Source organism: Taudactylus pleione, unplaced genomic scaffold (genome assembly GCF_031769625.1).
Source record: "Taudactylus pleione unplaced genomic scaffold, aTauple2 ptg000015l, whole genome shotgun sequence".
In the NCBI taxonomy this organism is placed as follows: Eukaryota; Metazoa; Chordata; class Amphibia; order Anura; family Myobatrachidae; genus Taudactylus; species Taudactylus pleione.
In genome coordinates this window covers 18,799,797-18,943,975 of record NW_028284417.1, presented here as the reverse complement: position 1 = coordinate 18,943,975, position 144,179 = coordinate 18,799,797, and the positions used below count along the sequence as shown (strand labels likewise).

The following is a 144,179-nucleotide window of genomic DNA, read 5'->3' as shown; positions in this document are numbered from 1 at the left end:
GGGATGGGATGTGCTGTTTGAAGGACAGGCTGTGCTATGTGAAGGACAGAATGTGCTGTGTGAGGGATGGGATGTGCTGTGTGAAGGACAGGATGTGCTGTGTGAAGGACAGGATGTGCTGCTTGAGGGACTGGATGTGCTGCGTGAGGGACTGGATGTGCTGTGTGAAGGACGGGATGTGCGGTGTCAGGGACTGGATGTGCTGTGTGAGGGACTGGATGTGCTGTGTGAGGGACTGGATGTGAGAAGTGAAGTTTCAGTCCGAGTCTAGTGTGACACAATTGTAGCCGGCATGGGGTACAGTAGAACGTGAGATGTTATCTTCTTTGAAGGAGATGTAGGGAGGGATTTTGTCATTAATGAGGAGAAAAACAATGAGCTTAGACACTTTAAGTTTGAGGAAGCATCAGGACATCCAGCTGGAGACAGCAGTAAGGCAATTGGGCACAAAAGATAGGAAATAAGGAGACAGATATGGAGAGGAAATGTACATTTGAGCATCTCTGTATGTATGCATTGCTAACAGAGAATGACATGGAGGTATGGTCGGGGAGGAGAGGATGAGCAGTGCAGAATATGTTGGGTTAGAGGGAGACGAGGGGGAGGAGATTGGAGGTAAAAAAAGCCAACACAAAACTCATACCATATAACACTTAATTGTAAGGATAGTATAAATCAAATCTATTTATAGAGAGGCTGGCATGAAAAAAAATATTCTTACACTTTAAATAGTGGTGATAATATATAACATCCATGCATATCCAGTTTTATACCTTCTTCATACATCAATTTGTGCTAGTGGGAGTAGCGTACCACTGGCTCACCTCCTATACTTTTGATGACATACACCAGTGGCAAACGCAGGATTTTGAAAGGGGGGTTTACAATACTTGGTTACAAAACCAATGGCAAAAAATCTAACTACATACAGGCAGCACTCTTCAGGTACTCAATAATCAATACTCAATAATCCAACATTTCAGATTAATTTATTACATATTTCATCAATGCCTTGACGAAATATGTAATAATTGCATCTGAAATGTTGCACAGTAATGGATTAACAAGCTTGGATTATTGAGTACCTGAGGAGCGCTGCCTGTATGTCATTGTATGTTCAAGACTGAGCGGTCTGCTTAGTTCTTAGGATCTGCACTCCTGGTGTTGAACTTTTTTATTTGGAGTCTACTTGACTATATTTATATGGAACTGTTCAGCTCCTTGAAGAAATAAAAAGGCGGCACCACAAACATACACTGTGACATATCCACGCACACACTGACACAGACACACTAACACACACTGCACTGACAAAGCCTATACACACACTGCACTGACAAAGCATATACACACACACACTGACACACACATACACTGACAAAGCCTAGACACACACACACACTGACAGACACTGCACTGACAAAGCCTACTCACACACACACTGACAAAGCTTATACACAGAGAGAGACTGGCACACACACACACTGACAGACACTGCACTGACAAAGCCTATACACACACTACAAAGAAACAAGCAACAATGATCTGCAGAAATAAGTAATGTTTTTGCCTTAAATTGAATTGACAAAGCCTATACACACACACTGACAAAGCCTATACACACACACACTGACAAAGCATATATATACACACACTGACAAAGCCTATACACACACACAGAGACACACACACTGACAAAGCCTATATACACACACAGAGACACACACACACACACTGACAAAGCCTATACACACACAGAGACTGACACACACTGAAAAAGCCTATATACACACACACACACACACACACACAGACTGGCACACACACACTGACAAAGCCTATACACACACACATACACACACACACACAAAGCCTATACACACACAGAGACTGACACACACTGACAAAGCCTATACACACACACACACAGACTGGCACACACACACTGACAAAGCCTATACACACACAAATACACACACACACACACACACACACACACACACACACACAGACTGACACACACACACTGACAAAGCCTATACACACAGAGAGACTGACACACACACACTGACAAAGCCTACTCACACACACACTGACAAAGCCTATACACACACAGACTGGCACCCTGACAAAGATCACCCTCCCCCCACATGTAAAACATTACACCTACCTGTGCACCACTGGGAGAGAGCGCCAGTCACTGTCACTCAGCAGGCTCCGATGTTTGAGCCTCCCACAATGCTGATGAGCGGTGCCCTATGGGAACTGCCCAAGAGGAGCTGTGTGCAAGCACTGCAGCTCCCCCTACAGGCAGCTCAGCCAGGGACAGTTGCCGGCTCACATGTTTTACACACAAAAAAATAATTATTGTTAAGCTGGACTGTGGTGGAGTGGCGGGCAGGGGGGGTTTCTAGGTACTCGGAAACCCCCCCTGCATGCGCGGGTGTACACTGTACATAAATAGGTAATAAAAAACAAACTGATTGGTGTCCTCTTCTCCATATACTCAATCATCTTCAGCACCAGACAGACTTAATTTGTTTACATTATAAAAGGGAAAATTTAAGCGTGGGGACCAATTCTTATTTTACAATCTGCAGGAAGTTCCTAACATTATCTTGTTGTGTCTGCATATATAACCGAATCGTATAATTTCTCACGCTAAATCAATAGAATTAATTATCAGTATTTGTCCTATGCACACATGTATAACTGACCTTATCTTTTCTTATTCTAAGTGTATTGAAGTATCACTTCTCTTGTTATGGCAGTTACAATTATTTATATAGTATTACACTGTATGTGATATACTATATTAATATAAGATTTATTTAGAGTGTTCAAAACACAAAATAACTGGAAGCCTGAGCTTGGAGGGGTAACATGTTCAATCTAGAGAGATACATTTCCAACATGAGGTAATTAGAAGGCGCTTTAACCTGCAGGTTGTGTAACTGCAGGGCAATGTATCCAATGATTTGTTATATTAAATAGACAAACAATTATGACATTTGTGGTGGATCATATTTGAAAATGCCAGTTTTGCCACAATGAACTGTAAAATCACCGAAAATTGCTCAAAAAGTGTTCACTTTTAAACATCAACACTTTGTAAGTTTCCCCCACATACACAGTATTATTACAGAATACCGGTAGTACCAATGTACAGTAGTGCGAGGCAGGGGCGTATCTATAGTGAGTACAGGGTGTGTGGTGCACACGTGACTCTAGGTCCAATACCAGATTAAGGTCAACATGGGCCTGGAGCTGACAATTTTTAAAGGCCCTATTGTGTGCCACTGCAAGGGAATATGACAAGCGCTGTGATGGTGTGATTAGTGATGTGGGGGCATGCCTAGTGTGTGAGTGTGGTCTACACAGGGGTGCGTGGCTATCTCCATAAAGGGCATAGGTGGCGCCTACCTTCAACCACTTTACAGTGGAGCTATAACAAATAAAAGTTTGGGTCTTTTTGTGAAAGGGTGAGAACTGCATGGTCTGCCTTTCCTTGATGGCTAGAATAGTATAGATTAATAAGAAAAGAAAAAGAGAAAAGAAAAAAAATCCAGAATTGTTTTGGCATATTTCTAGGTGTGCATCCCAAATCCATAGCCACTGCAACGCTGAAGGCGATGATTGATCATCATCACCCTTCAGTGATGCAGCAGCTCCCTATACACAAGCTCACACATATTTTATATAATATATATATATACCTTTCTCAAGACGAAACATCAGACAAAGGAACTGTATGTATTACTACAGTGACTAAAACATCATCTAAGTCCCACCCCCCGATAGCCGCTACCAAGGTCCCATATCACTCACCTGTCAGTAGGAGACTGCCGCATAGTCACTGGACCATGACCGGAAGTACACGGTAAGGTACTTGCAGTTTGCGCTCCATCATGGTGCATAGGCTCAGGAAGTAAACAACTAATGGGATAAAAATCCATATAGAAGTCAGCTAATACTCACTATTATGGCTATTATGGATCACTAAATGTTCAAAAGGTTGAAAAAATGTGCCCTATACCAATAAATCTAGGGCCACCTAAATAATGTCGAAATTATAATGGAGCCATGTTGTGTGATGTGAGCAGGGACCAATGGATAATGTTGACAGAATGGGTATGCAAAAATGAGGAATGATAAATGCATAAGCCACAGGTTAAATAACCAGTTGGTGAACTAGGTATATATATATATATATATATATTATATATATATATATATATATATGACAATCAAAGGTGGCACTCTAGAGGCGTGCTATATAAAGTGAAACAACAATGTCTTTATTCCATCCAACGTTTTGGGCCTCTGCTTGTCATCAGAGGTCTGAAACATTGGATGGAATAAATACGTTGTTTCACTTTATACAGTATAACAATTCTCAGAGTACCAGTTTTGATTGTCCTCTACATATTGTTATTTAGAAGAACAAGGATGTAGTTATGAGACCGGCGCCATGATGCCGCCAGCCTAAATCTCGATGGGGAAGCCCGACAAGGGACTTAAGATAGGCATTGAAATACTGACAAAAAAAAATGGCAGCTGGAAGTACTTTTCAGGCACATGAAAGGGAGCTTGCTCTCAATTTGGATGCATTTATGTACGTGCCTTTATCATGAGGTCTTACATTTGACAAAATATATATGTGCCTTTATCATGAGGCCTTATAATTGGCATATATTACATTTGGGATGAGCGTTTGGGTGTAGGGCCCCCGAGGCTACTCTGGCTGGACCTCCTCAGGGCATCACCACTTAATACACATATTTACTTTTCACATCACCTTTTATGTTTGTTTTTTATTCATGTAATGTTTTCACATATATTTTAACCCCTTTTTCAACACTTATTAACAACTCGCACACATCTATACATTACACTTCACTGTCACCCTTTTTCCATTTTTCGTGTGATGCCCTGGGGGGGTCCTGGGCTGGATGTTTTTTTGGGGTGCCCGGCACCCCGGACGTCAACCTCTTAGTGTTAGGGACTGCTAGTGACAGAGAAGCCGTGACGTGGCCAAGCAGCTTCCCATGTATTTGCAAAATCTCTATTACCATATACAGTCAGGTGCATTAATATTGGGACATTGACAGAATTTTCATATTTTGGCCTCTATTCACCACCACAATGGCTTTGAAATGAAACAAACAAGATGTGCTTTAACTGCAGACTTTCAGATTTAATTTGAGGGTAATTAAATCCAAATCAGGTGAACGGTGTAGGAATTACAACGGTTTCTATATGTGACTCCCACTTTTTAAGGGGACAAAAGTAATGGGGCAAACTAAACAATCCTAAATCTAACTTTCACTTTTTAATACTTTGTTGCAAATCCTTTGCAGGCAATTACAGCCTGAAGTCTGGAACGCATAGACATCACCATACGCTGGGTTTCATCCCTGGTGATGCTCTGCCAGGCCTCTACTGCAAATGTCTTTAGTTCCTGCTTGTTCTTGGGGCATTTTCCCTTCAGTTTTGCCTTCATCACGTGAAATGCATGCTCAATCAGATTCAGGTCAGGGGATTGACTTGGCCATTACATAACATTCCACTTTTTAGCCTTAAAAAACTCTTTGGTTACTTTTGCAGTATGCTTCGGGTCATTGTCCATCTGCACTGTGAAGCACCGTCCAATGAGTTCTGAAGCATTTGACTGAATATGAGCGTACAATATTGCCTAAAACACTTCAGAATTCATTTTGCTGCTTTTGTCAGCAGTCACATCATCAATAAATACAAGGGGACAAGTTCCATTGGCAACCATACATGCCCACGCCATGACACTACCACCACCATGCTTCACTGATGAGGTAGTATGTATTAGATCATGAGCAGTTCCTTTCCTTCTCCATACTCTTCTCTTCCCATCACTCTGGTACAAGTTGATCTTTGTCTCATCTGTCCATAGGATGTTGTTCCAGAACTGTAATGGCTTTTTTAGATGTTATTTGGCAAACTCTAATCTGGTCTTCCTGTTTTTGTGGCTAACCAATGGTTTACATCTTGTGGTGAACCCTCTATATTCACTCTTGTGAAGTCTTCTCTTGATTGTTGACTTTGACACATATACACCTACCTCCTGGAGAGTGTTCTTGATTTGGCCAACTGTTGTGAAGGGGTTTTTCTTCACCAGGGAAATAATTCTTCTGTCATCTACCACAGTTGTTTTCCATGGTCTTTCGGGTGTTTTGGTGTTGCTGAGCTCTCTGGTGCGTTCTTTGTTTTTATGAATGTTCCAAACAGTTGATTTGGCCACACCTAATGTTTTTCTATCCCTCTGATGGGTTTGTTTTGATTTTTCAGCCTAATGATTGCTTGCTTCACTGATAGTGACACTCTTTGGATCTCATATTGAGAGTCGACAGCAACTGATTCCAAATGCAAATGTCACACCTAGAATCATCTCCAGACCTTTTAACTGCTTAATTGATAATGAAATAATGAGGAAATAGCCCACACCTGTCCATGAAATAGCTTTTGATTTGATAGTCCCATTACTTTTGGCCCCTTAAAAAGTGGGAGGCACATATAGAAACCGTTGTAATTCCTACACCGTTCACCTGATTTGGATGTAATTACCCTCAAATTAAATCTGAAAGTCTGCAGTTAAAGCACATCTTGTTTGTTTCATTTCAAAGCCATTGTGGTGGTGAATAGAGGCCAAAATATTAAAATTCTGTCAATGTCCCAATATTTATGCACCTGACTGTAGTCTTCATATATTGTTGCAGGTATAATTCAGTGTGCTGAGGAACAATAGGGGCTTAAAACCCCCCCTTTTTCTACTTAGTCAAAATACTGACGTCTATCTTAATCCCGACGCGGGAATACAGAAGGACACCAGCCCGAACGAGGTAAGTTCGGGGCGCCCCTACTGTTAGCCAACGGAAGAAGGGTTAGGTATAGGCAACATAGCGGGGTAAGAGTTAGGTTTTTGGGGGGAGATTAGGTTAGGCACCCCTAGTGGGGTGGGTGAGGGTTAGACACCACTGGGGGGGTTAGGGTTAGACATGAAGGGGGGAGACTTAGGTTTAGGCACTAACAGGGAGGGTTATGGTGCAGGGTGGGGAGGGTTAGGGTTAGGCTACAAAAAGGGAGGGTTAGGGGGAGAAGGGAGGAGGGTAAAAATACTGTACTTACCCGACCCCTGTCGGGATACCAACCATCAAGATGCCGCTGTCTGTATTGTGACAGAGGGTATCCAGAGAGCCAGCATTACATACTTATTCCAGAAGAACCTACATACATACATCCTGCCAGATATCTATCAAGACCACACTCACCGAGGAGATATCATGGTTGCCGGAAGTTCCCAAACATTGGTATAACTCTGGTTGGATGGTTCAGATCCTGGCTGGGTGAATTGTACTTGATCGATATGCAATTTGTCAAGTTAATTTTATGTATGAGTTCTTTACTTTTATTCTTGATACAAATTTTGATATACTACCCTATGAGTTTTCTTTGATCTTGTTTTTGGTGCTTGGCTTTATTCTGAAGTTGATGAATCTAATGAAGGGCTTGTCCTGATCCATTACATCTTCAAGCAAAATCACATTGAGATAAGCATGACCATTTTCTATTAAATGTACGCACATTACTTACTTTTATCCCAACTGGGTCTTAAATACTACACAATTAGTGCCTTCTTGTCTTGTTGTTTGTATCTCAATTTCAGATCCATTTGCTGGCAAGGATCGCACAAGAGGAGCAGCTTTTAAATTATATTTTGAATTGTATATATCTACTGTGAAATATAATTAGCGCATTGAGGGTTTGTTATATTTATACATACATATACACATATACACATGCAAACTCGAACATATATACATACAAATATGCAGTGATATATATATTGTGATAGGAGCACTGGAGAAGTTAGCAATGGCATGTATATGTGTCCAAGATTCCAGAAATTTGTGTTTTAACCCCCAGGAAAAGTCTGTTTTACAAACAGATCTGAGTGTCGGCTTTTGGTAAAAGTCCGAGAATGGGTCCTGGGGGTGTGGATGTGAGAGAGAAGGGATGGCTCCATCCACAGGGCCGTTTCAGGTGTTAGGCCTTTCAGCCTGGGAACATGCTAATTAGGGATAACACCTAAAAGTTGCTCAATATAGCTGTGTAAGAGTTTAGATGCAGTGTCTCACATAACCTGGGGAAAACAGACACAGAGGTTTGTTCAGAGACACTGTGACCTTTTGAAAGTGCTGTGTTTGTGGTGAGGTAGTAGGCCTTGCTACTTGTAGAGAGGAAATTACCTGTCTAGTCAGTGCCCAGCCGGGCTAGGAGTTATTTTATGTTTTGTTTAGTTTGACTATTATAGTTGCACAATAAAAATCTGGTGCCATCCAGCTTGCACGACATCCCATGACTGGAGTGCTGTTTCCTGGCTGCTGTGTGTAAGGAGGTGTCCACCTACCCAAGGAGATGGACCCCTACCTCGATCATGTCAAAATTGGTGGAGAATGCAGGCATTGCACAGAGGAAAAGTTCTACATTTAAAATTTAAAGTGACAGACACCAATTTGTTGTGTTGGATATCAACTCATGTTCTATGAAGTCCATGAAGGTGGCATCGCCAGATGCTTAGAGAAGCCAGGTTTTGCTACAAACCTACACCTAAAGACAATATGAAGGACATTGTTAAGGCCTTGCTCCAAGCTAACAAAACTCAGCAGGAAACTAACAAAGCCTTGCAAGAAGCTACCAGAGCTCAGCAGGAAACTAACAGAGCTCAGCAGGAAGCTACCAGAGCTCAGCAGGAAACTAACAGAGCTCAGCAGGAAAATACGAGAGCTCAGCAGGAATCCACCAAAGTGCAATTATTGGCCTTGGAGACCACCCAGAGGCAACAACAAGTCGCCATAGAAGAAACCCGCCAGACCTTAAAAGACGTGGTACAACAGCTAGTAGTCCGGTCTGGAGATGCTTCCACTGGACTTCCAAACAACATTCGCTCCATATGGGCCAGTCACTTTCTGCAAAAGATGACCGAGAGTGATGATGTGGAAGCATATCTTACGGCCTTTGAGAGAACCACAAAAAGGTAGAGTTGGCCCAAGGACCAGTGGGCAAGTCTTGTGGCACCCTTCCTGTCTGGAGAACCACAAAAGCCTACTATGATTTGTGCCTGGCTGATGCCAAGGACTATGCAAAGCTAAAACAGGAGATCCTAACTTGCTTAGGAGTCACCTCATTTGTTCGGGCCCAATGAGTCCACCGCTGGGAGTTCCAAATGGAAAAGCCTCCATGCTCACAGATGCATGACCTCGTCCATCTAACCACAAAATGGCTACAGCCTGAGACACTGACAGGACCACAGATCATGGAAAGAGTCATTATGGACCGGTATCTGAGATCACTACCTGCATCTCTGCACAAGTGGGTGAGCCATGCAGACCCTGTCTGCAGACCAGTTAGTTGAACTGGTGGAGAGGTATGTGGCAGCTGAGGAACTGTTGAGTGTGTCCCACCAGGCCCCGATTCCACAATGGCGATCTTCCATGACTACTGGTAAGACTGTTCAAGGGGAGCAGGGTGCTGGGCGGTGGAATGAACTTAAGACTGTGGGTTTGGAACATGTGGATAAGCCAGCCAGGCCAGGAAGGTTCTTACTCCATAAGAGACGTGATAATAATATGATACAATGTTTTCTATGTAGTGAATTGGGCCATATTGCTGCTAATTGTCCACTCACCTCTGAACCTATGCAATGTGATACTGCTTATGTCCGTCGCAGAATGTCTTTCTTTGCACAGCCTGCCTGTGCTGCTGACCGACAGGCTGAGACAGATATGCAAATGTGTAAGGTTACTGTAGAAGGCAAACAAGTAGCGGCTCTGTTAGATTCAGGAAGCCTAGTTACACTTATGAAAGCTGAACTGGTGAACCCCTTAAAGCACAAAGGAAGAGCTGTTGGTGTGACCTGCATACATGGGGATACTCGGTATTATGTTACTGCGAAGTGAACATAGAAATACAGTGTGGTTCCGCTATAGTCTCTGTGGGTTTGGTGCATGGCTTGAGGTATGATATAATGTTGGGGAGAGACTTTGCTCACTTCTGGAAGTTGTGGGAAAGCTGATTTGTTACCGAAATAAATAATCCCGACCCATTTGAGAAGGTTGCTGATGCAGTAGCAGGGGAAGTTTCTTCCGAGTCTGTGAAGTTCCCTTTTTCTAGCATGGTTGGTGAACCAGAGAATACTGAGATAGGAAATATTGTTAAGCCAGTTAGTCATCTGTCTGATCTTGAGGTCAGAAAAGAGATCTTGGCAGTGGAGCAGTTAAATGACCATACTCTGGTGAAAGCCGGGGAAAATGTAAAAGTGATTGATGGTAAATCCATAGACCCTGATAGTCCATTGTCATATCCTCACATGGCAGTTCACCAGGATTTTTTGTACAGGAGACATCCAAGGGCATTACCTGACATTGCCAAAGAGACATGGGTGGGGCAGTCCAGTCCCTAAAAAACTGTCATTGAGCCTAGGAAAAGAAAGCCAGAAAAGTTATACCATGTAAATCTTATCAAACTTTGGAAGGATACAGCAGCTCTGTCAGCTGTTCCGGCCCCTCCAGTAAACTGAGGGCCTTTGGTTCCTGAAGTGACAATAGCTAAAACCCTGTCGACCACTCAATAGCAGGAAGTTAAGGAATTTCTTATCAGAAATAGGGTTTTGTTCTCAGGTGTACGGGCAAAACTACAGTCATTAAACATGACATAATCACTGACCCAGGGGTTAAGATTAACCTAAAGCCCTATAGGTTGCCAGAAGCCCAAAGAGAATCAGTGTCTAAAGATATTAAAAAAATATTGGAACTGGGTGTAATTGAAAAATCACATAGTGAGTGGTCAAGTCCCATTGTGCTTATTCCGAAACCTGACAGGAATGTAAGTTTCGGCAACGATTTCCGAAAATTTAACAGTGTGTCAAAGTTCGATGCCTACCCAATGCCCAGAGTGGATGTACTAATTGAAAGGCTAGGAACAGCCAGGTATTTAACCACTCTAGACTTAACCAAAGAGTATTGCCAAGTGCCGTTAACTGAGAATGCCAAAGAAAAGACAGCTTTTTTGACGCGAGAAGGGTTGTTCCAATACAAGATGTTGCCCTTTGGGTTACGTGGGCAACGGCTACCTTCCAAAGGATGATGGACAGAATTCTAAGACCCCATAGTCGGTATGCTGCTGCTTGTCTAGGTGATGTAGTCATTCATAGTCCTGATTGGCAGTCTCATTTGCCCAGAGTACAGGCAGTGTTGGACTCCATCTATAGGGTGGGATTAACAGCCAACCCAAAGAAATGTTGCCTAGGGATGGAAGAAGTAAAGTATCTTGGTTACACCATTGGCAGAGGTTTAATAAAGCCACAGCTTAAGAACAAGGTGGTTCTTGGCATTACAAAATTTCAAGCTCACAGTAGAACACAGACCAGGAAGCCAGCTGGCCAATACAGATGCTTTGTCATGTGTCCATTGTTTGGGAGCTGCAGTTGTTCCGCCCACAGGTTGAAACAAAGGGGGGGATATGTGATAGGAGGACTGGAGAAGTTAGGGATGGCGTGTATATGTGTCCCAGATTCCTGTAATATGTGTATTAACCCCCAGAAAAAGTCTGTTTTACAAACAGATCTGAGTGTTGGCCTTTGGGAAAAGCCAGAGAATAGGTCCTGGGGGTGTGGATGTGAGAGAGAAGGGAGGGCTCCATCCACAGGGCCATTTCAGGTGTTAGGCCTTTCAGCCTGGGAACAGGCTAATAATGGATTACACCTGGAAGTGGCTCAATATAGCTGTGTAAGAGTTTAGATGCAGTGTCTCACACACCCTGGGGAGAACAGACACAGAGGTTTGTTCAGAGACACTGTGACCTTTTGAAAGTGCTGTGTTTGTGGTGAGATAGTAGGCCTTGCCACTTGTAGAGAGGAAATTACCTGTCTAGTCAGTGCTCAGCCGGGCTAGGAGTTATTTTATGTTTGGTTTAGTTTGACTATTGGAGTTGCACAATAAAAACTGGTGCCGTCCAGCTTGCATGAAAACCCATGACTGGAGTGCTGTTTCCTGGCTGCTGTGTGTAAGGAGGTGTCCACCTACCCCAGGAGAGGGACCCCTACCCTGATCATATCACAATATATATATATATATATATATGTGCCAGGCTAACCTGTTTAGTAGTATATGCTGTTTTCTACTTATGGCTGGTTATGGCTGCCTTCCTTCCCATGAAATATAGCTCAACTTCTGTGCTCAACCCACGGGGTTGACTTCTCATAATTTCTGTGCCCAACCCCAGAGCAGGGAAAACTGTCAATTCAGTTGCCAAAAGGGCCATGAGTAGGGGAAATGTCCGGAGCTTCTGGTGACCCAGGGGAGGCAACTGTGGGTGGCCAAAGGGAGCTTTAGCATGACCTGGGGGTGGTGTTTCGGGCGGCATGGGGGCGGAACTTTGGGCAGCTGAGGAGGGCAGAGCTTCTGACTGCTGAGGGGCGGATCTTTGGGTGGGCATAGGGGACAGAGCTTCAGGTGGCTGGGGGGGCAGAGCTTTGGGTGACTGAGGGGGGGAGAGGCAATGGTATGGTTCCGGATCCTCCATTGTCAGGTAAGTTCACAGTATTTTTTTTTCTCCTGTCTGCACAGCAGTGACTGAATGCTCAGAGCCTATTTTCATGGTGGGCTTGGAGCTGCAGCTCCACCAGCCCCATTATTAATCCAGCCCTACTTGGGTCCACGGGGGCCCACACTGCACAATCTACACCTATAGTCTTATACTTACCTCTCCATAGTGCTGCTCTGCAGCAAAAATCACTGGGAAAATGGTGGTGGCCGTTTTCCTGGTGACTCGTTCATGCCCAGGACTGCTGTCTCCACAGGCCCGCACTGAGTCTACACATGGGCCCCCTCCTCTCTTAAAACGCTCCTGGTGTGAGGTTGTAATTAATTATTAGAGAAAAGATAGTGAAATTGACTTTGTAAGTATCTTCATGAAAGAGCCATAGCTTCTGTTAAGGCTCATCATCATGTTTTGATTTTGGTTTTGCCAAAACCACCCTCACATGTTTTGGTTTTGTATTTTTTTCAAAAAATGATAAAAACAGCTAAAATCACTTGTGCCAGTTTTAGCTTCTACAGTATTATTAATCTCAATAACATTAATTTCCAGTTATTTCCAGTCAATTTTGACCACAATACAGCTCACAATATTGATTTCACTTCTCACCAATATAGGCCAAAGGCTGCTGCGAGGTGGCTGGCTAAACTAAGTGACTGAGCAGCAGCACAAACGCACGGCAGTTTAAAAGAATATAGGACATCTATGAAACATTGCCACACAGCAATGGCAGACAGAATGGCAGTTTAATAGACTATAAAAATGTTTGTTATCTATGCAAAAGGAGTCGGTGTAATATGCCGCCGGATGTAATGCTGGCAGACTAAATACCAAAGCTAGAAGCATTAACCGTCAGGTTCCCGATGGGGCTGGTAAATACCCTATCCCTTCCCTCTCCCACAAAACCCTCCCTTAGTGGTGCCTAAGCCTAACCTCCCCCCACTGGTGCCTAACCCTAACCTCCCCCTGGTGATGCCTAACCCTCAAACCCCCTTCCCGCACCCGAAACCTAACCCTCCCAGGGGGGTGCCTAACCCTACCCCCATTCTCCTAGCCTAACCCTAACCCTCCCCGGGGGTGCCTAACCCTAAGTCCCCCCGGGGGTGCCTAAAAGGAACCCTCCCATGGCTAACAGCTAACAGTCTCCTCAATCCTTTGTTCAGGATGCCGGGTGTTGGGATTTCAGCATCTGGCTAAGGATAGGCGGTGATATTTAGACACCTATCTTTAGTACAGTCAGGCTTCCAGTGTCGGGATTCCGATGTCTGGCATTTCGGATGCCAGTAAATAAATTGCATCCCATGCAAAAAGATGGTCACTAATACCCCAAATAGTGCATATTGCAAAGAAAAGAAATGCTAGATTGTCCTTGGGCCTTCTCACCCACCCTTATGTTGCATATTAAAAAGGACGTGCACAGTTTAACAAACCAATTACTTCAGCAACAGGGACGGCCACTTTTGTGGTGGAAGTGATTGGTTTGTTTGAGCTCCCACAAAACACAGCTAACAGTGTTGTCAATTATGAGATTAACAGTGTGGTTAATGATTAAGGCAGCTAAAAGTGGTGTTGTTAATGATGGGTTTAAGGCAGCTAAACTAACAGTGCTGTCAATAATCTCATCAGTATTTACATAATCTTCACACAATATGAATTCATCCCCATTGGAATCCACCATTACAGAAGTCTCTGTACTTTGACGTAATTGCTGGTAAAGATCTTCCTTGTTGAATTTAAAGTTAATTTTGATGAACATCATCTTTTTCACATTTTAAGGAAGTAGCCATCTATGCTGGTTGCTGACAAGGTTCCCGACTGTGCTAAAAATTGGAGGGTAGGCAGTTTAAGTAAAGCAAAGCGACTTTGTACAGGGGCCTACAAATTGCCATTTTTTTCTTCCAGTCAACAAAGGGACTGTCTGACATGTCTATTTGTACGCTGTCATTAAAATAATCCAACACCAATCCTACACTATTCTATGGATGGTGACCGTATCAGATTACATTACGGTAGAAGTGTCACTAATTTTGGGAAACTCTTTTAGAACTGATCAGATGTCAAAATGTTCTGTTGACTCACCCGCATCATGAGCGGGTTTCTTGGGAAGCTCAATTATTTCCTGGCACTCATAGTTGCTAGAGAAACTGAAGGAGGAGAAATTGTCATGTCTTGTTTACCAGGAGCTCTTTGCATCTCTTAAGATCTGTGTCAGTTGGAAAGAAAGACATCAAGGATCAAGCACAGTCCCAATGTGTAGTGATTCAATTTCAAGATGCTGCCAACCCTTGGATTCTGTCAAAGTGAATAATTAACTTGATCTACAAGTCCAACATACTTAGCGAAATTGCTTTGTTTCATCTGCTCCTTCAGTTTCTCAAACTGCTCCAAAAGTCTAATTAGGGCAATCACCTGACTCAAGCTGGCTGAGTCTGAACTCATTTCACAGATTACTACTTTGAATGGTTTCAGCACTTTGCACAACATGGAATGTATTCTCCACTGTGTTGGACTAAGGTACATTTCCCCTCCTCTCCCTATGTCATGGCTTTCTGTGTAGATTTGGATGGCTTGCTGCTGTTCCTCCATTCGCTGAAGTATATAAGGGGTGGAATTCCACCATGTTACTACCTCTTGCTTCAGTTGGTGGCATGGCAAACTTTTCTTGCAGTCCCTGCAGTCTTCTATATGCAGTTGCTGAATGGCGAAAATAGCCTGACATTTTTCGGGTCGCAGATAGCATTTCCTGCATGCCCCTGTCATTTTAAAAAAAAAATTGCCACCCCCAAGTTGACTGTGTGAGCAAAAAATGGGATGTGTTCAAATTCACCCAGCTGTAATGCTCTCACAATATTTGTGGCATTATCAGAAATGACAAATCCTGAGGATAGCCCAAGTGGGTTAAGCCATTTTGCTATGACATCCCTCAATTTTTCTATCAGGTTGACACCAGCATGCCTCTTAGTGAAGCTGGTGATACAGAGAGTAGCATGCCTGGGATTGAGCTGTCATTTTGTGCTACCTACTGCTGCTGAAGGCGATACACCCACCCTGTGGGCTGTCAAAGTCATGTAATCTTTCTTTTGCCCAGTACTGCTTGTCCACATTTGTGTGGTTAAGTGGACAGTGGATACAATGGCTTTTTGTAGGACAAGAATTTTTTTTAATGTCCTGGTGCAATTAATTTACTGTCTAAAAAAAGATGCTTTAATGGCAGATATTGGATGCAGATCTAATACTCGCATAGCTGTCATGGCTTCAGTGATTCATACTTGCTCCCTGTTGCAAAGTATTGCTTTTTTAAACTACTAGCAGTATTCTTGGTTCTTTTCTATGATGAAGATCCATCCCCAAGTCTTGTGCTGAAGGATTCTTCTTAGGAATCCTGAATAGGGGAGGACTCATTTAGCTTTAGCAAAGTGGATGCAGGGCTAGCTCTGATCATTAATGAGGAGATTGATATTGAAGGTGTTGGCTGTGGAGATTGTAGGTACTAGGATCAAGCTGAGAGATGGGAGCTAACTGATGCTGAACTGCTTGTTTTTTATTACTTTAGCAGAACTTTCAGATTTTGCCAAAAACTTTTCATGAACATTTTGCCAAAAAGTTTTAATGAATGTACTGCAAATGCAACAGGGAGGGGGTTCCTAGATGGTTAATGTTCCTACCTTTACTTTCTAAGGCATTACAAACACTACAGATGGCTTGACAAATGTTGGGAAAAAATATTCCACACATAAGAGGTGGATTTTTTGGTCCCATGCCCAGCCATGACAATGGCCTTTTTCTTATCATAGGCAAGCACAGTTTCGACTGGTGCCTGACTTACCCAAACATCCTCATCATCAACATCCTCATTAACGGTGCCTGCTACACAAATATCCCCTTCATCCTGTTGCACCTCCTCAGTAGCATCCTCAATTTCTAGGTGGGCATATCGATTTGTGCCCCTCATCTCCAGATTGGCAGAGGGTGCAGAAATGGTGAAAAGAGACTTCTTTATGTGTGTATCAGAATGGTCACACATAGCACTTGCAGACACATTTAGACTCTCCCAGGGACTTGTTACATCTCTGAACACAGTTGGTTCTCCTGCCTTTTTTTAAGCACTAATTCTTCTGTTTTCATTTTTTGGACACTTCTTCTAGACTCAAAGTGAGACAGTCTTGCATCATCCTATGAGGCAGATGAAGATTCTTGACTGACAGCAGTTGCAGAAGCACCAGTTAGAAATTAAGACAAATGCGTGAGCCTTTCCTTGCCACTGCATGTTGGCAATTTTATGTTTTTCTGCAGGAAAGTGCTGATGTTTTTTCAGCAAAATGTAAAATATTGTTTTGAAATCAGATGCCATGACTTAACCTCTGTGCCCTTGAGCACCAACTTTAGTAGATGATGTTGGAGGACTAATATTGTCATGACTTGTGACAGCAGCTGCAACACTAGTACTTGGTTGCTGCTCCTGCTGTTCAATCGATTAATAGCCATGATCCATATCGACGCCTAAAGTTTTTTAAACACACACACCAAAAATACTTAGATTTTTTTTAGAAAAGCAACAACTGCCCACCAACTGTGAGCAAAGGAAAAGGTAAAATAGCACTAAAGATCTTATTTTCATACTTATACACATATTAAGAAGGGTGAAGTATTTAAACCTTATTTAAATTAAGTGAATAATGTATTTAATATTCTAAAAATGTCTGACACCAAAATGTTGCTTCTCAGTATATAAAGTTTCAGATGTGCTTCTCATTTCTTGCTGAGTTACAAACTCCAGACATCAGATGCCTCCTCTTTTGGCAGGTCGCACCTTTAAGAATGACTGTGCAAAATCACGCTGCCCACCTTGCTGTAAACGATTGCACGCTTGAGATATTAGCAGGCCATCTGTGACCAACAATCTCAATTCCTTATATTGTAGAGAGAAGCCAAACCAAGTTGGCACAGACACTGTTCTCATGCTGAAAAAACTATTCCTGGAACCCAAAAGGACTCTTGACCTATGAACATGTCACTTTAAAACATGAAATAAGAGGATTATGGAGATACATTAAAAGTTGACATGAATATTGTAATGAGCAATGATATATAAAGCTATTGCTGTAATGAGATAATAAGCTTTCAGCACAACAACCTGCCACCGCCTGCGATGCACTACATAGATAATATTAAGGTGGTGGCCCTTAACCTACTGACCATTAGTGTTTGACTTTTTAAAAACAGTATCACAGCCTGATGTTTTTTCAACACACACTCATTTTTTTTAAATACCACACGCATGTAATAATATAGATGTTCGGCACTATAAAAAGATATAAAACAATGTTTTGCTGACTGCCTATCAGAAAAATCTAGCTCGGCAAGTAATTACTCTAAAAGAGTCAGGGTCATGTGGGTGCCACTGCCCATCAAACAGTGTTGCTTTGAAGTTTGGAGTATAACTTGATTTCTGCTCCGCTGTATCCTACACCTCTGGTGATCCTGTGACAAATGGTGCCTGAATCAACGTGGGAGGAACTATTATCGGATCCAAACTATGCGAGATCCAACCCTGGGAGTTTTGCCTCATTTTGGAATCCGAGCTCGGAATCCGCTCATCTCTACTTGTGATATTAGACTATTTAGGCAGTTACTGTAATATCCTGTACTGGTCAGTTTTGTTATATTTTCCAATATAGCTATAGACGAGTGAGCCAAAGATAATGGTAAAAGGGAGTCTGCCTGCATAGGCCAGGATCACCACCCAGTATTCCATTTACACAGTAATTGTTGTAGATATGTGCTTTAAAAGGTGGGTGGTGAGTAGTGGTATGGTTAACACTACTGTATATATAGGGGTAGATTCAGAGTTGGGAGCAAAGTAAAAAAGCACGTAACTTTGCACCTTGGTAAAACCATGTTTCACTGCAGGAGAGAATGGGATTGTAAAGCCATTGGCTATTTAGCCGCCGGTTCAAATCCCGAAAACATGAGGCCGAAAGGAGGTAATTCCGTCAGCGGAGGTAAGTAACGCTAACTCTCCCTTCTTTCCCCCTAACCCTCCTTTCGGGGTGCCTAACCCTAACCTCCACTGCTACTGCCTAACCCTAACCTACCCCCAAGGGTACCTACAGCTAACTCCCCCTCCCCGCTACCTAAACCTAACCCTCCCAGGAGGGTACCTAACCCTAACCTCCCCCGGGGGTGACTAACCCTAACCCCATTCCCATAGCCTAACCATCCCGGGGGTGTGCCTAACCCTAAGTTCCCCCGGGAGTCCCCTAACCTAACCCTCCCCCCCGCGGCTAAGAGGACGGGTGGCCAAACTTACCTCGTTCAGTCCCATGGCGTCCTGGATTCCGGCGTCGGGATTGTGATAGGCGTCAGTATCTCAACGCCTGTCATAAATCCCTAGCCGGCATTCTGGCATCAGGATTGTGACCAGCGGCCGCAACATAACTGCATCCCCTGCAGGAGGTGCAGATGTGCAGAGAGAGTTAGATGTGAGAGGAGAGTGTCCTAACTCAAATCTAAATTGCTGTGTAAAAATTAATGTGTCCAGTATTTGTGGGCTACATGCAATAGCAGACAGTAGCTACCCTGCATGCAAAAAAAATAAATACATGTAATTGCACCGCTTATATTGCAACATGATTTTTCCAGGTACAAAGTTACTTGCTTTTTTTAAATTTTCTCCCAACTCAGCCCCATAGTGCTTATATTTACTCATGTAGCAGTCACAGAACTCAACTATATAACATTCATAACCCTGCATTTCTAAGCCCCATTAACTTATACAGTATATTGTAACACAATCATTTTAACTGGATTGTCATGGGACAAAACATTAAAATGAAGAGGTTCTTGGTACTTTAAATAAATAAATAAATAAATAAATGCCTTTGTCCATTTTTATCTTGTATTGATTATGTCATTGTGAATAGATAACTACTCCCTATGATCTATTCCCAGGATCACTCTACAGTTATGGAGTCACTAAACTGGGATCTCCAGACACATCAAATATACTGCAAATTTAAACTGTATTGGCTAAATATCCTCCTAAAGCATTCCTAGTATGAGAATGTGTCCTCATTACTATTGGTCATAATATTGCAGCCATCATTTTTTCTTCAGTGCGGTTCCCCTAATAAAAACGTACCTGGAACCTTCTTTTCTCAATGCCATATAATACATATAAATAAATAAATAAAAAATATTCACAATGCATCGCTCACAAGGAGCACCCTACATCAAATGAGTTACTGTCCAGTAAGCCCACCTACTTATTTTAATGTTTTCAACTATAGAAAATATGTTTTCTTATAATAGCTGTGACGCAGGGGCGTAACTCCCAGAGACAATGGAGGCGCCTCCCTCCGGGCGCCAAGCCCTGAAGGGGCTGCTCCATCTATAGCATGTACATCAACACTTGTGTGGTTCACAGGGGAAAATGAGTGTGACCACTGATCTTCCACTGCAGCTCTGGAGAGGTGCACCTGTTGCTGCTGTAGCATTGACCAGCTCTGTTCCGGGAGCCCTGCTAACACCTGCAATAGGGAATTGGAAGGCTCCCACCTGATAACCCTCAGCCTGCCCTGCAGCAAATGACATTGCCCCCACTACTGCTGCTGGACAGTGATCTGGGACCAGAGACACCTGTCTGATCTCCTATCCCAAGGACCACCGGTACACAGAGCCACCTGCCAGATGCCAGAACCGCTGATTCTGCATCACAACAAATGGTGGCTCAGCAGCATATGCTGCAGCAGAGTTGGCTGAAACTCGGTAAGTCTGTCTATCACTGACCCACCGGCCATTGTCACACAGCATACAATTATGCTTGTTTTTTACATATCAGGCATAATTGTATAAGAGCATCTCTGCCTGATTCGGCGCTGCCAAGGCTAACCTTGTAACAGCCACAGTGAAATGCGCGTTGGTGCCCTGCTGTGTCAGATGTCACATGTACAAAGTGTGAACATGGGCGTAGAGAGCCCTGCCGGGCCCAAATGAAGAGAGAGCGTGGCCTAATCGCAGTGGCGTGGCCACGCCCCCTTGAGCAAAAAAAATTAAATAAATACGTTTGCAGTGCCACCAAGTGGTGCTGCGTGCTGGGGAGGGGGGCGCTGTGAGCCCCTCAGCCTGGCGCAAAGCCAGGGGTGTGTGATCAGTGTGATTGCTCCCCCCCACAGGCATAGGAGACCACTGCAACCCAGCACACTGAGCTGCTGTAAGGGAGGGTAGGCCCGGGCAAATAGTACCCGCCCCCCCTCTCCGTGCCCCTGATTGTAAATGCTACATATATATGTTTGTACCTATGCACTTACTTTAGAATATCTATCCCTCCATCTTGATATGCAGGGCCACAGGGGTATCTATCTTTCTATCCACACACACCATATTTGTTTTTTGAGGGGGTTTTTTGGGGGGAGCGGCAAACACTAACTTGCCTCCGGGCAATTGGTATGAACTTACGCCCCTGCTGTGACGTCTAAATCCACATGTATGCCATGGGCCCAATCTAGTGTAAAAGTGATCTAGTGGATATACCTTTCCCAAAATATATATTATACATATAATTAGGTAAATCTGGCAGTCAAAAAAATATTTGCAATCTTTTCATTGCTGAAAACGTCAGCATACTAACATGCATCAATATAGGTAATTGAGAGTCTATAGCAGACGGGTGTGGCATGTAATGTCGACATTCAGAAAATCAACATGGTTATATAGTCGACATGCACAATGTCGACATGACACTGTATCGACATGTGACATTTCAACATGGTCACAATGTCAACGTAGTCATAATGTCAGCATTGTGCATGTTGACAGTCAGCTTGTCCAGTACTAGAGCCCTAACCGCAGCCTAACCCTAATCCTAACAGTGACATGTACTGTCAACTTTCACAATGTTGACATTAAGACCAAGTCGACATTATGTCCATGTCAACATTGTGTATGTTGACTCTCCGACCATTTCGATATTCAGGTGTCAACATTCTGAATGCCAACATAATGACTACATACCATAACAGATGACAGAAAAGGAAGTAAAGTGAATAAAACATTTACTCAGGTCAAACAAGTTTTCAAGAAAGAATGGCACCATGCTAGAATCTTACATGAGTTTAGTTCAATGTTTTAACCATATTTTTCAGCTAATGTGGTTCCACTAATATTAGATCAAGAGCTCATGGTATAAGGGGCTTCATATTTTGTAGTAACAGTCTTTTGATAACAGGTGGAAGACATCAGTTTGGAAGGTTTAGAGCAAGTTATAGAGAAGTGATATCTCAGATGTACATCATGCTATTAGTGGAATCAAATATCTACTTTGCTACATAGAGAAAGGAAAGGAAAGGGAAGGTAAAAAGGCAAGGGGAAACCTCAACCCGTGAGCCTCACTCCCATAAGTCTAACAATCAAACCTTGATAAACAGTTCCTATGAATGTTCCCTCTGGTCTCTGTTTTGAAACCAGGGTACATAAATCTATAGTTTTCTGTCCTATTGTCTGATTTTCTTGTCTAGTGGGGTATTCTTATTGACTCATCAAAAAAACATAATAATTGCTGCAGCAATAAAGGCTAGAAGGTCCCTTTTTCCCACAGTGTGAGGCCCAAGCCACAGCATTCCCATTTAGTAATAAAATAATGTCTTCATGATTGCATATTAAACTGGTTGGTTCAAAAATTCTTGTCATGTCTGTGGATCGACCACTGTGTCTGTTTGCCAGGCCTGTCATACCCTTTCCAAACAAATTTACATAAACTCTTATTTTTTGCAAGTTTGTTAAATTAAAGAAAATAACAGCAACTTAAAATATTTTTTTCTGCATGTTTTTTGTGACCAAGTCCCTAATTTTTACTATGTTATTGGTATGGTATTATTAGACGAGACCTGTTTCTATTTTTTTTTAACAATCCCTCTGGAGAAAGATACCACATGGAACCACTAAACACATCAAGAGAGAGGGCTTCACAAGCAATTTGATTTCTAAAGGGGCTGTGGCATGGTGAAAAGAAACATTTGCTTTGATTATTCTTTTATGAACTACAAAGTATAGTGTGAAATCATAAAGCATTTCATCTTACATCAAACACATAAAATAAACTTACTTTATAATATCTGCTACGTATAATACTTGTGATACTGTTCAAATTTTCATTCCAGTCTCAGATAAAATGTGTCAGATGGAGTAACTTGTTATTTCTTAAATGTTATTTAGGTTAAATGATCACAAATGTTTTTTATACGTTTTCCAAAAGTACATCATTTTCCTTAACACTTTTTTTCTCCTTATTCTCTTTTTATTTCTCTTACCCTATAAATCTTTTATCATGTTCTACCAAAACTTGGACGGATTTTAAAAAGATCTTGTGGTTGGTTTTATAGCCATCCATTTTAAGATGACACATTCTTTCTGTGCATATAAATAATGATTTGCAAGATGTGAACATTCTGGAATGTTATGAATGGAGGAGTCAGCTATCATGTGTTGTATTTATGGTAAACATGCAATAATGTTTTGTCGGTGAGATTGCAACTGTTGAAACATATGTAAGTCTTACAGAAGCAAGCATGCTAATGAATTAGTTTGGTTTTCAACATTTTCATCAAATTCTGCATGTACGTCAGAAATATAGACAGCTTCATTGAGTGGCAGTTAATTTCAGCAGGTGGTCTTTATATTTGTGTTCTGCTTTTACTTAATATTCTATAATGCACTTTCAAATCCAACCTCCCATCCAGAAATGGTACTTACACATCACAATACTTCTTACCTTCCTACTTAGCAGACCTATAGAAGAAGGGGCAACATATTCTGCTATCTTATGTCTCAGGGATTGGAGCTGGGCAGAGATAACATTGCATAGACAAATATTACCCCAATAAACCCCAATATTGGTGATTATTACCTATCTGTTGAACCCTCCCATTGTTGAATATACTGCAATATATTACCTTATATATTGCATCTTATTTCAATCTTTTGCACTCTCTCATCAGCCGACCGGCTCTGCCTGTCCTGCAATGTCTAGGATATCAGGATAGCCAGGGTTTGCGCACACTGACAGCAGAAGTGTTCATATTCCTTCCTTCCCACCAGCTGTCAACCCCACTCTCTCATCCCATGTCCTCTGTTTGTTACATGACTCGGTGACAGCAGAAGTGGGGCAGTCAGGATCTGGGCACCTTTCCTCTACTATTGTGAGATCTAAGGTAATTTTCTTATATTCATTGCTATATCTATTCCATTTATGCTCCATAGGTGACAACTGTGCTGCTATTACATTATCCTAATTAATAGGACTGATAAGATCAAAACCCTAATTATGTGTTTGTTTAACCTGAATATCAATGAATGTGGTTATCCACACATACCCCAGTACTAGAGGGTGTGGATATTTCCAATATTTAAGCCTGACATCGCCGTGATAAAATCTATATTCATGTCCTTTTGGTAAGGAGTTTATTGCTACTATTTCACCCGGATAAACGGGTCTGATCTATCTCTAACACCCTTATTTGGAGGTTGTTCAAATTGTGTATATATGCATGTTATTGTATTACACAATTATTATTTTTTTCCAACAGGCATGGAGATATGATGTGGTCATTTATATATATTACACTGTAAGGGGGTGCATCTAGGGATCCTCCGTGCAGGAGGGCATTCTACATCAGTACTTGTTATACTCATCAACCGCTGCTTTGAAATATTTGTTTGATCTAAATCAATATTTGATTATATTTATCTATGCTTATTTAAACCACCTTTCCATGAACAGGTTGATTTCTACTTAATATTCGCCATCATCCGGAACTTTCAATCTCAAATTTATGAGTACAAATATCTAATAAGTTTCTCCTTATATTATACATCTGTTAATAATCACAGATTACATATATATGTTGTGTGTTCAATGTTATATGTTGTATGTCAAACCAATATTTTAGAAATACAAATATTAAAAGTTAAATTTTATGTTTAGCATTTTTCTATTTTTTCATTTATACGTTGAGTGCCTCCAACAAAGAGTCTTCTTTTTTCTCTTTCTCCACTATTCCTGTTACTCTGACTCTGGGGAGCACCACCAACTATGAACGTCAGTATCCAGATTACGGCTTTATAATCTAATTAGTTGGTTCTTTAATTATATTTCTTATTATGTAATTTTATTAATAATTTGAACCTGTCAGGGCAGTGTAAATTTATAACTTACACAATAATTGCCCTCCCATCGTTTAGCTGTGTCCTGTGCAGAACTCAACTCCGACCATATATACTTTAAAAAATCTTACAGATAATCTGACAGAAAATCGTTCATAAATTCGTTCAGAAAATCGTTGGTAACAAAATCATTGTGTGTGTATGCAGCTTTATGCTGCATAGACACCTAAAGATTTTCTGTCCAACCATCCAACTAGTTGATTGGTTGGAATGAAAATCTGGTAACGTATGGGAGTAACTGATGATCAGCAATTTGCTCCTAAATGCCATAAAACAGATGAAAATGGTCGTCAGACAAGTTTGTTAAATGTTTGATCTAAACAATTTGTTCAAACAACAGTTTTTGTCCATTTTCCAGCGTTTGGCAGCAAATTGCTGATTGTCATTTGCTTTCATACCGCACCAGATTTTCAGTCCAACCAATCAACTAGTTGGATGGTTGGACAAATAATCTTTACGTGTGTACCTAGCCTTAGAAATAGGATACGTGAGGGCACTGCTCTCAAGTGGAAGATTTTAAACACATTTTCTATCTATACACACTACTGTTATTTTAATATTTCTCTGCAACTAGAAGTTTATTTTAAGTGACCATTTAAATAAAGGTTATGTTTTAATAGGAAAAATCAATACATTGAACAGACAGCAATTGTATGTTACTAGGGGATACGTGCACTGAAGAATACCCCTTTCTTTTTTCTTTTTTGTTTTGAAATTAGAGACTGTCATAAAAATATTTCATGGTTAAGGAGAGTTAGTATTGTAAAAATGAACAGCCTCCTGAGGATTCTTTATTTATTACAAACACGTCCCTTTCATGTCCCAAAACAGGTTGGTGAGAATCTTTTGGTTGGGGGATTGAATGCCCCATTTGAAGCACGACATACTGTTTAGGTGCAAACATTTAGGGGGATTCCAACTCCCACACTTCCCCACATACTACAATCCTATTATGCTGGGTCGGGTCCTGGATTGAATTAAGTTGGGACATGACAAGCAATGTGTCAGTCTGGAAAATCCCTACCTTCCAGCACCTATATTGACATTCCCTTGGCACTCCAAGCTATATATCATCCCACATCCCACTGTTGGCCCTATATTGGCCTCCTGGAACAAATTGCGGAGACAGACTCCTAGGGCGGGATGTAATAGACACAGACACCACAGTATAAAGCACATCTATGACACATTGCCACACAGCAGTGGCAGAAATGAAAAGTAGTGCACCCACCCAGTGGGGTACGGCCAGCAGAATCACAGTACTTGTTTACAAAGTGGGCTACAGCCCTAGGAGTCACAGTGCACAATCTTATTCACATTACACCGCACATAGTGCCCCTGATTCACACTACACCATACAGTAGTGTCTCTTATTTATGTTACAACACACAGTACTGCCCCTTTTACACAATGCCCACAGTAGTGACCCCTTTTACACAATGCCCACATTAGTGCCCCTTTTACACAATGCCCACAGTAGTGACCCTTTTACACAATGCCCACAGTAGAGACCCTTATACACAAAGCCCACAGTAGTAATGCCCCTTATACAATGCCCACAGTAGCAGTGCCACTTATACAATACCCACAGCAATAGTGTCCCTTACACAATGCCCCCAGCAGTGGTGTCCCTTACACAATGCCCCCAGTAGTGGTGCCCCCTATGCAGTCTCCTTAGTAGTAGGGCCCCCTATGCAGTGCCCCCAGTAGTAGTATGCCCCCCAGTAGTATGCCCCCCATTTGCAAGCCCCCCAGTAGCAGGCCCCCTGTAGTATGCCCCCCCAGTAGTAGGCCCCCCAGTAGCAGGCCCCCTGTAGTATGCTCCCCCCGTAGTAGGCCCCCCAGTAGCAGGCCCCCTGTAGTATGCCCCCCCAGTATTAGGCCCCCCAGTAGCAGGCCCCCTGTAGTATGCCCTCTCTGTAGTATGCCCCCCCTGTAGTATGCCCCCCCAGTAGTAGACCCTCCCAGTAGTAGGCCCCCTGTAGTATGCTCCCCCAGTAGTAGGCCCCCCAGTAGCAGGCCCCCTGTAGTATGCCCCCCCAGTAGTAGGCCCCCCAGTAGCAGGCCCCCTGTAGTATGCCCCCCCTGTAGTATGCCCCCAGTAGTAGGCCCCCCAGTAGCAGGCCCCCTGTAGTATGCTCCCCCAGTAGTAGGCCCCCCAGTAGCAGGCCCCCTGTAGTATGCCCCCCCAGTAGTAGGCCTCCCAGTAGCAGGCCCCCTGTAGTATGCCCCCCCTGTAGTATGCCCCCCAGTAGTAGGCCCCCCAGTAGCAGGCCCCCTGTAGTATGCCCCCCCAGTAGTAGGCCCCCCAGTAGCAGACCCCCTGTAGTATGCCCCCCCCAGTAGGAGGCCCCTCCATTAGCAGGCCCCCATACACACATTAAAAAAAACCAAACAACTTACCTGTATCCCCGCTCCAGCCGCCGTCCGCTCTGCTGCCACCCGACAAGGAAGGAGCCGGAAGATGGAGCTCATGAGTGAGCTCCAGCCGGCTCCCTCCGTGCAGCAGCCAAGGAGAGTCTGTGTGACTGTCATTGGCTGCTGTAACAAACACACAGCTGCCACTGGCAGCTGTGTGATTGTGTCTGTGTAGGGCAGACCGCTATCACAGTGGTCTGCCCTACCTTCGAGGAGCCCTGATGTCGGATTCTCTAGTAAGAATCCGACATCAGGCAGCCGCCGTTCGGCCCCAAAGGGGGATCCGAGTCAGGCGGGGAACACCCGAACAGGGTTCGGGTGGACTCGGATCCCCTATGTTCTGTGGAATCCGAACCGCTCATCTCTAATTTTATGTACCTTTGCAATTAAATAGATTTATTGTCCACTGACATAGCTCATTCTATTAGTTTCATTTTCTATTAAATTTATTCATTCATTATTGATCATTTTAAGTAGCTTTCAGGTATATCTCAGTGCTGTTCTCATTCTTTCTTAAGTAGTCTTTCCCAGATTGAAGTTTGGCAATACTTGCAGTTTAAGCATTTAGGGATGTACAGTTGGCCTGTGGCAGACCTTTGATCGTTTTTTAGGACGTTTCTGGCTCCCTCTCACCCAACACATTTATTCTCCAGGACTACAAACAACTGATTGAACATACATTTCAGATGCTTCCTAAATTCACCAGGGATTGGGAACGAGACCTTCAAATACAATTAGACCAGAACATTTGGCAATAAAATAGTTTTCACTAGTTACTCCATTAGTTACTCTAGAATAGAAACCAAACTTAAGGTCCTCTCCTGTTTCTACCATTGTCCCCTTGCTCTTGCAAAAAGACACCCTGGCATTTCTAGCAGTTGTTGGAGATGTAATAAGACAACATGTTTTCCACTCCATATCTGGTGGGATTGTCCAGTTCTGCAATGCTTTTGGGAGAAAGTTTTATCCCTAATTACTACAATTATGGGCAAAGACACTCCTGTTGAACCCTGTCTGTGGGTTTTAAAACTGTCCTCGAGATCCATGGCTGGTTATAGAAGTCCCTACTAAAACACTCAAGCAATGATTCCAGTGCATTGGAGGTCAATTTCCCCACTTACTCTTAAAGAAATGTTGATAGATTAGACTTCAATATGGCCATGGATGACCTCCTTCAGGGGTTGAAAAGCATGAGGAATTGTGTGCTGTTTGGGGTCTGTGGTGGAAATATAAGTCCTCTATGACTTATATTACTGTGATCGTATAAGCTCTGGGCTCCTACTACCTTAGTGCTTTGCTTCTCATCAATAGTTCTACTGCTAACCTATGGCATCTTGTTTACAGGGTAACTTGCTACTTTAAGGTGTTGTAGGTACCAGACTTCCCCTGCCCCTTCTTCCCTACCTCTTACCTCCCCTTGTGTCTAACCTATGTTTATTGTTTTAATATCTACATATAGATTTGTAATTTTTTTTTGCTACAATGCCTGTTTTTTATTATTTTTTTTTATATCCTGTTGTACGTATTTATTCTGTGATTGTATACCTTTATTATTGGACATTCAATCAACATATATTCCAAAAGAAGAAGTAGAAGATATGGGGCCTGAGTTTGACCCTGCAGTGTCTGGGTGTGCATCTTTTGCTGGTATGCAAGTACCACTACATGCCCTTCCCCGGTGTACAGCCGTGTGTCTGCATGTGCAAGGACTGAGACACCCACTGTCAGCCTCTTCAAAAACTGAAATACTGCTTGGTGCATCTTTAGATGCTTCATTGGTCATACCATCCAGTTTGGCACCCAGGCCCGGCGACAGGGAGGTAAAAAGTGTACACCCATCCCAGGCCCCGAGAGTCAGAGGGGCCCTGAGGTTTAAAGGCACAAAATGGGGCCCTGTTACCTAATAGTTATTTATAAACTAAATGGTGCAACTACCCATCCATCACAAGTAGGCAAAAATTTAAAATAAAGCTGCCCCAACACCCCCGGTTATCCCCAATAGTTGGCCCAGTCCATTCTGGTACTGGGCACTATAAGAATAATGTCGCAACGCGCAACATCATTACTCATGACGCTGAGCCGGGCGCCAGCCCTTACCTGCCGCTGCGGCCCAGCAAACCAAAGAGGAGGTGGAGCACTGCAGTCGAGCAGGGAACAGGAAGAAACTGCTTGCTGCCATGGAACCTCAGACATGACAGTGACCCTGCATGCCTGCAGCCCAGTGTTAATGAATGTGTGAATGTACAGTGTTGGACGTGGCTTCCTGTATGGTTCTGGCAGTTACTGGTGTGGTCTCTTCTATCTATACATGGTGGGGTAAGAGGGTTGCTTTTTTTCTGGAGGATCTTTTTGTCTATTCTGTGTACTGTTTTATTGTCTTGAAAATGGTGCAGGATACCACGAAACGTGATTGCTTAAATTCCCAATACAAAGTGATTTTTCTAAGAAAGACCTAGAGTGCAATCTGTTTTTCTTTTGGTTTGTATTTGGAGTATCCTGCATATTCCTGGACTGGGACACCTGGGCAAATTGAACTTTTAATAGGCACTGTCATTAGGACATCATATCTATATTTCTGTTGCCGGCTCTGCTTGCACCAGCCATACAGTAGATGCAGGTCATTTGTCTCAATATGGTCCCTATGTGTATGATTCTGTATATCTGCATTTAACCACTATCAGTAACACTCCTCTAACACACCCATAACTTGCCCATAAAATGGACCATTTTCGTGCTTTCGTTTAGCCACCTCCCTGTCACCACCCAGTTATGCCCAATACATTTCAAAACAATTCTGTGACCATGTGTCTTTTGTGCACCTCAATCGTAACTGCTCAGTGGGACTTAGATGCATGTGCAGAAGAAAAACATTTCTCCACTGCGTCCGACTGAGAATCAAGCCCATTGGATTTGAGATGCATCCAATTGCATCCAACTATGTATACTTCCTAATTTTCCTGGGGTGCGTTGTCTTTGGAGCTATTCTGATCCAAAACTATGAGCAGTGTTGCCAGATATGCAGAGATGAGATGAGCGGGTCCAGTTCTCTGAGAATCGTATCCACCCGAACTTCCAGATCTGAGACGAGAACCGAGCTAGGCTCAGGTTTTCCCGCGTGACTCAGATATCAAAATGAGGCAAAACGTCATCCTCCCACTGTTGGATTCTCGCAGGTTTTGGATTATATGAAGGTCCCCGCGATCGGCGCCATTTTCACTCCGGCTGTAGATAGAGAAGCTAGCAGACGTAGTCAGTCACTGTCAGTCACTCAGTGTGTGTCCAGTTGGGGTCTTGACCTGAAAACTGCTGCTATGTTGTTCATAAAGGGGCTTAGGCTACAGTATATAAAAGGGGGCTTCCTTCAGTGGGTGCTGTCCACTCTTGGCAGGGGTGCATTGTTGTCCGTAAAAAAGGGGTGCTGTCTCTTTTGTTCATCAAGGGGCTGCTGCCACATTCAGAGGTGCTCTTCCCCAGTGTAAAGAAAATATTGTTCAGTGACACCGCCAGTCAGACTGCAGGGTAAGTTTGTTGATATGGAGGACAATCAAATGAGAGGAGAGCAGGAACCACATTCCAGTTTTGCAACTGCTGCCAGCAGTCACAATGATGATGCAAGGCCTTCAACATCATATACAAAGGCCGATGCCCAAGGGCTTAAGTCAGGTCATTTAAAATCAAACAAGCAATGTTTTACAGTGTTACATAAAAAAATGAAAAGCTAAGTTAGCTGCAGGTAAATAAAAAATTGGCAATATGCCATTTACTACACGAAGTGGCAAGGAAAGGATTTATGACTGGTGGTTCTGCATCTTATGATGATGTAAGCTCTTCTCCCTGTAGAAGTGTCAAAAAAATTAAAATCGCTAAGGCACATGAACCAACTGTGTGCTCAGAAAAGTCACAGATCCCCGAGGAGAGTCCAAGTGTGTCCGCGGTTGCCATGTGTAAACCAGACCTTTCTAATACTGTACTTTAAGAGGATCTTCCTTCCACCATTTGTGTGCCCTCTACAAATGTGGGGATGAGCAGCACAAATAAACATGCTGGTATAGAAATCGAGTATGCTTCTGTGGAATTGCACCAAGAGGATGAGGAGAATAATTCTGTATTTGGCGCTAACAAGGATGATGAGGCTGTTGATGATGAGGATGTTGATGCTGAGGATGTTGATGCCGAGGATGTTGTTTGTGTAAATCAGGTAACAGTTGTTGCCCATTGTATGAAAAAGCCCTTTGTCATGCCGGGGCAATAGATAAAAATATCCACTTCTCATGTGTGGAATTATTTCCACCCAAGTCCGGACAACAGTTATCAAGCCATCTGTAAAGTTTACCAAGCAAGAGTGAGTAGAGGTAAGGACCTTAACCATCTAGGAATCTCGACCATGTTATGTCACTTGCAGCACATTCATCAAATTCCAAAGTGTTTGCAAAATTCAGAAACTTTGGCTAAAAAATTAACAATCAGTCCAGCATTACCTAGATGCTCCCTTCTCTCTGTTAGATCCAAGCACCTGCAATCTCCACCACCACCACCACCTGCATCATCAACATCCTCAATCATGATCGGAAGTCCATCCAATTTCATAAGCATGACTGACTCCTCTCCTATCCGTGATTCCTCAGAAGGATCCTTGAGTGCTACACCTGTTGCTGCTGCTGCTGCTGGGGGTGGTTCTTCATCCCAGAGAGGGACAAAGAAGACTACTACTAGTAGTAATTTAAAAAACAATTGACTATTAAACAATCCTTTGATAGAGAAAGTAAGTATAGCAGCTGTCACCCAGCTGCACAGCGGATCACTGATGCCATGATGGCTGTGCTAGTATTAGATGGTGAAATAATAGAAAATGAGATGATAGTGTGGGGGAAGTGCAAAAGGAGGATGAGGGGAAAATTTGTGTCCTATCTGACTCTAATGAGGATGTTGATGATGAGGATGTTGTTTGCGTAAATCAGCCACCAGTCGCAGCAGTTCTTGCTTTTGATAAAAATAAAGCCAGAAAAGCCACGTCTTGGGTGTGGAATTATTTTAATCTAAATTCTGACAACAGTTGTGAAGGCATCTGTTCCATTTGTAAATCCTAAGTTAGCAGGGGAAGGGACGTTAACCATCTAGGCACCTCCTACCTGTTACGTCATTTGCAGCGAGTTCATGCAATTTGTTTAACAAAATTAGAATAATTTGTAAATTAATAACAAGCAGTCCAGTATCAGCTACCAGCAGTTTGGACCAGCACATACAATCTCCACCACCGACACCCTCATTATCAACCTCCACCTTAATAATTGAGGTAGCCTTTTCCAAAAATGATCTGTGGGGACCCAAACAAACCAAGGTCTTTAGCCTCAAAAGTGTCAGTCCTTGTTGCTAAATGCTTGGTTTGTTAAACTGTGCATGTCCTATATTGGTGAAAAATACTGAAATCAATAATGTGAGCTGTGAGGTGGTTAAAAATGCCTGGAAATGCCTGAAAATTATTGTTATTAAGGTTGATAATTAAGGAACAAACACAGGCCAAAATTATGTGGTCTTAGCTGTTCATATTTTTTCTTGGGAAAAAAAATACAGATCCAAAAAAAAAAAAAAACACGCAAGGGTGGTTTTGTAAAACCAAGATCCAAAACCTTGAAAGAGATACAGATCCAAAACCAAAACCAAAACACGGGGGTCAGCGCACATCCCTAGTTTTAACCCATTTTCTAGTAAGCAGATTACTTAACCCTTATTACATATTAGTTATAAAAAATATATTTTAAATTATGTTTGGTGCCTCCAAGTTCTTTTGTAACCACTACAGATTCCATACACTAAAAACTAGGGATAAGGGGGTTCGGATTTACTCGGATGTACTCGGTTCTCAAAAAGGCATTTTATTGGCTATTGACTAACGTGTTTTGGATAGCCAATAAAATAAATCCGAACTAATCCGAACTTGCGATAAAGTGGCGATAAGAACCGAGAAAATCCGAACCCGCTCATCCCTACTAAAAACTAAAGATGAGCAGTTTGGTTTTGGCTCTGATCTTCCCAACAACTTCAGATGTCAGAATGAGGCAAAACGTCAACTTTCATGGACATCTGTGCCAGGATGTCTGTGAAAGATGATGTTTTGCCTCATTCATCTCTACTAACAACAGGTGTATATGTATGCAGTTAGACACATCTTTACAGTATGTATTTATTATTGTTATTATTTCCTTGTGTTTACCTTTTTCAACCACTGTTAATTCACTAAGGGGGCTATTTTTCAATTAAAATTAGTGGGTTCCAGAAAATATTAAGTATCCCCTAAATGTATCTATGAGGGATAGCAGCAAATATTTGAGATACATGCTGCGATACCCCATATTCGTTCGCAAAAGCAGCCCCCACAGGTTTCTATGTGGGGTGTTTTATTGCAGAATTTACCAAACACTTGGCCCCGGTAGTTAATGCCATCTGAAGATGGTATTAGCCATTGTAGCTAATATGCTACATTCTGCAAAAACTACAGGCAGACGGTAAACCACATATGCACAGTAGCATGGACGCCCCCGGCAAAAGAAAAAATAATTATCGTTAATGCAATCACTTTTCTTTTCCACCTAATAATAATTAATAAATGGGCACCTAAGTGCTTTAGGCGTATTTTTCTGTATCTGTTTGAGTCTAGGTACCTTTTTTTGTTTTTCATTTGAGGTTGGTGAAGAGACACAATTTATTGTCTCATGTCAGATCTTTAGAATGTTCACAGCGGCAGGGAATATTTGCTGATCTTGTACGATGCAATGACATTTTCAATTGTGTTATTGTGTAAAACAGAAAAAAGACTGCTTGTGAAATTAGAAGGTTCATCGTCAAGAGGGAGACCACAGATTGAGTTAGATAGTGGAAGCACAGTGATGTGAGGTTACTAATCAAATGATACAGGAAGATACCATTGTCAACCGTATCTACTGTATATAAGAACCAAGTTTACACCTTCAACTTTTGTTCAGTGACTATAATATAGCTGTTGGGGATATTTCTTTCCACTAATCAAAAGAAGTGGCCTTGTACAATCACACTTTGGTTGTATACTATATAGTATAGTAAATATCAGTTTTATCCCTGCATAGAGAGGCTGAATTGCATATTTAGCATATATGTATCCTTTATTTTGTTTGTTTCCTATAACTATTTTCCTCTGTATCATATTAGCCATTCAAATGGTTAAAATGCATATTTTATAGGTTCATTGTGAGTTTTTTCATGCACACTGCAGTCTTCACAATTTTAATTGCTATTTCCTCAATAAAACTATTGGAAATCATCCATCTTGCCATTAGCACATGCACAAAAACTGTTAACAATATGTTATCCAGACGCAGAGACTTTGTAATTAATGTTGGAAAAGTCTTCAAAGCTTAATGACTACAATTTTTACCTATAAAATTACTGGATTTCATTCAATCCTGCTCTGTTTTTTAGCTATAAAATAAACTCGATGAGAGGGAGTTGAATTTATTTGGTTTACTAGAAGAAAGTGTGAGATGTGCCTTTAAAAGAACCAGTTGATTTTGTTCACAAACCTTTTATAAGTGCCAGGAGTTTATTTCTACTCCAATTTTCACCTAGTTATCCTGAGGCTTTGGTCAACTATTATTAAAATAAATTATATATATTGGGATACACTTTTAAAGGTGTATCTCTGAGGTTCTCCAAACTTCCATCTCCATAATGGATTTTATGGATGTCAAGCTTATTTGATGGAGTTGGTTTTCATGGGTTGGGTATGAAATACTGATGGCTTAAAACCCACCGGTTCAAATCCTAACCCTGGAAGCCCGACAGCATAAAATCCTGATGCCAGCTGGTAAGTATAGTTAACCCTCCTCTCCCCCCCCTAACACTAACAATCCCTTGAGGGTGCCTATCCCTAAGACTCTGGGGGTGGTGCCTAACACTAAGTCCCCCCTGTGGTCCCTAACCCCCCCATCCCCGCATCCTAAACCTAACCCTACTGGGGGATGCCTAATCCCAACATCCCCCCGTTGGTGTCTAACCCTAACCCCCCCTTTCCCTAGCCTAACCCTAACCCTGGGGGTGCCTAAACATATAACTCCCCCCTACGCAGCTAACAGCTTCCAGCACCCGGCTCACTTACATTTGGTATGGCGTTCGATATGCCGGGCATCGGGATTTCGGCGTGTGGCTAATGATAGGTGTCAGTATTTTGATGCCTATCTTTAGTCCCATGCTGGGCATCCAGTGTCAGGATTCTGGCGGTCAGCATTCCGTCCGCCGGCATCCTGACTACATCCCGGATTTCAAAGTAGTTACATCTCTGCTCTCTGGCCTGCTGCTGGCTCGTGGGCAATGCCACACTGGGGTGTTGTTAGCTGATGGATGCAGGGGATCGGGAATGATAGAGTTAAGCTCTGAATATTGCCTTGTTCAAATGTATAAATAGGAGTTCTCACCAAAGACTTCTATGTGCTTATTGTTTGCAGTAGCAAAGAGATATATACAATGTTGCAATGGAATGTCACTATCTGCGCCTTCTCATAAACAATGAACAAAGGTTCTGTAATATTTGCCAAATATAGTAGAAAAGTCCAGAAAGTAGTAGTTTTTTGCTTATTTATAATACAATGCTGCCCCCTGCCGTTAATACAACTAGAACTTACAGTGTGTACGTGACCATGGTACATTTTTTTGGCAAACATTGACGCAGGCTCTGAATAAGAAAAAGCTATATAAATCCCTGTTATGCCTAATAAAGATAGAGTTCTGTTTAACCACTATGTGTGTTTACTTACTCTCCGGCCGTGATAACCTTTCCATTTGCAGATATCCCAGTTATCAGGAATCAGAATGAGTATTAACATGACAATACTTTCAATCATATTTGCCCACTCCTGAATTTTGGGGAGTTCTCCCATATCCCAGAAGAGTATGCAACCCTCCTGCAGATCATCACTTTTCTGGTGAAGTGGGTGACGGGGCATGATGATGCAATTTGCTATGAATTGCATCATTGTGGCCCCACCCACAGCATCATAATGCCATGGGTGGGGCCATGATGACACAATTCACAGTTCCATGACTCCACCCTGCCCACCTTGTCCCTCCTCTCCATTGACCTCACAAAAGTTATCATGCCAAAGTCTGTAAGTATGCTTTAATTTACTGTTTATTTTATTATTAGAATATTACAAGCAATCAGTTTCATGTACACATAAGTATATTAACAGTTGATTAGTGTGTGTCTTTGTATCCTCATTGTAGCTACAGTTCTCCCATCAGTCCTATATTTGTCAGCAGAGCCATAACTAGACTTTTTGGTGCCCTGTACCAGAGAGAGCATTGCCCCCCCCCCCATTTTTTAAATAGGGACATAAGATAGTGCACCTGAAACACGGCCATGGCCTCATGGGGAAGGGCCAGGGAAGAGATAGTTTAGGCCAGGAGATGCTGGGGATAAAAGAAGAGGAGGCTACAAGTGAGAGTGGTAAACAGAAACACTGACAGGCCGAACAGCGCCCCCTGCCCTGCGGTGCCCTGTGCCATGGCACAGGTCGCACCACCCTAGTTACGGCTCTGTTTGTCAGGACAGTCCTGATACAAAGTGCTAAAATAAATCAGACATGCCTATATGGGGTATATACCTGTGCCATGGCACTACATTCTAAGGGTATAACAGTGTGGGGTATAGTTACTAAAGTGAGTTTTTAGAATTGGAGATGTTGCCCATAGCAACCTATCTTTTAGAAGGTGCTGGATAAATGTTAAGTAGAATCTGATTGGTTGCTATATGCAACATCTCCACTTCTAAAACTCTAACTTTAGTAAATATACCCCTGTCTGTACAGGGATACAGAAGAGGGCACATATTTCACTGTTCCCTGCACTAAGAAATTAAAAGAGTTTCCAGAAACATTTTTCAAAACAAAATCCCTTAAATCAATTAATATCTGCCAATAGTCTGAACAATAAAACACTTTTAACACTGATACTATTGGCTTAATCCAAAAATGATTGCATATATTATATCAAGTAAGGAGCAGGGAATTATAATAGGGCAAATCAAATGTAAAAAAAACATCTCTATGGGATAATACCTGCAGGAAAGAATGTTACTGGCAGACGTAAGGCCTACAAATTAGTAAGGCAGATGTAAGGCCTACAAATAGAAAAAGATCTTTATCATTATAGGACAATAATAGCTCAGTCTGCATGCTATAGGAATGTGGTATTACTAAATCCTTTCAGTACAAGACTGTGAAACCAACAACTGACTTCAGTACAACATTTGTCACCCAATCTGATGCCAACTCTTTGGAGAAGATGTTTAAAAACACATTAACAGGTGTTGAAAAATAATATACAAAAATCCAGATGTTTGTAAAAAATTTTAACTAGCATTTTCACACACTATGAGGAGCCCCAGAACAAGACTACTTTTTATTTTATTTTTTTTAAAAAGGATTACCATTTTTGTGTTGCATAGGATGTAGAAATTACCCGGGCAATAAGACTAAACCCATTTCCGAAACCATATTATATCAAAATCAAAAAAACTTTCAGAAACCTTACAAACTATATTTAGCATTTTATATTCCGGAATGCACATGTGGACAGAAATATCAAAACCAGGATTGCAGAAAATGTATATAATAATAAAAAAATGGCCTGGTCTCATATAGCCTTTCCAACCATTTTCTCATTACACAATAAGACCGCAAATGACTAAAATTCTGTGGTTTCAATCAACCAGTCAATCAGTTTATTGTATCTGCACTTGAAATTGAATTACATTGTGATCCCTACGGAAAATCCAGGTATAAAATAAAAAACAAAGCTGAAAACCATACAGTTACAGTCAGCCTTTTTTTTATGAATAATTTATACACATTTTATGGACAACTCTGTATGAGCCCCCCAACCCCACCTCCCATTATTTTGGAAAAATCATAATTCACATCCACAATTAATTTGTATAAAGAAACAAAATCTTTATTGGGGCAATTAAATTACAAGGGTTGTGTTATGTTTTGGGTTGTTTGTGGACCCGGGGTGGTAGCAGGAGCGATCACAGAAGCGGATTTGAATAAAAAACTAGGTTTTTTAATAAGTGCTTGAGTAGACATAAAATATGGCAGTAAATAAAAGTCCAGTAATATATAAATGTGCACAAGAGTTCTGTGGTGGGAGTAATGGGTTAGTGTCCAAGTAGAAACAATTAGAACTGTCCAGGTGTGCAGGTAGTGAGACTGAAAATAATCAACCAGGTATGCAGGTAGTGATGCAGGAAAATAATAGCCAGGTATGCAGGTAGTGAACGAAGGCAATGAGCAGGATGTCAGCAGGCTCAGGCACTCAGGTATGGGCAAGGGTGATGGAGGAAGAGGTGTAGTCCAGCGGAAGCTAGGAGCTGACAGGCAGACTGTCAGACAGCGAATTCACAGGAACAGGATAAGCACAGAGAACTCCCTCTCAGCTAGGCTGAGATACACGTTGCACTGGCAAAGAAGGAAGGCACTGACCATTCCTAAATACCCCATGCCGTGCTGTTACTGGCCGGAGGGAACATGTGACTCACCAGGATTGGCCAGCCGTATCACATGGCCAGAAGGCAAGATTGCGGTGCCCATGCCAAACGGAATGGAGACGCCGCCAGGCCTTACCAGCGCAGAGTGACAACAGCCCCGCACAACAACGCGTGCAGCCAAAGCCCCCCGCCAGACACCAGCTCCGCCACCAGACAGCCCGCACCACAATGACCTCACAGGTAACACCCGCCTAGCGCCATGCTGAAATACCCTGGCCGTGACAGTACCCCCCCCTTTTGGGGTGGCCTCAGGACACTCACCAGGCTTCTCCGGATGGGCAGAATGGAATCTCCTGATGAGCATGGGAGCGTGGACATCACGAGCATTGGTCCAGCAACGTTACTCTGGACCGTAACCTTTCCAGGCCAGCAAATACTGTAGATGACCTCTGCGCAGACGAGAGTCCAAGACCTGGGCGACCTCAAACTCAACTCCTCTCTCCGTCTGGACTCGAGGAGAAGCAGGTAGAGCATTATGGAACTTATTCAGGACCAGGGGCTTTAATAAGGAAACATGGAAGGAATTAGGAATTTTTAGGTATGGGGTAACTGTAAACGGTAGGCCACTGGATTAATGACTTCTGTTATGGTGAAGGGACCAATGAAGCGGGGTGCAAATTTCATAGAAGGAACTCATAGACGAAGGTTCCGAGTAGACAACCAGACCTGGTTTCCTACTTGCATGCGTGGAACTATTCTACGCTTCTTATCGGCCTGGGTCTTATAGCGAGAGGATGCCTTCAACAAATCAGACCGTACTTGAGTCCAGATGGCAGCAAAATTCTGCACCGTGTCCTCCACGGCCGGAACATCAAAAACAGGCAGGCTTCGGAATTCGGGAACACGAGGATGAAGGCCATAAACAACCTGAAATGGCGTTTGGTTAGTTGATGAGTGGTGGGAAGCATTGTGTGCAAACTCGGCCCATGGCAGCAAGACAGCCCAATTGCCCTGGGAAGATGACATAAAAATTCTTAAGAAAGTCTCTAGATCTTGATTAACTCTCTCGGTGGAGCCGTTGCTTTGCGGATGGTAGGCCGTGGAAAAGTTTAACTTCACTTGAAGAACAGAACACAAAGCCCTCCAGAAATTTTCAGTAAACTGCACACCACGGTCAGAGACAATTTCAGCAGGAAGGCCATGTAGACGAAATATGTGTTGGACAAACAACTGTGCCAGGTCAGGGGCAGAAGGTAACTTCTTCAACGGTATATAGTGGACCATCTTAGAGAATCGGTCTATTACAACCCAGATAGTGTTGAAGCCTTGAGAGACTGGCAGGTCTGTGACGAAATCCATGGAGAGATGCATCCATGGATGTGATGGAGTAGGTAGTGGAAGCAATTCCCCAGCTGGAGCTTGTCGTGATAATTTATGCTGGGCACAGGAGGAGCAGGAAGAGATGAACTCCATTATATCTGCCTTCATAGAAGGCCACCAATAGTGTCTTTTCAGGAACTCCAAGGTCTTCCGAGTGCCTGAGTGCCCTGCAAAGTGAGAGGAATGTGCCCAAGTGAGAAGCCGCTTCCTTAATTCCGGGGCCACAAATGATTTTCCCGTAGGAGGCTGAAGCTGTAATGCGGCGAAGACTCTTGATTCCAAGACAGGGGTATTGCTTTGACTTTCAGATTGATCATCACAGAGGAGAGATCTCGATAGGGCATCAGCCTTCTGATTAAGTGCTCCAGACTGGAAGGTCAGGGTGAACTGAAACCTGGCAAAGAATATTGCCCAGCGGGCTAAATGAGGACTCACACATTGAAGGTTTTTGAGAAATAGGAGATTTCTATGGTCCGTAAATACAGTAAATGGGAACTTAGCACCTTCTAGTAAATATCTCCATTCCTTCATCGCCAACTTAACAGCTAGTAGCTCTTGCTCACCTATGGTGTAATTCCTTTTGGCAGGTGAAAATTTTTTAGAAAAGAACCCACAAGGATGGACTCGGTTGTCCTCATAACGTTGAAACAAGACTGCTCCCACAGCTTCAGATGATGCGTCTACTTCCAACAAAAAAGGACTGTCCAGATCTGGTTGTCGAAGAACTGGTGCTGTGATAAAGGCCTGTTTTAGAAGATGAAAGGCAGACTCTGCCTCAGGTGACCATTGGGAAGGATTAGCACCTTTGCGGGTCAAGGCTGTAATGGGAGCCAGCAATGTAGAAAATCCCTTGATGAAGCGTCTATAATAATTGGCGAAGCCCAACAATCTCTGGATAGCTTTCAGTGTCTGAGGTCGGGTCCAATCCAGAATTGCTTATACCTTCTTGGGGTCCATTTCCAAACTGGAGCCAGAAATAATGTAGCCGAGAAAAGGTACACTGGGCACACCAAAGACGCACTTCTTCAGTTTGCAGTAAAGGTGGTTTTCTCTCAAACGGGTCAAAACTTCTTTAACATGTTCTTGATGTTTAGCCACAGAGGGTGAAAAAATCAGTATGTCATTAAGATAAACAACAACCGAAACATATAACAGATCCCGGAAAATCTCATTAATGAAACTCTGAAAGACAGCAGGGGCGTTGCACAATCCAAAAGGCATTACTAAATATTCAAAATGTCCATCTCTGGTATTAAAAGCGGTCTTCCATTCATCACCAGCTCGGATACGAATGAGGTTGTAAGCCCCTCTCAGATCTAATTTAGAAAAAATGACAGAGCCCTTGACCCTATCAAACAACTCAGTAATCAGGGGAAGAGGGTATCGATTCTTTACAGTAATGTCATTAAGGCCTCGATAATCGATACATGGTCTTAGACCACCATCCTTCTTGCCAACGAAGAAAAACCCAGCTCCGGCGGGTGAAGTAGAGGAGCAAATGAACCCCTTTGCCAGGTGGTCCCGGATGTACTCGGTCATGGCTTGAGTCTCAGGCAAGGACAGTGGATATTTATGACCACGAGGTGGTGTCTTATCAGGTATCAATTCAATTGGACAGTCCCATTCCCTATGAGGAGGTAAGGTATTTGCTTGCTGCTCAGAGAACACGTCGGTGAACATCTGATATTCCTTGGGAATGGCAGAAGAAACTAATGGAACTGTCTTTTTACAGGTCAAATTTTTGGAAGACAGGATTTCTGACAGTCCATACCCCATGACAGAATCTGCATAGAACTCCAATCAATCCTGGGATTATGTTGATGTAACCAGGGTAGACCAAGAACAATTTCTTGAGAGGCCTCTGATATCACCAGAAATTTTAAGGACTCAGAATGAAGTGCCCCAATTCGGACCAATACTGGTTGAGTCTCCTTGGTGACTATCCCGTTAGTTAGAGGGTGCCCGTTTATAGAGGTCAGAGAGATGGCATGGTTGAGAGATGAACAGGGAATCTGAAATTTATCTATGAAACTAGACGTTATGAAATTTCTGGCTGCTCCCGAGTCAAGTAGAGCAGTAGCAAAGACAGGTTTGGGTTTAAGATCCAACGCTAGGGTAATCATGAAATCTTTAATTTTTGGAGACGGGCTCATAACTCCTAACATGATGTCTCCAGGGTCATTTAGGATTTGGCATTTCCCGGTTTACGGGAGCAGGAGATCAGCAGGTGACCAGACTCTCTGCAGTACAGACAGAGGTTTTTTTGCATTCTTCTCTGACATTCTTCTTTGGAGAGGTGTGTATGTTTCACCTGCATAGACTCCTATTCAATAGGAGAAGGAATGGGATGGGTAGAAATGGAGGGGGCAAATGACCTTTGCCGGTCAGTTCTGTGTTTTTCAGCCTGATGTTCCCTGAAGCGTAGGTCAACTTTGATACACAACGAAATCATGTCGTTCAGATTAGTAGGAAGCTCTCGAGTGACTAGATCATCCTTTAGTCGGTTTGACAACCCATGCCAGAAGGCCGAGGTGAGGGCTTCCTCATTCCATTTGAGCTCTGATGCTAAAATTTGAAATTGCACGGCATATTGACTGACAGGATGGACCCCTTGTCTCAGTGTCATGATGTTTGATGATGCTGATACAGTACGCCCAGGTTCATCGAAAATCCTCCTGAAAGATGACACAAAGCCTGCGTAATTATCCAGCAGCGGATCTGAGCACTCCCAGAGTGGGGAAGCCAATTCTAAGGCCTGGCCGGATAACAGAGAGACTATATAAGCCACTTTAGTTCTTGCAGTTAGAAAGTTGTCAGGCTGCAGGGTAAAATGTATGTCACACTGATTTAGGAATCCTCGGCAGAGTTTAGGGTTCCCATCAAATGTACTTGGTAAAGGAAGATGTAAGCAGGGAGATGATCTGCCTCCTGCATTCCCAGATGCTGATGTGGATGTAGATGCTGGTACTACAGGGGTAGAAAAGGAAGTTTGCAAACTATCCTGTCGCTTGGACATCTCTTGCAGAAATTGAGCCATCTGATGCTGCATCTTTTCCAGATTTTCTAAACGACCAGAAATGCACCGGAACAAATCCACTACTGACTCCTGATCCGTGGCCGGCTCCATGGGGCCAGTGCAAACTGTTATGTACTGGATTGTTTGTGGACCCGGAGTGGTAGCAGGAGCGATCACAGAAGCGGATTTGAATAAAAAACTAGGTTTTTTTAATAAGTGCTTGAGTAGACATAAAATATGGCAGTAAATAAAAGTCCAGGAATATATAAATGTGCACAAGAGTTCTGTGGTGGGTTAATGTCCAAGTAGAAACAATTAGAGCTGTCCAGGTGTGCAGGTAGTGAGACTGAAAATAGTCAACCAGGTATGCAGGTAGTGATGCAGGAAAATAATAGCCAGGTATGCAGGTAGTGAACTAAGGCAATGAGCAGGATATCAGCAGGCTCAGGCACTCAGGTATGGGCAAGGGTGATGGAGGAAGTGGGGTAGTCCAGCGGAAGCTAGGAGCTGACAGGCAGACTCGCAGACAGCGAATTCACAGGAACAGGATAAGCACAGAGAACTCCCTCTCAGCTAGGCTGAGATACACGTTGCACTGGCAAAGAAGGAAGGCACTGACCCTTCCTAAATACCCCATGCCGTGCTGTTACTGGCCGAAGGGATCATGTGACTCACCAGGATTGGCGAGCCGCATCACATGGCCAGAAGGCAAGATGGTGGCGCCCATGCCAAACGGAATGGAGACGCCGCCAGGCCTTACCAGCGCAGAGTGACAACAGGCCCGCACAACAATGCGCTCAGCCAAAGCCCCCCACCAGACACCAGCTCCGCCACCAGACAGCCTGCGCCACAACAACCTCACAGGTAACACCCACCTAGCGCCATGCTGAAATACCCTGGCCATGACAGGTTGTACAGTTATGCACAACTGAGCATTATGGTAGAGTAACATCGCTTCTTTTTTGCACACCCCTATATAGTTATGAGCTAAAATGAGAAATGTTGCATCACAATGTGCCATCGTTACCAGCACTATAACAATGGCATGTCACTAGCATCACTTCAGGGCCAGCTCCAGGGGTCAGAGCACCCTGTGCCAGCTCTCTATAGTGCGTCCCAACATTGTGGCTGAAAATGGGCACATGGTCTAATTACCATAGGCCATGCCCCCAATGTGACATTATTTGGGGGTGTGTCCGCATGGCACACCTCCAAATAACATCAGGCGAGGGGAACCTCACTAGCTGGGCTTCCTCCAGCCCTCTCACATCACTGAATAGATGCCGCACGCATGCGCGCAGCATCCATTCATACTCCGGGGTCCAGCACTGCCGCACAGTTGTGGCGTTGGGGGTTCCCAACCTCCCAATTTGACCACCCGCGGGTCACTTTGGCCCACGGGTGGAATAGTGGGACTACTGTCCCGCTGAAGTCGGGATGTTGGGGAGGGGTGTGCCCTCTATGGGTGGCGCCCCTGTGCGACTGCTCAGGTCGAACACCCCTAGAGCCGGCCCTGCATCACTTGAAAATGAAATCGCCTTAATCAGCTTTGGCAATATTGTGAATCTGCATGTAGATCTACAATTGTGGAAAATCTGTTATATTTATCTGCTGCATAACATTTAATGGGTGATTGGAACACTTTCGGGTCACTTTCGGGGAAGTTATAGGCATACAGTTTCACAAGGAATTCTAAAAAATGCCTTCAAGCTGTTCCACATCTTACAGCTATCTCTGTATACTGTATAGTGAAGGTTAGATTTAAGTCTGTAGTAGTGGACTGAAAATCCTTTTACAAAGTAACAGCTACATTACAGTTACTGACAGTTGGTCTGAACTCTGACCCCTCCCTCCAGTGTGAGTGATGTCATTACCTGCAAGTTCTGACATAACACACATCTACAATCGTTTATAGATTCAAAGTAGGCTGTTAGGTGTCAAGCACATTAAGGGGTCAATCGAATTAGGTGCAAAGAGGGCAAATTTGCCAATGCAACGGCATAGAAACATCAGCAACAGCACAGCAATTTGCCACCCTTGTGGTCCGATCTCACCCCAGGCTCATACATTTTTTGCTTGCAGCCATATGCAAGTCCGAAGATATTGTAAGTGTGGTATACAGTCGCACTTACTCGCGAGTGGATCGAGACCTGAGTTTGCACTTTTTACAATAAAGCTTTAAAGTTTAAACTAATATGTTGGCCCATCACCCTAATGATAGTGAAGTTAGCTGATGACTTCTTAGTTGTTGGATATTGGAGAGGGCAGAGTACCCCAGGAGAAATGTCACTCATGGTATACTTTTGCACTTGTGCTAATACTATACAGAAATTACACTTGCAGTTGTGCCGAGGTATTTACATAACTATCAGGATCATTCTTCTGTATATTATTCCACGAAGGTTATGTTATAACTCAAATTAATTTAAACATACTAAATTCATACTTGAAGCACAAACAACTTATAAGTCAATAGATAACATAATCTGAAGTCACATGAAGCTGTTATTTATCCAACAGAATTTCTAAATTTTTTGGAACTGACTCACGGATCTGTGCATTTTCTATGTTACTCGGACCTGCTCAGGCTAGACTCACTATCCTGAAGCAGATCTGTTTTTTTCACAAGTTTGCAGAAGTAATAGTGTGTGAGTGAGACACTCACACTCTATTACATTGCCCGAGTTGTATGCCCACAAAGGCCATACATCTGGATGTGTGTTTTGCTATTGTGAGTTGCGGGAGTGTGAGAAACATGCGAGTTTGCATGTTCTCACACCTAATTACATAGGGTAAGTTCTGGAAATGTGCAGATATAGCTCTAGACTCATTCATTTTCAAAACTCACACCTTATTACATCTCAACCTTTGCGTCCAACTCAAAATTAGTCCCATATTACTTAATATTTGAAGTGGATATTTGCATATTTTATCTAGTTTTTCGTAATACCTACTTTTAGACTTTGTTCTTCATATAGGTCCTCAGTTCACTCATATTTAAGTAATCATTTTTTACAGGCCTATATTTAAAAAAAAAATTGCTAATTTCATAAACAACTTCTTCATAATAGCCAAATATCAATATATGTGTTGGAAAACACCATGCACATCTACTAGTAGACTATAAATAACTTAATTTCTCAAGTCAATGATCTGTTAGCAATGAGTAGTATGTGCACAGACCCTCGTGTTTTGATTTTGGTTTTGGATCTGGTTTCATCTTCATGTTTTGGTTTTGCAAAATCACCCTCACGTTTTTTTGGTTTTGGATTCAGATAAAAATTTATAAAAATCGATTAAAAATCTATAAAAATCGATAAAAACAGCTAAAATGTCCGAATCCAAAATGCGAGTTCGGTTTTTAAATCCAAGTTCCGAACTGGCAACAGATCCTAACCGGGACTTGATCCAAATCAGGCCTTGGTTCGAACTGGGTCACAAAAGTGAATCCAAACCTTGCCTCTAAATTCAGCTGTGCTCAGATTTCAGAAATCTGGACCCGCACTCTCTAATTAAAATGCATGCAATTATTTTAGCATGCTGTGATATCCTGGCTAGGAGACAGTAATATTCCTAAAAAGAACATGCATTGAGATATTCTAACCTAGAGTAACATTGTAGTGAATGGGTAATGAAAAGTTCTGCATGTAGTGTGTCTTTAGACTGCTGTGAATTCAGGTCACTAAATAATGGTCTTCTAATACAGCCCTCATTTAAATAACTGGTATACAAACAACCTTTTGTGTAAATTAATTCAACTAAATATTCAATGATAAACTGGGGAGCAAATAATTTTTGTCAATTGATCTTTCAAATTTGTAGCTCTTCTATAAATAAATTTTGGATTTTTTTTGGAAGAAATTTTTTCAATGTGGTGTCCTTTTGTAGAAGATGCCAATGTTTACTTAGTATATGTTTTATTTGTTTATGTTGTCTCGTGATGAAGGAAAATTGATGTTCCTTATTTCCAATTTTTCTTTCTTTTTGTTCCTTCAATTAGGTCTTCTTTTTCTAATTTCATAACTTCTTCCCTTAATTTTTTTTATTTCTATCCATTGCATCCTATGGTCACAAATCTTTATTCTATTGATAACATTTGTTTTACACATTCGGTAACTTTACAACTTTGCCGCAATCTCAAATACTGTCTTTTTGGGACACTCTTTAACCAGTTTCTATGATGCTCACTGGTTGTATCTTAGAGCTGGGCAACAAGTGCCCCCCAGCTTTTGTTGAACTACACATCTCAGGATTGCTTTGCTACAGTTTTGCTATTTGGCCATGTTAAAACTGTTACAAGGCATGCTGGGATTTGTAGTTCAACAATAGCTGGAGGACCACTTATTGCCCACCCCTGTTGAAGTTATATAGTTGTTGGCATCTGTGGGCTTACTGTAATTTCTTGTTTCAATCCTGTTATCTTCAACATAAATCTCTAAATCCATAAAGTGTACCTTCCATTGGCTTTTTTCAATGGATAGTTTTATATTCATTTCATTTCTGTTTATTTGATTGCAGAACTTTTCCAAGTCCACCTCTGTTCTGTCCCAGCTGAATAAAATATCATCAATAAAACAATACCAGGACACCAAATTTCTACTCCAAGACACACTCTGACAAATCTTTCTTTCCCCCCAATATGCCATAAAGAGATTTGCGTAGCTTGTGGCAAACTTGGTGCCCATGGCTGTACCCATCTTCTGGACATAGTAATTCCCATCAGAAAATAATTATTATTCAATATAAAATCTATACTTTTGATGATAAAATTGTTTTTTTTCTTTGTTGTTGGTTTGACTTAAAAACAATTTTACTGCCTTGATCCCTTTGCAATGTGGGATGTTGGAATACAATTATACAACATCTTCTGTGGCCAATATCATTCCCTTTTTTCATTTTATGTTTTTAATCTTTTTTATAGTTTCCATTGTCCCTTAAATATGATTTATTCTTGGTTACCAATGGTTGTAATTCCACACCCACATACTCTGATAAATTAGTTTTTAGGCTTCCTACTCCTGCCACTATGAGCCTCCTGGGTGGCTCTTGCGGGTCTTTGTGTATCTTTGGTAATACATAGATTGTTGGTGTTATTGGTTCTTTAATATTGAGAAAGTCAAATTTATTTTTGTTATTACTCCCTTTTCAAGATATTTATTTAAAAACTTTAGAAAGTTAGTTTTGAGTTTTGTTGTTGGGTCTACCTTCAATGTTGTGTAGGTGATTCCATTATTTAACTGGCAGTGAATTTCCTTTTTGTAATCATCCATATTCATAAGTACTACTCACTCACCTTTATCACATAGTTTTATCATTATTGATGTATCTTCTTCAGGACTTCTCTTTATTTCTTAGTTAAATAAAAAAAATTTATCTTGCTTTTTTCAAGTTTTTCAATGTCATGAATCACTGACTTTTGAAAGCTGTCCAATAAACTACCCTTAAGATGTTTGGGGTAAAAAGTGAATTTTTTCTGAAGGTCCTACGATCCTCAGTATTACTTAAATATTGTTCTTCTTCCTTTTTATTTATTTTTAAAAAATGTGATTGTTAAAAACTTTTCCATGTCTATGAAGGTTTTAAATTGATTCACTGTTTTGTTGGGGTGAACTGTAAACCTTTTAGTAGTTGCTCTGCATCTTTTGTTATGCTCTATTGCTAAAATTGAAGATATTTCCTTATTTGTTGTCTGTTTCATTTACTTTTAATAGGAAATAAAAACTCTTACAACAAAATATGAAAACTTTTAAGTGAACAATAAGTAGTATAAGTTAAAACAATTCACCACATGTAACATGTGGCCTACATGATTGAGTGAACAGTAGCTGTAACCTGATTTACATGGGTAGAACAAGTAGAGCATTGAAAAACATCTTCACAATATCAAAAAGTGACTGAGTATACATTCACTCTCAAGCCATTTTAAGGAAAAACACAATTGTTCAACAAAAAAGATTAAAAAAATTCATGGCAATCCAAAACATAAGTAATAATTGGCTTAACAGAAATAAAGAAACAAATCTCGCCAAAACTGAAATGTAATAAATACATAGACTAAAATCCCTCCATTCGGGAGGGTTAAACATGAATTTTGAACTGTAGTTGTTTCTATAGAGTCTTTTTATCAATCCATGGATTTAATTTGACTTTTTTGATACATTTTTAGAAAAATAAATTGTATCCTATAGCCTCAACAATACACTTTCTGGTGATGTCTGATCTTGCCTGATTTTCAAAATAATGAATTTTGTTGGAGTATATATATTTTTATTGTGTATTATACATTGATTATACAGTAGTGATATGTGTTTATTTTATATATATATATATATATATATATATACACAGTGAGTATATATATATATATATGTATATATATATATATACAGTATATGCATTTTAACATTTTTATATATAAATTTTTTTATGTATGCATTGATTTTAATATATATATATATATATATATATATATATTATGGTCTTTATTATATTTTATGTCTATTACTATTATAAATGCTGAAATGATATTATTTAAGGATGTGATCTATCATATCTGTAGATAAATAAACATCTGAAGGAAGGATAAAGCATTATCAAGGGAAACATATACATGAACTCTGAAAGGAAGATCCAAAATGAAGTTGAAACTCATGTGGAACGCATTACTATAACTTCACAAACCCTTGGAACTGAAAGACATCAGAGCGCGACATCACTTCTGGTTTGCGTTCCACCGACCGGAAGTGATGACCCGCGTGTATTCCATCAGCCAGAAGTGCTGTGCTGAACACTATTTCCAAATAAAGGAGCTGTTCTACGGACTTTATATGCTTCAGCAACAGTGTGTTTTGTGTAGATGAGCACGGGCCACCATAGGAGATATGTGACTAACTTTTGGGAAGTGAATTATGCACAATATAGATAATTGTGAATATTACTTCACGGTTATATATTTTAATTATCACTATCTATACATAACTGGAGATTGTTATAGAAGCAATTATTAGGTCTATTTATATGGGAGTATCTGTATACAGTATATGCCAAAATGTTTTTAATTTGGGGAAATTTTAACAGTTGTTACCCAGACAACCACCATGGTATAAAAAGGGTCCAATGTGAACTCCACTACACACAGCCATGAGGAAGAGCAATATGCTCAAAATGCATTGGAGGTGGAGTGGAGTCAACTGATATATACAGGGGCCTGTTCACAGGAGGCAGTGACATTAGATGCTGGGTCGACGAGGTTCCGGAGCCTTGATCCACTTTATACCTACATGCATTGAACACTCCGCTTTCTGGTAAAGCCTCCATTTTGCACTATTTGGGGTTTGCAATTGTGTGTTGCTCTATTTCTAAAATACATTTTGTATAAACAATATCACAAAATGTTGGGGATAATTTCTCCTTTATATTTTTTTATATATTGAAAAATGTATGTCCAGAAGGATGCTTGACATGATCAGCAATCAATATAACGAGCAAAAAAAGTATAATTTCATATATATATTTGGTTTTGATATTGTGATTAAATATATCTGAACCACATTATATATTTTTATTATTGTTGTTGTCCTTTGGGTGAAACATAGGTTTCAGATGTAGCAGCTAATCATCTACTCCGTGAGCGCCATATTGTGTTCTCATATACCATATATGGTTTATTGTAACTTTTTATTTTTTAAAACTTGTATTAACTAATGGAAAATCAAACTAGTAGCCCAGCACAAGCAGGGAGTGTAATCAGATGCTTGAACTAAGTTTATTACTTTACAATTCTATCACGGTAAAATGTTTAATCTATGTTGTTTAAACTGATCATTACTTGCACCTGCAGCCCTCCTGTGGTCAGTCATGGGCATTGGATGCTTATTTAAGACATCATTTACTCTCAGTCTTTGTCTGTGGAATATGTTCCTGTTGTAGTTCCTCAGAGCTTGCTGCTCAGTAAGATATTATGTTCTTTAACCCAGCAATGCCAGTGAAAGTCCTTGCTTCACTCTACGCAAATCTCAACTTTGTTTTGGATTTTGCTTCTAATCCATCTTCTCTAACCTCTGCCCTGATTTTGGTTTGACTTCCTTTTATTGTTTATTTTTGATAATTCCTCAGTTTGAAATATTTTGGTCCAGAGGGACTCTAAAGCCTGAGCTCACTAGGTAACCCAGAGTATTCTTATGGTTCATAATTGAACAAAATTGAACAGGCAAGGGCAAGAGGGAAGAAAAAGTGTATTTTTATTATATGCTAAGAAAAGAGTATAATACAGTAAAGTAAAATATTATAAAAATGTACCTTAACAACTTGCAGGTTAATTACCAGTCCCTTGTTTCAGCATTTACTTACACAGATCAACTGGGAGGAGATAACAATCCACTGTCGATGCCTATCAATTTTAGTAGTCTAAAAGCCCCTTACTACAGTCTTATAGAAGCCGTCACTAATGCACCTATAAATCCGAAGGAAAATGACGAAGATAAGATGGATAGTGACCAAAAACCCTGTAATTTTCTATTGGTTTGATTGATTGATTGATTGATTGATTGGTTTGCGCTACTTTTACATCACAAACCCCTTCTAAAATGCCTTGATTGGTAGTGTAAGTTGGGCTTTTACTGTTGTCTTATCCAAGTTTAAAGTTTGTCATATTTATTGTAGAGATGTGTGGTTCGGTTTTACTCAGATATGTTCGTATCTCAAAAATAGCATCATATTGGCTATCCAGCAGTCATGTGTTTTGGATAGCCAATAAGAGAAATCTGAACTTGGTGATAAAAACTGAATAAAACCGAACCTGCACTTTATAGTGAGAAATCTGATATTAAGCAATCCACATAAAAGATATTTACAACTTTAAATACAGAATGAGTTTTGCTAGACTTTGAGCTTCAGAAAACCTTGAAATATGCTGATATTGTCAAACTAGATAGCGTTATGAATAAACTATGTATTCTAACTACCCTTGTATCCTAACCTCCCTTAACTCCCTTTCTGAGATAGATAAGAAATAATGTAATGAATACTAACAATGACTGCTGTATTAAGATGTAGTGTGAAAACACTAATATGTTGCAATGTGAGAACACTGCTTTATATTATTCTATGACACGTAATTATAGTCAGAGGAATCTTTGAACACAATACTGGTGGATGTGTGTTGATTTACCTCTCTGGAGTACTCTGAATTACAAGGGTCTGACACACAATAAATGAGCTTTGGCTGGTGATTAACTATAGAAGAATTAATTACAATCTATCACTAGTATGTTATTTTTTCTTGTCTGTGTTTCTTTGTGTGTGTCTGTTTGATTTCTTTTTTTTTTTCTAAACAATATGTGGTCTTATTGTCAGGTTTTCTTATAATGACAATGTGGTCCTGCTCTCTGCTCTAGTCCCAAAGTATGAGGTCCTTTTTCATGAGTCTGGCTGCTAAAACCTCTGTCAAAAGAAAGCAACATATCTGTTCATCCATTGTGCAGGGTGTTAGTGTTGTGGGACATTTAAAATGTACTTTCCCCCCAGTGTAGGATTCGCTTCTCGGACACAAAGAGGAAAGTGAAGGAGAAGATGGGTGAGGAGTGCAAGGCAACACTCAGGACAGGTGTTCTTTTCCTCCAGGAGAACCTGGAGTATGAAGAGCCAGTGCAAGGGATCCTCCCACCTGAGTTGAATAAATGTCCATGACTCAATTACCACCCCCAGCCACCACATCCTGGTGAGTGTATATAATTTCATATTATACTTTGTTTTCCTGTCTTAATAGAAGTGTTACACATACATGTAATCATATAATCAGGTGCTCATTTCATTTGGCTAGGTAACTTCCAGTGTTTAAGTTAGTAAAACAGACACATTTCCTAAAGGTTATTATTTTAAAATTGTGTATAGTAGGCCCATCAAGGACAGTTTTATTGTCATCATCTAGGGCTCATCAAGGTCAGGAAGCTCCATCTTCATTGATCAGCCAGTTGACCCAAACATCCACTGCAGTTCCTGTCAATCCAACTGGTGAGTAATACCTATCTTAAAAGAAATGATAACATTTCCTGTTAGTCATTGCGAGGTAGAATATGCACACATTGCTTGTAATTATACATTTATGATGTTTTTGTCACTATAACTTTTTAAAGGGAAAAACACAGCTATTTAAACTGTATTTGATTGTCAAGCATCTATATTTTATAAAACATTCTTAAATATAATATTTTTTGTTTTAACAGAGAAAAGGGCTAAAGGTATTTTTGATTTTGTACCAAAACATTTTGACATAACATTTAAAAAACACATATAAATACCTAGATTGCTCTCCAACAGTTTGTCCAGATATCTTGACAGAAGATCATGCTGAACTGCATGAAGAACAGCCTGCAGACAAAGGAGGAATACATGATTTGTCTCCACATATTTTCTTTGTCTCCACCGGCACAAACTACCCAAGAACAAGCTAGCCCACTCATGCTCCAACACACGGGTGGCTTAAGAGAGGACGGAGCCTGTGTGCAGTCTCTGTGATGGCCTGCTCCTCTCATGTGCGAAGTGCAGGTGAGGAGACTTTTGCACTGTGTCACAGTCTACTGCGCATTTGCAGGTCTCTTGGAACATGGCATGTGTCAGTTAATCAAACAAGCCAATCATCAATGGAAACTATATATGGAAACTATACTTACATGTTAAGAAGTTAGTGATAACCTAACCTACATGGCTGTATCTGTGCTCAGAGAGTTGCTTGATGGTACCAAACCTACTCATTTTCTATTGCATAATCAGGGGGAAAAGGCTGATGTATTGTCAGATTATGCAGTAGCTAGCAGCTGAGCACAATATCTGAGACATTAGATGGTCAATATAATAATGTACCACCAGACTTATCAAGAAACCTGAAACTACATTTTAAAAGGCCAAAAGTGTGTTCTATCACTGATCTAGTGGTTTTATAAGCCTCATTAAACATATGCTCAGTAGGAGTCTGTGGAAGTGACAATGGAATTGGAAGCTAAAATAACCTGTGTGTGTAAACAAACCAAAAAGAACATTAGTGGTATACTTATTTTTGTGACAGTTTTTAGGCTTAAAAATTAATATTTAAAAACTACCCAGCAGTCATCCCTTTGGCATTTAGTCTGCTTCAAATGTATCATGAAGGGATAATTGTCTCAGGATAAAGGCATTGTGACATGTGCCAGGATAACCAACTACAACAGCAATTTTGAGTGTTTTGCATCACAAACCATCTGAACATTTAGAGAATAGGCATGGTGCCTAGCAATATGGATTTTAGCCCTCTGCTTAGCTGGTCTCAGTCCAATGTGTGCCCAGTCTATAGCTCCCAGGACATTATGCATACCTGTGAAAACTACAGAAAGCTACCCTTTGCTTCTGTCACTGTGAATTCTGGCTGGGGAAGCAGATTGAAGAATAGAAGAGAGTTTCAGGGCTGCCAGCACCTGGAAAAGATGGCAGGAGAACATTGGCTGATTTGGTCCCACCACTCTAGAGGTCACTGACTGAAAGGAGCCAGTGACAAAAAAATTCAGAGCACACAGCAACTTGTGCAGGACATAAAGTTGTTTGTCTGTGAATGAGTTTGCATTGTGTGCTACAACTACTGTGCTGACAGAATGAGGATGAAAATGATGAAGATGATGATACTACCACCAGTGGGTTATCACAGTCATGTTGTCTTTTGTTTGACCAGTGCCACTTTTCCACGTATGTATACTTATGTGGATAGTGGGTACAATGTTGTTTTCAAGGGAACTAATGAATTTGGCTTTGACCTCCCTGTATAGGAATTGCTGTTCAAGAGAAATGTAGTTGAGATGGAGTTTGGTAGTGTGGGCACATAACATATACTAACCAACTGAAACCTGTTGCATTTATTACAGATATTGGACACAACTCCAGTTCCAATATGGCTATAATGGCTTTGGAGATCCACTGTGCAACAGGATGAAGACTGTAATACTTGCTTCTTCTTTCAAATGATTGTTAACAGACAATTGATGAAGACTAGGTTTATTCAGCTTCTCCTTATGAAATGAAAATCTACCTACAACAGCAGCTGCCATAGCACCCACACATTCTTCTTGGGAATTATGGATTGCATTACAGAAATCAGATTGCAATTGATTCAATGATACTGGACTTTGATGCCAATGACGAGGGTGTTGGGGGTGAAGATTGCATGAGGAATTTAACTATGCTGGTAGTAGCTGTTACTGGACTGCTTGCTGCACATGATTTCACTTTTTGGGATGAACAACTTGATTACGCTGCAAATGATATATTAATGAGATGGTAAGCATTTCTATCTTTACTTATTTTGGTGCCACAAAGGCTACAGATGGCTTGATAAACATTGTCTGGGTTCTTGTAGAAATAGTTCCACACCTGAGAGGTGGATGTTTGTTTGGCATTTTGGCCAGGCTTAACAACAATGCACTTATCAGGGGCATGTGGTGGGAAACTGCTGGCAGCCTTACTTAGAGACATTCATCATCAACATCATCATCATTATCTTTTTCAAGTACAGCACATTTCTCATCATCAATACCCTGATTGTCAGATACACAATTATCACCTGCTGCAGATTAACACTATCATAATTTCACATCTCTAATTTTAAATCTTCCTCAGTACTACTCACCCTCTCATTTCAGATGATTTAGAAATTGTGGTAGGATGCTGCTCAGAACTCATAATTTTAAAATGGGATCTATTGGACACGCACATGCCACTCATGGATACCCTTAAGTCGCAAACACACTTAATTATATGCTCCATGAGCGATATCATTAAGTGTTTCCCCTGCACTGTCAGACTCAATGTCGCTAACGACATTGAGCATACACACTGAAGATATCATTAACGATATCATTCAGTGACGGCACCCTCCGTCATCCCTGTACTTGCAGAGCCTGATGATATCGTCAGGTTGTCCTCCATGTACGGGTGATGAAAGACATTGTTAATGATCCATGGGAGCATGCATTGTTAATGATGTCTTGCATACACACTGGATGATATTGAATGCGATGAACGATAACGATATTGTTATCATTCATATCATCAAACTTATCGTCTAGTGTGTATGCAAGACCATCACGACCATCGGGCTTGCGACGAGACCCTTGTGGTAGGATCTTGTTGCCGCAAGCCCTAGAGTGCTTTCGGCTCAAACAGAGCCGAAAGCACTCCCACTGACATCACTTGTGATGTTAGTGGGGCCGGCCCCAGACGGTAGGCGTTCCCATGGGAATGCCTCAGTCTGGGCAGCCATGCCCCCGGCACTCCCACCAAAGGGGGCGTGCTCTCACTCAACATCGACAGCACGCCCCCTTTGGTACGAGACCCAGAGCGACGGCCCGGAGCCGACTCTGTCGTGCACATGCGCACTGGGCCACCTTCGACCCGCTTGCGAGCGCTCAGCGCTCGCAAGCGGGTCTGAATCAGGCCCACAGTGCCTTAGATAGCACTCCTGGCGCCAGGTGCAGTCCACGTCCCATCCTTATGACATCACGTGGAGGGGGCATGGCCTGCACCTGGCAGCGAGAGTGGGTGATTACCGCAGTGCCTGGAGCATCCTCAGGATGCTCCCGGGAGCTGTAAGGGCAGCGGTGTGACCGTCTGGAGCCGGTGGCATCACAAGGGATGTGCAGGGGGTGTGGGATGCACCCAGGTGTTACCCACCGAGGGGTGACTCCAAGGTGCAGACTGACACTCCCCCACGGTGACAGGAGACGGGTGCTGCACTGTAGTATTAAGTGCAGCACCCGGCTCCTGACACGGTGAGGGAGCCGGCACTGCAACTCAAGCAGTGAGCACCTGCCAACTCCAGGGTCCTGTTATTATAGCACAGGCAGACAAGACTCTGGTGACCTCTTATTATGATACAAGTGGAGCATACTCCTTTGGCCTGTTTTGATACTTGTGGAGCAGACTCTGGTATCCTGTTATGACACATGTGGAGCAGACTCTGGTGTCATGTTATGATACATGCGGATCAGACTCTGGTATCCTGTTATGATACATGTAGAGGAGACTCTGGTGCCCTGTTATGATACATGTGGAGCAGACTCTGGTTTCATCGTGGGCGAAGCCATTGACAACAGCTAGTATGTAAAAAAATAAAAACTAGTGCTTATATATTAGTTCAATGTGTCACAAGAATTTAGATGTCATGGGGAAAGGTTTTAGAAGTGATAGACAAAATGCAACAATTAATTTAAACCAAAATCCATTATCTGGTTGTCATTAATTATTATAAGTTATCAGACTTTTGGGTATACTGTATTTTTTTACATTATTTAGTTTGCATTAATTAAAAATTTGTAACATTATTTGGTATAAAGATAAAAATAACATAGGTGGTGTGTCAGATAACTGAACTAGCAAATATGGAAACAATAGGTTAGATAGCATTATTTAGGTGGCATAGGACATATAATGGGTCATTAAACAGTAAATAACACACGTTTAGACCAACAATTGTTAAATATTATCAATGGTTTAACAACGTTCAGCTATATATGAAACTATATTAACAAAACATCTTAAGTATTTTATGTATAGCATATGGATGCACACACACAGACAAATAGACCAAATAAGAACCCTCTATGAACGTTTCATTGCATGTTATATTGTATAACAACCTTTTATGCATATGTTGTTGGAGTGTTTATTTAACATTTTTAATTAGTAAATGAAGCGTCATAAAAAAATATGACAAGCTTATGCATTTATGTCATTATTAATTACTTCTCTTCTTCTCTTCCAATGATATTGAATATGAAATTGTAATACAGCATTTGAATAATATGTAATATTTTTGTTTTAGGAAAATGTCACACAGAATAAAATATAATGATTATATTTAATACTTTTCTGGTTCAGTTATTTTTTTTTTTTAAATGTGGTCTTTCCTAGTTACTTTTATCTTATTTCATGGCTGCATCACACTCAGAGCAATATATAGCCTGATGTGATTATCACATGAGCAAATCATACAATTCTCATAGCATCTGCGTGAAATAAACAATTGGAAGGATTGTTTCTCTACAATTTAAAAAAAAAACTTATTAGCATATTAGTAAGTTTCTAGTTACTGTCCTTCTGTGTAAAATGAACTTGTGCATGTATACGTTAATCAGCTGAGTGACCTATGTGATTCATTTATACGGGAAATTACATCAATAACTGGACAATGTTGCCCTGCGCTATGGAAAATGTACATTCTCCTTATATGGAAGGAGAGCACTGTGTGCCCTCTCACTCTATAATGGCACCAGCAACTATGTGGGCGCCCATATTTGAAAGAGGGGAGTTGTCTCTTTAAAATTATGTGGCCCACTTGTAGCTATTGTCTGGTGATCTGTATATGTGTGGGAGGGCGCAACATGTCCTATCATGCCCATAATTACACCTGTAAATGTGAGGTCCCTCACATGTGAAAGAGGGGAGTCCCCTCTTTTCAATTATGTGGCCACCTTAGAAGCTATTGTCTAGTAATCACCTGTGATCACCAGACATCAACCAGCATTACAGAAATAAATATGTTTCCATAGATGGGGGAAGGTCCCATTGTGCTCTATCTCCCCTATGCTGGCCTCTACATACATGGAGGCACCTTGTCTTGATAGATGAGAGTCTTTGCTTTCAAATTATGTGGCCCCTTAGTAGTTATAGTGTGATCACCAGACAATAATTGAAAGAATACACAAAAAAATTCATTTTTTTACAGATGGGGGTATCTAAAGCCCATTTCTCTCCCATCTTGTATCAAAAAAGGGTTTCCTGATTTAATGCAGTTGGTTGTCTAGTTATTAAAATGGTGGGCTATTATACTCTTCCTGCACATAGTAAGCGTTAAAATCGAGATGCAAAAATGAAAAAAAAAGTATTTTCATTTCTTTAAGTGCATATTGTTTTGTCAAAACGTACACACAGAATCCTGCTTTTTACTGTTTTAGAAAAGTGGATTATTGTTAAAACAAAAACCACAAAGTATTTCTTTGTGATGTTTATAAGACGGAAAAAAAAATTGCTTTTGATTCCCATTCTTGAAATTTCAATAAAAAACACTTTTCTTAGGTTGTTGTGGTTACATTTTTTTGATGTGTTAAAATCAGTATAAAGATTAATGGTATTTTTTGAAAATACAAAGTCTTTTGAAAAGAACATAGTTTGTGTGGGTACCACATAAAAAAACAGTGATATTGATGTTGGAATGTAATGAGCGCTAACATCAGAAAATGTCCTCAGCACAAGGGTGACAAAACCCTTAGCAGCAAAGGGGTTAAGGCCATAATTAGAGCCATACTGATAATCAGACAAACCTTTAATTTAATTTCCAATATAGATACAACCAATGGCAGCTCCAGAGGTAGGGCTGCAGCAAAGTCCAAAATTCAAATAGGGGAGCCACACCAACTGCCATTAAGTCCCAGCCTGCAATGTTTGGCTGTGTATGGGGTGGCAGTTGGTGTAGCTCCCCTATTTGAATATTGGACTGCGCTGCAGCCCCACCTCTGGAGCCACCACTGGATACAACCCACTAGCTTGATAGGGCAGGTCTCACCAGCCTGACTATAAAACCTATGGAGATGCCAAATTTATTAGATATGGACTTTTTCAGACCTGATTTTGTAGACATTGTTCTCTAATCTCAGGAGACTTAGGAGAGTCACACCCTCGAAGTGATTGGTTTTGTCTGAGAACACAGAGGTGCTGTCAGAAACCACAGAGGTGATTTCAAGAGGACATGAGTTGGAAGAGGTGCTGTGTTTTGGTTTTGGATCCAGATTCATCTTCATATTTTTGTTTTGGTTTTTCAAAACCACCTTCACGTGTTTTGATTTTGGATCTGTATTTTTAAAAAGTAAATTTAAAAAACTGCTAAAATTACGAAATTTTGACCTGATAGCGTGCAATCCAAACCCCGAGTTTGTTTTTTAAATTCGAGTTCCGAACTGCATAATGATCCAAACTGAGACTCAGGGCCCGATTCAGACCCGCTCGCTAGGCTGCGTTCGCACGTAGCCTGCCGATGTTTGTATTGTGCGCATGCCTAAAAGATGCACTGCGTGTGCGCGAACTAGTCCATGCGATCGGGAAGCATTCGCACCCTGCACATAGACACCTTGCTAGAATGCGTGACAGGACGAGCCATTTGTTGGTTGTGACAGAGGTTGGTCAATGGTAATGGGGGAGTGGTAGTGCGAACACAGGCGTGTCTGAGCGTCTTAATGCCATTTCAGAGGCATGCATAATTAAGACGCAGCATCATAATACACGTCACATGGCTAAATTACACACTGAAGCACTCGCAGTGCTAGCGGTAGGGTATGGTCAGCCACAAGTGCAGCGTATGGGTCCGATGTTACTCAATGTTACCGATTGTTGCATACACTTCCTGGAGATGACATGTATTACTAAGGGAAAGTGGGCGTCTTAAGACAGGCTGATGGGCATCTAAATATACACCACGATCGCACGCCAAGACATAGTGGGCGTGCTAATGCCTTGCCGTGTGATCTCGGGATTTGCATACTTTGGCTGCGTGCGAACACATCTAGCGAGCGGGTATGAATCGGGCCCGCAGTTCAACTTGGAACCTCTAAATGCGGTTGTTATAGGTTCTCTGAGAACCGGACCCGCACATCTCTACTTTATATTAACTATAAACCACTTTCTGTTCCCAGGATTTCCAACAGAAAACTGCAAAGATTGAACATCTCAGGAAGGAAAAGAGAAATAGGACAAATAGTGCAATACGGTATTATATGATTTAAAAAAAATATATTTTTTAATATTTTACACTCACAGTGATATTAAATATACAGCATATCATATCCTACAACAGAGCTCAATTTCTCTTTAGATTTAGGAGGTCATTCAGACCCGCTCACTGGCAAAAATGGGCCGGATATTTAAATTAAGTCCTCACACTGCGTCGCGTAAGGACGCCCACTATGTTTTAGCAAGCTATGGCAAAGTGCGCCTGCAAATGTCTGAAGATGCCCCCTTGCCACTCGCAACACATGTCATCTCCAGGAAATATAGGATTAATCGGGACCATCGTGAGCCATCGGAGCTGCTCGCAGCCCTTGGGGTTGCCTTAGCCTGCCGCAAGCACAGCGATCAGCGCTGGCTGAAATACATGCAGGTGACTTGTACAATGATGCTACTTTGCTAATTATGTGCACGCCCTTTAAACTGCATTTTGGCAGGCAGACACGTTTGCGTTCGCACATCCACTCCCCTGTTCACAAGCACCTTCCCCTGTTATCACCCACAAACGGCACTATCTGTAACTCAAACCAGTGACCTGATAGTGGCTTACGAGCTACCAAAATCAGATCACAACGAATGGCTTGCGCACACACAATGTGAATTATACGCATGTGCAGATGGGCAAAAATCGCTCAGAGCGAGCAATCGCGCCTTAGCGAGCGGGTCTGAATCAGGTCCTTAGTGCATACAGGAGAATAAAGTACAGACATATCTATTATAAACATTGGAACAAAGGGGGCGATTCAGACCCGGATGCTAAGCCGCGATCACTCGCATCCAAAAGCGGCCGGGTATGCAAAATCCACGATCGCACTGTCTGGTGTAAGGATGCCCTCTATGTCTTAGAGAGCGATGGCAGAGTGAACCCACACCGGTCTAAAGATGCCCACTTTTCTTTCTTAACACATGTCATCTCCAGGAAGTGTATGATTAATTAGAACCATCGAGAGACATCGGAGCAGCACGCAGCGCTTGAGGTAGACCCTACCCTGCCGCAAGCACTGCAGGCTGAAATACAAACAAATTATGTGTACAATGACGCTTCCATGCTAATTATGGATGCCCATTAAATGCTGCTTTGATGGCCAGACACGCCAGCATTCGCACCAGCACTTCCCCGTTCACAAGCACCTTCTCCTGTTACCACCCACAAACGGCACTATCTGTACTCAAAGCAGCGTCCAGTCTGTGTACTATGAGCGCATGATTCCCGGCCACAGTGACTGGTTCACACATGAGTATTTTGCCTCATACGCATACACAGACGGGAGACAATCGCCCATAATGAGCGATCGCGGCTTAGCGTCTGAATCAGACCCGAAGTCCTTAAAAACTCAATGACATCCGGATACTTCCTCTGACACAATGGATCCCGCTGGATGTCAATACAGCTGTTCCCACAAGATCAGTACACTCTTTTCCTGATATGTACTATTATTGATATTCCAATGATATGACTGGGTACATGTTGCTCCATACTCGTCCACTTCAAAATTAAGGATATCATTTATTTATATGTATATTTATTTATTTAATTCGTAATCAGATAGCATAAAAAGTGGTCCTGTGCATAAACCAGACTTGCCCCAGCAAACCGGGTACAGTGATGTAAATCTCAGTATAACAAGTGACAAAACAGGTGCATAACAACAAATAGAAAACATGTTTTGCATACATCAGCATTGCAGTTGTAAGAATGAAAATGCTAAGTCAGTATAGAACACACACAAGGAAACATTCTGTGCTGTGAATTATTTTGCTAGCTAACACAATGTACAACAGAATGAATGACCCATTAGTTGCTCTGGCTGTCATTTTGGTATACTAGTCACAGTGCATTCAATTTGCCTTAGAGGTGTTTACTTCTTTCATTGCAGTTAGGTAGAGGGCATACTAAAGTTTTAAGATTAACTACAGCTTTGTGTGTATATGTGTGTGTGTGTATATATATATATATATATATTTGTCTGAAAAAAAGTATTACTATTAATAATAATAATAATAATAATAATAATGCAAATAATAATAATAATAATAATAATAATAATAATAATCTGTTTAGGTGTTGAAAGTGAAAAAGAATACATCCAACAACCTGTGATGAAATAATCCAGTAAATAGCTACTAATAGTAAAGAAATGCTAATAATATTGCTGTCTTTAAAAATATGAAGTTAAACATATTTAATTATATTTTAGATTTGTAAAACCTATGACATTTCATTAGTGGTCCTTCTCTCTCGCTTTCTCTCCTCCCTCTCTCTCTATCTCGCTGTAAATACTTGTGTAAATACAACTTTGCTAAGACCACCAAGAACTAGCTAGAAAAATGTGGAAGCAGAGAAATAGCTGTAGTATATTTTTTATTTATGACGTCTTGACAAGAAACAACAGTAGAGAAGATTAAAGGATGGTACAGTATAACAAACATTTGACAGACAAGACAATTGGTCATTTAACCAATAGATGGCAGAGTGCACTCAAATCTCTTTCATTTACTATTTTGCTTGTCATACCTTGAATTCCCAAAGTAACATAATAGATTATATTTTGTTGCAAATTCAAGAAAAACACAAAAATGTATATTTAAAAGTGTATAACCTGTCATAAACCTTTACACGAAAAGCTAGCATAAAGATATGCTCCAGTACAGTACATGCATACTCAATCAGTGATTTTCCAGCTATTGTTGGACTACATCATCCAGCAAGCTTTGTTTTGGCTTTTAAATTGCTGTACATGTAGTTTACCTTCTAGATAGCCGCACTTTCTCTGCATCTGTCCTGTAGCACACCAAATTTCAGCATGCTTGATTATATTTTGAATGCACATTCTTAAAACAGTAGATTTACAACCAAATTAAATAACATAAAATGTGTTAATATATCAAAAGCAATTTGATATTTGCCTAAAGGCAAAATGTGACACATTATTTAAACAGAGCTGTGCTGTCAGTTACAAATATTACTCTGAAAGGTATTTAAACATAATAAGGAAGTCAGCTTTATTTCAGAAGTATATGATGCACACAGCTTTTGGCAGAGGTAATGCACACTGTATGCTTGGAATGTAATAAAGCTTATCCGGCATGGAGAAAAATGAGAAGGATATTAACTAAATTAGAACTGCATGATTTTTGATGGAAAAACCATACACTGTTCATATTTGACCTAATTTCACAGCCTGGCCATAATGAAAATAACACTTACAGCTCTGCAGAAGCATCCAAAGAAGGTATAAAAAGAATTTCTACTGTTTAATCACACTAATGCTATATATTGCTCTGACTGGTTTAATAAAACACAAATACAATATGCAAGGTTCTATTATGTGTTACAGAAAATGCCTCCAGAACAAAGTCTTGTAGTAGAAGGTGCCTAAAGCATGATTGGGTTACAATTACACAGCTGACGCACAGATCTGTTCTCACAGTTACTAGTGATTTAAAACGATTGTTGTGTTTTAATTTAGCTCAGAGGTAACACTTAAATTAAGTGAGAAATAAAATAACCTAAATCAGATTCTTTGATTTATTCCCTGACAGGGAAAACACATCCTCCTTCCATTGTATTGAGAAAATATATGTATTTGAAATTATATTTTTTTGGCAAAGACATTCAGTTCAAATAAATAAAATAGCACTTTGTAAAATGTTGCCTGTGAGATTACTTGTAGCTAACTCTAATGTCCTTATATTTTGTTATATATATTTTACAATAGGGAATACATTATCCCTTGTATTATTTTACTGATATTATTAAAGTTAAGTTACTGCATTATGGATCATCATAAAAGTGTTGTCTTTAGCATAGTTTGTGTCTGTCCTATTAAGAGAATAGAGCAAGATAATTCACAAACATGGTGCATGACCCATGTCAACACACACAGGCCCTGATTCAGCAAGGATCGCAGTTGCAAAGACGCACACAATCAGTCGATTAATTTGCATTGCGCATGCGTGTGCGTGCATGAACTAGCAATTGCAATAGGAAATGCATTTGCAGAGGCTACGCAGACCCCGAGCATAGTGATTGACAGGAAGTGCCGTTTGTGGGTGGTGATGGGGGCGTGGTCGGGCGAACGCAGGCATGCCAGTGCGTTGGGACGGTGTTGCCGGGGCGTGCATAAATTATCCACTGCAATACCATACGCAGCCTGAGGGCTCATAGCGTGACCTGAAGTCAGCAATTCCTGAGTGAGGTCTGACCTGTCTTATCTGTGCGTATGGGTCCGATGTTCCTTGATTTTACCAATTATTTTGCTATGTTGTCCAAGTATACGAATGTGTGTAAGGCGAAGTCGGCGTCCTTATGTTAGGCTGAGATCGCATTGTGAATGCAAACATTTACATATCCCCGCAGATATTAGCAACTGCATTGCGTGCGTATAAGCAGAATAGCGATCCTTGCTGAATCAGGCCCACAGTTGGGAGCAAAGCAAAAAAAGCAAGTAAAGGCCCCCATACTGTACATCTGCCGACTGTTTTCCCGATTCCCCGATCAGGCCAGACCTACCCCTCCGCCATTTGGAACTGCCGATCGGCGACGATCCATGATTGTCGATCCAGAGGGGAATTGGAGAAATTCTACATGTTAAAAATCCCAGATTTGCTGATCCTGATCATATTTTGGTCAGGATCGACAAATCAGGGTAATAGCCAACATGTTGGATTTCACCGATGCCCAGACCCTGGAGTCTGGGGATCGGGAAATTGCTCCAATACATCACAGATGCATGGGGGTCTTAACTATGCACCTTGATAAAACCATGTTGCACTGCAGGTGGGGCTGATTTAAAATGTGCAGTGAGATTTAGATTTGTCCTACCTTAAATCCAAATTGAAGTGTAAAAATAAAGTTGTCCAGCATTTGTGGGCTACATGCAAAAGCAGTCAGTATTTATTTACCCAGTATGCAAGAAAAAATTGCAACATGGTTTGTCCAGTTGCTCATTTACTTGCTTGTTTGCTTTACTCCGACCTTAGCATCAGCCCCACAGTGTTCATGACCGTACAGTATTTCCAAATTAATAAAAAATATAATAACTTAATTTTTGAGACATTGATTATAGTATCCTACTCTATCTTTAAAAACACACACACACAAAAACCTTTTTATCCCATAAGGTAACTTTAAGGGTTAGGCTACTTTTGGACAACCTCCATTAGTATATCCTGCCCATTATACGTAGTAGATAAGGGTGGTCCAACATTGCTCCCCCCGTACCTAAAGCCAAAATCAATACCTAAAAAACATGGCCATACTGCTAGAGGACTTCATTTATTGCATTACCACAGTGTGAGCTGCAATACTGTGATTGGCACCATGCATCAGACAACAAGGAGCTCCTATGGGGAAGGTTGAGGCTATATACAGCAAAGGTGGTGATTATTTTAAGGGAGCAAAGTGAACAGTCACTTTAACATATTTAACATAATCAGCTATAACACCTGCATCATTCGATTCTCATAAAATGTACCATGGAGGGGCTTGAAACCCAGACTTTCCTATTGTTTAATGTGAGCTCACTCTGTGGACACCTGGGCAGAAATGTTGGCACATTACTCAGAAGTTTAAATAGATTTCTAACATTAAAATGCACATACCATGTCTTACATTATTCGGATAGATGTATAAATGTTACATTAATTGATTTCTCTCACATACTATATCTAGTCATTTATGTTTATAAGGTTGTGCTAGCTTATGGATTTTAATCATACAACACTATTACTATATAATATATATCAAGAAGAGGTGAAATAGGTGACTGTATAGCGTATGACACTGTAATATACCACTAACAGGAGGGCAACTGGTAATCTACAATGAAAACGAGGAAAACTTAAATATATAAACACTTTTTGATGTTTGTCTTGTAAAAGTTTGATGCTCTCTTTAAATAACATACATAGACAAATGCACACAAAAATATAAAAGCCCAAAATGTATTGCATGTACACCATGTAGGCAAAATCGGAGTAGACTGTATACCGCCATCACATGGTAAGACATGCTTAGAGAATATTTATGTATTTATCAAATAAACTCTTATATATACATTTTTCCATCAGAAATAATATGTATATAATTTGTTTTACTATTACTGCATGTACATTATGAACTATTATTACGCTATTATACTGGATATTATTATTATTATTATTATTTATCAATAATAGAAGTTTATTTATTAAATTAAGCATTTAGTTATGGTTGGCCTTGTTAAAATGAAAGGATATAAGGTTTGGGCATTTTGGGCATAATAATAGTTATTACATATTTTATAAATGTTACAGTGATTGTGACATACTTGTGTCACTTACATTTCAAAAACATAATATCTTATTTTAAGGCATGTATTTTTTTTTATTCAACTGTTAGACCATAAGATCTTAACATTCTTAGGGTACTTAATTTGGTGGATGTGGACATTTGTGTAGTTTAGTACACTGTTCTACTTTGTATACTTATGATTGTGCCTTCAGGAAGCAAATCTTTATTGAAGACCAACAATGTATAAGAATAATGAAGTACAGTATATGTTACAAAAATAAATGCAATCTATAGTGATACAAGTATTACAGAGAAATATTTAGCATGTGCAGGTTGAAGATTCAGTATTTTTTTTTTTTGTTATTTCTTTTGTTTTTTTATTTGGTTCTTGGCTGTAGTCTTCAATGTCACTGTGGTCTGAAGAGTCATACTGGCCCATTTACCATTAAATATTTGTGGCAAATTACTGGAAAACACTCTTTTTCGGGGGATACAGCACTTGCAAATATTAAGTATTCCCTAAATGTACTTTTTGGGGCTCTCAGCAGATATCTCCACTATCTGCTATCAACCCTACATTTCCGAAAGCAGCAGCAACCCCCAAAGATTTCTATAGGGTATGCAATGCTGTTGGATTTACCAAGCTCCGGAATGTGAAGCACTGAATCCTTTTATAGCTCCTGTTCCTGCATGTGCAATTTCATACATTTGGCCGGTATAATCGCATCCTGCAATGTGATCATGGGCGCTAATATCCTAGATCGCATTGCAAATGCTATTATTGATAAATGGGCATTATACTCTTACATCCCATAGCACAGAAACATGGAATTGACAAGAATAGAGTCTATAAGAAATTATTTCCAGTAACATAGATTTTTTTTTACGTTTTTGCCCCCTCTAAACAAAAATCCTAACACCTGTATGTATCTGACACCTATTGAGACATATCACATTTCAAAGTTGAAATTGAGCTATTCTATAGGGAGGCCACACATGATTCTTGCGAAACCTACAGCTCACTAGTCATGTTCCACTTTCCCCACTAAAAGGCATTGCCCTCCTTTCTAATTTCCTGCTGCCTGTTAGATTTCAAATGTATTAAGTCAGAAAGGGTGGAAATAGTATTATTATTGTTTAATTATATAGAACCACCATACGCATCATCATATGTATGGTCACCATACGCAACAGAGTCCCTGCCCAGTTCGAGCTTACAGTATAAATTATCTATTACTGACACACACACATGCACACACTTTGGTTAATTTTTGCCAGCAGCCAATTAACCTACTGTACCAGTATGTGCTTGGACTGTGAACTTCTAAACCCACACAAACACTGACAGAACACACAAATTCGACAATGATAGGGCCTTTGTTATAAGCAAAATAACCATATGTGTGAAATTTTGTACTGTGAGGTAGCAACCCTGATGTCCATTGTGCCACCCTGATGCCCATTCGTCCAGGTGTACAGTTTTTAAGTGGATAGAAAGAAAATATCCTGTAGCCAATCAGTAATTGGGAAAGTTCATAGCAGCACAAAGTATCTCATGAGATTAAATTACTAACTTTGTAGAAGGCAGTGAGTGACTTTTCCATTTTGTATTTCTATAAGCACAGACAGGTCACCTGTGACAGGGTATTGTTATGATGTCTGCAGGGGGAATGTAGCTGTGAGTCACTAGGTTTGTAGCTAGATAATGGAAGGCACAAAAGATGCTAGGAACAGACCTGAGGCTACTAGCATGCTAAACCATAAAGTATTAGTATAACTTTTTTATTGGATATTTTTTTTTATAATTTTGAGATTATGGATATTACTATTTCATATCTTAATAAAGAGTCTAATAGGCCATATAATAATAGAATTGAACAGTTTCCGATTTTTTAGAGATGGGGACGTTTAAGTCCACACACTGATCGCTGTATTTATCACAGTCAGCTGAATGAAACCAGTTAGGACTTCACCGGCCGCAAAAGACATTGTGGGATGAACAAGAGGTGAACGCTTGTCTGTCTCCCATCTAAGCAGGCTCTGCCCACGTTGGTCACATACACGCTGTTGCTGCAGCCTGGGGAGGTCATGCACAAACAACTCATACAATCCACAGTGCAAAACTCTAAGTTGCTCTTTTGTTACTGCCCCAGCATGTGCATGTTTGCAGCCAGTCATGTAACACAAGTGTATTTGTATTGCGTTTCTGATGACTGTGGCTGCCATTTAGTATGTCATTGAACAACCAACCGAACAAATATTCTGGGCATTAGGGTTTAATATTTCATTAAACAGCCCAAGATTGAAAACACTTTGCATAGGTCTTGTCTGTGACTTCAGAGAACGGCGAAATATATTAAATATATTAAATAAAATGATTATGTGAAACAGGTTCCAAGATGCAGATAAATAGCATTTCTAGTCGGTCTTAAGTATTATATTATTATATAATGAGTAAAATAAAAAGTTTGATGTCGGAAAGTGCAATTTATTTACATCTCATAAATAACCTGTTAGATTTCTTGAAAAAAATCCTAATCTTATTTTGTATGTAATTGTATTTTCTGACGATCCTATAGACAGACTATAAAACTGCTCGTGTGTCATATGAGTACACAAATTGTTTTGTCATCACCTCTGCTACTTATATTAATCCCACACTTCACTCCCTGACATGTATGATAGATCAGTATTATACTACTCACTTGGATCTGTGGAATCTCTGTGCTAATTCCGATACAATTATATTATATCATTATATATGTTTCATTTCATGGAGCTAGGAGTTTCCATTTTTATTGTAAATGAAGCCATTTAAGTGGAATAATTTATTGTGTTTTCATTGTCGCTATTGCTTTTATAATTCCCCCACACTTTTACTTATATTGCTGCATCGTTCCCAGCTATTGCCACCTTGGGGACAGAATGCTACTCTCCAACCTCTTCACACGGACACTCTCTGCTAACTGCACAATGTGCTTCTCTGACAGGTGAATTATATCGTTACCTAACCAACAAGTTACACAAAATATAGTGTTCCTGTATTTTAGGGTCACAACCACACACACACACATAACATATGTATACACACATATATATATATATATATATATATATATATATATATACTATTTACAATACTGTACTCACTATGCAATCGGATTTTTTCTATTTATATATTATATAACCTAAGAACAAAATATTTTGTCTGTGTCACTGTTCTTATTCACAGTATCGCTCTCAAGTAATGGCAGTCCTGTATGTAGTCATATTATTTTAGAGTTAGTAATATAAGTGCTATAAATACTGTTAAATGCCAAATGTCATGTAGTATATTGCAATATCAACTGGCTGAAAGGGATCCATCTACTGCACACAATAACGGCGGCTGTTATATAAATGCAAGCCTCCTAACCCTTCTCAGACACTTTACTTTCCTATGTAAAAAGTCTAGAGCTTATACAGAGAAAGGCCAGCTGTATTTCATATGGTAAGTTGTTTATGCTATTTGTGCACCCATGCATATGCATTACTATTAGGGTTCAGATGAGTACAAAAAGAAGCTATGTTACTTCATTAAATAAGGACTGTGCACCGAAGTGATGCAGGTAGGCCGCACATTTTTGGGATCTCAAAACTGATTTTGGCGATAATGTCATATTACAAAGTAAATTATGTTTGTCCATTGTTTTCCTTGTCATTAAGTACAGGAGGAGAATGCTGTGCTTGTCCAGACATCCGCAACATTGGTTCCTTATCAATACAGTATGGGGACCGTTTGTTAAGCAAAGTGCTTACATTTGTTCCTGTAAATGTCAGACCATCCCTCACTAATGACTGGATGCTGGCGAGGGGACATTGTCACTGCTGACAAATGCACAAATAATTGGCCAGGCTTTTCTGTCTCTACCCCATGGAAAATAAAACGGGTGCTAAATCTATTAGAAATCAGAGCAGTGCAAGGCTAGGGAACCTGTCATGGGATAACAGCGCTTTCTGTAAGTAACTGACCCCCATCTCTACACGCAGAAAGTACTGTTAGCCACTTAGGATGTGGAATACCGTATCTGTTACTAATGAAATGACAAATATAATAGTATGTACCTCAGACAGAAATATCTCTCTGTAACAAACTCACAATAACACAAAACGATGTATATTATTCATGTATGTTTTTAGCCACACTGCAAGAAGTCACCTATATACCATATATGGGGATAGGGAAATAGGGAAAGGTAATAATTCAGTACCCAAAACGATTGTGCCAATTGTAATAAAGAATAATAAAATGACATTATCAGGTAGGTTTTTTTTTGGCTCTTTACGGTATTTATTTTTTTTGTAAACAATTATTTTCTCTTTACACTGTATTGGCGGGACATAAATATGTTACTGGTTCCTCTATCATAGGAAGGAAGATGTCTATTAATACAAATAAAATACTAGGTACAGCTTCCAGCCCTTTGTACAGTTTGTAAATCCACCCAGGAGAGAGGAGAACAATACAGAGATAAGTTGATAATAGTTTATTCCCACACGCAGGTTGCACTATGCAATGTAAAAGTTGATGATGATATCACAGTACAAGCATGAAAAGACAGAAGTTGCTCAGTTTGGTAATTACCTTCCCCTTCTGTTCATTTCTAGTAATGACTTGACGTAACAAACTAGTTCTGTGCTCAGTATTTATATGTTAGTTATATATTGTGAATGGAGATTGTCTAGCAGCTCCTGTAATGGGCTACTTTATTAAATGTATTGTGACACGGGCCCCTATCACCAAAACCATTATATATGGAACAACTTTATATATATATGTATATATATATATATATATATATATATATGTATATATAATGGACGTTTATATATATCCACTAATTTATCTGATTTGCGATTGTGAGTTTTGTTGGCAAATCAGTCACGCTAAAACGTAAGTATAATGTGATGGATGTCAGATCAGTGTGATGAATAGTAATCTGTGTCAGAACAAGCTAATGTTATGGCCTGTGCTACTGTATACTGTCACCAGTATGATGTTCCTTCTAGTACTGTACATACCTTTAACCGCATAAGTGATCCCGTTAGTGATAGCAAGCATTGGGCATGGACTGTATTGTGTTCCCATATAAAGCACCTTATGTACACCGATATATACAGTACTTTCTTACCAAACGCTGGAAAGTAGACCAGCTAATCCGTGGGAGATAATATTATTTGCCCAAATAAACGGTGCCTGTTAAGTGGACGCTGTTCCTATCACCTGGTGTATATATTCATATACACTGCACTGATCAGTCATATATCCCATCAATAAATGCTCATAAATCCATACCGGAAATCATATTCCATCGCTTACATATTTAATAATAGAACAGGTAAAATCATTAGTCAGCTGTTATTTCGAGTAACACACAAATTAGTATAAAAGTCCTTTAAACTGTATTAGACTTTACCTCTATTAATATTACAGATTAACAAATAGTATTGAACATAGCAAAAACATAGGAAAGCATGTGATTAAAATTGTTTCATGGCCAAATAATAACTCAAATATTTATCTTGCAAACTGAACACCTGAGTCATATATTCGCCTAATGCAGCAATAGCAACCCGAGTTTTCCTTTCTAATGCATTCCGTGTAGAGCATGGATTCTTTATGATGCTTGGCTGGTGAGAGAGGAGGCTACTGCACGTGTACTGTATGTAAGATCTTCTACATGTGATCTCTGCAGTGGTCACCGCACTGTACACTAGCACATGCCACCCTTCATGTTAGTGACAGGATACAGTAATGGAAGTAAAATGATGATATATGACACTCCTATGTGTAACTCTTCTATAACCCTAGTAATATCACTTGTTGCATGCAACATAATCTGCGATCATTGCATGAATTGTCTAAGATCAGTGCTAATGCTTCATACAGTACTTCCGAAAGGCTGGAGACTGGACTAGAGTAAGGCTCTGGTTGATTACGTTGCCGGCCGGGCAGAATAAAGCTGTCAGTCATTTGATCACCATAAATAGCATATAGAAATCCGAGTCTGTGAAATAAAAATATTCATCTACAGTTACACAGTTTCTTTATTTGATGTAGACAATCTAACAACATTACTTAGGAAAATCAATGATGATGAGGATGATAAGGATGATAATAATAATAGTAATACCTTATGGTCTTAATTATTTTCATTATGTGTGTCACAACTCAAATCACACAGTATCACTTTCCAGTTTTCTCTAGTAGGTTGTGTTATTTTAAGTAATTATGATGTTTGAAAATGTATTTGGGCTATAATACACATTGAGGTTGATAAATATCATGTATAGAAGACAAGTAATTGAATAAAATAAATGTTATTCTATTTTTGTACAATTGGGTTGACTTGTCAACGAGCTGATACGGCAGTGTGGTTGTGTCTGTCCTGCTACTGCAGGTGTATAGGTTACATTTGACAAGAACTTTTTTTTATATAACTTGATTGTTGTTTCAAGAAAGTTGCTGTTCTAAGTGACAATACAATGAAATCACGTTGTAGTGCTTACAGCATTTCAATTTGAAATTGTAATGTATAGTATATTTTTGTACAGCTTTCAGACAAACGAATACACAATAAAAAATGAATATATATGATCATACTGAAATTTTGCATACAGCTTAGAAGTATTGAGCATATGTGCATGCACATTGACCAGCTTTTTAAAAATACTTCTGAATACCCCTATTATGTACAGATTTAAATGGGAGTAATTCCTAACCCAACAAGGAAAGTTAAGTATATTGCAGCTAAAAGCAGAGGTCCCGGACTGTGTTTTTCCAGCTGCTGTGGAACTACAAGTACTAGAGATCCTTAAGCTTCTGTCCTCAGTAGAGTCATGTTTGTAGCTGTCATTCCGTACTTGTGTAGTAACTGCAATTACCCCAACTAACATGATTTAAGAGCTACAAATTAACTATATTGACATAAGTGCTTTTTGTTGCTGCTATCTGGTGTTATCTGTAACCAGTTGTGAGGTCTTTGTGGCTGTCATCTCTCAGGTCTCTGCTCTTGTCTCACGGTAATTCCATTCAAATAATTCTTTATTTAGTGATCAGATAGCACTCACCTAAGCCCTGACTACTGTACTAACATTTCCCTAATTTCCAGTTCACTCATTTGTATTCATTGATTTATCAAGCACTAACATATGTTTCAGCGCTAGTTACTTTAAAATAACTTAGTAGTGATGAGTAATTTATACCTAAAACAATTGGGATAGAAATGTAAATAAAGGTGGTGAATTCACCATTTTGATCTGGAATTAAATATGTCACATAAATGGGTACACGGCAAAGCCTAATAACTTTAAATATATATTTTCAATATCTCTTGAACTTTTTTTTCGATATTTACCCATCTGGGTTAATGGGAAAATGTCAAGTAATGTCCAAATATATGCTTTCATAGTTAAATACTGTATACTAAAATTATCATTCAGCCAGACTAAAAAGAAAAAAAATAGTTATGTAATAATAATAATAATAATAATAATAATAATAATAATAATAATAATAATAATAATAATAATAATAATATATTGTTCATATGTCTTGATCTTTACTATTAATAGTTCGTTTTTGCTGAACATTTGTGACTTGCTTTCCCGTGGCAGACCAGAGGTTAAGGAGGAAAAGTAAAAATCTAGCTCACATGTGTGCATACCCGGGGAGCCCCAGCTTCCAGCCAACACAAGTGAACTGTGAGTGAGGGACTCGGGGTCTGAGGGTTTGCTTGAAACAAAGTTCTGTTTCCTTCTCCCCTGTCAGGAAAGCTGTGAAGTCCGCCATCCCGTTGCACCTCTAAACATTTTAACAACTCCCAGCATAAACCTTCTCAACCTATAAAAAGGAAGCCTTAACTTTTTATTAAGGTGCTAAATTCAACTTACTGTGGTAAAAACACCAATCTTCTTCGTCTTGTAGGAAGGAGAAAGCCTTAGCCGGTGTGGTAAAATTATACTATAATTAGGTGAAAACCTGACTAATTGGGATGAAAATGCATGCATAAAATTTAGAGCATAACTTGCAAGAGCTCCATATTTTAATGATGGTAATAGAATGTGTTTACATCTCCAACTAAAGTTTCTAATTCTGCCCCAAACTGTGCTTGATTGTGTCCCAAAATGTTACTAAGGTCCCCTGCTCGTATTTATAGGCTCTAGTACATGTTACCAGAATGTGCTGTGTAGACCCACAATCCTAGGCATAACATCAGTGTGTAACTGAATACATACCAATGTGTGTATTATTTAAAAACACAATTAAACAGAAGAACAGGTATACATACATTCGCCATTTTTGAGGAAACTGTAAGGTACTGTAAATTGTTAGAAAATGTATGCCTTTTACAGTATATTACTGATGGACTATACAAGTACATACAAGAGTAGGACCGGGTGCCTCTCACCACCAATCAGCAGGGCTTAGTTGGGGCCTTTGAGAATTACTTTTTGAATTGCCAAAGAACAACCCGGCTTTATGCACTAGAGAGCTGGTCTCCCCCTCATCACTGTAATAGTGGTGTAAGTAATAAGAGCACAGTGTACTGGACGATGGGTATCTTGCACATGATTGTATTAGATGGGAGAGTTGTCAGGGTAGTAACTATTACTGGGGATGAAGGTGAGGGGTGTTTTGTTTAGGGGTTACAGGCTAGGGGACATTACAGCCTAATTTGGCAGTAGGTCCTGCATTGGGTTAGTGATGTGGCTGTGATTGGTCGGATGGAGGGGTGACTGACATGTGAGAGCTCCTCCCTTATTGTCCCTAATGAGCAGCTTCTCCCCTGTCTGCTGCTAGTGCTGACAGATTGGGGCTACAAATACCAATTAGCAGCTGTGCTGTGCGTCCTGCGCGCTGTGTAGCCGGTGCCAGTGCTCGCCGGCCGCCGGACTGGTGAGAGCAGCAGCAGGAGGGGGGAGTACTGGGACAGAGGGGCAGAGGCAGAAGGGGGGAGTGAAGGCAAAGGCAAGGAGCTCTCACATCCGAAGTGGGATAGTTTTTGGGAAAGAGAAAAAAGGCTGCTGATTACCTGGCCTTGCACAGGGCTGGATTACACTCACTTATCTCTGCTAGTCAGGGGGCATGTCATAGCCCCTGCTGCTGTATGTCAGAGACTGCTCCTAGTCTCCAGAGAGTACCGGGGTGTCGGAGTGGGTGTATGTGCAGGAGACGGCCTGGGTGTATATGAGACAGGCTGCCAGTATAGGAGACACATCGCGGAGACATGGCAGACAAGCGGAGGTCGCCGTGCACCATGAGTCTGAGGGCTCACGCCTTCTCGGTGGAGGCGCTTATCGGGGCAGAGAAGCAGCAAAAGAAGCGCAGGAAGCTGGAGGATGGCTCCGGGGAGAGGACGTCTACAGAGGTCTCTGAGCTGCCATCCGGAGTGACGGAGCTGGAGCACTCGGTGTGCAGCATGCTGGCCTCCAACTGTAAGTCTCCCTGGTATCATTCTAATGTGTTGTGTTATGTTATGTATATAATCACACTACACTATGCCACTGTACCTATGGGGATGTATACACATATATTCAGCTTCTTATTAGTTACCATCTGATTTCATATCTTCGAGCTTCGAGTTATTGGTAGTGGAGGCAGACAGAATATTGGTGACTTTATGACTCAGTGTAAACTTTGCAGTAATCGTAATTGGGGACTACTTAAAAAAATACGATTTCTCTGTCGAATATTTTCATACATTTCAGAAATATTTTAAGCTCCAAAAGATTCCTTTATAAGAAAATAAAATGTGTCATGGAAAAGCCCAGTATCATTTGTATCTAGCTCAGCCTATTCATAACGTGCAATAACATTTGACAAGTAGGTTGCTTTTAATTCCTCATTATACAATATAGAACCATAGAAGTTAAATATATTTTGCTAGTTTAATACATGATAAATAATATGGGGTTTAAAATCATAGCTTTTAAAACAGAGTGACCACCGAAATCTTATACCATTGGGGTCAAGATAACTTCCTTTTTATCCGCCGTCTTTATTAGAAGTTTAATTTCTTTGTGATATCTGTGTTATTGCTATGTGGTGCTTGAGGAGTGCATAGAATTCTAACACATTTGTCCTGAGTAATGGAGTAATGGAAAAAGACAACTGATGCATGTTGTACAGACCGTTATGTAGCAGTACATTATGCAACAGTAGGTCTTGTCACACAGCTAATAAGTCTATCATTTAAAGTAAGTGTGTGTGTGTGTGTGTGTGTGTGTGTGTGTGTGTGTGTGTGTGTGTGTGTGTGTGTGTGTGTGTGTGTGTTATTGCTTAGGCTGTACTCTGAAGCCCCTTTTATTTTATTTTAAACAATATTGCTCAGTTAAAATGTTCACACATTGAATATTTGTAATTCTGATACTTTATACTACTACTAATACTACTGCTGCTTCTGCTACTACTACTACTACTACTACTACTACTACTACTACTACTACTACTACTACTAATAATAATATAATAACAACAAGTGTATTACATAGCATGATTTAATATCCGGAATACATCTTATTGCGAGTGTTGGTGTTATTGTTCTTTTAAATATTTATTTTGTCAAGATTTCAATTGGCTGTGAGCATTTGAATGCATTAGGGATACATGTCTGAAATAGATGTGGAGTGATGAGGTGGCCCAGTGTTTAGGAGTGGGGTGTAAAATTCTCAGGTGACATGTATTTGCACTGTGTGGCTCTGCAGCTCCCAGTGAGGACGGATATAATGGAGTGAAGACAGCAGCTGGCACTTGCAGTTCTCCCTTGACCTCCACTGTGGTGTCAGGGCCAGGGGGGACGGCTCCCCCGGTCAGTCGTGTGGATTTGCAGGGAGCGGAGCTGTGGAAGCGTTTCCATGAGATCGGGACAGAAATGATCATTACCAAGGCCGGGAGGTGAGAAAAGTCCCCTCCTCACTGCCATTCCCATTGCACATACTGTAGGTGCTCATGAGGCAAAGATGAGGTGGCTCCGTTACTTATACAGCTGCAGACAGGACAGGCTGTCAGTGGTGCTGTAGATGTGCAGTGTAAGAGCTAAGCCAAGCCCATGCTATCCATCATAGTGCTGGATGCAAACTGACTGCCAGCGGGCCAGGGACATCCTCCTAGACAAGGTTTGGCACACTTATCTCACTGCTCAGCCATTTCACGCAGAATATTTCCATCATGATGTATTTGTTGGATAAACACCACATATACTGTTAATCACCCTGCCATTACCAAGACTACAGGCCATCCCAGATCCTGGACTAGTAAAGGTCCTCTGACAGATTATGGGCTATAATACCTGGAGCTGATGATAACGAATTCTACCGTCTGCGGTTTAATCTCGGCCAATTATAACTAAATATATAAAAACCTGGATTAACCTGAAATATAGTGATGTCACCTCAGTATACATGTTCATTATACAGTATACTGTTATATATTTGACTTCTGCTTTGCCATATCACAAGAATACATATGTGACAAGAAAAAACGTTTAGTTTTGAAGTTTCAGTAGTTTAGTATACACTAATATGAGCATTAGATGGATACTGTATATCAGGCATCGTCATCTGGACTATTGCATTAAATAAAATCTTTAAAAAAAGTGGGTAAAATCAAGGGTGTACTCACAATAACCGATAAATCTCACTGATAAGAATGAGGACATTTATTTTCCATAACAATAACATCAATTAAAAGTAAAAGTAAAAGAATAAATAAGAACACTTAAGTGATCGCAGGTATTCAGTGCGTCATACAAATACTTATATTACAGATGTGTGCAAGAAAATAATACAAAACGGATTCCTGTGCATATTTTCTTGTTTAAGCCACAGGGAAAGTTAACATTTAGATTAACATATTTTGAGGCTAGCAGAACCTAAATTGGAGCCTACAGGATGATGAAGTGACTACAGATGGGAAGTCTATTCCAGCAGTTCGCAACATGTAGCTGCGTCTGTGTAGCGCTCATTAGTGCAAGATCCGTGAATTTCGTCTTCTTCTAAGGAGACAAGGTTCAAAGACAGATGTACAAGAAATCCTGGATATTATACAAGGAACTCAGCTTATTAAATATTGCAAAAACATATTTGATTAAATCCATATGTTACAAGCTACATTTCAGTGCCTCTATAGCTGAGATCTAAATGCTGTTCCCTACAGCACAATGTAGTATTTGTCCAGTGGAGTTTCAGCCAAAGCCTCTCTGTTGTACAGGTGCATACACAAAAAAATCACGAGGACATTTTCTTGGCTGTAAGTGCACTAAACAGGGTTTGCCATACACTGGGGGCTCTATATGGACATTGAGTAAACATAAATCATGTCTGGGACCACACCATAAAGAAACGCACTTACATGTGTATATATATATATATATATATATATATATATATCTTGTCAAGAAACACTTCCATTAATCTTGGTCAAAGGCATAATCACTCTAGAGTGTCTTCTGCCCAGTACCAGTTTGCACTGGACAATTAATATCAGATTTTTTTTTATTATACACATTTATAACCTACACTAGTATCTGTAGGTGCTTGCTGACCCATGAGCTGATGAACTATTAATGCGCTTATGAATCCGGGAATGAGTACATTATGTATATTTCACAGGCGGATGTTTCCAGCAATGAGGGTGAAGATCTCTGGGCTAGATCCCCATCAGCAATACTACATAGCTATGGATATAGTGCCAGTGGATAATAAAAGATATCGGTAAATATACAACACACATTGAAATATCTGCTATGTTGTAGTCATCGGATGGTCATTTTTTTTGCTCTCCATGAGGATCTTAATACTGATATATGTGAATTAATTATATAGCTGTGAATTATTATAATTGATTATTGTCTATCTGATCCATTGCTTAAGTTCAGTAGGTGTACAAAGCACAGAAATATACAATTCTGCCGTGAGCATTTGTTTGTGATTACCCATAATTCACTTCTGGGAACAAGATAGCTTCAAGAGTCATAATTAGAGCAGATTCAGTGTTTGCAAATGGAACTACAGATTAGTTAAATATTGCACATTTCTGTATAAATATCTTATATGCATGCATGTATTTTTAGATGTATGTAAGCATTTATTATTATTATTATTATTATTATTAATAATAATAATGTTTTTGTTGCTTTTATTATTACTCTTGCAAAATAGGCAACTAATTTATTAAAAAAAATGTTTTTTTATTATTATTTATGCATCTAATTGCTGTTTGCTGATGTTTTCTAAAACTTCTTGCAAAGTGTGTAGTTGGGAAAATAGATTTCCATGTAAGATAGAAATGAATTCGGAAATACAGCATGTATAATTGCAGTAGCATAACATATGTTTTAGAATTATAGTCACTTGTCACATGGCTTGCAGTTTAGAGTTCTATACATATGCACTTATACATATCTGCAAAATATATTATGTTCTCCAGTGGGACTACTGAGGACCACAGTTCAGTTTTCACATATACATGTGTTTATTAACTGTTCTGCTGTGCTCCTGCTATTTATTTTTACTTCCACAGACACAGTAATTTATGGGCAGATTTTACATCATTTCTTGCTAATAGTAATTATGACCTTTACCTTATAAAAGTATTTTAAACATTAAATTACCTGCACTCTCATTTTATGTAGACAAATATCTCCATGACATGCAGTGAAGAAAATTAATGTCACAATTTAAAATGTCATTATGCATAAAACATATGCTAGTAACAGCTATCATAATAATATTTTTAGATTAATGTATTTAATTATGCATGATAAAATTGATGGCTGTAATATTACATACTGTCTTAAAAAAGAGACAAATACAGAAAGTATAAAACCTCCCAGAAATAATCATGATTATTAATATAATACCTTAAGTTCTCTATATGAGAAATGGAACTTACTATGTATGTCATATACTCAAATAGGGCTTAAATGTATTAAATTAACTAGTTTTTTTCTTCCTTAAAAGCTTTACTTCAATGGGAAATTTACTAAAGTAACACATTTCAGCCCAGTCTGTCAGACCCGTGTTTGCTTCCATAAATCAGATTACAAGAAAATGTGCTAAAAGTTTTTCTTTTTACATTTTGGTGACAATGTAATAAAAGTGTACACTTTACACCAGTTTTGCATATTGTTGTTAGTTACTAAAGCCAATCAAATTATAGCAAAATGTCAAATATTGACTGTTTTCTCCTAACCCAGTGGTTCCCAAACTGGGTGATGTGGCACCCTGGCGTGTCTCGGGGCACTTGCAGGGGTGCCATAGGTTGATGGCCCAGGACCAAATAAAATTATTTATGTTTAATGTGATAAAACCAGTGATAGTGGCTGCCAATCATAAAATATGTGGACAAACCTAAGCGCAACCCTGTCCACCACTACATAACTGACCCTAAGGATGTCAGATAGCACAATTTATTTGATGCAATATTTTTTTCTGCATTTCTCAATAAGAAACATTTGGCCTAGGGGTGCCTTGAAAAAATGCTGATACTCTAGGGCGCCATGATTCAAGAAAGTTTGGGAACCACTGTCCTAACCTGATTGGGTGTTAGATGTAAACAGATATACCCTGAAATCAGGTAAAACTTGCACCTTTAGTACAGGTTGAGTCTCACATATCCAAAATGCTTGGGACCAGGGGTATTTTGGATAACAGAATATTCCGTATTTTGGAATATTTGCATATCATAATGAAATATCTTGGGAATGGGACTCAAATATACACACAGAATGCATTTATGTTTTATATACACCTTATACACACAGCCTGCAGGTAATTTTATACAATATTTTCAATAATTTTGTGGCTCAAGCAAAGTTTGTGTACAGAAATGAAATTCATTTATGTTTCATATACACCTTATACACACACCCTGAAGGTAATTTTATACAATATAATTAATAATTTGTGCCTTAGACAAAGTTTGTGTACATTGAACCATCAAAAATCAAAGGTTTCATTATCTCATTCATGTCAAAATAATTCCATATTTTGGAATATTCCGTATTTCGGAATATTTGGGGGGAGACTCAATCTGTATATCATTTACTGTGCTGGAGTACAATTTATAACTGCAGCAAATCATTCTCAAAATATTAAATAATAAATAGTTTGTACACTTTTCTAGTTTTGCAAGCTTGGAAATTTCAAGTATATGTATAATTTTTGTACTAATACATGATTATGTCAAAATTTATTTTATATTTGATTTGTATGTTTCCCTAGTTATGTCTACCATAGTTCAAAATGGATGGTTGCAGGCAATGCAGACTCCCCAGTCCCTCCCCGTGTTTATATCCATCCAGATTCCCCAGCTTCTGGTGAGACCTGGATGAGACAGGTCATTAGTTTTGACAAATTAAAACTCACCAATAATGAGCTGGATGACCAAGGCCATGTGAGTATTAATATTGGAAATTGTGTTTGTATTAATATATTTAGAAATAGTTTTTACCAAAAGAGCTTAGATTTTAAACCTAGAATAATCTTTAATTAATTCAAATAATGCCAATATATTTTATGCATAATAAGAAATTATGAGATGTTGGGGTTCATAAAAATGTTTAGGAAAATATAAATAATCATTTAAATGCTCTTGGGGCTTATTTTTTATAACTGTGCAAATGAATACAAGATGTATATATTAAATTTGCCAACAACAGAACTAATAGGCATCTGCTAGCAATTCAAAAGACGGCATTATATTTTTATATGGGTTCACCAATTCTTCAGTTTTCAAGAATGTAGAATGCATAGCTGGACAGTACAATAATGTATGAGGGTGACTGTCTTTGAGCACCCATATCTGGTACTAGGCATAAACCAATGTTAAGTTGAATAACTCCTGTTGTATATTTTTGTGATTTATACCTTATTGAATCTTAGTATAAACCGTTACTTAGTACATACTATCAGATGGTTCAGATATGATGCACATATTAAAAACAAAATATACAGGAAGGCTCAGAGTCATTTCTGGCTTGCTATTAAAAAATAATGTACATATTCATAAATGCCATAATCATAGTAAAGCAATGTATTACCTGCACGGAAATTGGAATACCTTTTACATTAGAGGTGACTGATCCCTTTGTTAATAATCTGTTCCCTCTAAACTAAATGCTGAACACAACAATATTTGTGGCATTCAATGTTACCTTCAGTGTATGGAGAAATGTTTATCATAAAGATGATCACAGGCTTTCTACCTATGCACCTACAGCTAAATAGACTGATTGGTCAGTATTGGTTAAAGTACATTTGCTCTATATGCAACTGGCTCCTAAAGAGATTGTGGCCAAAAATTTCAAAAAGTAGTAAAATAATACCATGCCTCTAAATTATTACTTTTTAATTACTCTTACTGCCACTTTGTCTTACTCTTACTGCCACTTTGTCTTAAATTCCATTTGCAAAGCTAACTCACAATGAAATTTCAAACCAAGTATCATCACAGTCTTATGTGGCTGGGTGGTTAGGCCATTATCCACCGTCTGGCCTGAGGGAGACTTTTCCATTTGTATACTAGTAAACAAACTGTCAGACCAATGAGAGGCTGAAGTAAAAAAAGCAGGAGCTAGCTTATATATAGAACATTTTTTATTGTTATTATTAAGGATGGAAATGCCCAGTAATAAGCCAAGTAATAAAGAACTGGTATATACTGCTTTTAAGGGAGAGTCTCAGTTTTAGAGAAGCTGCCTGTTGGCTACATAGGGGTAAATTTACTAAAGTGAGAGTTTTTAGAAGTGAGTTTTAGAAGAGATATTGCCCACAGCAACCAACCAGATTCTACTTAACATTTAATTAGCACCTTCTAGAAGATAACTAGAATCTGATTGGTTGCTATGGGCAACATCTCTTCTAAAACTCACTTCTAAAAACTCTCACTTTAGTAAATTTATCCCATAGTGTCTATACAGCATGCAATTACTTTTACTAAACAAGGAGTCTACTAAAGAACTGAATAATGCTTTGATTAACTATAGTCATTTATTCAAATAGTAAATAATATATTCTCTAATTTGGAGCTAAAAAAGTAAGTTTGCACTTAGCAAAATGTTTGCAACAGCGTGATAAATAGCCTAAGCTTAATGTCTACATAGTATTTATCTTTTCAAGCTAATTTACATTTATTTCACCTCTCACATTTGAGCTTTTGCTGTCCACATGGATGACGATAGTGACTAGTTCCTTATGTACACTGAGCCAGGCATGTTGAGATGGATGCAAAGTGCATTTTGCTGTACAAAACACATTATTATTCTGCGCGTATACGTGCAAAGCATTAAGTACATTTGCGGCAAACTGAGCAGTCAGTCACATCTTGTGTTTATGACCACTTGCAGCTCCTTACAAGGGGATTGGGGGATTGAGGGGGATTGTTAGCATGGTCAAAGTACAATGTGAGCATATTGGTGTTCATATGAGAAAACTGGAACACAGACACATATGCACCAGTGAAGTTATGAAATGTTGATAATTATGGTTGGCCCCAGAATCTGACTGGATGATTGGGTTTTATTTTTAATACTTACCACTGTCTGAATAAACATTGCTGCAACTAAAACATTATTCTACACTTTAACATTTTTTTGAGCATGCAGATTTACTTTAATTTATTAAAGGGGAAGATATCAGGTGTTTGCTTTAATTGGCATATAATTTGCACTTTTAGTTTTAAATCGGGGCACCCATTTATGAAGCATAACGCCTTTAGCGCTCACTAAAGGGGTTATGCCAGGTTTCTGGATTTAACAAACAGCGGTCATCTAAGATGTTTGTCAAGCATCGCTCTCACCATAAAGTCTCCATTGCCGGCAATGGAGACCCGGCGGTGCCTTTCCGGCTTCAGCGAAGCCTTCCAGACACTGCCGGTTCCCTATGTCACACACATGCGCAGGCGGACCATCGCGCATGCACATAATACCGGAGCCCCATCGCTGGCAGCATTAGGCTGCCAGCAGCCCAGCAGAGGACCTTGCTGAGGACAAGGACTTCACGGGACCTCATCAGAGGGGTAAGTAAGGGTAAATAACAGTACATTTTTCATTTGTAACCTGTGTTGTGTCCTGCTGTAACACAGGTGCATATATAATACTGATGTGTCATGTTGTAACACAGGCACATACTGTATATTACTGTTGTGTCCTGCTGGATCAGAGGAGCATATATTACTGATGTGTCCTGCTGTAACACAGGTGCATATATTACAGATGTGTCCTGCTGTAACACTGCTGTCGGGCTTGCAGTGTTGGGATTTGAACCGATGGCTTTTTCATTCCCAACCCATTACTGATGTGTCCTGTTGTAACACAGGTGCTTATATTACTGATGTCCTGATATAACACAGGTGCATATATTACTGATGTGTCCTACTGTAACACAGGAGCATATATTACTGATGTCCTGATGTAACACAGGTGCATATATTACTGCTGTGTCCTGCTGTAACACAGGAGCATATATAACTGCTGTGTCCTGCTGTAACACAGGAGAATATATTACTGGGAATGGAATTGAAATGCTGGTGGTTGTTTAGCCGCTGGGTCAAATCCCGACAGCAGATGCCAGACAGGATCAAGATCCCGACAGGGGCAGGTATGTACCCTAACCTCCTCTTTCCCTCCCATAATCCTAACATTCCCTTAGTGGTGCCTAACCCTAACCACCCCCCTTAGTGCCTAACACTAATCTACCCCCGGGGGGTTCCTACCCTTCACCCCCCCTTACCGCTCCGTAAACCTAACCTAAACCGGGGGGGGTGCCTAACCGTAACACTCCGCCCTAGGGGTGCCTAACCCTAATCCCTTCCCCCCAAACCCTAACCCCCGCTAGATTCTCTAATCCTAACCCTCCCCCCTCCGGCTAATGGTAAGGGTGCCCCAGACTTACCTTTGTTCGGGATGGAGTCCTCGGAGTTCCGGCGTCATCACAGGAGCCTATATTACTGATGTGTCCTGCTGTAACACAGGAGCATATATTACTGATGTGTCCTGCTGTAACACAGGAGCATATATTACTGATGTGTCCTGCTGTAACACAGGTACTTATCTTACTGATGTGTCCTACTGTAACACAGGAGCATATATTACTGATGTGTCCTGCTATATCACAGGGCCATATATTACTGATGTGTCCTGCTGTAATACAGGAGCATATATTACTGATGTGTCCTGCTGTAACACAGGAGCATATATTACTGATGTAGAGTATCCTGCTGTAACACAGGAGCATATATTACTGATGTGTCCTGCTGTAACACAGGAGCATATATTACTGATGTGTCCTGCTGTAACACAGGAGCATATATTACTGATGTATCCTACTGTAACACAAGAGCATATATTACTGATGTGATGTGTCCTGCTGTAACACAGGTACTTATATTACTGATGTGTCCTGCTATATCACAGGAGCATATATTACTGATGTGTCCTGCTGTAATCCAGGTGCATATATGAGATGTGTCCTGCTGTAACACAGGTGCATATATTACTGATGTGTCCTGCTGTAATCCAGGTGCATATATGAGATGTGTCCTGCTGTAACACAGGTACTTATATTACTGATGTACAGTATCCAGCTGTAACACAGGAGCATATATTACTGATGTGTGCTGCTGTAATACAGGTACTTATATTACTGATGTATCCTACTGTAACACAAGAGCATATATTACTGATGTGATGTGTCCTGCTGTAACACAGGTACTTATATTACTGATGAACAGTATCCTGCTGTAGCACAGGAGCATATATTACTGATATATCCTGCTGTAACACAGGAGCTAATATTACTGATGTGTCCTGCTATATCACAGGAGCATATATTACTGATGTGTCCTGCTGTAGCACAGGAGCATATATTACTGATGTGTCCTGCTGTAATCCAGGTGCATATATTACAGATGTGTCCTGCTGTAACACAGGAGCATATATAACTGCTGTGTCCTGCTGTAACACAGGTACTTATATTACTGATGTGTCCTGCTATATCACAGGAGTATATATTACTGATGTGTCCTGCTGTAACACAGGAGCATATATTACTGATGTGTCCTGCTGTAATCCAGGAGCATATATTACTGCTGTGTCCTGCTTTAACACAGGTACTTATATTACTGATGTGTCCTGCTATATCACAGGAGTATATATTACTGATGTGTCCTGCTGTAACACAGGAGCATATATTACAGATGTGTCCTGCTGTAACACAGGAGCATATATTACTGCTGTGTCCTGCTTTAACACAGGTACTTATCTTACTGATGTATCCTACTGTAACACAAGAGAATATATTACTGATATGATGTGTCCTGTTGTAACACAGGTACTTATATTACTGATGTGTCCTGCTGTAACACAGGAGCATATATTACTGATGTGTCCTGCTGTAATCCAGGTGCATATATTACAGATGTGTCCTGCTGTAACACAGGTACTTATATTACTGATGTACAGTGTCCTGCTGTAGCACAGGAGAATATATTACTGATATATCCTGCTGTAACACAGGAGCATATATTACTGATGTGTCCTGCTGTAACACAGGTACTTATATTACTGATGTATCCTACTGTAACACAAGAGCATATATTACTGATGTGATGTGTCCTGCTGTAACACAGGTACTTATATTACTGATGTGTCCTGCTGTAACACAGGAGCATATATTACTGCTGTGTCCTGCTGTAGCACAGGAGCATATATTACTGATATATCCTGCTGTAACACAGGAGCATATATTACTGATGTGTCCTGCTGGAACACAGGTACTTATATTACTGATGTATCCTACTGTAACACAAGAGCATATATTACTGATGTGATGTGTCCTGCTGTAACACAGGTACTTATATTACTGATGTGTCCTGTTGTAACTAGGGGTGTGCACCGGCCACTTTTCGTGTTTTGTGTTTTGGTTTTGGATCTGGATCTTTCTTCGTGTTTTGGATCTGGATTGGTTTTGCCAAAACCACCCTTCCGTGTTTTGGGTTCTGGGTTTTGTGTTTTGGATCTGTATTTTTTTTTAAAAAAGCATAAAAACAGCTAAAATCACAGAATTTGTAGGTTTTTCTGCTCCTATGCTATTATTAACCTCAATAACCTTAATTTCCACTCATTTCCAGTCTATTCTGAACACCTCACACCTCACAATAGTGTTTTTATGTCCAAAAGGTTGCACCGAGGTAGCTGGATGACTATGCTAAGCGACACGAGTGGGCGGCACAAACACGTGACCCATCTAGGCGTGATACTGCAGTGGCAGACAGGATGGCAGTTTGAAAAACTAGGCCCCAAACAGTACATAATGCAAAGAAAAAAAAGAGGTGCAAAATGGAATTGTCCTTGGGCCCTCCCACCCACCCTTATGTTGTATAAACAGGACATGCACACTTTAACAAACCAATCATTTCAGCGCCAGGGTCTGCCACACAACTGTGGCTGAAATGATTTGTTCGTTTGGGCCCCCACAAAACAAGCTGGCAATTAATCTGTCCCTGCACAAACTGGCTCTACGGAGGCAAGATGTCATCCTCATCCTCCTCATCCACCGATTCCTCACCCTCTTCAGTGTGTACATCCTCATCCTCACAGAGTATTAATTCGTCCCCACTGGAATCCACCACCACAGGTCCCTCTGTACGTTCTGGAGGCTGGTCTCCCTGGAAGAGCTGATAATTCATTTTGATGAACATCATCTTCTCCACATTCTGTGGAAGCAACCTCCTACGCCTTTCGCTGACAAGGTTCCCGGCTGCACTAAACACTCTTTCGGAGTACACACTGGAGGGGGGGCAACTCAGGTAAAATAGAGCCAGTTTGTACAGGGGCCTCCAAATTGCCTCTTTTTCCTGCCAGTACAGGTATGGACTGTCTGACATGCCTACTTGGATGCTGTCACCGATGTAATCCTCCACCATTCTGTCAATGGTGACAGTATCATATGCAGTGACAGTAGACATGTCAGAAATTGTTGCCAGGTCCTTCAGTCCGGACCAGATGTCCAAACTTGGTTCTGCCTGCCCTGCATCACCGCCAGCGGGTTGCTTAGGATACCTAAGTTTTTTCCTGGCAGCCCCAGTTGCGGGAGAAAATGAAGAAGGAGCTGTTGACGTGTCACGTTCCGCTTCAGCTGACAGTGTGTTCACCAGCAGGTCTTTGCACCTCTGCAGGCTTGTGTCGGCCGGAAAGAGAGACACCACATAGGCTTTAAACCTAGGATCGAGCACGGTGGCCAAAATGTAGTGGTCTGATTTCAACAGATTGACCACCCTGGAATCCTGGCAAAGCGAATGAAGGGCTTCATCCACAAGTCCCACATGCCGAGCGGAATCGCTCCGTCTTAGCTCCTCCTTCACTTTCTCCAGCTGCTTCTGCAAAAGCCTGATGAGGGGAATGACCTGACTCAAGCTGGCAGTGTCTGAACTGACTTCACGTGTGGCAAGTTCGAAAGGCTGGAGAACCTTGCACAACACGGAAATCATTCTCCACTGCGCTTGAGTCAGGTGCATACCCCCTCCTTTGCCTATGTCATAGGTGGATGTATAGGCTTGTATGGCCTTTTGCAGTTCCTCCATCCTCTGAAGCATATAGAGGGTTGAGTTCCACCGCGTCACAACCTCTTGCTTCAGGTGATGACGGGGCAGGTTCAAGAGTGTTTGCTGGCACTCCAGTCTTCGGCACGCAGTTGCTGAATGGAGAAAGTGGGCAGAAATTTTTCGGGCCATCCAAAGCGTCTCCTGCACGCCCCTGTCGCTTTTCAGAAAATTCTGCACCACCAAGTTTAATGTGTGAGCAAAACATGGGACGTGCTGGAATTTGCCCAGATGTAATGCCCGCACAATATTGGTGGCGTTGTCAGATATCACAAATCCCCAGGAGAGTCTAAGTGGGGTAAGCCACTGGGCGATGATTTCCCTCAGTTTCTCTAAGAGGTTGTCGGCGGTGTGCCTCTTACTGAAACCGGTGATACACAGCGTAGACTGCCTTGGAACGAGCTGGCGTTTCTGAGATGCTGCTACTGGTGACGCTGCTGCTGTTGCTGCGTAAGGTGATACATCTACCCAGTGGGCTGTCACAGTCATATAGTCCTTAGTCTGCCCTGTTCCACTTGTCCACATGTCCATGGTTAAGTGGACATTGCGTACATCGGCATATTTCAGGACACTGAGGACACTTTTTCTGACGTTTCTGTACAGTCACGGTATCGCCTGCCTAGTGAAGTGGAATCTAGATGGGATTTGGAACCGGGGACACACTACCTCCATCAATTGTCTAAATCCCACTGCACTAATGGCAGATACCGGACGCACGTCTAACACCAACATAGCAGTCAAGGCCTCAGTTATACGTTTTGCTTCAGGATGACTGCTGTCGTACTTCATCCTCCTCGCTAAGGACTGTTGGAGGGTCAATTGTTTAGTAAAAGTAGTGGTGTTCCTACTTCCTCTCTGGGATGATGAACGACTCCCAGCAGCAGCAACAGCAGCAGCAGCAGTAGGCGTAGCAATGCAGGATCCTCCGGAGGAATCCCGGATAGGAGAGTCAGTCATGCCAGTGACATGGCCTGCAGGACTACTTCCGATCCTGACTAAGGAGGAAATTGACGAGGAGGGAGTTGACGGTGTGGTTTGCAGGCGCTTGGATACAACAGGACAACGGGATTTAGGTGTCCCTGGACTGCTTACGGTCTTAGCCAAAGTTTCTGAACTTGACAGTAACTTTTTATGAATGCGCTGCAGGTGCCGTATAAGGGAGGATGTTCCTAGGTGGTTGACGTCCCTACCCCTACTTATTTCACCTTTACATATGCTACATATGGCAAGACAGTTGTTGTCCGGATTTGGATAGAAATATTGCCAGACCAAAGAGGTGGAATGTTTGGTCTTCTGCCCAGGCATGACTGTGATGGGCTTTTTCATCCCACGGACAACAACTGTCTCCCCCGGAGCCTGATTTAAACAAACCACATCACCATTAGAATCCTCCTGGCCTACTTCCTCCTCAGCGCCAGCTACACCAGTATCCTCATCCTGTTGTACTTCAACAGTGACATCTTCAATTTGCATATCAGCAAGTGGACTGTGGTGTGCTCCTTTCAGCACTTGCAGGGGGCGTGCAAATGGTGGAAAGAGCCACCTCTTCCCATCCAGTGCTGGGAAGGTCAGGCATCGCACCCACCACCACACTTGGACTCTCCTTGGGGATTTGTGATATCTTCTTAGAAAGCACAGTTCTTCGCTGTGCTTTTGCCAGCTTAACTCGTTTGATTTTTTTAGTGGGAGGAGGGCTTCCATCGTCATGTGAAGCTGAACCACTAGTCATGAACATATTAGGGATCGACCTTAGCCGTTCCTTGCCACTCCGTATCGTAAATGGCATATTGGCAAGTTTACGTTTCTCTTCAGCTGATTTAAATGTTTTTTTCAAGGTCATTTTCCTGAACTTTGTCATTTGGGATTGTATGTGCCCTCTACTATGACATTGGGCATCGGCCTTGACAGACGACGTTGATGGCATGTTATCGTCTATGTCATGACTAGTGGCAGCAGCTTCAGCACTAGGAGGTAGTGGTTCTTGATCTTTCTCTATTTTATTTTTATCGGAGAAAGTTTGGTCCTCCATTTATGTTATATCGATTTGATATATACGTGCGGCTAAACACAGAAAATATTTTTTTATTTTTGCTGGAGAGTAGTGCACTTTGTGGGTTACACCACCCTTTAAGAAATGAGCCAGCCGGCTCTTTACTTATGGGACACAGGCACACGCTTGGCGCTGCTCCTTTGTTGATGCACGTGTGGCTATTGCGCACACAATTCACAAACACATAAAAAATAATTTGTTATTTGGTTTGGAGTGTACTTTGGGGGTTACAGTACCCTTTAATGGTCAAGCCAGCTGGCCCCTTACTTATGACACAGGCGCACGCTTGGCACTACTTTGTTGATGAACGTGCGGCTACTGCGCACACAATTCACAAACACAGAAAATATTTTTTGTTTTGGTTTGGAGTGTATTTTGGGGGTTACAGCACCCTTTAACGGTCAAGCCAGCCGGCCCTTTACTTATGACACAGGCGCACACTTGGCACTACTTTGTTGATGCACGTGCGGCTGCTGTGCACACAATTCACAAACACAGAAAATAATTTTTTTTTTGGTTTGGACTGGAGTGTACTTTGGGGGTTACAGCACCCTTTAACTGTCAAGCCAGCCGGCCCTTTATTTATGACACAGGCGCACGCTTGGCACTACTTTGTTGATGCACGTGCGGCTACTGCGCACACAATTCACAAACACAGAAAATATATATTTTTTTGGACTGGAATGTACTTTGGGGGTCACAGCACCCTTTAACGGTCAAGCCAGCCGGCCCTTTACTTATGACACAGGCGCATGCTTGGCACTACTTTGTTGATGCACGTGCGGCTACTGTGCACACAATTCACAAACACAGAAAATATATATTTTTTTGGTTTGGACTGGAGTGTACTTTGGGGGTTACAGCACCCTTTAACGGTCAAGCCAGCCGGCCCTTTACTTATGTCACAGGTGCACGCTTGGTACTACTTTGTTGATGCACGTGCAGCTACTGTGCACACAATTCACAAACACAGAAAATATATATTTTTTTGGTTTGGAGTGTATTTTGGGGGTTACAGCACCCTTTAATGGTCAAGCCAGCTGGCCCTTTACTTATGACACAGGCGCACGCTTGGCACTACTTTGTTGATGCACGTGCGGCTACTGCGCACACAATTCACAAACACAGAAAATATATATATTTTTTGTTTGGAGTGTACTTTGGGAGTTACAGCACCCTTTAACGGTCAAGCCAGCCGGCCCTTTACTTATGACACAGGCGCACGCTTGGCACTACTTTGTTGATGCACGTGTGGCTACTGCGCACACAATTCACAAACACAGAAAATAATTTTTTTTTTGGTTTGGACTGGAGTGTACTTTGGGGGTTACAGCACCCTTTAACTGTCAAGCCTGCCGGCCCTTTACTTATGATACAGGCACACGCTTGGCACTACTTTGTTGATGCACGTGCGGCTACTGCGCACACAATTCACAAACACAGAAAATATATATTTTTTTGGTTTGGAGTGTACTTTGGGGGTCACGGCACCCTTTAACGGTCAAGCCAGCCGGCCCTTTACTTATGACACAGGCGCACGCTTGGCACTACTTTGTTGATGCACGTGCGGCTACTGCGCACACAATTCACAAACACAGAAAATATATATTTTTTTGGTTTGGAGTGTACTTTGGGGGTCACGGCACCCTTTAACGGTCAAGCCAGCCGGCCCTTTACTTATGACACAGGCGCACGCTTGGCACTACTTTGTTGATGCACGTGCGGCTACTGCGCACACAATTCACAAACACAGAAAATATATATTTTTTTGGTTTGGAGTGTACTTTGGGGGTTACAGCACCCTTTAACGGTCAAGCCAGCCGGCCCTTTACTTATGACACAGGCGCACGCTTGGCACTACTTTGTTGATGCACGTGCGGCTACTGCGCACACAATTCTCAAACATAGAAAATAATTTTTTTTTCGGTTTGGACTGGAGTGTACTTTGTGGGTTACAGCACCCTTTAACGGTCAAGCCAGCCGGCCCTTTACTTATGACACAGGCGCACGCTTGGCACTACTTTGTTGATGCACGTGCGGCTACTGCGCACACAATTCACAAACACACAAAAAATATTATTTTTTTAGCACTTGGGGGGAGCACCCCTGATGGACAGAGCACCCCCTGGACAACACTACAGCACCCCTTTAGGACTGGGACACTGCACAGGACTTTGGAGTGGACACAGCCCCTATGGAGAACTGACTGCACAACACAGTCCAGCCAGCCCCTATGTACTTTGAAGTAGTGGACACAGCCCCTATTAACAACAGCTGCACAGCACAACACAGCCAGCCCCTATGGACTTTGAAATAGTGGACACAGCCCCTATTAACAACAGCTGCACAGCACAACACAGCCAGCCCCTATGGACTTTGAAGTAGTGGACAACAGCAGCACAGCACAGCACAGCACAGCACAACACTACTCTGCACTACACTACACTACACTACACAGCCCAGCCAGCCCTAACTCCCACCCTCCCTCTTCACTGTCCACAGCCGAGTGAGAAAATGGCGCCGCCGCGGGTACCTTATATAGGATCCAAAACCCGCAAGACCCGGAAGGCGGGATGATGACGTTTTGCCTCGATTTCAGATCTGAGTCAGGCGGAAAAAGTCGAGCCTGACTCGGATCTGACTCGGATCGGGGGGGCTCGGGGTAGTTCGGATTTCAGAAATCCGAACCCGCTCACCCCTAGTTGTAACACAGAAGCATATATTACTGATGTGTCCTGAGAGACCTCTCTTACCCATGAAGAGCTGGTTACATCTTGTGATTTTGTCAACTCATCATTGGCTCCTCTTTAATCCTTATTTTAAATATAATATTTTTAATAGTATAGTAACTGCCCCCCTATCATGCAATGATGGCTGTTTCAGAAGTTTACCAGTTGATAATCTACTAGCTGACCTAGAGGCATACTTGCCTACTTTTGGAAAAGAATTTCGGGGAGATTGTGAAAGCAACATCCATGTGTGGCACTGAAGAGGGCGTATACTGCTTTGACTGAGAGGCATGTTATAAAATTGATTTCTTCCAACTGTAATTGAGTCTTAAAGCAGTTGCATTCATAGTTCAGCACGTAGCACACTTATTTGGGCACAAATCACCTGTAATTCATCACACATCCTGGGGCACAAAGACACTCATGTAGCCAGGGAAGTGCAGGCAGGGTATAGAGGGGAGGAAGAGCCTCCCCATCATTCTCCGGTGAGTTGATATAAAAATGATTAGAATAATACAAAGAAGATATTTATAACTTATAAACATCTTCTTTGTTTATTGTAAATATTTTTATAGTTAACACTCACCAGCTTTGTGGAGCACCCTGGGACTGCAGGGAGATGAGAGATAAGGCAGCAACAGGTCTGCCTCTCTTCTGTATAGTCAGACAATGCTTGCAGAGCTGAGCCGGGCCACACCATTGGTTGTAAGCTGCACAGAAAGAGAGCTACTAGAGGCCTGCCTCTAAATATGGGGTTCTTCAGCACTGATGGACACCTTGGATGTGTCATGTGACCGGAAAGTGCGCTGCAGTGGTTAGAGATCAGAGCTCAGTCAGCAGCAAGAAGAGAAGACACAGAGTTGCTGGTATGAGAATCAATAGACATTGAAGCTTAGTGTAGTGAGGGGAGAGTTATAGTAAGTAGAGGGTGAGACAGGCTCCCAGCACTCAGACCCATCTCCATGTTTGCCACACTAGCCATTGACCTCACCTCATGTCACTGCATGTAGCTACCCTTGTGCTGTAGAGCGGCGCCCATTTTCTTGAAGCACACATGTTCCTTATTCTGCTCCCCAGTGTTTCCTCCATGATGGTCAGAGAATTATGACATTATCACTGTTTTGTTCACAGTCAGGCCGGCCTCAGGGAGATCACCACTATTTCAGAGCTCTGAAAAAGGAAGATCTTAAATTTGTGGTCTGAATGAGGCTGATAATTGGAATGCAGTTTTCTTTTCCCCAACTGGGCAGGTTGCTATTAAGAGAACAGTAATATGTCAGTGGTGACACTGACATTAGTGCCTCCTCCTACTGCTGCTAGAGGATTTGTGTTTTCAGAAGCTGGAATAGTTTTTAGTGACCTTCTGTGTGAGAGAGGAATAAGTAGGGGTATAATGAAAGTGGGACTGAGACAGAGGGTGTTAATTTGTTACACTGGTAATTAAATCTAGTGGTAAGCATGTTGAAAACAGATAACTGTGGTACAGGCTTTCAAGCAGTTAAGTGGTGTTCTCAAGGTAGAGATGCTGGTTCTATGGTCTATTTTCCAATTTATAACAGTTGGAGGATGGACCATCAGTTGTTTTTGTGCAGCATTCCAGTTTCTTATTTTGTTTCAACTCTTCCAATTGGTATAATAATAAAGACTGTTTGGCTGATGGGACTTGGAGGTTACAGACAAATAATTAGGAACGCTAGTTTCTTAAAAGTTTAATAAAAACATTTATTATGTGATATATGGAACCTAGGGAGGAGATTATCTAGCTACTTTTTGCCAATGGTAAATACACTTTTGATATATTATTTTCAGCAGCTGAAATTTAACTGATTAATTTCCAGTTCTCTCAAATTAGAGAGCAACTGCCAAACAATATAGCATAAGTGTTTAAAGCTCCTGTAGATTAATTGTATCTTTATTTGTATACTGCACAAGTCAGTAGGTATGTGAAAACCTTGGGAGTCATTTATTGTGCACCAAACTTATTAAGAAAAATGTGTCCAAAATCAGTACATGTATTGTATTTATTCTTCAATATGGGGAATACAGCATGAGCTGTAGAACTTTGCAGCAAATTAGGGCATTGGCTTGTTACATTCAGGACTGTTGAGAGCTCTCTGCATGAGATAGACAGAGAGGGGGTGGGAGACACATTCAGGAAATGGACTCAGAGGAGATACATGCAGGAGATGGATTAAGAGGGGACACATGCAGGAGATGGACTGAGAGGAGACACATGCAGGAGATGGATTGAGAGGAGACACATGCAGGAGATGGACTGAGAGGAGACACATGCAGGAGATGGACTGAGAGGAGACACATGCAGGAGATGGACTGAGAGGGGACACATGCAGGAGATGGGCTGAGAGGGGACACATGCAGGAGATGAACTGGGAGGAGACACATGCAGAAGATTAACTGGGAGGAGACACATTGGCGATGAACTGAGAGGAGACACATGCAGGAGATGGACTGAGAGGAGACACATGCAGGAAATGGACTGATAGGAGACACATGCAAGAGATGGACTAAGAGGGGACACATGCAGGAGATGGACTGAGAGGGGACACATGCAGGAGATGGACTAAGAGGGGACACATGCAGGAAATGGACTGATAGGAGACACATGCAGGAGATGGACTAAGAGGAGACACATATAGGAGATGAACTGAGAGGAGACACATGCAGGAGATGGACTGAGAGGAGACACATGCAGGAAATGGACTGATAGGAGACACATGCAGGAGATGGACTAAGAGGGGACACATGCAGGAGATGGACTGAGAGGGGACACATGCAGGAAATTGACTGATAGGAGACACATGCAGGAGATGGACTAAGAGGGGACACATGCAGGAGTTGGACTGAGAGGGGACACATGCAGAGTTGGACAGAGAGCGGGGGTCACAAGCAGAAAAAGCACTGAGGAGTTCTAGATACAAGCAGGAGATGAATTAAGTGGGGGGAGACACATACAGGAGTTATGCAGGGAGGCTCAGAGATACAGAAAGGAGATGTACTGAAGTGAGTTGACAGGAAAAAAGTGATGAGGCTGTGGGGATAAAGGAGACAGTGGGCCTGATTCAGAGCCGCTCGTAAGCGGCCACTCGTTCGCTCTGAGCAATGTTCGCACATCTGCGCATGCGTATGGGTCGTAATGCACATGCACCAACCAGTCAGTGCGTTCGTAAATCGTGTATTCGCAAAATAGCGAGTGCCTGCTAATTTGAGTGACAGGATGAGGCGTTTGTGGGTGGTAACAAGGGAAGGTGCTTGAAAACGGGGAGTGGAGATCCGAACGCAGGCGTGCCAAACGGTCAAAATGGGCGTTTTAAGGGGGTGCATAATTAACAAAGCAGCGTCATCGACCACGTCACTTGGTTGTCTCTTAGCCTGAACTGTTTGCATGATTGCGGTAGGAAAATCCAACCATAAGCACTGCGAGCAGTTCAGATGCCTTTCGATGTACTCGATTAATCTAATAAATAGCGGAGATGACGTATGATGCGAACGGCCAGGGGGCGTTTTTACAAAATAGCTAGCGCATATTTCGTTCGCTCGCTCAGATATAGAGGCGTCAACAGACCGCAAAGAGTGAGCGCTCTATTTAAATATCCGGCCCCTTTTTCTGAACGAGCGAGCGCAAATAGCGTCCGGCTCTGAATCAGGCCCAGAGCTCACAGACAGGGTCCATGCTGGGAAATTGGAGTCCTCCTCACCATTCTAGGTGTCAAAGAGCAGTTCAACCAATCAGGAACTCTTCCAGTCTGCATGTGCTGAGCTCCTTTACTCAGAGCTTAGCATGTTTCTCTGATCCCTGAGCTGAGATTCATGGGACTGACTCCACTGTATGAGAGCTGCAGGGACTTCTCCTGCTGCTCTCTCTGAATCAATCCTTACTGAGTGCACAACAAGGCACCCGATCACACCCATACACCTCACACAAGCCCGCCGGCCAGGCAGAGCTTGTGAATAGAAGTGTAAATAAAAACTACAACTATCTGCAGGTGACAGATTGGCACTAGACAATTGTCTGCACCACTTAGTTGGTATTCCTACTGTACCCTAAGCCAGTTAACCTGCCGGTATATTTTTTGTGTGTGAAAGGAAAGTGGAGAATATGAAGGAAACCCACACAAACTTGGAGAGAGCATACCACCTCTACACAGATAGTGTCCTGGCTGGAATTGGTGGCCCTGGTTAAACATTTGTTTATGGCTTATGTCTTAAATCTGTGTTAATAAAGGTGAAAGTGATAAACATGATGACATCATACTAGAAATTGGTCTGAACTCAGACCCCTCCCACCTGTGTCAGTGATGTTACTTCTAGAGAGTTACAGCATAACTCACATCTACAAACACGTCTGTTATTTTAATTTCCCATACTTTCTCATCACATACCACCTAATGATTACAGACATTCCTGAAAAGCAACCAATAACAACATCACAACATTATGCACAATCCAAAATGTATGACAGTATAGAACAATTTTAAAAGGCACACAGGGACACACATACAGAAAGGAATAGCGTGGATGTCGCAAAAAGTATAATAATGAAGGTGATAATAAAAAATATGCTAAGGATAATCTATTGCATAAAATCCAGTGCTAATAAAAGAAACAGAAAGATGATCAATAAGAGAGAAATCGAGAAAGAGGAGGAGGAAGAATAGAGGGAGAGGGGAGTACTGAATAGAGAAAGGAGGAAAGAGAGAGAAAGAAAATAAAAATACCCAGGCACAACATTAAGGGGCCTATTCATTATGTTAATTATCGAGTCTGAATGAATAATTAACATATTAACTCACCTTTCATCTAGCAGAGGGAGTCGGAGGGATCCAAAAGTATCCCTTTTCATGACCTGGGACTCCTTCCCATAGGTAAGGAACAGGTAGTGGGAGCACTCACCATCTGAAGATGGAGAATGCTCCAGAAATCAAGCTCCGAAAATATTGTATTTTCGGAGCTTGATGAAATCTGTCCTCATACTAGTGTATGGGGACAGCGGGCCATTCCACCAGAGGAAGGTAGCAGGAGCTATCTGTGATACTAGTGTATGGGGACAGCGGGCCATTCCACCAGAGGAAGGTAAGCAGGAGCTATCTGTGATACTAGTGTATGGGGGCAGCGGGCCATTCCACCAGAGGAAGGTAAGCAGGAGCTATCTGTGATATTAGTGTATGGGGACAGCGGCCATTCCGCCAGAGGAAGGTAAGCAGGAGATATATGTGATACTAGTGTATGGGGACAGCGGGCCATTTTGCCAGAGGAAGGTAAGCAGGAGCTATCTGTGATATTAGTGTATGGGGACAGCAGGCCATTCCACCAGAGGAAGGTAAGCAGGAGCTATCTGTGATACTAGTGTATGGGGACAGTGGGCCATTCCGTGAGAGGAAGGTAAGCAGGAGCTATCTGTGATACTAGTGTATGGGGACAGCGGGCTATTCCGCCAGAGGAAGGTAAGCAGGAGCTATCTGTGATACTAGTGTATGGGGACAGCGGGCCAATCCACGAGAGGAAGGTAAGCAGGAGCTATCTGTGATACTAGTGTATGGGGACAGTGGGCCATACCGCCAGAGGAAGGTAAGTAGGAGATATCTGTAATAGTAGTAAATGGGGACAGCAGGCCATTCTGCCAAAGGAAGGTAAGTAGGAGATATCTGTGATACTAGTGTGTGGGGACAGCGGGCCATTCCGCGAGAGGAAGGTAAGCAAGAGCTATCTATGATATCTCCTGCTTTACCTTCTTGATAAATGGCCCAATAACTTGCAGGTGAAAATTTTCATTTCCACCTGCTTTTGTAGAAATTAAGTGATGATGAATAGAGCCATGAGTAACTCATAACAGTAGTGGGATATTGGAGCTGTCTTTATTGCCAGTATTATTTTTCATAGGTTTTTTCGTTTATCTATGCACTAATGTATGTTGTCTACAAATAAAATTTAGACTGTATATTAAAAGCAGTGTCCCATAAACGTTGATTGCCCTTTCTGAGATATTAGAAAAATATGTTGCCTGGCAATATTTTGGTACATTTTGTGTCTCCTAGTAGGAATCGCTGTTATTTTACTCCTAAGCATCAATTTTGCTCTATTGTATAATCTTTCTCTGCTGACATAAGTAAAGAGATTACAAAATAAAGTCAATTGAAAAAAATAGAAAAGCTTAGAGCTCTGCTGATAGAATATTAATAAAATCATATATGCACATTCTGCTCTACCTAAATCTCATTATAATACCCTGACTACCTGACTATTGTTGTGTGCACAGTAAATATCCCACAGTTATATAGAATGGCTATATTCTCCCATTACTGACTGGGTCTGCTCAACAAGAGAAAATAATTGGTAATCTATGCGCAAAACTTAAAGCAGGTGTAACTGAACAAAAAGAGACTTATGATTACACCCTATTCACTACAAATACTATCAGTTATTCCATCTGTCTATTTGTTCTATTTGTCAATCCAATAAGTTAACACATCTATAAGAACTCTAGCTGTGCTTCAAAGTCCATTGTTGACTGAGTTCCCTTATCTTGCGACACTGTAACAAAGCTTACAGGAAGTTATGCGATTGTTAAATAAAAATGCATACTGCTTCAGCTCTCCATTAGAGAAATCTTTTTGGAAAATAAATGATGAACAAGTGTCCCTTTTAAGTTAGTTTAACAAAAAAAATCTAAAACAAAAAAGTGTCCTTCGTCTTACATTCTTTAACACACCAAGTGAGAAATGCATACAACTAACTTGCCGCTATGATTGTAACTGTAATAAAACCTATATTTTGTAACATAGTTTCGCAACTACATCAATAGGATATGGGCATTGTTAAAGTACCTTTTCCATTACAGTTTGTTCTTGAATATTCATGGATTTTACCACAATTTTGAAGTCATCAGCACTAAAAAAAAGTTATTATTAGCTTTTGAAGTTGCAGCATGAAAACCAAACCACAATTTCAAACACTGTTTCAATGACCGCTCAACTGTGAATAATGAAATCTTATTGAAGGCTAAAATATGAAATTCATTTATCACTAATGATTAACATTGAGTCATCTCATTATACAGTTCAGTGTTTATGGAAGTTAAGTAAAATAAGATAATTTATATGCAGAGGACAATTAAAATTTTCACATTAAATAGCAAAATGATGATTTTCTCCCTCTAAGATTATCCTACATTCAATGCACAAATATCAGCCACGTGTCCATGTGATTCGGAAAGATTGCGGTGATGAACTGTCTCCCGTAAAACCAATTCCAGCAGGAGAAGGAGAGAAAGCGTTCACATTCCCTGAAACAATATTTACAACAGTTACAGCATACCAGAATCAACAGGTACTCAGTGCTTATATTTATTTCTATTTAAAAACTGAAACCTATAATTTCAAATTATTATAAATGGAGTAAATTTGCACTAAAAGTTGCGTATTTAAAACAAAACAGTAAAATAGATGCCTTAACTGTTGTAGTCACTGGAATATATTGTTTGCTTAGCTAAAAGTTTAATATGCTAACTGGTCATGTGACCCTGCTCCTTAATTTACAACAGCTTAACAGGAAATACTTCATTAGATTTATTAATTAATCTTATGTATTTTATACAGAAGCTGATTTATGACATAATATATAACAAATACTATTGTATTTATACATAACAAATTTTGACCAGTATGCTGTTTGGCAATATTTTAAAATAAGCACACTCCTCATGAGAATGGTGCTTCATTGTCTTGCGTCATCCATAAAATAGCTAGAGGTGGCATGAATTTCAGTGAAATCAAAAATTTTAAAGGTTTCAGATTACTTTATACACACACAGTAGCATGGCCATTGTTACATAAAGAGTTATAAATGACAAGATAAGCTTTGCCATTTGAGCTTTTTGTCTTGTACCATATCACTATTTAAACACTGCTTGGTCGGTATGTACATCTTCCATGTATTTTATGGGTATGATGAAACAAAAGCCAAATTTGCAGTTCTTAGTATAACATTTTTCTGCAGGCTTGCATATTGGTTTTGCATGAGCTTATGAATTTGGGTGCAACGTTAGGCATAGGAGATTCACTTAAAGCTTTGCAATCAATTTGCTTACAGAACCTGAAGTTTCTTGGTACAAATATTAGGTACAAATATGAAAATATGGAGTTGTAGTAGTAGCAGTAACAGTAGTACCAGTAACAGTAGTTGTAGTAGCAGTAGCAGTAGTAGTAGTAGCAGTAGTAGTAGCAGCAGTAGTAGTAGCAGTAGTAGTAGCAGCAGCAGTAGTAGTAATAGTCATAGCAGTAACAGTAGTAGTCATAGTAGCAGCAGTAGTAGCAGCAGTAGTAGTAGTAGCAGTAGCAGAAGTAGTAGTAGTAGCAGTGGTAGTAGTAGTAGAAGTAGTAGTAGCAGTAGTAGTTGTAGCAGTAGTAACAGTAACAGCAGTAGCAGTAGTAACAGTAGTATTAGTAGTAGTAGCAGTAGCAGTAGTAGCTGCAGTATTAGTAGTAGTAGTAGCAGTAACAGTGGCAGCAGTAGTATCAGTAGTATTAGTAGTAGTAGCAGTAGTAGCAGCAGCAACAGTAGTAGCAGTAGTATTAGTAGTAGTAGTAGCAGTAGTAGCAACAGTATTATTAGTATTAACAGTAGCAGTAGTAGCAGTAATATTAGTAGTAGTAGTAGTAGTAGTAGTAGCAGCAGTAGTAGTAGAAGCAGTAGAATTAGTAGTAGCAGCAGTAGTAGTAGAATTAGTAGTAGCAGCAGTAGTAGTAGAAGCAGTAGAATTAGTAGTAGCAGAATCAGTAGTAGCAGTAGTATGTCGTAGAATCAGTAGTAGCAGTAGTAATAGTAACAGTAACAGTAGTATTAGTAGAAGTAGCAGTAGTAGTAGTAGCAGTAGTAGCCGCAGTATTAGTAGTAGTAACAGTAGTAGCACTAACAGTAGTAGTAGCAGTAGTAGTAGTAATAGCAGTAGCAGCAGTAGTATCAGTAGTATTAGTAGTAGTAGTAGTAGTAGCAGTAGTAGCAGTAACACTAACAATAGTAGCAGTAGTATTAGTAGTAGTAGCAGCAGTATTAGTAGCAGTAGTATTAGTAGTAACAGTAGCAGTAGGAGCAGTAATATTAGTAGTAGTAGCAATAGTAGTAGAAGCTGTAGAATTAGTAGTAGCAGTAGTATTAGTAGTAACAGTAGCAGAAATAGTAGTAGTAGCAGTATTAGTAGAAGCAGTAGAATAAGTAGTAGCAGTATTAGCAGTAACAGTAGTAGCAGTAGTAGCAGTAGTATTAGTAGTAGTAATAGCAGTAACAGTAGTAGCAGTAGTAGTAGTGGTAGTAGTAATTTTATTGTCACATGGTTGTATACAGTCAGATGCTTTTTGGAAAACTATATACAAGTATTACATACACATCCATTAGGAGATGGAGAAGCCCCAGTTTCTGAAATCTTGTACACAATGCAAAATTATTTAAATGTGAAAACATTGCTGGATTCCCTGAGATTCTAGCCAGAGGGCATGCACAATAAGCACATTGCTTTTATTCATAGACAATGTGCAAATGGTTTCCATATTTAACAATGCTATTTACAATGAAATGAGTCTTCTGCACTCTGCACTTCTGCAAACTATCAAAAATAGCATGCCTCAATGCAAACATTAGCACGTTTTATGTGATGTCTGTTTGCATTTTTAGGGCAATAACAGATTTATTATACCAAAATCCTAATCTACTGGAGTCATGTGTTCTTTCTAGTCTTGTGTTTCATTTATAAGTATGTAAGATAAATATATCTGGTAGCAAATTACATTGTGTTTGAATTACATTAGAAAATTAATGAATCGATTGGTCATTGAGATTACAAAATAATATACGACCAGAAAACTGAGCATAGATGAATAAAAGCAGACGAGAATAATGAAATAAAAGGAGGTGAATTGTTGTGCCATAATAGCATAATATAAAAGAGGAATGCATGGATTGTACATCTGATCAGTGCAGCTGGACACAGGTCAAAGTACAAAGACTAACAGTCAGTCAGTCATTTGTTACCATGTTCCACTTTGTCTCTTGCACGTTTTGGCAGATCACTGCTTGCGATACATTATTAAATGTGTATAATTTCAATTGATTTTTTTATGTCAACACAATAAAATGTATAGACTGTGTTTATTAATTTTTGTAGGTTTATTTGCTGTATACCTGTATTTGTTTGCATCTGTTCTTGCCAGTTATTTGCAGAATTAATAACAATTGAAGATTCCCTAAGCTTTGCTTGTTAGCTATAAAATGTTAAGACTATTAAGAGAAAATCATATTTATTTCCTGTTTGCAATTTATATTTAGAAATTGAGCACAAATGTCTATTTATACAAAATGTATTATTTTACATTATGAGACAATGAGATTAATTATTGGTTTCCTGTTACAGATAACTCGTTTGAAAATTGACAGAAATCCATTTGCCAAAGGATTCAGGGATTCTGGGCGAAACAGGTAAGACATGATTTATATATCTGTATATTTATAGATATACTATAGAGAACATTGTACAAGATATAAATTGTACAAAATTGTAGAACACTCAGTTATTTGTGTATATACTGTATACATTTTTCACATTAGCGTAGATGTACTTGGAGAGAGATAAATTGAAAAGAGATAAAGTACCAGCCAAAAAGGTCCTAACTTTCACTTTACATGATTTGTTTTAAAAATGACAGTTAGGAGCTGATTGGTTGGTATTCTCCACCAGTGGCGTCACTTACCCTGGTGACACCTTGTGTGGGCCTCGGAGAGGGCAGTAGTGCACGTGGCGAAGCCATGTGCTGGCAAAAAGGGACTTGGTTTCATGGGTAGGGGTGTGGCCCATGGTTAGGGGCATGGCCTTGCTGCCCGTACCCATGTTTTAGTCACTCCGGGGGTCCGAAGATGCAGACTGCCCCCAAGGACCAGCCTGTGTGCATTACCGGCTCCCTCACTGTGTCAGGAGCTGAGTGATGCATGTAGTGCTACAGTGCAGCACCCGGCTCCTGTCACTGAGGAGGAGTCGACACTTTGGTGTCACAAATGGGCAAGTGACACCCGGTGCGGCCTGCACCCCCCTTGTAATGCCACTGCTCTACCCGTTGCCTATCTCCAAACTTTAGTACGTCTTCCCCATTGTGTTAAACGGATTCGGTATGATACACCGCCGGCCGCCATGCCTAACCCTAATCCCCCCTATAAGTGCCTAAACGTAACCCCCCTTTCCCCGCCGCCTAAACCTAAGTCCCCGGGTGGGTGCCTAACCCTAACCCACCATCGGGGGTGCCTATCCCTAACCCTCCCTCCCCCTAGCCTAACCCTAACCTCCCGGTGGGGTGCCTAACCCTAAGTCCCCCCTGGGAACCCTAAACCTAACGCTCCCCCCCACGCGCGGCTGTCTGCGCTTGGTGCCCGGCGTAGGTTAGTTAACCCTCGCCGGGATTCTGTAGTCTAGATGCCGGCGGTCGGCATTGTGACTGCCGGCATCATAAACGTATACCGTGTTAAACCTGTGTTTTACTACCAACAGACTACTAAACGAAACTTCCTGCTGACTAAAATGAAAAAGTAGAGACTTCTGTTAATATAGTTTGTACAAAAAAGGTACATGCTAACCTGCCCACACTGATGTAGTCTCTGATTTTATCTTTTGATGACATTCCCAGATATTGCAAGATTCAGAGTGACTTCATTTATAAATCCAAGACCATATGGGTGTGTAGTAGAGAGGAAACAAAATAGAAATTATAGCACAATAGTTCCATTTGTTTGAAAGATGATTTAGTTACTGGAGTTTAAAGAAATATATTTATATGCACATTTCTACATATAGGCTTTCTGTACACTCTGTGAAATTGCCTGATACACACAGCAATTAAAAAGCAAACTTGAAATACCACCATTGTTCTTGATGCCATTTCAGATAAGATCTTTGCCTACTGTAATGCTAGGTACACACTGCCCAACATATCGGCCATTCAGTTGAACAGCTGATATATATATATATATATATTTATATATTGTGTCTGGGTCAGCCAGTGTGTACCAGCCATAAGTCTGTGAACAATGTCGTTCACAGACATATCGCCCAATATATCTGCAGATATAATGGTGCATGGTGCTGTGTGTACGGGCACTTGCTGCACGGGCTGGCGGTGATTGACAGCTCAACTGGGCAGGCACATGTAAATGCCCAACCAGTTGTGATGTCAGTCATGATGAGTCGGGCCGTCTGTATGCTGAACATTTGCTCTGCACAGTCTGTAGATTTAACTGCAGATCAGTCGGTCTGCAGGGTATGTAGTTATGAGATCCCTATCTCTATCTAGACACTACAATCCTGGCAGGGGATTTAATATAGGCATTGAAATACCGACGCCTATGTTAATCTTGACGCCGGGACCCCGACAGGGCGCCGGACCGATCGTCCAGTGCCGGAGGTAAGTAGTGATGTAGCCGGGATGGGGGGTTAGATTTAGGGACCCCCCGGGGGGACTTAGGGTTAGGCACCCCCCTGGAAGGTTAGGGTTAGGCTAGGGAAAGGGGGGGGTTAGGTTTAGCCACTGGGGGGAGGATAGGGTTAGGGATCCCCCGGGAAGGTTAGGTTTAGGGTATAGGGAGGGGGGTTAGCTTAGGCACTAACAGGGGGAGGTTAGGGTTAGGCACTAGGGGGGAGGTTATGGTTAGGCACCCCTAAAGTAGGGTTAGGGTTAGGGGGGGGGAGAGGGGAGGGTTAGATTACTTATCTCCGCTGTCGAGATTTCTTCTGCGTCGGCTACACAGCCGCCGGCATTTCAATCCCATTCCGGTCTGCAGATATATCGGTTAGGTGTGTACCCACCTTAAGTTGTAAAAATCTGGTCCTAACTTACCCTTAAACCGCTGTCTTTCCTGACTATAGAAAGAAGCATTTTACTTTTTTACAGACATATCTTTAGAGGAAGTGAGAGGAGAGTGAGCATTGACTATCTGATATGTGTAAATAAGCTCACAACATAAAAACAATTAGATATTTTTACATTTACTTTCATGCACACAACACAAATAAAGTGGCATTTTGCAGTTACAGTGTAGTGTTCATTTAACTTAACCTCCCATCTGTGGTTTCAGCCCAATCACTGTAAATACACAATGATCTTATTCGATACTGTAGATTTAATGTGTTGTAGATGCCTTGTGGGTGAACTAGTTAGCATAAATGAAGTAGAATTTTCATACAAGGGTTTTTAGTTTTCATATACTGTACAATTTTAAAAACCCAGAAAAAGTTTGCTTTACCTTAGTGAAATCCTACAATATTGCTGTCTGATTAACATTTAATAATGGTATCCACATTAAAGATCAACAGTTTCAATACATCGACAGGTACAAAAGTTTGACCGGTCTATACACAAATGGTCAACACATTTTTTTTAAACAACTTGCTGGTGGGCTAGGGTTAGGCTGTGTAAGGGCATGGTTAGGGTTAGGCACTAGGGGAGGGTTAAGGTTAGGCTAGGGTGAGTTTATTGTTAGGCACCAGGGGAACCTTTAGGGTTAGGCACTAGGAGGAGGGTTAGGGTTAGGCACTAGGGGAAGGTTTAGGTTTAGGGTGAAGATTAGGCTTAAATTACAAAAAAGAACATATGCCAACCATTTGTGTGTTGATCATGTGTGTCAACCATTTGTCACTACCGACTTTTATCCCTGTTAACCTATTGTCTGTGTACCATTTGTTGTCACTCTTCTATACCACACCATTTAATAATATGCAGTATATTTGTGTCTACCTGTCAGCCTTTTAGATATTGTGATTTATGCCAATATATTTTTCCACAACATCATGGTGTTTCTAGGGGTCAAAGCACCCCTGGCACAGTAAGGGACTGGCACCTTTCCCCCATATATTTTTGGAATAATCTCCAGCCACTTCCCCCAAATTCTCTTCAGCCTCATCCCACGTGTTTCTACAGTTCCAGCACCAGATTATCTCTAAAGCTCCAGCCAGCCCCTTCTGCCTCTTTAGCGCTGCAGTGTCTCTCCAGCTCCAGCCAGCCCCCCTTCTGTCTCTCCAGCCATCACCCCTTCTGTTACATCAGCTAGCACCCCCTTCTGCCTCTCCAGCCAACCCCCTCCCTTCTGTCTCATCAGCCAGCCCACCTTTCTGTCTGTCCAGCTAGCCTTACCTTCTGTCTCACCAAGCAGCACCCCCATCTGTCTCATCAGCCATCACCCCTTTTGTCTCTTCAGCCAGCACCCCATCTGTCTAATCAGCCCCCCCTTCTGCCCCTTCAGCCAGCCACTTCTGAATCTCAATCTGCAGCTCTTGGCCCACTGCATCCAGCCTACACAGACACTAAACTTTTTCTGGCTGCAGCTGTCATCTTCATGCCGGTCGTGTCTGACATCATGACATCACGCACGCCTTGTTTTGATTAAAACAAATCCATCAAACTTTATTTATTGTGCCAGGCAGCTACCTGCTGCCTTGCCCTGAACCCCACACCACAGTTACATCGGCAGCCCTAAATCTACCCCCTGGCCACGGGTAGCACTGCCGGGTGTCACTCCCCCTCAGCCAGCTTCTCTGGTGACTGCCATCCTGTCTAAGGGTTAGATACACCCCTGTACAACATCCCAATAGTTAAATATATATTGCAGTGTCAATATTTAATATATCTGTCATTGTAGATGCCTTCTCTGTGGTTTGGGGATGTCAAGAGGTCTTTTCTAGCTTCAGCGAAGAGAGACCTGGAGATTCCCTTTTTCCTTTCTAAGGTTCCTTTTCGTTACAGGGAATGGGGAGAAATGGGCCCCTTTTCTTTTTGGAGAGGGTCCAAATAGCCAAGCCACTGTACTGGGTGGTTGGTGCACAAACCTCAGGCTTCAATAAAAAAAAATCTGTAATTCTAGCTTTAACAGTTATACCTTTCTTGCATTAAAGTGAAAAATCATGTATAGCTAACTTTCTAATATTTACATTAGTTAGAGTTAAATAAGAATTAGAATGGGAAAATGCTCAGGGCAATATGTATTGTGTAAGACCTTCTCAAACTAAATATATATCCTCAAATAATATAAATGTTTTCTAGTAATTTAGGCAACTTCAGTTCTTTTTAAAGGTGCTCTTTATCTTTTCCATCCTATTTTACCTTTGAGATTTTCTTTTATTTAATATTTATTACCATCCATGCCACTTTGACTCTCATGCCACCTATATATTATTACAATCTGCTATACTGTGATATCACATCATCATTACTATTATGTGCTGTCTTAGCGGGCCAACAATAATCAGTCATTTCACTTCTCTGTATTTCCTTACTTGTGTGACCATGACCAAAAGTGAATTACTGTACTTTCAGGCATATGTGATTAAATACGGGGATGAAACAGTGCCACTCTATAGCAGAATTTGAATAAAAGACTGGTAGTGTCACACATAATGACAGAGCAGGGCCTCTTTCTGGCATGTGTGGTCCAGCACATACACCATCTCATTAGGGGCCTTCGCTCTGCTTTTCTGAGACAGGGCAGGATTGTATGTTTGTTCTTGGGAAATCATTTATACTTGATAACTATACACCTATTACCCTTACTCCCTTTTTCTACAATGTTTAGAATTTAAATTAAATTCAATAGTTTATTAATTAATTATGCCAGCATAGCTGTGGTAGACTGGTGTGGTAGACTGTTCAGAATGTCAATACTAGAATGTTGATATTATGCATGTTGATAGTGTGTATGTCATCACTACTATATTACTCTAACCTCACCCTAACGATAACTGCTGCCTAATCATAACTGTAGCCTATCCCTAACCCTAACAGCTGCCTAACTGTAACTGCAACCTATTCCTAATCCTAACCTCATCCTAACTGTAACTGCAGCCTACCCCTAACTCTAGTTGCAGCCTAACCCTAACTGCAGCCTATCCCTAACCCTAACCGCAGCCTAACCTAACTGCAGCCTATCCCTAACCCTAGCCATGGCCTGACCCTTACTGCAGCCTATTCCTAACCCTAACCACAGCTTAACCCTAACTCTCATATGTTCATAATTCAAACATGCATAATGTCGACATTATGAACATGTCGACATTTTGACTGAATATGTCGACACTCATAACGAGTAATGTTTTAGTAGCATTTTTGCTTAACTTTTACTACTACTTTTATAGCCAAATCCATTGTGACATTTTCTAGATACCAAAAAGGTAACATTATATTTGTCAACTTGGCACTAGTTCAGTTCAGGAAACATGTATTTAGGGGGATGTAGTTATGAGACCGGCGGCCACAATGCCACCATTCTCAATACAGACAGCTGAATCCCGACATGGGACTTAAGAAAGGCATCAAAATACCATTGCCTATCTTAATCCCGATGCTGGAACGCTGAAGGATGCCAGCCTGAATGAGGTAAGTCCAAAGCGCCCTTAGTGTTAGAAGCGGGAGGGGAGGGTTAGGTTTAGGTAGCATAGTGGGGTTAGGGTTAGGTTTTTTGGGGGATGTTAGGGTTAGGCACCACTAGGGGGGGAGTTAGGGTTAGGCACTAAGGGGGGAGGGTTAGGTTTAGACACGAAGGGGGGAAGTTAGGTTTTGGCTCTAATGGGGAGGGTTAGGGTGTGGTGTGGTGTGGGGAGGGTTAGAGTTAGGCTACAAAAAGGGAGGTCTAGGTTTAGAATGGGGGAGGGTAAGTATACTTACCCAACCCTTGTTGGAATACCAACCACCGGATGCCACTGTCGGTATTCTGACAGTAGGCATCCCGACTGCCGGTATTAGATACCCATTCCATGTTTAGGACTTATGCTGACCACAAATTAATCCAACCATATTAGAATTATTTTAGAAACCAATTGATCACATAACAATTAAAATTGACCATATATGCCCCCTACCATTTAAGAGTTGCCCCATGAAATCACATAGGAGGTGATTCAGTTCCGGCGATGTAACAGGAATATACATAAGTTGGTAATGTAATTTTTGCAGGTAAAAGTCTTACAATTCAATTCCAATCTCCCATACAAGTTTTACAGCAAAATCTTATTGTTTCCCTCGCATCCACCTGAGCATGGGAAAAGGTGGGGACATTTTTTTTTTGCTAAGTTAAAAATGCCGGGACACAGAGCAAAATCTCTGGAAATGATTAATCAGGCACTTGGAGGCATTTAAATAGCACAATATGTCCAATCCAACGTTTTGCACATTTGTATAAAAACACTGAAAAGGACATTAAATACAATTTTCTGTACCCCAAAATACTGTACAGGTTTTAATTAGCTACAAAACAATACAAAAAAATTTAAAAACCAATATTTTACACCTTTTAAGAACATCCAATACTTTGCTTACAGACACTAACCACCTTCTAATACTGTTTTACTATGTTATTTGGTCCTTTGGGGGTTTCAGGCTGATTTCCTCACTTTTTCATGCACTATTCCCAGGCCGCACATTGTAGAATTAACGTGATATTTCAGCAATTACCGGTAATAATTGTTTACAAGTGAATTGTGAGAGGCATAAGAGAGTGCTTCATGAGAATTTGTAGTGATATGTGTAATATTTATGATGCAAATTCATGCTTCCAAACTCACTCTGAATAGAATCTCCCCCATAGTTTGTTAGTGTTCTCCAGACAAATAGATCTTCTATCCTATCAAATTTCTTAGCATTTTACTGTCCAATATTTGACCAAATTTATAATAAACAGCCAAAATGGGTGTTAAAATGAAGTAGTCATATTATGAAAGAAGAGAAGGCTTTACAATTACATATTTGATACAGATGAATAAATACCCATTCTCTAATTCAGGGGCCTATTCATCATACCATAATTAAAGTTTTTTCAAACAGGTCCCTACTTTTAAGTAAGGGAGCCATTCATTAAACTAGTGAAGGAGGAAATATAAATTATATCTTCTGGTAACAGTCCTGCTTAATGGGGATGTAGAAATAATGCCATTCGTGAAATTCCAAAAATTATATATTTTTGGAATTTGAAGGTGTTACTGTATGCCATCCTCAGATGGCGTACAGCCCCCATAAGGCTTCACAAGCTGCTGTTTACACAGCAGCTTGTGAAGCAGTCAGAATGCAGCGAGGCTCCTCCCTCCCCATTCTGCGATTCGCCCTGGCCAGCTCCCTTCCCCACCGTTGCATTCTATTGCAGCATGAAACATGTGTCCCCTGTGCCTGATCTCCGGTGGCACTTGCAAGTGTTTAATTAACTATTTATTTGCTTTAATACTTTAATACTTTTACAGTTAATTAATAAAATAGAAGAAGCACTTGCAAGTGCCACGAGGGAAAAGACAGAGAGAAGATGCTTCATGCTGCAGCAGCATGCAGCAGCGGGGATAACACAAATAATATTTAAATTATTTTTTTTGTAACATTTACCACTGCTGTAATGCATGCTGTGCATGCGCCACTTCTGTGAATGGAAGCAGCTCATGCATAGCATGCATAACAGAAGTGTTAAGTTAGAGCGGCCAGGGAAAAGTATCTATTTTCCGAAGATCTGTCATTGCAAAAGTGACAGCTTTTTCGGAATAGATAATTATGCGAGTTCTAAACCTAATTATCTCCAAATAATTTTTAGTAATATTGCATAGATCCCTGAGGTTTGATATAGTTGCATCATATTCTAGTATATGAAATATTGTATGGTGTGCAAGACATTCACACATACTAACAGAGCTTATGAACTTGTATACATACATCTATTAAAAAAAATCTGAACTGTACTTTGAGGCATTGTAATATACATAGTTTAAGTTTATATTTTTGTGATTCTTTGAATGTTTTTACTGTTATAGCAAATTATGGTCATAGCAAGCTGAAATGTATAAATATTACAATGTATGTGTTGGTGTCAGGAAATGGCTTCCTTTGCCTCTTTATTGCTTTTACTTCCACCGAGAAAAGGGAAAAAAAATATTTATTCATTTACAAAAAAGGAATGTTTTCTCCCTCTAGCCTCTTGCTTTTGTTTGATCTGCAAAAAGGGTGACAGGCTAAAATCTGGTTTAGTTTAAGAGGTGATTTAATCATGGCTCAGAATTAGTCTAGTTTAAGACCTTGGGACCTAGCTTCACAGATATTACAGTTTCTGAACTACAAAGAAATAGACTCCAAAACAAAATTTATTCCTGTAAGCATACCACTTCCAATAACTTGATTATCCTACAAATAAAATGAATTCCACGTAAATTCTTCTGCAACATATTTTATGTTTCCAACTTTATATATTCAGAATCTGCCACATTATTGTTTCAAATGTTTATTTACCTAAACTTATATGTTTAGGAATATTTAAAGGAGCACTGCATATATAACTTCAGTGTGCACAGATATTCTTACAATTAGTTAAATATGCTGTATTTATTTTCCATATAAATATGTGATTTCAAGTAAATTACAAATGAATTGCTTAAATGCTCACAGTTAAAAACCTTAATAATAGTACTACAGATCTATTCACAATAGCAATTTATTTTATGCCAATTGTTGTTTGTCTTACAAAAATAACAAATTATTTTAATTTGCAAGACAGGGAGAAAAAATGTCTTTCAATCCTCAGCTGTGGAACTGTATATTTGTTAAGGTTGTGGAATTTTGTAATTATGTAGTCCTCATGCTAAAAAAACTTTATTCAACAAATTTAAAATGACTGATTAACAATATATTAATCATTATATTGTGTTATATTTCAGTGTGCCATGCTATAATTAGCTCTAATATCAATGTCTTCTCTTCAAAATGGTGTGTTCTAGCAGCTTTTACTTTTATTTTCTAACAAGAGGCTAATATACAGAAAAATATGCTATTATTTTAAATAACATTTTACTCTGAATTAATCAATGTTCCAAGATTTGGAAATGTTTACATTATAAATAAGTACAGAAAAATATACATATGTAAAATACATACATATATGTATAAAATATTATATTGAGGGTACTTTCATATTACATTAAGTAATATGGGTACATGCATATAGATACACATCTTATTGAGAGTACGGTATGTAGAGATAATAACTACTTTACCGTTAGGAGGTTCGTATGTACCTCCAAGAATTTCTATTTTGTTGTGATCATTTTGTACCATATTTAAAACTGACACTTTGTAGGCCAATTCTTTTAAGTCAACATATTAGGTCACTAAAGCTATTATAAAATCAAAGTATATGACAATTTCCTAGAAAGAAAACCAAATGATGAAATGTCTGTGGACATAATATAATTTTGTTAATTCACTGCTTAGAACTCTTTTAACAATTTTATCAGTTAAAGCATTTTAGGCATAATGCAATTTAGTTTTATATAGAATTTCAACCTCCTTAAAGTTGCATATAGTTGCAGGGTTTATTTAATAGAAATCAACAGCTTAAGCCGTTAAAAGATATCCTGGAGAAATTTAGCAAAGTGAAAGCAAATTTATGTGGTGAGAATAAAGTTCCATTCTTTAACTAAACTTTGAGTCTGACCCTATAAAATGTTAAATCAGGAAGGCAAAACAATTTCTGCCCTTTAAATAATTGTAAGTATTTCACTAAATAAATATGGGCATTTGATTGCATAAATTAAATTGGTGATAAAATGTGGAAATTGTTGGAAGGCATCTTGTATAAATTATCACCCAGGCTATACTCTACAGGAGGTACCTTTTTATCTCCTATTTAACTAGAAGTGGAAAGTCTGGGTTACTGCTGAAAATGAAGGCATTTATGCCCAGCTTCAGCTAATAAATGCTTTATAGCTGTTGCCTGCACAATATCTGTAAACTCAGAGAAACCTTGGCATAAAACTGTTTGATAGTTATAATGGGGTTCTAAAACTGGCATTAAATAAAAACAAATCACTTACAATAAAATAGTTTAAGAAGTTTATTATTAGTAGAAATTGTTTTTCATTGTTATAAAGCTGAGTTGTCAAAATGTCTTGATTTTTACCACATTTTTCCAACCATATTAAATACCTGAGTGAGTCTTTGAACAAGTCATTACTTTTCAAGGCTCTTTCACACCTATCCGCATTTTTTGTGCTTTTCACACATTAACAAATTAATGAAAACACTTTACTAATAATAAGGGGAACAAGAGCCATTAGTACCATTCCCACAATTGCATTTTAAAATGTTATTTCCCCATTTAAAATATTGCAAATTCAAAACTTGTACGTTATTCTTTAAGGTATATCACCAGTGTAATATAATGTATTAGTACAATGTATGACTAATATGCTTCCAAAGTACTCTTTTTCATGCGTTATACCCATTTTCACAGCACATATGTGTGCATAAGTCCTTAAAAACTAATTTAGTTTTCGGCAGTGCATTCTACAGGTTCAGAATGTTTTTCATGTATTATTGTTAAATATTGCAGATGTTTTTATATATGTTTTTCTATGCACTGACAACATGTATTCTATTTGGAATTATTTTAGGATGGGGTTGGAAGCCCTTGTGGAGTCTTATGCATTTTGGAGGCCGTCCTTGAGGACACTAACATTTGAGGACATACCTGGTATTCCAAAACAAGGTAAAGCATGTTTAGTACATTTAGTGTTATAACTATATTTGCTTATGTCGTTTCCATTGTAGTTACGCAAGCAACCTCTTGACCAAGTTGTTAAGTGAAAAACCTTAGAGATGATGAACTATGTTTGGATTTGAATATTGATTTTATGGTTATATATATTAGGTGGCTATGACAACTGTGGGAGGGTATAAAATAATATTTTTGGGGGAGACAGCAGGTTGAAGGGAGGGTGTTATGGTATATTATGGAAATATATAAATGTTTTGAGTTAAGTAGTATTAAGAGATTAAAAGGCTCTTACTGTATGTGGAAACATTTTCCAATCCTGCTTGCAATTGTTTTTTTTTTTGTATGTTGGTAGATTATGGCAAGAGCAGTGCTATTTTTGCAATCTACTTCCAGTGACTGGCTTTTTACCAACAAAAAAACCCCAGATCATACTTACATAAAAATTTCCCTATGAGTTTTGTCCTTGTTCCTTTCTTCTTGACATTATTAAAAGTGGTGCAAATACAGTTTTTATTTGCATACGAGAAAAATACAACCAGCTTATGCATGTAGTACTCTAATATTTTAGTAATACTTTATTTTAACACTGCAATTTATGATTGAACTCTTTTGTAAACCTCACCCAACTCTAAGGGGCATATTTACTAAAGTGAGAGTTTTTAGAAATGAATAAGTTGCCCATAGCAACCAATCAGATTCTAGCTATTATCTTCTAGAAGGTGCTAGTTAAATGTTAAGTAGAATCTGACTGGTTTCTATGGGCAACATCTCCACTTCTAAAAACTCTCACTTAAGTATATATACCCCTAAATCTGTCTACACATTTTAAATTCACCATCCTTCAGAGCACACAGCAAAATGTGAATTTACCAAGGTTCAAAATTGCACCTTCTAGCTAGACCTATTCCTAGCTAATGAGGCTCACTGTTTTTGAACTGCATCTTTCATCAAACATCCGTCGTTTAATCCCAATGACACAGTATTTAAGCAGGCTTTAGCATAACTAATCTGAAATAAAAGATCTCAATTAAATGAGTCCTCTTACTGTTATATACTACATTCTATGGGAATGTAGTGAATTGGCCAGCGCATGGGATGTTGGATGTCGAAATCCCAGCACCGGAATCCCAACCCGCGGCCAGAACACTGGCACTGGAATACCAGCATCAATTGAGATGCCTGCGCCGGTATCCCGACAGCCGGGATCCCAACAGATGGCATCCTGAACGTGAGTATAGCGGGCCAGCTTAGCTTTTAGCCGTTTGGGGGGAGGGTTAGGTTTAGGCACCATGGGGGGGTTAGAGTTAGGCTGCAAGGCGGGGCACCAGGGAGGATTAGGGTTAGGCACTAAGGAGGGACGGTAGCTTTAGGCACTAAGGGGGATGGGTTAGGTTTAGGCACTAACAGGGAGGGTTAGGGTGCATGGAGGGCTAGGGTTAGGATGCAGGAAGAGAGGTTTATGGTTAGGGGGAGAAGGGCGGATGGTTAGCATACTTATGGAGTCTCTGTCAAGATTCTGAGCATTGGGATGCCGCTGTCGGTGTTTTGACGGCCAACATCCCAACTACCTGTCTCCCATACCCAACCCCATTCTATGTTACATCCGATTCAATGAATATTGATAAAAACAATTATTTGCTATTTGCATATACTAACCAGATCTTTTTTAAGATACAAAAATAAGTTAACTATTCACAATGTATACACTGGAATAATTGACATAATAAATATGATACAACCATGAAAACAATTATGTAAAATTCATATATTCAAACATTCAAATTAATAAATGGTTAATAGCCTTTATCAAATCTCCTGGCTTTGCAGACTAAAGGTCAACTATGATGGTTTCACAAAAATTGTACACAATTTTGTTCTAAATTCTGAGAGCAGACAAAATATTTAATAATAGAAATGCTTGGCTATAGTGTTTCAAAATAGATATTCAAGAACATAATTTGTTAATGGGCTAATATGTAAATTATTGATCTACTGTAAATGAGTAACTTTAGATCAGGGGTGGCTTAAAATAGGAAGGGCCTGTGTTGCAGTCTCCATGTGAGCTCCCTCCTTTCTCACTGGCGGTGCAGGTGAAAAGACTCTGGCACTGTGCCAGAGTCTACTGCGCATGTGTGGGTCTCCAGAAACCATGGCGCCTGTGTACACAGCACACCGTGCACCCATTAAAGATACGCCACTGCTTCAGATGTGTTATATTTTTTTATAATTATTTAATGCAATAAACAACCTCTATATGTTTAATAACATTTAAATTAAAGTCAAGCACACATCACCTTCATCAAAAACATATCTTTTTTTTTAGTATATTTTTCATCATAATAGGACACATTGAAGACGAAGAAATTAGATGATTATTGCTCATTGTCTTGATAAGTTTCATGGCAGACCATATCATTTAATCTGGAGTAACACTAGAAATGAAATCATCACATCTGGTCTTTCCATATATTAGTTTCAATGAAGTGATGATAGTCAGTTAATGATCAACACTTGGCGGTAACTTCTATACAGATGGGCTTGATTTGGTACCATTAAGACTGATGAAATAGCTTGTTCTGTTATGAATTACATTATATTTAAACAAAATACCTAACTATGAGAGCAGAATTTTAATATTTAACACATTGTACAGTCACACATCTAAGACTTAATGCTAGAGAAATCCAAGTTCATCTGCTAACACCCAATGTAGACAACCAATGGGTTTCATTTACAGGCTCCTCACTTCCATGAATTTAAGGATATACAGCTGTTAGTTTCATTATTCCATGTGTCTCTTAGCTTTTTCTAAGACTTTTAAATGAATGCCACTTCCACTCTTTAAAACAGTTGGGATTTTATAATATATATTATAGTATTTTTTTGCTGAAATTGTAACAAATTAAAGTACTATAAATTACAAAGGCAATCATAAGTAACTTCCTGATTGCCCACTTAGCATTTGCAAACAGCCAGTCACTAGTGGTTTGATAGTGCCTCCAGATTACTGCTACTACTACTACTACTACTACTACCACCATTACTACTACTACTACTACTACTACTTTTTCTTCCTCTTCTTCCTCTTTTTCTTCTTTTTCATCATCATCATTTTTCGCTATTTGCATCTTCCCCTCCACAAATAATACTACTTTCCAAGACTCTGGCATAGTATAAGATTGCCACATGTGAGTAAGGAGTTAACCACTGGGGTTTCAAGTGGTGACTCCACCTCGTTCTCATAAGTGATAGACTTCTGGTCTATTGGCCATAGTTTCAGTGTGGAGATGGCTGGTGTGTAGGAAAGATGCTTATTACCTGTTCATCTCACTGCAAAGCCTGAACTGTTGTTCCTCTGTATAAAGTATTCTACTGTGTTTACTGTAAACACTAAATAAAGCTGCTATGTCCAGAGTCCAGACCATGCCTGAAGTCCTCTCACTATACAGTAGTAAATACATCTGTTGGTAATTGTGTGAAAAATGCACTTACTGTACTAGGCCTACTTCAGAAGCCCACATCCCTCCCTATTTCACCCAACAGACATAAGCAAGTGTTAATAAATGGTCTCAAATTACCCATAACTCAACTTTTTAGTTAGTTTAGGCACCCCAAATTTAATTAAAAGATTTTTTAAATGAATAATAATTTCTATTTATAGTTTCTTTAATTGTTTTGAAAAAAAATTAAAGTGGCCTCAGATTAACACAAAATCAAATTTTTTTACTTTTTCTGCATTTTTCATTTAATTCATTTGTGATTTAATGAAAAAAATTAGCTTTTTATCATTTGTTTTATTTTTTTTTAATAAATACACAAATCAGCAATTTGACACCATTTAAAACCTCCAATACTTTTTTTGATAAAAACGCCCCCTGGCCGCTCGCATCATACGTCATGTCCGCTATTTATTTGATTAATCGAGTACATCGAACAGCGTCTGAACTGCTCGCTATTCTTGTGGTTGGTTTTTCCTACCACAGTTTTGCGAGCAGTTCTGACTATAAATCAACCAAGTGACGTGGTCAATGACGCTGCTGTTTTAATTATGCACACCCATAAAACGCCCAATTTGACCTTTAAGCACGCCTGCGTTCTGATCTCCACTCCCCGTTTTCAAGCACCTTCCCCTGTTACCACCCACATACGCCTCATTCTGTCACTCAAATTTGCAGGCCCTCGCTATATAGCGAACAAACGATTTTCGGCCTCACTGACTGGTTCGCGCATGCGTACTAAAAACCGTACGCATGCGCAGATGTGCGAACATCGGTCGGAACCGGCGTACTGCCGCTTACGAGCGGCTCTGAATCAGGCCCATAATTCTTAAAATGAGGGGTGTTACATTTTTTGCAATGTCTTGCTAATTATAATAAATGTTCTCTGGGTATTTTCCTATGCACCACAATTGGTGTAAAGGCAAATAAGTGAAGATACATTGCCTTGGATTGCCTTCATGACCATTTTGGGGGCACTCCGTGGTACTTCACACAGAATTATTTTGATAACTATATCTGCTGTTTACATAACTATAAGTAATCATTTACCTAGTATACTTTTTTTTACTTAGGAAATGCATTGTCTGGGCATGGATCGGCAGCTACTCATCCCCACTTATTGCCAGGTTCCCCCTGCACATCTCCATTCCATCTAGGAGCAAATACAAGTCAGCTTTGCAGTCTGACTCCAGCAGATTATTCATCTTGTGGCCGATCCAGCTTGGCACTTAACAGATACAGCACATCTCTTGCTGAAACATACAACAGACTTGCTAACTCAACAAGTGAAACCTTTGCAAACTCTAGGACACCCTCCTATGTTGGAATGGCAAGCAGCACTACAGTAAACATGTCCATGGCAGGAGCTGACAATGATAACTTTGGGTGTCCTCAAACAAGCCTATCTATGCAAGTTTCTGGAATGTCACCTCAACTGCAGTATATCATGCCTTCACCAACAAGCAATGCTTTTAGCAGTGGCCAGCCACACCAAGGTTCTTACAATGCATTTAGACTGCACAGTCCATGTGCTTTGTATGGATACAACTTTTCCACTTCCCCAAAACTAGCTTCTAGTCCTGAAAAAATTGTATCTTCACAGGGAAGTTTTTTGGGGTCCTCCCCAAGTGGAACCATGACAGATCGTCAGATTCTCTCCCCAGTGGATGGGGTTCATCTTCTAGGTGGTGCAGGACAGCAAAACTTCTTTGACGCTAGAGGATTAGGAAGTTTAACATTATCAACATCTCAAGTATCTGCACATATGGTTTGACGGGGAGTGTTATGAAAACAAATGTCTCTTTCCAGTAATGAACTATTAAGCCATTTTTATTTACAGTAGTTTGTAACTATGTATATGTGTAAATATATTGCAACACGAACAATGCACTAACTTGCTATTATCTATCTTGTTTTAATGATTGTTTTTTGTATATCTTGTTTGCTTATGCACAAAATAAATAGAAAAACAGACACAACCACTCACTTAGGCAAAGTCTTCCACAAATGAAACGTGTTCTTCAAGAACCTTTTTGTAATCTATGTTCTTGTATATAGTCTAATATTAAGTAATTATAATAAGGAATATAGAATTTTAAAAACAATGGACATTGTTTAAATACTTGTTTAAAGAGATCCTCTGCAGTTTCACATAGCAATATGGGCCATGCAAAATTATATGACAAAAGGCTGTTTGTAGTGTAATTTTTTGACAACTTTGGGATAGGCTAATCCATTTTCAGGTTCTTTAATAAAAACTGATGTACAGGGAAAAGTTGGTGTTCTTTTAATAATAGCAACTAGTGCTTTTGTCTGATGGTCCTTAACAAAATGCTGTACCAGCACTTTTTTTGGTCAAATTTTTATTTCTTATACTTAGTTTCAAAAACAGATCAGTAAGAAATCAGTGGAAAAAAAATCAAAATGAATAAAATATGCATTTGAAAACTTATCAAAAGTATGAAAGCTACTATATGGTTGATATAACATTTTCATAGAATAAAAGCACTGTTAGCAACCAGACAGTTGCTTTCATTTTCCAAATTGCACAAGAAAACAGAAGGATAAATGTACTATATGGCGGTATTTGAAAACCATCAGTGTTTTTGGCTTTTTCTTGGTGGTTTTGCATCCACCGCATTTATTGAAGTCAAAACAGCAGACAAACTGTCAGAAAACCACCAGTTTAGACAACACCACTGAACCATGTTGCCCCAATTTTTTTATATGTGATAATTAGAAACCACCACATTTATCAAGTGGCTATTTGTCAAACTGCTAATACAACTGAATTAAATTAGGTGGTTGTGACAGGCAAAATGGCTAATAACATGTTGTTTGAGCTATGTGGCAAATCAGCAGGTTAGGATGCTCAATAGACTTACAATGGGGGCAATTATGTATTCATTAAGGAAGCAAATAATATTAATAAATCTTTTAGGGGCAATATTATTTTATTAATATATTAAAAAGTAAAATGAATGTTTACTTTGTTTAAGAATGCAATATTATGTTTTCATTATATTATATATGAAATATTAATTGTTAATTTGGGACAATAAAAATATTTTTATGAATGGGCAACAATTTTTATTTTATGATGTAGGCACTATTTATAGAGCCATAAAATAATAACTGTCATAAATATGTTTTGTTCCCATTTAACAATTAATATTGCACATTTAATATTATAACTATATAATTTTTCAAAATGAATTTTGATTTGGTAAATTCTATCCCTTCTACTACATGCATGTGAAGAGGGAGATGCCATGGGCTGCATGCTGCTCCTCCAATGGCTCCCACTGCAGTTTGACGGGACATACCTTAACCAGAGGACCTCACTGCTCTCCACTAGGAAGGGTAAATATATAGTGGGGAGAGGCAGGGCCGGATTAACAATGGGGCGGGTGGAGCTACAGCTCCAGGCCTCCCATTGAAAATAGGCCCACACCGACTGCAGTGCAGGCAGGAAAAAAAAGTTTTTTCTTTCCTGTCAACACTAAGGAACAGCTCAGCCAGCTCTCTCACCTAATGGCTGTCATAAATAGAGCTTAGCCCATTCTGACCTCCCCGGTCCCCACCCGTTCCCCTCCTCTTGGAGGATCGACAGGCCAGGACAAAGCCCCGCCCACCTGCGGGCCGCTGAAGCCCCGCCCACCTCGGAAGCCCCGCCGAAGCTCCACCTCCATTATACCGAGGCTCCGCCTCCTGAACCATCCTACTCCAAAGCGGTGTCAAGCGCCTAGTTGAAGAGGGAAGGCAGCTCAGCCAAGCATGTCAGGATTAGCTTTACTCAGGTCTGTGTAATGTCTGGCCTCTGTCTATATATGTATGTAATTATCTATTATCTATCTATAATATTAGGTGGGTATAAGAGCTTGTGTATCTACACATATATATATACACCCACACGTATATGTGTGTGTGTGTGTATATATGTATATATATATACATACACATACATGTACTGTATATATGTGTATATATATGCACATACTTGTTTGTGTGTGTATATATATGTATGTATGTGTGTAAATGTATGTTTGTGTATATGTATGTTTATATACACACACACGTGTATATATGCACGTACTTGTGTCTGTGTGTATATGTGTATATATATATGCGTGTGTATATATATATATATATATATATATATATACATATATGTACGTACTTGAGTGTGTGTATATGTATGTGTGTAAATGTATGTTTGTGTATATGTATGTGTATACACACACACACACGTGTATATATGCACGTACTTGTGTCTGTGTGTATATATATATGCGTGTGTATGTATATATATATATACATACATATATGTACGTACTTGTGTGTGTATATGTATGTGTGTAAATGTATGTTTGTGTATATGTATGTGTATACACACACACACGTGTATATATGCACGTACTTGTGTCTGTGTGTATATATATATGCATGTGTATGTATATATATATATACATACATATATGTACGTACTTGTGTGTGTATATGTATGTGTGTAAATGTATGTTTGTGTATATGTATGTGTATATACACACACGTGTATATATGCACGTACTTGTGTCTGTGTGTGTGTATATGTATGTGTGTGTATGTATATATATACATATATGTACGTACTTGTGTGAATATATGTATGTGTGTGTATATGTATATATATATACACACACGTGTATATATATGCACGTACGTGTGTGCGTATATATACATACACACACATGGTGGTAAATAGGGATGGTACAGGAGCTTCAGACACATTTAAGGGGACTGAAGCGGATGTGGAATGATATGTAAACATTCATCATGTTAATAGGAGAATGTCAAGATGGTCATAATGTTGAAGTTGTCCGTGTCGAACATTCATGTAGATAGTGATGGAATGTCGACATATCATCCCTGTTGGCCCAGCGCTCACTGACCTGCTCCTAATGGCTGCAGTGACTCCAGCACAGCTTCTGGATTGGGTCATGACCTCACTAACCCTAATGCCTACCCCTTACCTTATAGTGCCTTTCCCTAACCTCCTCCCCCGGCAGTCTAACTGTAACCTCCCCCTAGTGCCTAACCCTATCCTCCTCCCCCCGTAGCCTAACTCTAACCTTCCCCTAGTGCCTAAACCCCCATGTAGCCTAACCCTAATGTCGACATTTTCATGACTGTCAACATACTACACCACACCTGCTTCAGTCCCTTTAAGTGTGCCTCAAGCCCCTGTACCTACACAATTTACGTGTATGTGGGTGTGTATGTGGGTGTGTATGTATGTACACACCCACATACACATATATATATATATATATAGCAGTCAAATGGGCGGCACTCTGGACGGCTTTTATAAAACACACTAAAACTCAGTTTAAGTTATCAACGCTTCAGAACTTGTATTTATTCTTTCGTCAGGATTACTGAAGGGATGAATACAAGTTCTGAAATGTTGTTAACTTAAATGGATTTTAATGTGTTTTATACAAGTCATCCAGAGTGCCGCCCATTCGACTGCTACATGGTTCCCGCCCTTCACAGCCAGAGGTAATTAGGAGGGCACCAGACGCTATAGCACTATACTTTGCACAGGAGTGCTGGCCTACACATGCACAGTCAGCGGCATAGCAGGGCTAACTCCGGAGCACCTTGTGCCAGCCCTGTGCCTCTTAAGTGCGTAACGTCATGCCGTTGCGTAGAGGTACTGAGGCCGCCGGCACCTGAAAATGCAGCACTGCCCGGAGCGTCCTGGGAGAATGCTGCACTGGCCACACCCCTATGTAAACCACAACCACACCGCACTGGTCATGGCCCCACATTACCAGTCACACTGCTACGGCACTTGTCCCACCCCCTTCAGCGGCATACAATAGGCCCATCATAAATTTCAGCTCCAGGCCCATGTGGACATTAATCTGGCACTGGGGAGAGGGGCAGACAGATTGGGGTTGGGAGAACAGACTGAAGTAACCTGGCATAGGCTGGATCCCTTTGCTAGTATATTAATAAAATAATATTGCCCCCATAAAATATTTATTAATTTTACTTACTTTCTTAATTTCTACATAATCATTGCCATTTTAATACTTAACGCGTTGGGGATGCAATGTAAAGGCCACTTAATAACTTCTATAGTAGTTTTATAATGTGACAGCTGTCATTTGGTAATGAATCCGAATTTCCAAGAAGTATACTTGACCAGGGTAAGTGTTAGAATTGTATTTTGATAGCATGATATTCTTCAAACCTTGACACTTATTAATTGTTATTCAAGTGGTGTGTTATTGGCCAACACAGAGTTTTGATGATTCAATACTCATAGAATCGTGGCCCTGGCCACCACTGTACAATGCTGTAACTAATGGCCTTTTATAGTGCCACCCATGTCTCCCACCAACTTTTAGTATGAGTTGCTGCCACTGCTACCTCTAATGCTTTTGCTGACATGATGATATCATTATTGTGTTTAATGGCAAGCACAATTTCATGGCATAAAAATCTGTTTCTTTATCTATAAATATAAAAAAAACCTGCTTTATCGCACATTGCTGTTAACAGCAGTAACCAATTAATTACTAATTAATATTTAATTAGCAAAATATTCCAGTGTTAATAAAACTATTTACACAATAAATACACTATACTATATTTTTGTGTTATTTAAATAATGTGCAAATTACAAAAATTAAGAATTTTAATTTTTTTTGTTTGTATAATGTCCTATTTTTTTACACTCATTCCTCTAACCTTTGCTGTGACCAACAGAAACAAAAATTGCACTGCTCTGAGTTTTTGCACTTAAGGTTTGCACATTATTTAGCCATTAGTATTTAATATAGAAATATGATTGAAATTGCCATATTAAATGACATATGTAAGTAGAGGTATGGGCCATTTTCACTACGATGCTTAGGATTTAGGATTTTCTGCATAAGTGCATAACTTTCCATATACAGTATGTGAGCACCATGCCTAAATGTAACTAAAATATGTTAAAATTACAAGTGTTTCCTTACTGTGTACCTCCAAACCACATTACCTAGTGCAGCACTGCTCCTCACAGTGACTGAAATAAGATGTTTTTGGTGATCAATTATCACCAAGCAGCAATAAATAATTACTCCTATTTATTTTCTGGTGATTTTTTTTGGATACTGGGATTTCATTCAAAACTGACTGCTATGTACAAAATAACCACTATTAATATAAACTGAAGATGATTGAAAGAATTCAACAAAGTATGAGGGTATATTTACTAAAGTGTGGATTTTTAGAAGTGGAGATGTTGCCCATAGCAACCATTCAGATAATAGCTATTATCTTCTAGAAGGTGCTAGATAAATGTTAAGTAGAATATGATTGGTTGCTATGGGCAACATCTCCACTTCTAAAAACTCGCACTTTAGTATAAAGAAGACTTGCAGCCAATAATTCCATTGTAAGAAGCCATATTGTAAAAACAATAGGCTTTGCTCAACTGCAAAACAAATGGAAATATTATACCAGATATAAGTTCTGTGAACTTATACACATATATTTGAGTGATAGCTTTTTTTTTTTATAAAAGTCAATTTGTATGTATCTTTAAGACAGCCGAGTCTTCAATATGTAAAGTATAGCAATATGTCAAAGCTATGGTTAATTCAGTTTCACAGATGCACTGCAAAATATGACGCTATATATATCCATCAAAATGAGCAATAGTCTATAAATTGTAATGATGAAAAATAGATTTTCTTCAGAAAATGAATTGTCTGGTTATAAATTTTACACAGTTGTGGGTCCACTATGTTCATCTATTGCAATATAAAGACATTAAAAACATTCTTACAACCTTAAATACCTCTCTCGTTCAAATTTGATAATACAGGTTGAGTATCCCATGTCCACTCCAAATATTCCGAAATACGGAATATTCCAAAATACGGAATATTTTTAGCAGGACTGAGAAAGTGAAAACTTAGATTTTTGATGGTTCAATGCACACAAACTTTGTTTGAGCCACAAAATTATTGAAAATATTGTATAAAATTACCTTCAGGCTGTGTGTATAAGGTGTATATAAATCATAAATGCATTCTGTGTTTAGATTTGGACATTTTAATATGGTATGCAATTATTCCAAAATACGGAATATTCCGATATCCAAAATACCCCTGGTCCCAAGCATTTTGGATATGGGAGACTCAACCTGTAATGGCATTGCAAGTTATATTTTGAAGCCTAAGACATTATATTGCCATTTTCATCCAACCTCTGGCTAGTAGACTAATTTACTAGTAAAGTCCTAAATTAAAGGATGAGTTTTTACTTTTACTTTATCAATTTACATAATTATGGAATACCAAGTTCTAATCAAGAATCTTCGGACACTGCTGAAATCCAATGTACTTGATGAATGACTTGCAAATATATGTAAACTCAAAACCATGTTTTATTGCAAATTCTTCTTATCTATTTTGATTGAGTTTGCCTCTGATGGGGAACATCTGATATTTCCCATGTTAAAACAGTGGCCCTGATTCAGAGCTGGACGCTCTTTCAAAGCGCTCGCTCTGAATCAGGGCAGCATTTTTTTTGTGCTAGCCTCCTGGCTGCTCGCTAAGCTGTGGGTGACCACCCACAGCTTTTGCGAGTGGCCTAATGATGGTCACGATGTCTTGAGACAAGACCCTTGTGGTAGGGTCTCATCCATCTCAAGCACCAGTGGACTTCCTGCTCTAATAGAAGAGGAAGTCCACCTACTGACATCACTAGTGATGACAATAGGGCCGCCCACATACAGAAGGCATTCCCTCGGGAACACCTCTGTTTGTCCAGCCACCCCCCCCTGCCTGCCTCCAAAATGGGGAGTGCTGTCAATCACAATCAACAGCCACCCCATTTTGGTGTGAGACCCATAGCAACGGAGCACCCGTCGCTGGCCGGGTCTCGCACAAGTGCACGGCGGAGGCGGGGCATGCACAGGGGGTAAACATCGACCCACTTGCAAGCGCATAGCACTTGCGAGTGGTTCTGAATCATCCCCAGTGTTCTACATAATTTTTTTTTTTAAATTACAGTTGAAGGATTTAAAATAAAACATATTTGATTCTTTATATCCATATTGTTTCATTTGTAATGTTTTTTTTTTTTTTTTTGGTTTTCATTTTAAAGGTAGTGTAGTGTTCATTGGTATTAAAATGTTTTTTTTTTAATGAAAAAAATACATGTTTGTGTATTTTACTTATTTCCTGCTTTATACTAGAATATTGAGGCTATGGAGTATATTGACTGAAGGTAGATTTTAATCGATTTTGATTGATTTAAAATCGATCAAAATCAATCAACATCGATGTTGTGTTTCTGCGGCTAAATCACACATTTACTAACAGACAATTTTTTATATGTTTGTTTTTTAAGTATTAGTAAATTTGTGCTTTAGCCCCAGAAACAGAATGATTTTAAATTGATCAAAATCAATTAAAATCGACTTATAGTAAATACACTCCTATGGATTCTTGTGGAAAATTATTGCCTAAAACTTGTTTTTTTTTCTTTTCTTCAATTTAAATTTTGTGCATTATTATTTGTTTTATTAAATACACAAAAATTTACCTCCCACATCCATAATATACAGATAGACTGATTTTGTGTAATTATATGTTTGTGTAAAGACATGAATACATAGTAGTAGATGTAAAGGTAGATATACAGATCTAGATTATGTCTATGTATTTTTTACATTTTAGATATTTAATTTCAATAAGAACATTTTATATATAAACTTAGATTTTAATTATATACACAAACCATAGTTAATTAACTGTGAAATATCCTGTAAATGCTTAAAGAATTAATAACATTGTGTATGCAGTATGCACACTATACAGCTTTGCTCATGATGCATTTGCATTGAGCAGATGCTTATACTGTACAACTCACTGTTATATAGAATTTATGTCTGGTATATGTTTGTGCACCAGCATTTTGTAAAATTTTGATGTCATTTAAAACTGCAAATCTGATGAGATTCAATGAAGAATCAGCTTTGTATTCTATGTTTGCCTCATTATGCTGAGATTTTCTTCAAAGAGCATAGATTTATGAAGCAATATGGCAGCCTTGGCGAATTAGTAGAATTTTGAACAAAATGTCCCTTGCTTTGCACACAGTAGATGCATCATGGCATCTAGTTGTACAGGACAGGGTAAAATCAATTTTGTGGCATGACATTATTGAAATAAGCTTAAGGGGAGGGAAGGGTGCATTTATGGTGGGTATTCCTTGCTGTGTAGAGTTATATAGCTCGTGGCAATGATGTTCAGGACTCATTCTATACTTGTAATATTTTGTGCCTCTTTAGTATACAGAAGACTTGCAGCCAATAATCCCATTGTAAGAAGCCATATTGTATTGTTATACATGGCTAAAACAATAGGCTGTGCTCAACTGCAAAACAAATTCAAATATTATACCAGATATGAGTTCTGTGAACTTATACACATATATTTGAGTGATAGCTTTTTTTTTTTTCATAAAAGTCAATTTGTATGTTAGGTTTAGCTATCTTTAAGACAGCCGAGTCTTCAATATGTAAAGTATAGCAATATGTCAAAGCTATGGTTAATTCAGTTTCACAGATGCACTGCAAAATATGACGCTATATATATCCATCAAAATGAGCAATAGTCTATAAATTGTAATGATGAAAAATAGATTTTCTTCAGAAAATGAATTGTCTGGTTATAAATTTTACACAGTTGTGGGTCCACTATGTTCATCTATTGCAATATAAAGACATTAAAAACATTCTTACAACCTTAAATACCCCTCTATTTAACACTTCAGAGTAGAAGGCATAAAAGGCTTTTCTAGGTGCCTTTTATGTGATACAAAGCTTCACACATAAAAAATGCCATACGTGATAATATAGTACTTCTTTCTTATGAGTAATTTAACCACTTTGAGTACTAAGACCAACTCTGACTTGTCCTCATCATGTTCATCAAAAATGCTGAGGACAAGTTTCACTTGTCCTTAACACTGCTGGGCTTTTGGTAAGTATTACACATACTTACAAAGTCTGTACTATAGTAATTTTGAGGCCTACACTACAGAAAAAAATGTAGTTCAGGGATTTGTGCAAAGACTATATCCCTCTAAAGACTTGGTGGATATTTTCATTTAAAAGAGTAGACCAGAAATGTGGAAAAAGTTTAAATAAATGAAAGGGTGGTATTGTTCTGTTAGAGGGTTGGTTTTGATGTGTAGGTATGCTATTACACTATACATATCTCAGGATTATCCTCTTTTTGCACTTCTAGTTTATGAACAAGTCTGCAGAGTGGAGAGAATGTGTCCCCCTTAATCTGTGCTGTGCAAACTAAGTAGATCAGTTATTCTCAACTGCAATCATCAAATACCCCCAACAAGTCATATTTTTAAGATTCCTGTCTGTGGATACAGGTGGAATTATTACTAACCCAGTTAAATAGATCAACACACCTGTGCATGATTAAAGTAATCTGGTCAGATATTTACATTACATCTCAGGTGAAACACATATTAGAATAATAAGTAATATATAGTTCACATAATAATGCATTTTCATTACTGTCATTTGTAGTATCACCAACCTAAACCTGATGAGGACAATAGTCCTCTAATTTTTCCTGTTTCTTAGTTTCAGCAGGAAAATTGTTCCTCCATTGTGAAATCCACACCTGACTACCTTATGCAATTAGGGTAACTTGCTTCTCATTACCATTGGCAACATCGGTTTAAAGTAAGTAATATAGGGGTCTATGTACTATGCCTTGGAGAGAGATAAAGTGAACGGAGATAAAGTACCAACCAATCAGCTCCTAACTGTCAATTTACAGGCTCTGTTTGAAAAATGACAGTTAGGAGCTGATTGGTTGGTTCTTTATATCTGTACACTTTATCACTTTCCAAGGCTTAGTACAAAGACCCCATTGTCAAATAAGATGAAGCCTGAGATTTCAGAATTAAAGAATTGGTAGGCTGGCCTTGTTTCAACACCTTAGCTGATTGTATTGAAATATAAACAAGATGAGTTTTGCTACTGGCGGAATACCTTTTCTTATCTTATTAGCACTACATATAGGGTGGTTGGGCACGGGATGCTGGCACTCTGGAGGCCAGAGGTCAGAATCCCGACGTTAGGATACCAATACCTGATGGTAAGTATCCTAACCCTACCCCCCTAGTGTCTAAACCTAACCCTCCCCCCTAGTGCCTAACCATAACCCTCCCTCCTAGTTCCTAACCCTAACCCTCCTCGTAGTGCCTAACCCTATACCCTAACCCTCCCCCTAACCCCATGACTCACCATCAGGATGTCGGCGGTCAGAATGCCGGCAGTCGGGATGCTGGCTTCGGTATTCTGACTGGTGTAAGGATTCCAGCACCGGCATTCTGAGCGCAAGCATCCCGACAGCCGGCATTTCAACTACATCCCCATATAGGACACCCTGGAGGTTGGAGGCATGATAGTCTGCATATATCAATGGCTTGGGTTAGGGCACTATAGCAGGAGCTATATGTAGCAAGGATGTAGCTCAGCATATCTGTAAATTTGCAACATTTGTGGATTATCAAAAAGTACAATGAATATTGTAATGGAAAATTGTTGCTTCTATATTATTATCCTATATTACATTGCAACATCCATCACCCTGTGAGCCCAATGAAAATCTCTTGCCCTATAGAACAATCTGCTTTAATTTCTTGATGCACTTTGGATGACCTGAGTTCAACCAGTCCACATTTGGTATGCAATCAGGAAGCCGACAGTCGAAATGCCGACCGCTGACTTCCCGACTGTGCAATCCCGACAGGGGACTAATGATAGGCATCGAAATCCCAATGCCTATTATTATCCCTACGCTGGGAGCCCAACGCCCGGAATACTGAACAAAGTTAAGCCGGGCGGCGGGCGCGGAGAGCTGTGGGGGGGGGGGGACGTCAGGGTTAGGGGTTCCTGGGGGGGACTTGGGTTAGGCACCCCCCTGGGAGGGTTAGGGTCAGGCTAGGGAAAGGGAGGAGGTAGGGTTAGGCACCCCTGGGGGGAGGTTAGGGTTAGGAATCCCCCCGGGAGGGTTAGGTTTAGGCTGCGGGGACAGGGGTGTTAGGTTTAGGCACCTACGGCGGGGTTAGGGTTAGTCACTAGGGGGGAGGTTAGGGTTAGGCACCCCTAAGGGAGGGTTAAGGTTAGGGGGTGGAGAGGGTTAGTTATACTTACCTTAATTACCTGTCGGGATCTTCACTGCAGCCGTTGTTCCGGCATTGGGATTTGAACCCCCGGACATAGGTCCAGCGGTCATTCATTTAGCTAGGAAGTCCTATCTGTCCTACATCTCACATTGGATTGGATAATGCAACATTTTGAAACTGCATCAATTGTACTGCATACTGTACATTCATGCACTTCACATAAAAACAGAGTAACATATCTGCTAGGTAGTACAGATGTGTACATTGAAAAATGACTATGAAATACAGTACCTATTTGAATATTTTCAATACAATTAATTAAAAAACTTTTTTGTAATTGTTCCAATGATTGTACTTCATAAAATTAGTTGTTTTGTTTTTATTGTTTAAACAAAATGCATTGCAAATTAATTATCCTGTTAACATTTTGGGTAGTCTGCAGTCTATATTTAAAAGTTCACAATGACCAGAATATTTGCCTGTCATTAGATTGACACCTGTTTCAACACACAAGCAGCCCCTATCTTTGTCAAAGAAGGAATCTGCTGGTGACTAGCAAAACAAGGGCTGAGAATTATTGCATACATCATAGTATAGTATGGTGATGGTTCTTGTCTCCAACATTCCAATGTCAACAAAATCAGATTGAGTTTTCCAGCTACTATCATCTGCAAAGGAGAACATTTTGTTTGAACTGAGTGAATGTGCTATTAATGCATTGGTGCATATAAATAATAAAAACTCTTATTCTGAACAGTTGTCACCTTAAATCATCAAATTTGAGTGTTGAATGTTAAATACAGATGACATTTTCATATACACTGGAATTAGTTTGTCATTTATTTAGAATGCTGAAAGTGGAAATGGCCTGTAGAAAATAGTTACCTATGTAAGAAGAACTAGCATTTGTTTGTTTTATCTAATTTGAAAAACCCATTTGCTATTGATGCATTTAACAGGGCTATAAATGTTAATGGAGTACTGAAAAATACATGAACATGTACAAAATAAATTTTGGCCTCTAATACGTGAAGCAGGATTCCCCGTATCGAACTGATTGGAGTCCTGCTCAATACCTAAAATAGGAATGTCCATGGCCATGTGCAGTTTGAACAACCGTGGGCAGCATCACTGACTGAAATGCTAATAAATTTGGTGCTGATACACTAGTACAAAGTACTTGATAAATTAGTGTTTATATTGTATGGTGCAGACATCGATATTAGATTGCGTTGTTGAAAGAGAATAAAATAGGATGTTAGTGAAGCAATACAATGATAAAATATTGCCATAACTCTGTGTCTATCCTTACCACAGGGCATGGCGGTTCCTTCTAAGTCAAAATAATTCTAATAATCTGAAGTGCAGTGTTTATAGAGCAACAGCTTTTCTAAATAGACTTCTCAATGTATTTACTAGTTTCTGTATATGAAAAGCAATAGTCTGACCGTACTTCCCTCGCATTTGTAGATTTGAATTTTCATATTGAATTTGCTTCCAAAATGAAAATAGCGATTGCTTCACCTCAAGTAAATTATGCTTAATTTTCAACATTAAAAGTCTCCAGTTATACATATCTATATATATAGATATAGAAACCACAGGGGCTCTGCACTCACCATAATAACTAATAATAATAATAATAATAATAATAATACACATAATAAACAGTGGGGTTTTGGTTCATGAATTGATCAATGCATTTAAGCTTGCAGCCCATCATCACGGGACCCCACTTTACTGCAAGTCCCTACTCTATTGCTCAGAATTATAACATGGACATAGCCATCACATTAGTGTTAAACTCAGGGTATGCTGAGTTTAACCCCACTGTTTATTATGTTTATTATTATTATTATTATTAGTTATTATGGTGAGTGCAGAGCCCCTGTGATTTCTATTTAAACAATGTGGTCACATACCATGTTGCACCCCAAAACTAGGAATGGTGAGTGCCATGGATTAGTGCTCTTTGTTCATTATGATTAATTTTTATAATTAATCATTTTTGCGATCACATTTTCTCATGCACCCTATTAACTAGTTATCTAACTTGTGTCAGCTGTTTTCCTAGGTGCTTTGCAACAGGTGTGCTTGGTGACTGTCTCACATTTAAAAGCAAAGTTGCTGTGAGCTTTAAACCTTGATAGCATACCCTGAGTTTAACACTAATGTGATGGCTATGTCCATGTTATAATTCTGAGCAATAGAGTAGGGACTTGCAGTAAAGTGGGGTCCCGCGACGATGGGCTGCAAGCTTAAATGCATTGATCAATTCATGAACCAAAACCCCACTGTTTATTATGTTTATTATTATTATTATTATTATTATTATTATTATTATTATAATTATTATTATTATTATTAGTTATTATGGTGAGTGCAGAGCCCCTGTGGTTTCTATTTAAACGATGTGGTCACATACCATGTTGCACCCCAAAACTAGGAATGGTGAGTGCCGTGGATTAGTGCTCTTTATATATAGATATATATATATATATATATATATATACTCATGTATTTATATATATATATATATACTTGTATATATATATATATATATAAATATATATACTTATTTTTAAGTTCTGTGTTTTACATCTAAAATCCTTATACTACAGTTTCAGTAAGCAAAGTCTGGCATACTGTACTAGTGAACACTTTAAACTTAGTTTAAACACTTCACATGTATCTCTTATGTTGGGAAATTGCTTTGTAGCACATTCAGTAGGGGTACTTAAAAACACATTAGTTTGACTAAGCTGAAATACTGCAGCAGCTCAGAGAGAGCACATTGCTGTGTGTTATATTTAACCAGCAAGTGTAAAAGTGTTCTGCCATTTGAAGGTTAAGACCATGACAAATGTTGAGTATATAAACTTCTGATATAAATACCAGGCAAAAGGTTTTTATTTTAGTATTGAATAATGAGCTGCTTGCCAGTCTGGGCTGCAAATGACAGCTCCCTGCTTGGTTCACATAACTAAACTCCCAGCAGGAAATAAGGTGATACATTTTGGTATAGGCCAAAGCAAGGAAAAAAGCATTGAGAACAGTAATGTGCTACAGTATGTGGGAGATACAATGTTTTTCAACATTTGCCCATTTGTATTGTGTTTATTCATTTAGATGTCACTGAGTGTGCTATTGTTTGCTCATTGAGATGTCACTCAGGGTGTTATTTGGTGAGAATGGCATTCAAACAGATAAAGTGAATACTAATAATTTACAGTATGGGTGTTAGGAGAACAGGCAGACTTTAGTGCCACGTTTCATAACACATCAGTGGTAACAAACATGGAGGACCCAATTTTTATTATATTTATTTTATAAAATATAAAAGAGCCACCAAGGGGTAAATTTACTAAAGTGAGAGTTTTTAGAAGTGAGTTTTAAAAGTGATGTTGCCCATAGCAACCAATCAGATTCCACTTAACATTTAACTAGCAGCTTTTAGAAGATAATAGCTAGAATCTGGTTGGTTGCTATGGGCAACATCACTTTTAAAACTCACTTCTAAAAACTCTCACTTTAGTATATTTACCCCCAAGCAACTTACACGGGCAGTATCATGACAATTTTATATTTAACATTTTTATTAAAACATAACCCTAAGATTCATATAGTTAATACATTTTTTTAAAGAATATTTCACATACATTTATGCTATGTTATCCTATAAGCTGTAACTTTTTCCAGAGGTTTTTCCTGAATCTCATTTGCCTTTTATTTTCCCTTAATTTGGAATCTATAGGTACCTATAGACCGGTCAGTATCAGCCTCCAATTTGGTGACCTAAAAATGTTGACAAATTGGACAAGATCAAGCTGTTTGGCTCCTCACTGCTGGTCCTGACATGGGCCTGTTAATATATCAAGAAGATGACCATGTAGGCCAGCTGAGGATGGCCATATGCAGTGTTCTTCCAACTGCGTTTACCAACATTTCTAATAACAATCTGGTATATTGCAATTAGATTATTTTAAGGCATCTCAATAATTTTCAAGCCTCACATGCTGCAATATTGGGCTACTTGCCTGGTAACGACTATAATATCTCAACCTGTGTGGCCAGCATTAGCCTAGCTATCCAAGTGAATGGAAAAAGTATCTGCTCTTGTAGAAACATAGCATATTTGCATGAACAGAATTATTTTAAATCAACTTAACAGATTGAAAAACAATCATTATACATTTTGCAGAACAATTATAACAGACAGTGAAAACATAAAACATAACTAATATTTTTTTTCTCAATGACATTGAACATTATCTCACTAGATGTAAGTCTCTTATAACTTCTAAGTATTCCTTTAGGGTGGTATGGTAAAAGCTCGCTGTGTCTGTACATATGACTTGGAGAGCAGCCAGTCCCATCTAGATTTATGTTTAGTCACTAGTGTGGCCTGCTGAAGATTCTTACAGCTTTTGAAAACACTATTCAATCAAGGTTTGTACATATTGTACATGGCGGATGACATTTCATATGCTAAGTATTAATTTAAGGAGGTCGGTTGGCCAAAGTAACACTGTTGGTTAGTGATTAGTCTACAGCATAGGAAATATGACACTATTGACCTGATTCAGACCCGCTCGCTAAGGCGCGATCGCTCACTCTGAACGATTTTTGCCCAACTGCGCATGAATATAATTCGTAGTGCACATGCGCGTCATTTGTTGCAATTTGATTTTGGTAGCTCGTAAGCCACTATCAGGTTGCTGCTTTGAGTGACAGATAGTGCCGTTTGTGAGTGATAACAGGGGAAGGTGCTTGTGAACGGGGGAGTTGATGTGGCCGCCAAAACGCCATTTAAAGGGCGTGCATAATTAGCAAAGTAGCATCATTGTACACGTCACCTGCATGTATTTCAGCCAGCGCTGATCGCTGTGCTTGCGGCAGGCTAAGGCAACCCCAAGGGCAGCTCCGATGGTTCACGATGGTCCCGATTAATCCTTAATTACCCGGAGATGACGTGTGTTGCGAGTGGCAAGGGGGCATCTTCAGACATTTGCAAAAGCACTTTGCTGTAGCTCACTAAAACATAGTGGGCTTCCATACGTGACGCAGTGTGAGCGCTTAATTTAAATATCCGGCCCCTTTTTGCCTACGAGCGATCGCATCTTGCGAGCGGGTCTGAATGAGCTCCTCAGTGTGAGATGAACTAGGCCTTGGACAGTGATAAAGTGGAGAGTGATAAAGTACCAACCAATCAGCTCCTAACTGTCATGTTACAGGCTGTGATTGAAAAATGACAGTTTGGAGCTGATTGGTTGGTACTTTATCACTCTCTAAGGCAGTACATCTCTCCCTCAGCGTTGAAGAGACCTTCAAATTCATGTTAATGTAAGTGTGCATTTAGAAACACTTCACACAAAAGGACAGAATCAGACCACTGTAAATTCTGTAATTTGAACTATGCGAACTTGTCACAGTGGTGCTATGGTATAACAAAAAAGTATATGGGAAGGCGGAGCTAGATGTTACAAAACTACAGAAATTCAAATATCTCAAAAATCTATAATGACAACCAAACAGAAAAAATTAACAATGATAAAAACTTGTTTTTCGAAATAAAAATAATCATAACAATCTGCCCCTGACAGACATCCTTCATCATCTTCACTGCCGATTTCTGATTCGCAATTAGCTCAAGTAAATGCTACTGCATCGCCGCTTACGCAAGCAATATGAGCCCACTCTTTACATGCAATACACTGGACCCATTCCTGACCAGGCTTTCACAGATTGTTGTAACTCTTAGCACACATTAGAAAGGAACACTCATCTTTAGAACTTGACAATGTTTTGGCTACTTTCTTTTTTTGGATTTTGATGTCATCGTCTTAATCTTTTTATTTTTGCCTTCATTTCAGATTAAAGATTTCTTAACTTCCTGTAGTTTTGCCTTTTTTTTTTCTTCCATTTTTTATATTTGTTGCTAGGACTTTAATGGGAGTGTCAGTGAGTAACAAATTGCCTCCGATATTGTGTAACAAATTGTCTCTGATATTGTGTAACAACTTGCCCCAAGTGACGTCAGATAACTAAGATGGTCATAGTTCAATTTCCGTGCTTCAATTCACGATTATAACAATGATAATAAATACACTAATGGTCTGTGATTCTAACAAAATGAATGATAAACCCTTATCTTTAACAGTTAATTCAAGATACAACTTCAAAACTAGGTGTAAAATATTACTTTTGAAAAAGAAAAACTAGTTTATTTAGGTATCTATTACATAAACACGTTTCGCTGAGCACTGACGGTAACATGTTCAAACTCGTTCCCAGCGGTGGGACATGGGCATGGTTTTAGATTCATTGTAACAACTTGCCTCTGTAACAACTAGCCATGCTTTCCCCTACATAGTAACATACATAGTAATATATTGTTTACTCCATTATTACACCATGCAGCTTCAAGTGTGCATCAAACTGGTGCATCAAATTTATTGATAAAAAAAAGTTACTGGTACCACAATTGGGCAAACCTAGGAAGTCACTTAGGGCACAAAAGATTAGGTTGATCTATGTATATTTATGCCCCCAGGAGGCAGGTGTGACTTTGTGCACATGCCCCAATGAAATTCGGTGGGGCTGCAAAGTTTTCCAGGATTGCAAAGTTTTCTAGAGATGTATAGAGCAAGCCAGCCATGCAAGACCATCATTTATGATGTACTGATCTCTGGCCGCACTCTATGCAAGAGCACGATGAATGACTATATCAGATCCCTGAAAGGATAACATCAAACCTGACAGCAGCAAGACAGAAACAATCTGATCCTGAGGATTCACTGGGACTCAGAGCTGGCCCTTGGCATAGACAAACTAAGCAATTGCCTAGGGCATTTGGAATTGCAGTGGTTTGTGGCAAGCACTGCGGCACAGGGCACCTGCTGCTAGCTGCGGCAGCTGCTGCCGTGCAGCATCCACTGATTGCTGCTGCTGGGCCAGATCAAAGCTGTCAGTTGAGCTCCGATCGGGCCCGGCAGCAGCAAACAGTGAGCCGAAATACAGTAGCGGAACAGCCAGCAGCGTTTGTGGAGGCAGAACACCTGATTGGCAGGACTCTGCTAGTTGTCAGGTGACCGCATTCCTAGCTCTCAGCTTCGAACGGGTCACAGCTGCAGCAGGCAGCTCACAGCCAGCAAGCAGGTCCAGGGAGGCTGGAGCAGACTAGCAGTCTCTGCATAGTGGGGGCAGTGGGCACTGGGCATCAACAAAAATGTCAGCTGTTCTCTGGAGTCCAGCAGGCTAAGCCTGCACTGACTCACTGTAGCCTGCCAGCACCACCCCTACAAAGCCAACCCCACAAAGTGCAGTGAGGAGGATTCAGCAGGAGCTGCAAAACAGCAGGGGCAGACGCACAGCCAGCCAGCCAGCCAGTTTTAAAAAGTAGCTGACTGTGTTATGAAAATGTTTTGATTAAAGTCAGCTCAGCATGTAGTGAGGAGTGCTGGTGCTATGTGCTGGCTGGGGGATGGGTGAGGCTGTGATATGTGCTGCTGGGTGAGTGGTGCTATACTGGGTGAGGGCAGTGGGTTTCTATGTGAAGGGTGGTGTACTGGATGAGTATTGCTGTGGGAGAGGGGTGATGGGTGTTGTTGGCTACCTCTGTGATCTGTGCTTGCTGGGTGATGGGTGCTGTGCTGTGAGACAAGGAGAGGGGTGTTGGATCAGAGGTAGAACTAGCGGTGATGCAGCCGGTACATTGCACTGACTTGAGCTCACCGCAATGAAGGGGCCCACAGCGGGCAGCAGTATAATGAGTCTGACTGACTCCTTTTACGCCGTTCACCTCTGCGCTGCAGGCCATAACAAAGGAGGATGCCTGGATAGTTATATATTTTGTGCGTTTAGCACGTGTTTCTTTAACAAAAGAAAAAAGCCATAAACCAATGTGTTATTTTTGGTGTCTATGTATAAACACTAAGTTTGATGGTAGGATTATTTGCTAGAGGGCACCAAATAAAATATTGCCATGGGCATCAAATTGCTTAGGGACGCTTCTGCTAGGACTCCAAATTTGCCTTGGAATGACCAACTACTTGTCAAAGTTTACAATGAACTACCGTGTATACCAGTGGTCGGGGAACAGGTGTAAATTACCCCACATGGGGTAAAAAGTAAATTCCTGGGTGTAATGGACGGACAGCCGGGCATGCATATGAATCATTCTATAATATAGAATGATTCATATGCATGCCCGGCTGTGCCGCAGGGAGGCTCTAAGCTGGACGCCTGCTGAGATGTTATTACCAGCGGGCGCCCGGCTCCTTCCCTGCAGCACCGCGTTAGCCGTAGGCTGGAGTTCTCTTCCGAACTCCAGCTTCCAGCTCTCTCCATGCGCACTATGGGAGAGACATCATGATGTCTCTCCCATAGTTCCGAGGAGCAGCCGGGCGGTCAGGACGGCGGTGGATGCAGGAGCGGGGATAAAGGTGTTTTTTTTTTGTACAAGCGGCAATACAGGGGCATTACATGGGGCACTACTACAGGGGCATTATATTGGGGCACTACTACAAGGGCATAACTATGGGGGCACTACTACAGGAGCATTATAAGGGGGCACTACTACAGGGGCATAACTATGGGGGCACTACTACAGGGGTATAACTATGGGGGCACTACTACAGGGGCATTATATCGGGGCACTACTACAGGGGCATAACTATGGGGGCACTACTACAGGGGCATTACATGGGGGCACGACTACAGGGGCATAACTATGGGGGCACTACTACAGGGGCATTATATAGGGGCTACTATATGATTTCTTCCTTTCAAATCAAGGGGGTAACTTATCTAAATATATTTTGGGGTAAAAGGTAAAAAAGTTCCCTGACACTGCACCACTGCAGCAGCACCTTCATAAAGATGCAGAATGGTGCTTGCAAGTGCTCCAAAGTAATGCATATGTAAGATCTATTGACAAACCCTCCTATTCTTCACTTCAGTATTTATACATTTGTCGACTGTTAGAACAGTTAGGCTGAATCATGGCATGCGCAAATCAAAAGTGTTTGTTAGTATTTGTATGCAAGGAACTGCATGATTACATCTATGGCTGCCCTGTAATATTGAAACAGACCACTAACAATCCTAAAAATGCAACTCACACAGCATCCTTATGCATTCAGATGATACAAGGCACAATGGGATATGCTGACACTATAGTAGTAAATGTCAATAATAAATAAATGAATGCATAAATAAATAAGTAAATAAATAAATAAATTATGCATAAGCTTAGCGATACTACAGAGATATTGTATATAAATTAGAGATGAGCAGTTCTGGTCTACTCTCTACTAATTACCGCAAGTTCGGATTATCTTATTGGTTATCCAAAACATGTGAGAGCTGACAGCCAATAAGATTCCGTTTTAACCGAGCCAAAGCCAAACTGCTCATCTCTAATATAAATGTGTCATGGAGCTATGGGACTACCATGTACACATTTGTCTCACACTAAGCATGGTTAACCAATGGAGGAAAATTACATAATTACTCTTCAGTAATGCTGGGTACACATTAAACGATGTGTTTACCCAGTGACCTCGTCAGCGACGGACCCGGCGGGGTTGCTGGCATCGGCAAGTGCATACACACTTGCCAAAGCCAACAGCGAAGGAACGACGCTTGGGGCAGTGCCATGCTGCATTCGGCAGCATTACATCGCTAATGCCATTCCCAGATTGAGCAACAAATACAGACGACTGGGGATGTCATTAGCGACCCGCGGCCTGCGTTAGCAACCCACTGGAGTTATCTAGTGCGTACACACTGGACGATGAAACAAATTTGTCATAAAGGAATTCTAAGTCGGACACAATGCCAATAAACACGCAAATTGTCAATGTTTATCAAGTGCACATGTCACACACCATGATGTGTGGGCACAGGTTCACAGTAGCGATTCAGACACAAGGTTCAGAAATGTATTGGAAGTGTCTTGGCTGTTCCTGAGCGGTGACTGGGAAGTAGCTAATCAGGGTCTTAAGGACTCATTATGGGAGTGTCGTGGGCGCTTCGCATGACTGGTTGTGAACTCAGAAATGCATGCTGCTGCGTCTGCTCCTGCGTCTTTTGCCGGAGTCATGGCTGCGATAATATACAAATGCTGGCTTCTGCCTTCCCCTGGTTTAGTAGCCTACATATGAATGAGCAAGTCCTGAAATGCCCACTGTCAGTCTCTGTGCACGGTGTAGCACCGCTGGTGATTCTTGACACGCCACTTTCGGCTCAGCATCACATGCACAATCAACAGTTGCACCAGACCTATGGCAGGTGCAGTTTCTCTATCTGAACATGGCCTCTGTGGCTGTGCATCTGAGCATGCAGCCGCTTCCACTGACAGGCCTGCAACACTCCCATAACACTGCCATGAGACTGACTTTATTTGCACACACTTCAGGTCACCACCTAGTAACCGAGCAGGAACATCCATCACTTTGCTGCCCCACATCTTACACTGTCTGTCCCGACAGCTTGTTTGTGCGTACACTCTGTGTAACGCATGCGTGGTGGGAGGTTTTCAGGACATGCGCAGTTGCAAATTATCACTCAACTATATGAACATCGCCATTGCATTTGAATTGTGTACACTTCTGAATCAGGCCCTTAGTCTTAGGCCCTTACATTGGAGCCCATACTCTTACGGAGAATCTGCACATAGCATGGGGCAAGTGCAAGTTTTGATGGTGCGTCCAATGGTAGCGTCTAAAGACACTCCAAGCAGGATTGTTGTGTCTACAGATGCAAAGGTGGGTATCCCAGTCCTTGCACATTAAGATGCACACTTGGGGATTTTACTAGCATCAGCATAAAGATGCAGGCGCTATAGCGGCTCTGAATAAGCCACAAAGTGTGGTGCTGCACTTTTTGTGATTCATAAGAACTAAGCAGACTGACTTTTTAACAGTTTTCTTTTTCTATATACTCATAACAATGGCATCTACACAGTCACAGTCAGAAGCAGATTGATGGAGTATTACTGGCTTTTCTAATACATTTAAGATTGGGAAGAACTTTTAAAGTGCTGGTGTCTATGAAATATTCCAGCAGCTGTGATCTGTAAAACAGATGGCTCTTCGCAAATTATTACAGTGTCTGCTTCATACAGGTTTCAAAATGCCCAATCCTTTCAGTGCTCTTGGCTTTCACTCTGCTCAGCCTTTACAGGGTCATTTTATACATTTTGAAGCCTAGCGGAGAGGAATTTTAGTATGAAGGCACCCACTGAG

At 40.2% G+C, this 144,179-nt stretch overlaps 1 protein-coding gene across 1 annotated transcript; it reads left to right on the top strand.

Moving 5' to 3' along the window:
• The first annotated feature begins 76,294 nt into the window (after positions 1 to 76,294).
• TBX18 (T-box transcription factor 18) lies at positions 76,295 to 122,116 on the top strand. The gene is made up of 8 exons (XM_088470626.1): positions 76,295 to 76,722; positions 77,992 to 78,181; positions 79,897 to 79,998; positions 82,510 to 82,681; positions 101,840 to 102,007; positions 105,084 to 105,148; positions 116,118 to 116,212; positions 120,792 to 122,116. The coding sequence occupies exons 1-8, from the start codon at positions 76,515 to 76,517 to the stop codon at positions 121,490 to 121,492; spliced, it is 1,701 nt and encodes a 566-aa protein (XP_088326752.1). The 5' UTR covers positions 76,295 to 76,514; the 3' UTR covers positions 121,493 to 122,116.
• The last annotated feature ends 22,063 nt before the right edge of the window (positions 122,117 to 144,179 follow it).

Excerpts from the sequence above, each read along its gene's own strand:
- TBX18 (XM_088470626.1), top strand. The coding sequence starts at position 76,515 with ATGGCAGACAAGCGGAGGTCGCCGTGCACCATGAGTCTGAGGGCTCAC. Across the intron at positions 82,682-101,839 it reads AGCTGGATGACCAAGGCCAT|ATTATCCTACATTCAATGCA; the intron begins GTGAGTATTAAT and ends TCTCCCTCTAAG. Across the intron at positions 116,213-120,791 it reads ACCTGGTATTCCAAAACAAG|GAAATGCATTGTCTGGGCAT; the intron begins GTAAAGCATGTT and ends TTTTTTACTTAG.